A 144,179-nucleotide genomic window follows, 5' to 3' on the forward strand; every position below is an offset into this window, starting at 1 on the left:
AGGTTGCATACCATTATTTACAAACCAAAAATACTTAATATTTCAATAGCAAGAAGTATGTATGGATGCCGGCACCCACCTTTTAAGATCTTTGGGAGAGCCCTAGTTTTGGATTCCCTGAGTCTACATGAACACATTGGAGCCTTCCTGGGTGGGGTTTCAGGCTGGAGATGGGCAACAGTTTTTAAGAGGTATAGCAAAGGTATTCTTGCCTGGGAGGTAGATCAGTCACTACTTTTGTCCTGCTGTCTTCAGTTGAAGAGGTTTTTCAGGTTTTTGAAGCACTGTAAAACCCTGCAAAACATCGGTTCTTGTAGGTTATCCGGGCTGTGTTACTTCACTTCAGTGTTACTCCTCTGAAGATGCCTGCCACAGCTGCTGGCGAAACGTCAGGAAAGAAAATACCAAGACCACGGTCACACTGCCCGGATAACCTACAAGAACCGATGAACTCTGACCGTGAAAGCCTTCGACAATATCCTGCAAAACATGTTTACCGGAAATTATTGGGATGAGCATACACCATAAACAACAACACAAACACACTGCATGTTATATTTCTTATTTATCCTTCCAGCAACCTTTGGAGGAAGGTTAGGTCGAGAAATATTGATTTGTCAAAGACTACCTAGTCGGTTTCTGAATGGAAGTTTAAAGATCCATCTCCTGAGTATGAATCCAACCCCCCAGAAAGCTAGTGTGGTATAGTGGTTAGTGTAGTGTCAGATAAGAATCTGGGATACCCAGGTTTGAATCCTTACTGTGCCATGGAGGTTTGCTGGGTGATCTTAGGTGAGTCACATGCTCTCAGCCTAACCTATTTTACAATGCTGTTTTGAGGATAAAATTGGAGCGAGGAGAACAGGGAGAAAGGCAAGGTATAAATGAAATAAATAGACACTTATGTAAGTTTTACAAATTCACAGAAAACAAGAATTATATTTAATTGTTCGGAATTTGGTACTGCAAGGAAGGGAAAGAATATCACACTTTCAAGAGTATTTATAGCACCTCTCCCATCTTGTTGCATTGCCTCATGATGATAACCAATCAATTTTTTTGCCATTAGTTTACTGCCCCTCCTTCCCTCTTTATGTACAACATACTGTATGGATGATCTCACAGTGCACTGAGGAGAACAACCCTTTAATTTGCACTCATATAACTGAAGCTCAGGAAATATTCTTCACCTGATACTCTTACAACCTCTTGCCAGCTCTCACAGCAGGGTTGCCAACCTCCAGATATTAGCTGGAGATCTCCTGCTATTACAACTGATCGCCAGCCGATAGAGATCAGTTCCCCTGGAGAAAATGGCTGCTTTGGCAACTGGACTCTATGACATTGAAGTCCCTCCCCTCCCCAAACCCTGCCCTCCTCAGGCTCCACCCCAAAAACCACCTGCCAGTGGTGAAGAGTGACCTGGCAACCCTATCTCACAGTCTTATTGGTTGTAATTCCTTGCCAGCATTATTCTGGTAATCTCTAAGTGGCATTTCTTTCTAGCTCTCATAGGTCAACAGAGCCAGAAGCTTTTCTAAAAGCTTTGCATAGAACAAGTACGAGAAGAACTATGGACATAACAAGTATATAGATAAATCTCCACAAGTAAGAATTCTTTGGGAATGAGCAGAATTTAGGTCCAGTAAATGTAAAAATTAAACCAATGAATGCAATATAAATTAGAAGAAATTATGTACATCATGCATATTTGCATAGATGTTTTTAGATTAAACAGAGTAAAACAGAGAAGTCACATACTCTGATAATGAAGAAATATCAAGATATTTGTTAGTTCAGGAGATATCGCCTCCACTTGTTCTAATTTCTAGTGGTAATCATGACAGCCCTAACCTCGATGGCCCAGGCTAGCCTGATCTCATCAGATCTCAGAAGCTAAGGAGGCTCAGCCCTGGTTAGTATTTGGATGGGAGACCACCAAGGAATACCAGGGTTGCTGTGCAGGGGAAGGCACTGGCAAACCACCTCTGTTAGTCTCTTGCCATGAAAACCCCCAAAAGGGGTCTCCATAAGTCAGTTGCGACTTGACGGCACTTTACACACACAATCGTGACAGCTAGGAACAAGAAGAAAGGATTCATTGGTCATTTTAGACAACATCTAAATATACAAATAAATTGCCATCCTTTCATATTAGAAAGATCCTTGTGAAAAAAGATCCCTCTAACAGAAAATTACAAAAAACAATGACACTGGGCCAAAGATTTCAAGAAGTCAAATGACAAATTCTGTGAAACACACCACACTTAGCTGTGAAATAGGCAATGTTACTGATTGCAGTACCCCCAACACACTCATTCACACACAGAGAGGTGAATGAAAGAAGCTATGAGGAAGTATTTTTTACTAAGTTAACTGGGCTTAATCCACATTGACAGATATGGGACTGTTTGAAGTTAAATAAACTGCTGGAAAATATAGGCCAAGATATTAATCAGCCAGTGGACATAATGGCCCTGCCCAGATGTGAATGTCACTTGCTCATTTTCTCAGCATGCTTCACCAAATTGCCTTCTTGGCTTGTGTTTGTAAGGTACTGCATTTAGTGAACATACAACACACAGAAGTCTAAATACATTAGATAGAAGCTAGAGGACGCTTTTTCGAATTATAATAAGGCTGCTTGGATTGACAAAGGGCAAGCTGCCAGCTACTATTGCATTGAGTACTGAGTAACTACTGCATACAAGGATGCATCAAGGCATGCTGAGGCCCTAAGCTATATCAAGTCTCAGAGGCCCCATAGCATTACCAAAAATGGTAATTTAGCAATTCATAGGGTTTTTTTTTTAAATGGAGGTCCTAAACGGTAGCATGCTTTGCTTGTGCACCAGCTCTGATTGCATAGGAGTAGCTCACACTTCCTCCCCCCCTCCGATATCAGACTATAGTGCTTCGTGTGTATTGTGTGCACTTTTCGTCCCCTGAAATCACATAAATTCATGGTTCTTCAATGAAGAATCTAATTTGTTCCAGCAGATGGCAGCTGTTTGGCAGCAAGGCCTATGTCGATGTGCCAAGGTTTTATCTTTGGCTTGGTCCATCAGCTGGCCCTGTTTGGAGATGTCTTGTGAGAGCTGCAGCAACTGCCCTTGTCATGATAGGATCCATCAACGTAGGCAGCCATAGAGTTTTGATAGACTTATGGGAAGAGAGGAAGGAAAACAGCCCAGTTTGTTGCTCTGTTTCAAATACAGAGTGACGGACAAGAGATGCAAATACATGAGAGACAGCATTCTTCTTCTGGCTGCCAGAGTATTCCTGGCAGTGTTTGGATTCTGACAGCTGATCCAGAGTAGATCAAGCTGCTGCCGCTATCTCTAAGAGACTGATGTGCCTTGCCTAAAAAAGGAAGCCATCGCAGGGTCCTATTTGTTGCTTTGTAAAGTGTCACATGTACAATGATGGTGGTGATTAATTAATTAATTGGGATTGGTGTTTGGTGAATCTGCCATATCACTGGCAGCAGGCAAATGAAAGAGAAACTGCCTGATAACCTTCTTTCAGTTTCTGCAAAGCACATTAATGCAAAAGTCAGGAGAAAAATTCTGATCCATGGTATACTGTTCTGATGAGCATTTAATATGCAACTACCAAGCAAAGGCTCCGGAAACCATCCAGATGCTAAAAGTATATTTTCTAGATGAAGCACTTGTTCTGTGGATCTAATTAATGGATGGAAAAATCTCAAACAAGAAAGAAAGTTCACAGTGGGTAGCCGTGTTAGTCTGTTTGCAGTAGTCAAAAAGGGCAAGAGTCCAGTAGCACCTTAAAGACTAACAAAAATATTTTCTTAAAGACTAACAAAAATATTTTCTGGTAGGGTATGAGCTTTCGTGAGCCACAGCTCACTACTTCAGATACAGCTAGAATGAAGAAGTGAGCTGTGGCTCACGAAAGCTCATACCCTACCAGAAAATATTTTTGTTAGTCTTTAAGGTGCTACTGGACTCTTGCCCTTTTTGACTACTGCAAACAGACTAACACGGCTACCCACTGTGAAAAATATTTTCTGGTAGGGTATGAGCTTTCGTGAGCCACAGCTCACTTCTTCAGATACCATCTGAGAAAGAAAGTGTCACAAAACATTTATCTCAAATCCTAGTGTGATTCCCTTTGAATATTTTGCAGAAAGTCACAATATCAAGGGGTGATATTTAACAAGGATTTTAAGTAGTCAGTGTACTTGGCCTGATGTATAAATGTTCTTTTCAGGTAAATGCTTCTCATCTAACAAAAGGAGAATAGCTAAATTATGGCCATTTATGCAGGGCTGTTTCCCGTGCTCACCCCCGCTGACTGCTCCAATGCTTTGTTTTGATTATGCATGCCTTTCCCGACTGTCAGAGGTTGCCTCGCTCTCCCCGCAGGTTTCTGCGCATTTTGCCCATGTTTTCAGGATGCCAAGAATCTGGAAAACACAGGGAAAATGTGCAGAAACACACAGGGAGAGTAAGGTGACCTCTGACAATTGGGAAAGGCATGCGTAATCAAAACTAAGCACCGGAGCAGTTGGCGGGGGTGACCTGCGTAAATGGCCGTAATTATTTGGGGGAAAGTCCCATGGATTTTAGTGAAATGTGCTACTGCCAATGATGTATATCTGCTAAAATCCTACATGCACATCTCTGTGTTGGTTCAAATTTTATACATGCAATTTCATCACTTGATGACTGCAACAATGAAGACCTGCATGTGTAAATAGGCCATTGCATACATACAGTGCAATCCTAACCAGAGTTCCACCCTTGTGAGACCTTTGAAGCTGAAGTGGGAAGGGGGTAACTGTTTTTAGGTTTGCACTGGATGGTATTTTCGTATCATCTGATATAATAATTACACTTTCATATAATCTCAGATGCAGTGATTTAAATGGAGTCAGTTCATACATTCAGGTACCAAATATCAAGTGCAGAGTAATTAAGATCGGAGAAACCAAGTGATATGCATAATGCATATGTATTAGCTGTGATGTGTGTGTTAAGTACCGTCAAGTCACTTCCGACTCATGGCGACCCTATTAGCTGTGATATGTTCACATAATTCTACTGATGGTCATTTGAACAAATGTTTCAGAACTTCTCTCATCTCCTCCCTAATCCCACCATTCTTCCCCATCCATCTTTGTTGATACATAATTACAGTTACAGTCACACAATGCACTTTAGTATGGTTGGCACTGCTCATTTAAATCTATGGCATTTTCAGTGAAGTTATGGAGATGGCCTGATATTTTCTATGGACAGTGTAACTGATAGGCACTGTGGTACAAGACTGAGAGAAAATCAAGCTCCTTTAATCAGAGTTAGCATTTTCCTATGTAGTTCTGTTTGTTAAAGAGGGAGAGGTTATTAAACCCTGTTCCCCAAATTTATAGCTGCCAACATTAATCTGACCTTGACTGCTAGGAAGCTGCTGCCAAGATCTCCATTGTGGGAGGAAATTTCAGATCATATTCTTCATGGCATGATTTGGAAACCCCTCCCACGAGTGAATCATGCTGTTAATGAGTCACAGTGTAGGGGAGATTGATTTTGATTGATACTGGCATTACCTGAGGAAGACATGGATTCCAAATGTAAATTGCTAAATGCATCAGTATATGTACATGTTTTCACAAGGGACAGTGACACTGGCTTTAGCATTTCTTTTATCTGTAAAGATATGTTCACACATGAGGTTTAACTAATCCTGGTCTTTGCTTAAAATGGTCTATATTATTTAATATAAAACGAATCCCTGCCACATTCTATTGCACATTAACAAAACTCACACAGCACAAGTAGCAGGAGAGGCTCAAGGGTACTTTTTAATGTTAAATATAAAAATGGTTTAAAACCCCTTGCGGCTAAAATGAATATTTCATTTTAAAGATGTTCTCTTTGCTTTCTAATCTACATTCACAAGAGATACATTCCAGACTTTAAAAGTGTCTAAAACTCCAGCTACCTGTCCTATTTACCTGTTATTTCCTTCAAGGAGCTCAGAACGGTGTACAAAGAGGAGGCAATCTAATTTTATTCTCACAACAACCCTGTAAGGTGGTTGCTGAATAATGGAACACAATACTTGCTCTGCATGTTTTTTTGTTGCCTATGTCAAAATGGCTAGAACGTTCTGTTCCGTGCAATGGACGAAAGCAGAAGTGTGTGGAAATAAAGAACCCCAAATCTTCTAGTGTATGTAAATGTGGCTCACGAAAGCTCCTACCCTGCCAGAAAATATTTTTGCTAGACTTTAAGGTGCCACTGGACTCTCGCTCTTTTCTACCAATATATTATGTTACTACTCCAATGCTAGCCAATGCTAGCTCCTACCCTGCCAGAAAATATTTTTGCTAGTCTTTAAGGTGCCACTGGACCCTTGCCCTTTTCTACCACTGCAGACAGATTCACACGGCGACCCACTGTGGATTATTTCTAGGAAAGTAAAGGACTTTTGTTTGATTCAGAGAAAAGTCTTGGACTCCGTTCTATTGCGCGCTTGACCCGATTCTCTCGAACCACAATCCCGACCCCTTGGGCCTGGACCCAACCCGGCAAAGACGCGCCTCTCGAGAGCGGCGAAGCCTCCCGCGCGTGATTGACGCCCAGAGCCCAGGGACGAGAGCCGAAGCCCAGCGGCGACTCCTGGGCTCCCCTCCCCTCCCTTCCCGGGCCGGGCGGGGGCGTGGCCTGGCGTCGCACCCGCCCACCTCCCGCCGGCCCCGCCCCTCCGCCGGAGCCTGGGGGAGGCGGGGTTTCCCTGCTCCGCGCCCGCCGCTCTCTCTCGCGCGCCTCCGCCGCCGCCTCTCGCCCTCAGGATGGTGCCGCCGGAGGAAGAGCGCGCCGCCGCCGCCGGGGTGTACCGGGCGCCCCCGGGGCTCGTGCGGGAGGCGCACGTGCCCTCCATGGAAAAGTACAGGGAGCTCTACCGCCGCTCGGTGGAGGAGCCGCAGGGTGAGTGCCGGCCGCCAAGGCCCCGTTGGGCGGGCAAGGCAGGCAGGCAGGCAGGCAGGGCGGCGCGCTTTTGCCAGGCTCGCCTCACAGGCCCGCAGGCTGGGCTTCCTGGCTGAGGAGGAGGAGGAGGAGGAGGAGAGGGGCGCGGGGGGGGGAGGCCTCGGAGCGGAGGAGACTTGGGGCCCGCCCGGTTCCCCGTAGAACCGTCGAGTTGGAAGGGACCACCAGGGTCATCCAGTCCAACCCCCTGCACAATGCGGGGATTTCACAACTGCCTCCCCCGACTCCCTACCATCCTGCGCTTTGACTTGCCCTGTGGTTTTGCAGGGCCTCCTCCCCTGCCTTTCTGTATTCAGGCGGAATGTCAGTTCCTTCTCTAGTAGAAAAGGGCAAGAGTCCAGGAGCACCTTCAAGACTGACACAAATATTTTCTGGCAGGGTAGGAGCTGTGGCTCACGAAAGCTCACACCCTGCCAGAAAATATTGTTGTTAGCCTTTAAGGTGCTATTGGCTCCCTAAAGCTCATAGCCTGCCAGAAAATATTTGTGTTAGTCTTTAAGGTGCCACTGGACTCTTGCTCTTTTCTACTACTGCAGACAGACTAACACGGCGACCCACTGTGAAGTTCCTTCTCTGTAATCCAGAGAGTCTGAAGACAAGCTGCCGCCGCTTTGTCACCAGCACCCGCCAGCCACGCTACATTTCCTCTAGCCACACTGGGTGATCAGAGCATGGACGGTGCTTGCTTCTGTTTGTCATCCTAGAACATTGGGATAGCCCCCGTGGCATAGATATGTCTGTACTAGGGTTATTTTGCTGGGAACCCGTACAGAAGAGACAGCCTTGTCAATGCCACTTTCTGTTGCATCCTTGGTTCCAGAGTTGTGTGTGCAGAAACTTAGCAGCATGCTTGTTATAAACGTAATCCCTATAGGGTAGGTACCATTCTACCAATCTGCTGTTGACTGGCAGGTGAGGCCTGCTGAAACAAGTGATGTATCTAAATTCTAATTGAGAGCATGGCAGCCCTGCATTGCAGGAAACATCCCTGGTGCCCAGTTATGACAAGAGTTTTATTTACTTCATTTGTACTGCACCTTTCTCCCTGGTGGGGCTGTTGAAAGCAGCAGCAGTAATTTATAAATCCCTACATCTTTGCTGCTGTTCCTTCAGGCTTGTCAAGTTCAGGAGACATTGCCCTAAACTTGTGCTAAGACTTATTATGGTAATATGCAGTTATCACTTAACACAGCTTCCTTTGTATGTTTATTTGGCTATCCAAATATACATCTCTGTCTATTTTCTTCTTCTTCTTCCAGGTCTAATATGTCAGTATCTTTGCGTATGGCAGTAATTACCCTGGCAATGCTGTTGTGGTGCTGCACCAGCATGGGGGAACATTTAGAAGGCCAGTAACATAGCTTGGGTTCTTTCTTTGTTAGTCTCTTGGAGACTAGAATGGTTACTCGGGGCCAGCAAGGTTCTCTTCTACATCAACTATGAGGCAGGTAGGCCAGCAACAGTGGCTGTATCATGTAGTGCTAATTCTGGGGCTGCCAGAAAGTTACCTAAGGTCATAGTCAGCCTCTCAAATGTTGTCTAGGAGCTGGCTGCAGTTGAGTGCAAGACTATGGTAGGTAAGGTTTTGTGTCCAGAGGCAAATCCCTGGGAAAGAAGTGAGGTTGCATATTGCTATCAATGTGCATGATACTTGCATAGTTTCACTGACTCCAGTTGTAATGTTGGCAGTACTTCAGTTCTGTAGCGTCTACAATGCCTACATGTGCGCTGACACTGCAGACAGTATAAAAGTGAGATACTTTGTCACTGTAATTACTACTGGAATAAACTGCTGTTGTTTGAGAGCAGCAAGGCCAGTCTATAGGACGGCTCTGAAGCAATTTCAAGAGGGTGTGAAAATGTCTGCTCAGATTGTGTCAGCCACAAAACTTTGGGTAGGTTGGTTCTGGTAGAGACCAGTACCCTATGTCTTCTTACAGGTGAATTAAAGATGCTAGATTAAAATTTGCCTTTGAGCAATCTGTTTGGATGAGTCATTCTGGCTTTCCACTGGGGTGGAGAAGTTCTTGGTGTTTCTGTGCGATCTTGCGGGTAAAAGTTGCCAGTATGCTTTAAAGGAAAATGGCATAGCAAAAAATGGCCTTCTCTTTCTGAATGAAAAACTGCAATAATTTATCTTGTGCATTACTTGGCTATATTCAAAAGGGCATAGGTTTGGTTGTCAAGGAACCTCAAGTTTTACAGTACTCTGAAAGAGATTAAGTACTGTTGTATTGGTATAGTGAACAACAAGTGAACCAGGGGATAAATTATATAGTAAAAAATATTGTTGTAAAGGATATTGTTGGCAGTAGTTTGTATGGTTTAGGAGCATGTAATTAACTGTACCTGGAAGGCCTTGTTGGACGTGCCCTAGCTAAATGGCTGTCATAATCCTTTCTTTGACTTGTGCAAGTGCAATAGTAATGTTTTCCTTGAGGAGGTAACAGACTCAAGAGATGCCTGGTTTTTAACCAGTGTATTTGTTGCAGACAAGCATTTCCGCATGCATCTGACAGTTGCATCCCATTTGATCCCACATTAACTACATGGAGGTGCTATCAGTATGTTCATGCCTCAGGCATGCATGTATCTTCTGAGAAAAAATGGTAGATTTCGTTGTGAGATATTGCACTATTCTTCTGCTTTACGAAATGACAATGGGCCCTTTGTATTTTGCACTCTGCTACAGTAGTTGTAGTGTTTGGTTTCAGGATTCTGACTGATATGTCAATACTGCTGCTGTGTCTGTCTGTCTATCTCAATACTGCTGCTGTGTAGAGAGAGAGAGAGAGAGATTTCACAGGCTGTCACACTCAGCGTTGGGGGATGTGCTGCCAGTGACCAAGAGATGTCATAAAATTTTAGGAGTGAGTTGCTTATCTCAAGATACAATTCACAAATGTAATTGTTTCAGAAGATTTTTGCAATCGGGGTAAAGCAGAAAATGTATAATGTTGGCACGTGTTGATCTATATCTGACTTTTTGTGCAGGTGACTAGAAATGGATCATTTTTAAATGCAAGAAAGAAGCATTTATTTGTAATTTTGTAGTTTTCAAAGTGAAGTCACATATTTTAATCGGATTATGTATTCTTAAAGTAAACGTGTTTGGATTTCCATTTTAGTTTCCATTGAAAAGTATGTGATTTGCCCTCAGGTATTTAGTACATAAGAATTTATGTGCTTATTGTGTGTTAGCGATAAACTGAAGAGGTTCATAAGCATAAGTCCAATAAAATAGGTATCCTTTCATACCACATCAGTTTTGCTGTAGCTATTTGCATCCTTAATTCTCTTAGTTCATTCTTTTCCTTAAATAAGACCCTTTCAGTTTTGTCTAATTTAGATGTCTCATGCTATTAGCTATTGTCTGAAAGTTTTAATTCTTTTACAGAATTTTGGGGTGATATTGCCAAAGAATTTTACTGGAGAAGCCGGCACACTGGACCATTTCTGCAATACAACTTTGATGTCACTAAAGGAAAGATCTCCATTGAATGGATGAAAGGGGCTACAACTAACATTTGCTACAATCTGTTGGACAGGAATATCTATGAGAATAAACTTGGGGACAAAATAGCTTTTTACTGGTAATATTTTGCTTTTTATTATGCTGTCTTGTATAAACCTTATAAGTGAAAAAATTATTGTGCTGCTTTGGTTCATTTTGTGCTGACCCGGGGTATGGAGACCTGAGAGGTGAATTATAAAAAGCACTGTCTCATTAGAGCTGATTTTCAGTTGAACTTGCTTGAGAAACCCTTTGTAATTAAAGAAGGCACAGACATTTTTTTAAAGGGGAGGAATCTGCATTCAGTTGCTTCTGAGTCCTCAAATTCTGAGAGGTTCCCAGTTATACCGGTAAGTCTTTAGTGCTTCTCTTACAGTGGCCTTAATCATTGGCTTGTGTGTACTTCATAAAGTCCTTTAGAAAGCTTGCTTCAAGCAGTTGCCAGTTTTCTAAACAATAGTTGCCTCAATAGAACACAAACACTGAAGTTCACTGCAAGGGCAGGGATAACTTTCACCATAGGGCTTTTAAAAATTCTAATTCCTCTCCTCCCCACACTTCCCTACAAAGTAATGGCCATCCTGTGAAGCCTAGGGACCTGATCAGAACACAGGAAGCTTAAGGTGGCAGTCAGTGTAGGAAATATTGTCTCTAGAGCAGGTTGCTGCTGCAGAATGTGATCACCTTTTTTAGCATTCATGATGCCTCCCTTTTGCGAGAAGATCCATAATTCTTCTTATGAAGATTATTGCTCTTTCCTTTCTTGTGCCCAGAAACACTCATGTAATTTATTTCCTTTCGCTGACAGTTCTTGTTCCTTTTTCTTTGATTAGTACGTGTGTACTTTACAGAATGACTGGACAATCAGGAAATGTGGCATGCAGGTCAATGCAATGTATATTTACTAGGAAGTAAGCCCCACTAATTTTATTAGGACTTAACACTCAAGTAAAAATTCGTGCATTGCAGCTGCAGTCATATGAGAGTCTCAGATGCAGGCCTTTACCTCCTAGAAATACATAATGCTACTTTGTGTTTTACTTTTGGTTTAGTCACAGTGCTTTGATTTGTTTTTTACTGTTATTGGGATAAAAACAGGCCTCAAAAATCTGTTAAAGAAGAGGGTAGAGTGTCAGAGTTTCATTTTCTGAGCTTTTCCAATGTTGGATATTTATTTATTTAATTCATTTGTATCCCGTCTTCCTCACAAATGGGAACCCAAAACAGCTTACATTTTTCTCCTCCATTTTAACCTCACCATCCTGTGAGGTTGGTTAGGGTGAGAGTGTTTGACTGGCCCAAGGTCTCTCAGCAAGCTTCCGTGGCATGAGTGAGGATTTGAACCTGGGTCTCCCAGATATTAGTCTGACACTGTTAACCACTATATCACTCTGGTTCTCAGTGTGATTTTGCCATCCTGGTTGATGCATGGCTGTAGCTGGTTGTAGCGTAGTCTGCAGAAAGTGGCTCTGTTGAGTATCCTGCTGTCAAGGTTAATTGAGCTTTCTCTGGGCTCCTGTAGAACGTTTTGTATGATCCTGAGTTGTATCAGTTAATTATTGTAGTGGGGTTAGCTATTTTGATACGTGCATTGAAAAATTTGATGCAACTTTGCTGGTGCAGACATAATAAGCTTGTTGTCTTGAGCTGTTTACAGAAAGGTGGGACAGTTTTTTTTTTTTAACAGTAATACTGGTAATTCTATTTGTCAAGGTTGTTGCAAGTTAAAATTGAGGTGGGTGGGATATCTGCCACCATAAGCTCCTTTGAAAGATGGGCAGCGTAAAAATGAAATGCATTTCATAACCATGATGAAACAGTTAGGAAGTGGCTACACGATCGCTCACTCACTTCCCTCTTTGCTGAAATACTCATTCAAACTGCAGTGCCTTAACTGTTACTTCAGTAGCGATGTTGGTAGTCATCGTTATAACGAACAGAAGGGGGTCCTGCTGAACATGGGATCTGAAACCAGCTTCAGAGTGGTTTTAGATTCTGGTTTAAATGGGAAGCTTGCTTAGCTCTAACATTTTAATGTTTGTGGGGACAGGGTTTACAGTGCCTGGTAGATGGAATTTATATTTTATAAGAGAGGATATAAAGAGGATGTGAGGAAGGCAGTGTGCTGTTTAGCCTGTTCCTGATTGCCTTTCCCTGGTTAAGCGTTAATTCCGCACCAGTCCTGTGTATGAAGGTAGTCTAGAAAGAGGAAATACAGTTTAAAGTTAAAGGTAGTCCCCTGTGCAAGCACTGGGTTGATACTGACCAGTGGGGTGATGTCACATCAGTATGTTTACTTAGGCAAACTTTGTTTACGGGGTGGTTTGCCGTTGCCTTCCTCAGTCTTCTACACTTTACCCCCAGCAAGCGGGGTGCTCATTTTGCTGGCCTTGGAAGGATGGAAGGCTGAGTCAACCTTGAGCCGGCTACCTGAAACTGACTTCCGTGAGGATCGAACTCAGGTCATGAGCAGAGCTTTGACTGCAGAACTGAAGCATATCACTGCGCCATGGGGCTCTAAACGATGTTAGGCATATGCATCTGCGTGTTCCTTCTTTAAAATTAGGTTCAAGTAAGGACAGATTTGTTTTCTAATAGCAGTGGGCTGCTCCTCCCACCCCAGTTTTCTCCTGTATATCTCTATGGGATCAGTCCATGTTCTAGATACTGGATTAAAACTAAAATAAATATTCCAGATGCTAGCCTGATCTTATTAAACAAGTATTGATTAGTTTCTGGTTCTAAAGAACTTTCTGCTGCTAAAGAGGGACTTGTTCAAGGCAAGAGAACATACCTTGTTATGAATTAGGTTAGCAAAATACATATACAGGCTTCGGCTTTCTAATGGCAGGCTACTGCAGATGAGTTGTAGAGAGCAAGCCCCCATGACAGCGGATGGATGCATGTTTCAAATGTGAAAAATTATTTCCATAGAAATTCTGGCTTGACCAAAGAAACAGAAACTTGGAAAATGCATAGCTGCTTGCCTCTGATTTTTTTTTCCTTTAAAGAATGTTCTAAGTGCATGGTAACAAAAGAGCAGTGCTTCTGTAATATTCTGGGGGGTCCATCTATTCCAGCATCATCCTTATAACAGTGCATACTTCTGCGATGCCTAGAGGAGGGAGTGAACACACTACTCTTCTCTTGTTTGTCTTCCAAAAACTGGTATTCAAAGGTGCTTCTAATCATGGAACTTCTAATGTACCTTAAAAGCATGTAACCCAGAAGGGACCATACACTTTGGAGATATGGTGAACCCAGAAAAACATCCCTGAACTGACCGCCAATCAATTTAATTGGGTTATAGTGTTACACGAGAGTGATACACCTCTATTAAGTTTCCTTTAATCATTTTTCTCTCTGTACTAAGAGCACCAAATTTCTTAGTCTCCTAGAGAAGGTTCTTTTTAACCTTTTGGGAAAATATAGGTTCCCTTCTTGGTCTTTTAATCAGCCTAAAATGGAACGGGCAGTATTTTGACAGTGGTACTGGCTGATGGATTGCATCATAGGGTGAACAGAGCACAAAAATAATTTTCAGCTCAAGTTGACAGGAGAACAAACAAGTGTTTTAAAATGAATTTTGATGGGTCTGTTCAAGCTCTGGTCATATTTGCTTGTGATATCCTGTTTCTCCCTCTTTCCCTTGTTCTTCTCTGATCTCTCTCTGCTTTGTCATTTTGTACATTTCCTCTCTGTTACAGTGTTCTTTTTCAGTGGTCAAATGTTTGCCTACCTTTTACAACAAATTGCAGAAGCAGTTTTAGTCCTTTCATGGGATAGAATCTACAGCTAGGAGTAGTTGCTTTTCTTGTTAGATAGCAGTTAGGGAAATCAGGCTGAACCTATTTTAACTTCCAGTGGCTGTAGGGAAAAAAACTTCATTAAGCACTTCTGCTTCTGTGCAGATCATCAGACTTGAGAAAGCTTTGCCATGAAATGCCCTTTTGAATGGATGTGGTATTGTCTGCTAAACAGTCTTCTGAGTGTTAGTTTTGTATTTGTGCATTTGCCCTTGAGACTGCTGGTCTGTGCTGAGAATATCCAGTTGTTTAGTGCTCTTGGCCTCCTTTGATCAGATTGCTGAGTTTGTGCCTTGAACAGAGTTTCAGAAGAAGTGCTTGACCAAGGCAGAGGTCTCCTGTGCACAGTTATTCCAGCCTAAGCCAGCTGAAATCCGTGTGCTTAGTCTGGAGTGACATCCCAGGATTGCACTATTAGTCTGTTCAGTCGGTTTCTATCTCTGTTGTTGTCCAGTAGTTTCGTAACATGTAAGAAGCTTGACAAAAAAAGTCCTCATATTTTAGATCAATCAAGGTGCCTCTTCTCTGTCATACAAGTAAGGAGGCTTCTGAGTCCTTTTTTGATCTGGAAAGGTTTATTAAAGCCTACTATTTTGTTTTTGATGTTTCAGTGTTGCTCAGTTATTCAACATAAATGTTTTCATATGAACTTTTTCTCTCCTCTGATGTTGGTGGTTAAATCTGCTGAAGTTGTGTATGGACAAAGGTTACATGACCTGAACATTTGCTACTGTGATACATCAGTTTGTCAAAATGAGGCGCTCTTGTAGTTTGAAGGATATAAAGAGACATGTTGCTCAGTGTGCTCAGAAAGAGATGCTATTGGACTACTTTAGAACCTATGGCTGGTGTTCAGATAAAGAGAATAAATTCTTATTTTACCAAAGGGGGTATTTGATCACAACTCCGGTGTTTGTCACTTGATTAATATATTCTAGTTCGACAAAGTGACATGCAAACCGTATCACTTTTCCCGGATCCAATTTTTAAGGCTTGCTGTTTTGTTTGGCAAAAATCTGAAGATATTACATGCTCTTACAGGATTTCTTAGGACCAAAACAAAAAAATACATAAATGCATAAACAGTCTCCCAATGGCTTGTTTTAAACTGAAAAGTTGTGTTGAAGCATGCAGGGGGACCAGAAGAGCTGCAGGGGAAGAGGGGCTACTAACCTCTTGCTGTTTCCTCAAAATTTCTCTTTCCGAGATATTTTTCCACCTGCAGAAGAAAAGGTATGATATCCTTGGGTGCTTGTATGTGTGGAATTTAGAGCAGATAAATAATGGAGGGAGAATAGTTAATCCTTCTATTCTCTGTCCCTGGCTGTTCCTCTGCTTCTGATTCCTGCCTCCAATACTGCTGTTCAGTGTCCAGTCTGCCTGTTAATGATGCTGCTTCTGAGCCTGCTCCGTATACCCCTGCATTCAGAGGCAAGGCTGGTGGCTACCAGAGACATGGCTTTTTCAATGGTAGCACCTCCTCTGTAGACCACCCTTCACCTTGAGGCTCACCTGGTGCCTAGCCTACTTTTAAGTGTTAAGACAAAGCTGTTCTTTTTACCCAACCTTTTAATTAATGGGCTGATCTTCAAAAGTAATTTGAAAATGTTAAATGTTTAATGATGTAGTTGGGTTTTTAATAGTTTATTAATTGTTAATGACTTTTATGGTATGTTATGTTTTACTCTACAAGCTGCCTTAGGCAGGTTTTCTGTCAGGGCATCATAGAAACCTCCTAAATAAACATACAAAAATTACCATCATGCAGCTGTTCTTCTGAGTATTGTCTAGCTGGATCCTTGGTAATAACTGTTGCCTGTAGTTAAAGAGGCAGTTAAAGGAAGATGAAAATAATTTATTTTGCATTCATATCTTTAATATAAAGCCAGATTAGATTTTTATGAATTTCTTCCAAAATGGAGGAAGACAGGATCGTTACAACCTTCCTACTCTGGATTCCAGTCTGCATGTCAAGACTCTTTTATTTAGGAATTAGCATTAATCCCATCAGTAGATAATGGTGGAGATCTTGCATGTAGATATTTCTTTTTTGTGTGCATACTTGTTGGGAATTGGAAACGACTACTAGTGCCCTGTACGTTTCTACAAGGTGTATCTACGTAGCTTAAGCTTGCAGGTGAGGTCTTCATGTGTTATCCGTATGGTAACATGTGGAACAGCTGACTCAATCAGTGTTGATTTTGGCCCCTGACCATTGTATAAAAGCAAACTTTAAGTCTGTTTGCAGATATGTGTTAACTGTTGGCTCAGCCTGAAACTGAAAGCCTCCTTGCTGTATGGGTGCCACAAGGTTATCATTTAAGCAGTCAGGAATTCTAGCTCTGTTTGTACTACTTGCATTCATTCAGCTCTTAACCCTCTTCAGAGCATGTGGCTCCAGCTCTAACAATAACTTGAACTTTAACTGAGGTTATGTAATAGGAAGTTCCTGATTGTTTAGACTGATAGTGTTACAGACCTAAGTAAAGCAATTTGAATGGCACCCAGACCGAAGTAAAGCAATTTGAAAGGCACATACATTTCTTCAAGTATTGATTCATCTCTTACTGTCCGCTGTAGAGGATTTTATCTGTTCATATTGAGTAGCACATCAGGTAGAATATCGGGCGTGAGTGGCTTTTGACAATTCTTTTTTAATTGAGACTGATATCATGACCCATCATTAAACAACTTTGCAAATAGAGATTGACAAGTCTGGAACCCGCAAAGGCTTTCAACGGGCATCTCATGTCCCCTATCTTCAGCTTTCCCTCCTTCCTTCCCCATGGCAGCCATTCCCAGGGAAAACTGGCCATACTGCAGTGGGGACTGGCAAGGATTTGCCGGGGATACCTCACTTTCCCTTCTATCCCCTCCCAACGTTATTTCTTCTTTCTTCCTGGCAGCATCATATCGCCACCTTTCCCTGCTTCCTTCTCTCCTTCATACCCAACCACCCAACCTACCTTTTATCTGCCCCCTATCTTCAGCGATATTTATTATTTATTTAGAAGAAGAAGAGCTGGTTTTTATATGCCAACTTTCTCTACTGCTTAAGGAAGAATCAAACTGGCTTACAATCACCTTTCCTGTCCCCTCCCCACAACAGACACCCTGTGAGGTAGGTGAGGCTGAGAGAGCGTGACTAGCCCAAGGTCACCCAGCTGGCTTTGTGTGTAGGAGTGGGCAAACAAATCCAGTTCACCAGATTAGCCTCCACCGCTCATGTGGAGGGGTGGGGAATCAAACCTGGTTCTCCAGATCAGAGTCCACTGCTCCAAACCACTGTTCTTAACCACTACACCATGCTGGCTCATTTACTTCATTTATATTCTACCTTTCTCCACAGTGGTGACCCAAAGTTGCTTACATCATTTTCCTCTTGGCCCTTCTATACTCACAACCCTGTGAGGTAGGTTAAGCTGAGAGTGTGTGACTAGCCAAAAGGCGCCCAGTGAGCTTCCATAGCTGAGTGGGGATTTAAACCTGGGTCTCCCAGATCCTAGTCTGAAACGCTAACCATTCTACCATAATGCCTTTTGTGTGGTGACTGCTTTTTAATAGTAGTGAGCAGCCTGTCCTGCTGGCCCTGGCCCTGATAAGCCTTTTTTCAAAGGCCAAAACCGGCCTAGAAATTGCCGTGCCTCTTCTTCCTGCTTTTTACTGATTAAAACCAAGGCTTGAAGACTGGAAATTTTGTTGAGATTGCCTAGTTCACACAATGGTTATTGCAGAGGGCATTTGTTTCTTAAAGGTACAGGTGCTCCTTCTGTTATGTTGTGGAGTCTCCCAATGTTAAGCTTCAGAGCCCACAAGCTCAACAAGGTTAGTAACGTCTGCTTTGGCTCTTACTAAAAAACCTCTGAAACTGGTCTGGAATGGGGGAACCTATATGGGACACTGAGAGCCAGTGTGATGTAGTGGTTAAGTTGTCTGACTAGGATCTGGAAAACCCAGGTTCAAATCCCCACTCTGCCATGGAAACTTGCTGGGTGACCTCGGGCCAGTCACTCTCTCAGCCTCAACCCTGGCAAGTATTTGGATGAGAGACCTCCAAGGAATACCAGGGGCATGATGTGGAGGCAGGCAATGGCAAACCTTCTCTGAACATCTCTTGCCTAGTTGCCATAAGTTGGCTGCAACTTGACAGCACTTTACACACACATACACAACATTACTTCAGCTTCTATGTTGTTTTTCTACTTGACTCTTCAAATTTTAGTAGAGAAGGAAAGATCTCTACTAAAGATCTACTTAAGATCTCTACATCTGTGGTGTGAAGGAGAAAGTGGTGACTTGATCTGTTTCAATTCTTATCAGTCAAAAACCCAAAACTAGTTGGTGCACATTTTCTGTTGGCCAATTTTACTTCATTCTTTCCCAAGCACCTGATTTGCAAAGCAAATCATTAGCAGTGTTTTCCTTTCTTGCCACAGGGTATAACAGGGATTTAGCAAATTTTCGACTTGTTTTCATAAAAGTGCCTTGAATGGAATCGTCTGCTAAAGGACTGATATTTGTCAGTGTGCAAATGGGGCAGAAGAGGAATAACACCACTGTTTGGGGCCAGAATGGCACAATTTTGAAGTACAACTATAACTTGCAACTTTCTAATGTCCATGTCTGGCAACTACTTGCTCTAGCTTTCTTTTCCTGTTGGTAGCGCAATTAGATTTATAGTTCTTGCAAGATTTATTCCGTAAATTACGTATCATCAGCAGTGACATCTGCCAAGACAGTAATTGAGTAAGAAGCCAGACTGAATAACGTAATAAGCTCAGGAAGGTACATTGCTGAAATACTGATTCAGTTGGAGGACCAATTCAATTACTGGTATGTATTGGATGCTGGATGTTTGTGTAGAGTCTTTTATATTAAAAAGCAAAACCAAAAAACTTAAGGCCATATTGTTAATTGACCATGAAATCATTCTTCGGTGCTGTGATTGGGAAGTAATATTATGCAGGGATATGACATTTGAAGGGGAAGACTAACTTTATGGCCTTGATAAACATTTGTATACTAATGCCAACATCATATTTGTGTGGCCAGCATGTTAAGAGCTTGTAAACTCTGATGCACTTTAGACTTGCATTTGAAACCAGATTTGTGGCCAGGGCCAAATTTTTTAGCAAAAGGCTCCCATTTCCTCAGTCTATTCATTGAGTGTCCAAAGTCATTCTGAGCTGGCTTTGCTGGAAAAGGTACAGTGTAGAAATCAACTTTAAACAAGAGTCTGAAATCTATGGATGTAATTATTAAGAACATCTTAATAATTTAAATTTTTGATGAGAAGTTAACTTAGCTTTGCTTCTTTGTAATTCTGACCTCTCAGTTTTCTAGCCAGTCTACACAGAGTGTCTTGTGTAAAATCTCTTCCTTATTCATGGGAAGCTTGTTCCACATTGAAATTATTTTTCTAAAGCTGTTTGAAATGAATGGGTGAAATATCGGAGAAATTCTCAGTGAATCATCTATAAGCAGGGGTTAAAAAAACCTGATGTCTGTGTTCATGTCTATAGATAAAATAGGATTTGGGGTTTTTATTTTTTTTGCTTTCCATGACATAGTGTTAAAAAGCCAATAACATAAACATCTTGAGTAAAGATGTTTATGTTATAATGGGCTATGTGATCAGTGCTCTTTTTAGGTGTTCAGGATTTACTAAATTGTTGTAGTGTTCAGGATGTTGGATGCCTTCAGGTGGGTTTAGATAATGTTGGTTGGAGTTGACAGCAATTATCTTATTGCTTTCGAGCAGTTTCAGCAAAGACATGGTGATTTCCAAGCAGGTAGTGTAACACTAAACTGAGCAACATTAGGATTTTGCAAAGCCTGATTCTGAAAATGCCATCATGATTGGTATGCAGGCATTGCGTGTATTGCTGTGGGGTTGAGAAACCTGAGCCTTATTACAGGCAGTCCTGGAGAAGTTAAGCGTATTTCAGCAACTTATTATCATTGCTAAATCTTCATGATAAAGTTGTTGAAAAGCGGACAAAATGCAATCATTTTTCAGATTGTTGAAATGAGAAGCATACTATGCTCATTGCTTATGTTGCTAGAGTAAATAAAACCATCCCAATAGATGACTGGCTAATGAGGTGCCTGTTTCAATGTGTATCTCTTGGGGGCGGTTTTCTGCTCCTCTTTTTTCTAATGCAGATAAATTTAACTTCCAGCTACCATCTGGATATTTGTTTATGGAAGTTTCCCACTCACCAGGGAGTACTCTTTTATAGCCAGATGGAGCATATGGGACCCTGCCCAAAATTCTAAGGAATACATGAAGGGGGTATTTGGGTCATTTGATTGTTTTATGGTGCGGGGAGAGAGGTGAAAGAGAAAGATAGTCACTCTATATCATTTAGGTGGTATGTAACTTTAAAGCCTTTTTGGCCTTTTAGTTATATGAATGTCACTGAGACGCCTTATAGTAAGCCAAATATGAAAAATTAATCTTATTTATTTATTTACTGTACTTATAGTACACCTTTCTCACTGAGACTCAAAGCAGATTACACGGGGTACATTAATAATAGCCCCTATGAAGAGGCATCTAATAAGTATAGTATAGGTTGATACAGTCAATATGAGAAGACGTCTAGTGAGGATGTACTAGGACTAGGATTACCAAAATCTGAATGGGCAAAGCGTATTAGCCATGATACAGAGTGTTGATATAATGAAGAAAAGTGATATTATATCAGTAGACAACAATGAAACAACAACAGAGTAATACATGCAGAAAACTTCCTATACATCCACAGTCACTTTCACTTTATTTAGGTGTCTTCCTGAACTATTCTGTTATAGTATAGCCCTATTCCCTTTATAGAAAAGCTCTTCTGAATAATCTATTTTATATAGTTTGCAGGATAACAGGAGCATGGAGCCCTCCTGATTTCCTCAAGCAGGCCGTTCCACAAAGTAAAGCCACGGGTTATTGGTGGCTGAGTTCACCTGTGTGGAAGAGAGGTTTAATCTCTATGGCTTTCTGGGGAATCTGGTGTTCCACAGTAGTTTGGGAAAGTATCAGTGGAGAGATAGTCTGCTATGCAGATGTCCACTGCAATATGAAGCTGGTAGCCAGGAATGAAATATTTTGGTATTACCTAAGCCAAACTTTGTGCTCTATTGGCGGAATAGTAATGTCTGGGCAGAGTATATAGATGTGCTAACCCTGAATCCTACATTGATTTTATTGTCATATTTCCCTCAAGTGTCTGTCTGTCTCTCGAGACCTCTCTCAAATGCTGGATGGCTCTCTTGAGTTTTTGTTGGGGAAAATAAACTGGGAGGATTCCTGCAGTGTTCTTGAGAAATGTATTTGTTCCACATGAGTGATCAGGTTCCGTTGTGTGTTATAAAAGGTGATAGAACTGCAGATGAATGAGGGTTGGAGGGAAAAGTCCAATTTGCTTAAAAGCCTTGGGTAGGTATTTAAAGCTGTAGAATGTCACAGAGGGCCTAGAATTTACTGAAGTGCTTTTAATTAAACAAATTGTCCTGAACACTTTGTGATGAGCAAAGCCCTAATGCAAATTGGGCCTTCCTTGCTACCTTTTTACGACTGTGTCGGGGCTGCTTGAAATGTAATCATGGGGAGGCTGTAAAGTGGCTTGCCTCTTAAATGGGGAAATTCTTCACCATGCCATTGAAAAAGCCCCAGGCGAGGTTTGTGCAGTGATAGAAATCACAAAGGTAGGGCCCCCTGTATGTGGTTCTTTTCAAGTGGTTACTGTGCCTCTACTCACCTTACTCTTCCCTATGGCTTGAAAACTAATTTCTCATCTTTTCTTTGTCACTCTTTTGCTAATATATCAGAAAGCATACTTGGTGGGGGCAGGCAGAGTCCATATTCAATGGTTTTCCTCAGAGATCTTGCTTAAAATATATCTGGCCAGAGTGTACCAAGCAACAGGGTCAAGCCCCTTGTTCCAGGGTAAACATTCTGCTTGTGTATGTCTGCTGTTCTCCAGGAGTCTTGCTGTAGCCTCTCAAAGAAACTAATGCGTACTACTAGAAGATATCTGCTGAAGTGGTGGTGGGGGGACCCGTTCCAGATAATTTACTGTTCTGAGGCTGTTAGTGGGAGTGTCAGAGTTATAGCTGTGCTATAAGATGCATTGCAAGAGCCCCGTGGCGCAGAGTGGAAAGCTGCAGCGCTGCAGTCCAAGCTCTGCTCATGACCTGAGTTCGATCCCAACGGAAGTTGGTTTCAGGTCGCCGGCTCAAGGTTGACTCAGCCTTCCATCCTTCCGAGGTTGGTAAAATGAGTACACAGCTTGCTGGGGGTAAAGGGAAGATGACTGGGGAAGGCACTGTCAAACCACCCCATAAACAAAGTCTGCCTAGTAAATGTCGGGATGTGACGTCACCCCATGGGTCAGGAATGACCCAGTGCTTGCACAGGGGACCTTTACCTTTTTTTAAAAAAGATTCATTACGGTTTTACACTCAGTTACTGGTTATGCCAGTGTTGGCTGTTAAGCAACTGGGCATAGTTGTTCAAATGTGTGGTAGGCAGTTTTTTAACCCTTAACAGGGCAGCTGTGTACATATCTATACCTCTCTAAGCCTTAGAATGGTGTACCTCTGCTTAGGCTCGCACTCCTTCCGTCAGTACAGTGGCAGGTACCACCTGGACTCTGGCTTGGTTTGGGGAGAGGCAGAGAGTTTTAAATAACTTTTTTGTTGAAATCCACGAGGGAGATACTTCCCTGATATTATCGTTGAATCTCTCTGCAGATTATAATGTGGTAGAACATTACATTTTGTTGGGTGTGTGGAGACAGCCCTGGAGTGTTTTAATTTTTACCCATTTGCATGTGCATAAGAGGGTTGTACGGGGACAGCATGTTTCAGATCCCTGGAAGCTAGCCCATAACATTGCTCATCAGCCTGGTTTCTTTTTGCTTAAATGTCTGTGTAAAGATGATAGACTTTTCCAGAGCTTCAGTGTGAGGTGTCATTAGTTTGCTGACCCACAGCTCCATTTTTCATTCTGTACTCATTCAAGATCAGCAGTCTCCATTCTGGAGTAGTATGGTAACCATGATAAGGTGGATAAGGACCAATACATTATAACTGGATCCGGACAAGGTGGATGGGGGCGGGCGGAGAACACCTGGGATTTCACCTCTTGCCTTTCTTGAAGTAGTGAGTCTGTAGTCTGGGTTATCTAGTGCCTAGTTGTACTTATGGCTGCTTAGGTAGAAATATGATCAGGTGTTTCTTCCATCATATCTGTGGTATTTAGTTATTTTTCTTGGTGAGCAGTGTCTTGTCAATTGTCACATCTTTGTAACCTCAGCTGTTGGTATCTGGAATGTGCTGAGCATGGAGATGCCCTTGAAAATGCCAGACATTTCAATTAGTGCAGAATATAGCACTCTTTAAAAGGGTCAAAAGATAAGACTGTTTTAAAAACAATGTTAGCTTCCTGTTCCAATTCAAGATGTTAGTATTAACTTGCAAAGCTCTTAATAGCTTGGTTGTCACCTACCTGATTGAGCATATCTCCCCACATGAGCCTCCCAGTTCTTTAAAGTTCATTCCTACAGTCTCCTCTGTACATGGTGTGAGATGGGTTCAGGTGCTCTTGAATCATAAGGCTGTACAATTTAGAGTCAGCTATCATTTATGTGTGTCTGTTAAGTGCAGTCAAGTCGCTTCCAACTCATGGTGACCCTATGAATCAACATCCTCCAAAATGTCCTATCTTTGACAGCCTTGCTCAGGTCTTGCAAATTGAGGACTGTGGCTTCCTTTATTGAGTCAATCCATCTCTTGTACAGGTCTTCCTCTTTTCCTGCTGCCCTTAACATTTCCTAGCATCTGTCTTTTCTAGTGACTCTTGCCTTCTCATAATGTGACCAAAATACGATAGCCTCAGTTTAGTCATTTTAACTTCTAAGGTCAGTTCAGGCTTGATTTGATCTATAACCCACTGATTTGTTTTTTTTGGCAGTCCACGGTATCCGTAACACTCTCCTCCAACTCCACATTTCAAAGGAGTCTATTTTCTTCCTATCAGCTTTCTTCACTGCCCAGCTTTCACACCCATAGGGAATACGATGGCATGAATTAACTTAATCTTGGTGGCCAGTGACACATCCTTACACTTCAGAATCTTTTCTACCTCCTTCATGGCTGCCCTTCCCAGTCTCAATCTCCTTCTGATTTCTTGGCTGCACTCTCCCTTTTGGCTGATGATGGAGCCAAGGAATAGAAAGTCTTCAACAATTTCAATTTCCTCATGTCAACCTTAAAGGTGTGTAATTCTCCTGTAGTCATTACTTTTGTCTTATTGATGTTCAGCTGTAGTCCTGCTTTGGCACTTTCTCTTTTAACTTTCAGCAGTAGTCGTTTCAAGTCTTCGCTAATCCAGTTTTCCTAATTATGTTCTACATATAGATTTAAGAGATAGAGAGATAAAATACATCCTTGTCTAACACCTTTGCCAATTGGAAACCATTCTTTCTCCATATTCTGTTCTAATTGTGGCCTCTTCTCCAGAGTACAGGTTGCGCATCAAAACAATCAGATGTAGTGGCACACCTATTTCCTTTAAAACCAGCCATAGTTTTTTGTGATCTGCACAGTCAAAAGCTTTGCTGTAATCTATGAAACACAAGCTGATTTTCTTCTGAAATTCTCTCGTATGCTCCATTAACCAACATATATTTGCAATATGATCTCTAGTGCCTCTTCCTTTTCTGAATCCAGCTTGAACATCAGGCATTTCTCGTTCCATATATAGTAACAGCCTTTGCTGTGAGATTTTGAGCATCACTTTACTTGCGTGAGAAATTAACGCAATTGTCAGATAGTTGCTGCAATCTTTGACGTCTCCTTTCTTGGGAATTGGAATGTAAATGGATCGTTTCCAGTCTGTGGGCCATTGTTTTGTTTTCCATATCTGTTGGCATATTCTTGTCAAGATTTTGATGGACTCCGTTTCTGTGGCTTGGAATAGCTCTATTGATAACCCATATCATTTATAGCTTTATATATAGTTCAACCCTCCATGTATTTATGAAGATTAAAGGTAAGGGTAGTCCCCTGTGCAAGCACAGGGTCATTACTGACCCATGGGGTGCCGTCACATCATGACATTTACTAGACAAACTATGTTTACGGGGTGGTTTGCCATTGTCTTCTTCAGTCATCTGCACTTTACCCCCAGCAAGCTGAATACTCATTTTACCAACCTTGGAAGGATGAAGGCTGAGTCAATCTTGAGCCAGCTACCTGAATCTGACTTCCGTCGGGATCGAACTCAGGTCGTGAGCAGAACTTCGACTGTAGTACTGCAGCTTACCACTCTACACCGCGGGGCTCCTTCATTTATAAAGATTGGAAAACTTTATTTCATCAGGCTCTTGGTTGCTAGACTCCTGTTGACATTTCAAACTGAAGTGCTAGATTTTATCACAAAGTAGGTGTGTGTGTGGCTGCATTCAGAGGTGCTGTACAAGCCCCAGTTTCTTTGTGATATGATAGAGCAAGAAACCCTCAGCCTCATGTGCTTCCTTGGATCTTCCTCTTTCTCCCACACATTGCTCCAAGGCTTCTTAGTTTAGGAAGTCTACAAACTAGCAGCCATTTGGTGTGATATCAGTAGTTTTAACAAATTTTGATTTTGTTTGTTGCTTACAAATTGGCATTTTAAAGGATTAAAATTTGTTTTAGATAGCCAGTTTGAAAACATTTCCTAAGGGGAATAAGGGGAATAAGCCTTATCTCTCCTATGGCGTCTCACTGATTCCCCACATGGAGTCTCCATACAGTGCTGTCAGTTCTAACAAGGAACCGTTTGAACCTTTACGCTCAGTAGACCTTTAGTGGCTACGAATGATGGCTGTCACCTCTGCCCGATAGGGTCTCTAAATTGGGGACTCTATCCATCAGACCGGGGTTCTATGTTTTTCATAGTGATAGGTTCTTACTCCGCCCCGACCCATCCTTTCGACCAAAAATTGACTCTCCCTTTCATAGGGACCAGGACATAGTTCTGCCCTCCTTTTGCGTTAACCCTCAGCACCCTAAGGAAAAGGAGTGGCACACTTTAGACCTCCGGAGGGCGCTAAAGATCTGTATCAAGCTCACCGAGAGCATCAGGGCATCAGACACCCTGTTCATTAACATTTCTCCACCTAATAAAGGCAAATCTATGTCAAAGATGGCCATTAGCCGCACTATCAAAACCTGCATTTCACAGGCCTACTGTCACAGTAACCAGCCAGCACCCATAGGGATTACGGCCCATTCAGTGTGAAGCGCATCCACCTCGGCAGCCTTCTATCGCCAGGCCTCCCTAGAGGAAAATTGTAAGGCGGCAACGTGGATGTCATCTTCCACATTCGTCCGCCACTACAAGATGAACCTGTATGCCTCTGCGGATGCCGCCTTCGGTACGCGGGTTCTTCAGAATATACTGCAGGATGTTTAGTTCCCACCCGAGTTAGGGACTGCTCTTGTAGATCCTATCTTAAGATGACCTCCTTCCCCAGAGAGAGAACGAGCCTTGGCACTTACCGTGAAGGCTCCTTCTGTTCTGGGGTAAGGAGGTCATCTTTCCCACCCATTGCATTATCTCTGTCGGAAGGGCATTGCTAGAGAAGCATTTATATGGCACAAGGCACTTCCTCAGTAGCGGGGTACAAGTCCTTGATTATTGTCTTCCTCCTTCTGTCATTAACAGTTGACTTATTCAAATTTCTCCCTTGTTTGGGACTTGTTATCAGTGTTATACTGTGTTAACATTTCTCCTGGTTAGCCTTTCCTGCCCATTTTTTCATGACGTTTTTTAACAATGAGCATACAAGCTCGGAAAGCGTTAAACTGAGAAAGGAGGGGCATTTCCTCCATGGAGACAGGAAATTTCAATTAGACCTGCCTCCCAGAGCAAGAGAGGACGGAAACACCCATCTTAAGATGACCTCCTTACCCCAGAGCAGAAGGAGCCTTCACGGTAAGCGCCAAGGCTCGTTTTGTTTAAGGGGGCATCAGCCGTGTTTCACCTTCTGTGAAGGATATCATTTCAGAAACTTCCTTGTTTGTGGTGTGTGGGTTTTGGTCACTTTGTAACCCTTAGGAAAATTTTACTATCTAGATTGTAAAATCACAAGTTGGTCCTCAAGCAATTTGAATTTATAATTAATCTCTCTTTGTTTCCTTTAGGGAAGGAAATGAACCAGGGGATAACATGAAGATCACATACAATGAGTTGCTGTGTAAAGTCTGCCAGTTTGCCAATGTTCTTCAGGAGCAAGGTACAATGGGAGTCCACAAACTATCTTATTGACATGAACATCCCAGTGAGCATGATGGCCTGCTTTCCTCCTCCTAGGCTTGGAGGTGGGGTGGTGGAGGCAGGGGGATCATTCATGACCATATGCTGTGCTCCAAGGAAGCACAGTTTGGGCAGCAGAGCCCATGCCTGTCCTCCCAGCTGGGAGTCGAAGAGGGTGATGGGGCATTGTCCCTGACGTTACGCTGTGCTTCAGAAGCGATCCAAGTGCCCCTGCAGCTCTGTCTGATGCCCCTCTCCCAACTCATGAACACATGAAGCTGCCTTATATTGAATCAGACCCTTGGTCCATCCAAGTCAGTATTGTCTACTCAGACTGGCAGCGGTTCTCCAGGGTCTCAGAGGTCTTTCACATCATCTACTTGCCTAGTCCCTTTAACTGGAGATGAACATGGGACCTTCTGCATGCCAAGCAGATCCTCTGCCACTGAGCCATGGCCCCTCCCATAATTACTCAGAGTAATTGTAGATTTTTTTTCTGGCTATCAATGTCAACAGCCAAAGCTTGCGAACCCTTATTACTCAGCATCAGTATGTGCTGGATTTATGATGCTAGGTTCCCACTTTAATTGCTTCAGCTAATATGATGCTATCTGGAGAAAGCTTGGTTTTAGTAGATTTTTTTTTTTTGTGCCTTTTAAAATATGATATTCCAGCAGTATCCTGTTGAGATTTGTCCTCTACTTTCGGACATTTTAAACTCAAAAACCAGAGTCTCACCATATTGATTCCAACTTTATGACATTGCCCCTTAGCAAATATTGCAATTCTGGTCCACTTCTTAAATTTAAATATTTACATAATTTAAATATTTTATATTTAATCTTATAAGACTCTGGATTTAACAGATTTCACTGTTCTTGATTCTCACATGTTCATTAATTTATAAAATTCATATTCATATTAATTAATTAATTATATTTTTATGTTTTCTCTTCATTTGTTCCTCTAGACAGAGCCCCTCGTCCTGGATTTTTAAGAGTTTTTACATAACATGCATGCAAATCTGCTAGTGTTTAAATAGGTAGCTTGTGATTTTGATCTTGTTCCTGACACTTTGCTTTTTGGGTCTTATTCATTCTGTTAAAATGTGAGGGCTCAGAACAGCATAATGATTGATTGGTAGATGGTGTATCTCAGGCTTGTCAATTGACACCATCTCTCTTTTTTCTTCTTCCGCAGGTGTGAAGAAAGGAGACAGAGTTTCTATCTATATGCCAATGATTATTGAATTGGTGATAGCTATGCTGGCTTGTGCCAGAATTGGAGCACTTCATTCCATTGTGGTAGGAACTTTTGGTGTCAATTCTATAATGAGCTACCTATTGAAATGGACTGCAGTTGCAATATATAACTATAGAAATAAAGCTGGTTTCTTGATTTGATATGCCTGATTGGTTTGGGGGTTTTGTTTGTTGCATGAAGTCTTCCTTTTGGCTGAGCAAATGTTAGTGTAACCATTTTACTTCTCCAGAGAGAACCTCAGCATACTCTATTGGTTTTCATACTTGGTACCAGTGGGCAACCTTTCCTGTGTTGCTTTATTTGAACCTGTGTCTGGCTGACAAACAGCCCCTGAGCACTACTGAGGATTTTCAAGAGTAGTCTAGTTGTACAGCCTGGTACATAAAGAGTGCTGGCCAACCTACATGTTGCCGGAGATGATTGACAGTTATAGGCAAGCAGTAGGGTTCCCAAAACGGCTTCAGCAGATGCTGGAAGATTTGGAAATTGGTGCCTGGGGAAGGTGGAGTTTGGGGAGGATTTGATGTCATTTCTTGTTGATGCTCTAGGCTGCCTCCCTAGTTTCTGTGGTCTTTACCATAGAGACTAGGTGAAATTCCTAGAGCCATTTTTTCTCCAGTTACTCAGGAGTGGAAGATTGGGGGCTGGTAATTTCCTCCCCCACCCCCGGGGCAGGTAAATCCTAGTAATCACTCTTTCGGGGAACCTTGAACTTTGCATTGAGATATGCCTGATAAACTTCCAAGAAGCCTTAAGGTTCCCCAGAACACAGTTTGAAAACCACTAGTCAGTCCGGAATACCAGACTGAGAGTGTCCCTGTTTGCAGTTGTAATTAAAAATGGCTTCATTTCAGTGGCTGAACTGAGTGATTGTGTTGTGTTGTCAGTTTGCAGGTTTTTCATCGGAATCCCTTTGTGAGAGGATCCTTGATTCTCACTGTTCTCTTCTCATTACTGCAGGTAAAAAAGCCTTCCTCTAAATCTAGTTATCAGAATACTTCAAGCTGCAGGATTAACGGTTAATGAGGAAAAATACATTCAGGCAACTTTATTTTCTTTAGGGGAAGAGGGAGGAGGTGAGGCTGGGTAGCCTGTTTAAACCCTGCTTTTCACTCAGATTGGAAAGCAGGCTGCAGTGACCCTACATCCCTTTGCCATGTATTGGTCCATAACAATATACAATTCAGACAACGGCACCCATTGATGCAACTTGTGGAACTCTGATGGAGAAGCAAAGTTTTACTTCTGGGAAGAAGTGAATCCGCACCACTGCTAGGGAAACTATATTCTTCAGAGATCCAAGTGTTCGAGAAGAGGGAATGGATAATTAAAGGATGGCACCTTTGCCCTCATTCCAAACCTGAAGAGCTGAGTTGCACTTCTCTCCCCAGCCCTCTTGCTGACCCAGTTTCTTAAGCAGTGTAAAATATTATATTGACGCTCTTGGTAGTCATTGGTGACATTGTGTTAAAACAGCATCCTGCCCCTTTATTAATTGACTCCTGTCAGATCTTTATTACCAACATGCATTTGAAATTAATTGCTTATCAGCCTTGCTTTTAATGCTGCTTTGGGGGTGATGATGTTTGACATTCCACTTTGGCTGCCCTGCCCCCACCCCCCAAATGCAGCATTTTTATGATGTCTAGTAACTTGGCAGTTGCAACTGTACCTTTTAGTTTCCTAAGAAACTGTTTTTCTAGAGCTTACATATTAGTCCCTTGGCAGTTGCTCCATATTTTTATGTCTCAATGTTGATTGTCTTAAAGAACCGATGCATGGCAAAGGGCGGTTTGGGTCATGCATTTTTCTGGTTGCTCCCTGAAGAATATTCCAAGTATTGCTCACTGTTAACTTGAGCCCCTCCCACGGATGAGATTTCACTGTGTTCCTCAGAGGCACCTATTGATTGGTCTTTATTTAGCAGACTTTCCTTTAACTAAATTTCATTTTTTTTTTCTTTAAATCTATGGAATCCTTTCTTCTCACGACCTTCAATTTCTTGCAGGCTGTTCTGGAAAGCCAGTTTAATGATTTACTTACTGTTTTGTAGATGCCTTTTATAGAGGTGATAAGCTGATTAACCTGAAGCAGATAGCAGATGAAGCCTTACAGAAATGTAAAGACAAGTAAGTCGGTTGGAATGAAGTGATTCCTGTTGGAAGCTTTTGTTTTTGTGTGGATGTAAATGCCTGCAGTGATGATCTTTGAAATGCCATAGCTCAGGGGTGTGGATATATGGAGAAACTGGAGAAGTTCTGTTACCCTGTTCCTCTTGTGAGAGGCTCTTTCTAAAGCACCTATAAATGTTTGACTGTCTGTAGGCAGTTGTTTTCATCTGTTTATTTAGCTGCTTATAAAACAGAAGGAGGTGGTATTCTAGTACAAGATACTGTTAACTGTTAAATGGAACAGGAAACATGCCCCCCAGATCAGCAAAAACTATAGAGGTTAAATTTGACTTGGAATGGCTCAATTCAGACATCATTCCAAACTAGGAGTGCCTGGTGGCATCCCTGGGAGCTCCAAGGGCAAGGCAAGGGGTGTACGCGACATTGGGCTGTTTGCTGATATCACCTCTGAGTTTTTGCCTGGACATGATGTCAGCATGTAGACTGATGTTATTTCTGCCCCCCCCCCGTTTTTCTAGCTGAAACGAGAGGCAAGATTGAGTGGGGGGGTGTTTCCTTGGGAGATTGCCTACCCAAAGCAGGTGCTTGGCAAGCCTACCTCAAACCATGGTTAAGGAAGCTTAACTTAGTGTAATGTATGAATTTACAAACCAAGGTTTGTGATTGGCTAGCAAACCAGAATCGGAAACCATGGCAAGGAGGAGTTTGTTTTTGTGAGCCATGGTTTTAACAAAGTATGGTTTGCTGTCATGGCTTCCTTGATAAACCAAAGTTACAGCTCCCATATGGAGGCCACTGCACCTAGATATAAGGCATGTTGAACAGATGGAAAATAGGAATAGACTCATTATAAACTTCAGGACGCTTGACAGTTGGGAAGAGTGAACTCCATGAAGTAGATTGTTTAGAATCTAAACAATTAATGGGGTAAACCATGACTTTATGTGATTTTGAGATGACCTACTGATGTCTTGGATAAACTTACTGTCATACAGCTGATAAACAACGCCCAACACTTAGCTACCCAGACTTTCATTTGTTATGTTGTTTAAATGTTTTTAAGATACTTTTTTGTCCTGTAAACACTCATTTCTCCACTCTAGAGAAAGATTTCCCAATGATTTGGATAGAAGGGGAGATAGAGGCAGACCAGTGATCCATTTTGCCCAATACTTGGCAGTTTCCCCCAGCCTTATCTTCTATCCTACCCTGGTAATACTTGGAATGGAAATCATGACCTCATATATATATGCATACTTTTTGTCTTTCTACCACCAGACTATGATTTTGGAAGAGTCTGAATTCAGGCCCTTTCTTACATGCCCAGGGTAATGCTGATCGCCACTTTGGGGCCAGGAAGCAATTTTCCTCCAGGCAAGATTGGCCAGGGATCCTGGAGGGTTTTTGTTGGTATCTTCTGGGCATAGAGTAGGGGTCACTGGCGGTATGAGGGGAGGTAGTTGAGAATTTCCTGCATTGTGCAGGGGGTTGGACTTGATGACCGTGGTGGTCCCTTTCAACTGACAGAACTTAACCTGCCCTTCCTGATTTAGGATGCCTTTTCCCCCCACTTGAAAAAGCATTGGATAAAAATGGCAAGCTGCTTGTACATGTAGTCAGCTTGCGGAGGGGCTACAAGGGTAGTTCTTAAAAGACATTCCTGATGTCTTGAAATGCTGTGTCCACCTTTAGGATGGGTGTAGCAAAAACATTTTCATAAGATTTTAGGAACTTGGAAAGTGGATGTTGATCTCTGCAGGTTTTGGAGTATTCAGTCAGGTTAGGACCTCCGGTGTATGCAGCAAGACTCTGATCTCCTTGCTGCTCTGTAATTGCTCTCCTTCAATTGTGTATAGTAATACACCCTGCAGTGTCTGCTGAGTAAAGCTGGAAGAGCATTTAGCAGTTTAGTTGTGGCACCACATGTTCTTCATAGTACATTTAATCGTGGCTGCTTAATGCTGTAGTTGCTCTTACAGAGTGAAGTTTGCTTGAACCAAAATATCCTCCTCCATTCATAGTTTTTATACCTACCATTCAGGCTAATGACTTCACTTTTCCTCCCCTTGTAGGGATGCTCCTCTGCGAAGGTGCATTGTGGTCAAGCATTTAGGGAGGGAAGAGCTGTTATCAGATGGGCCCAGCAGCAAATCTCCACCTCTTAAGAGACTCTGTCAAAGTGTACAGGTGGGTGACTTTGTTTAATTTGTTCTAAAGATCTGTTTAGGATTTAAATGCACCCTGCTTCTGAGAGAGGCTGCTCACTTCTAAGTCTTCTTACTGTGGGGAATTCAGATATCATTTTAGAGAACTTGACTGTCAAGTAGCAATTTTGTGTTGCTTTGAAATGCAACTCTTTCTCAGATATCACTTGCATTGCATCGGAGATAGCTGTGTGTGATGTGATTGTGTAATTCTCTGAAGCACCTCTTGGTTAGCGCCTATAATGATTTTCTTTTCGTTCTTTCTTGCTTTCTTGCTTTCTTTCCCTCCTTACTGTGTCAAAAGAGGGCTCATATGACCCTTTAAAAAGAAAGCAAAGCAGCAAACATGAATAAAAGGCTATCTTCCTCCTTCCATCCCCTGCAATTTTCTTATATTCCAGAAACTTATTCCAAGTTTTAAAGCTTTTAAATTTACAAGATTTAAGCTTCACTTGTTTCATATCAAAACTCAGTTATTTACCAAAAACAGATGGCAAGCTAAAAGTTGGCACACTATTTATTTAAAACTTTTTTGTGCTGCCTTTCCACTCAAATAGGGTCCCCAGAGCAACACACACACACAATATTTAATTAATTCAGTAAAAACGTGTAGACATACAAGCACACAAAATTAGGGAGGAAGGCCAATAAGAGTTTACTGGGGGTACAGCAAACAAAATAAGAATATTGGTGGAAGATAATAGAGGGAGATGGACAAATCTCCGGGAGGAAGTTTCAAAGTTTCGCCACAATGGCCGAGAAGGCCCTTTCTTGGGTTGCCACCTGTCTCGCATCAGAGGCACCAAATCAGGACCTTTAAAGATTACTGGAGTAGACTGGTAGAGCGGTTAGAGTGGTTCCTCATTGGATCAGGCTTCTGTCAAGCCTGAGGTCCTCTCCAGGAACCCCCAAGACTTGTAACGTAACCAAATTTAGGTCAGTCTACTCAATAAAATACCACAGCTTTACAAGGAAAGCTGAAAAAGGTTTTATTTACAAGAAAACACAAATTAAAATACAAGTTACAGATAAAGCACACTGGCAATAAAACAAAAACAGGCTATCTAATCAGAATGGTCACTAACTGATACTTAGCAGATATTCTTACTTACAGCTCTGACTCAATCCTGGTCACAGCCTCACAGCTGGGCATAAATCTTGCATAACAAAGTTGCAGGGTAATGAAGTTCCAAGCAAATAAAGCATAGAGGTAGCAAGGCGTCAGAATAAAGAATAAAAGGAAGAAGATATAGCCACCATAGTACCTAACTGTAATTATGGATCTCTAGGCTGGGGTCAGATGATCCCTCTGGGCCAATCAGGGCCCTGGCTCGGGAGAACCCTCTAATTGGATCTAACCAGTTCTAACCAGTATTCTTCACACACCGGAGAATGTGCTCATCCCCTCTCCCAATATCTCACAGCTGCATTGTTTTACCCAATTAATCTGAAAGTAAATGTCCTTGAACAACTACCTCATTGGCCTAACAAGCAGCAGGTGCAGGCCGTTAAGTCTCTGAAAACCGACTTTGGAAAATTACTGCAGCTAACACTTAGCATCTTTAGATGGAAAACTAAACTTTGGTCAAGAAAGAAAAAGAATGAACCCTTCTGGCTTGACAGCTTCCTCGGGAGGTGGTAAGCTCTCCTTCCCTGGAGGTTTTTAAGAAGAGGTTAGATTGCCATCTGTCAGCAATGCTAATTCTGTGACCTTCGGCAGATGATGAGAGGGAGGGCATCTTGGCCATCTTCTGGTCACTAGGTGTAGGGGGGAGGTAGTTGTGAATTTCCTGCATTGTGCAGCGGGTTGGACTTGATGACCCTGGTGGTCCCTTCCAACTCTTATGATTCTATGATTCTATGGTAGGTTCATATGGGAGGTGATCCTTCAGGTATGTTGGCCCTAAGCCATGTAGGGCTTTAAAGGTCAATACCAGCACCTTGAATTGATCCCAAAAGCAAATTGCAAGCCAGTGTTGACTGGAGTGATATGGTCCCTATGACCCATTCCAGTGGACATTCTGGCTGCAGCATTATGTATCCACTGTAGCTTCCAGATAGTCTTCAAGGGCAGCCCCACATAGAGCAGATGCAGTAATCTAATCTAGAAGTTAGCAGGGCAGAAATCTAATCTAGATGTTAGCAGGGCATACAATACTGTATTGGCATGTAGTCAAGCTATGCTTATTACCAGAAAGGTACTTTTTGCATTTCTTGCTTGGAGCTTGGGAGCCGAAGGCTTATTTCATGAGAGCAGGCAGTGCTCAAGCAGACAGCAAGCCAAGCCAACTCTGGGATAACATGGAAGGGTATGGGAGTTTCTTTGCTAATCAGATGGGCTAATTTTAAAGATGAGGCTAAGGATGTGGCTGTGCTTGCAGAATGCAAACTACTTACCTGTCTGTGTATTTATTTTTCCTTCCAGGAGGTGTTTTCTCCCTATTCCAGCAAAACAGTGCTACCTCCCCCACCATTATGTTTGCACGAATCTTCTGCTATTGTTGCAGAAGTGGGGGCACTAATGAGCATAGTTCTGATAAAGTTGCTTCATAGTGGAGCTGGAAAGCCTTTAGGCGTAAATCATTCTTGGTACATTACCATTCAGGTATTCTGGGGTGCTCCCTGTTGCTTATGCCCATTCATTCTATCATTTAAATGTGTCATAACCGATTGCCTCCTACAAACAAATGAATGTATCTGTCTTCCACCCTTTCAGGTCTCAGTGCTGCTTTGTTAATACCCAGTGCTAATAGTTTTCTCCTAGCACAGCTCCAGGGGAATAATCTAGGGATGTTTGTGTTTTGGCAAGTCTCCATGAGCACGAGAGGTCTCCAGAGCAAGGTGTCTGTGTTAGATGCTGTTCTGTATGACAGTGTCACGGCTTGTGGCGTTAAGGGGTCTACACTCCTAGAATGTACCATTTACTGAGAAATGGAGTTATCTATTCAGCGAGACCTCACAGCCAGAAGTCAATGATAATTCCTACAAGGACTGTAGGCTTTCTATTGAGAAGTGCCAGAAAATTTATGAACAAGGGACTTCCTTTAAATAACATTTATTTCACATAAAATATATATGCATGTGAATACATATTCTCAAAACATGTCATAAAGTACAAACATTATGATTCTTTAACATGTTCAGTTATGTTAACATATGCAAGCAGTTTCATACAATCTTTATAAGCAATTTCTCTATGTAAGGTTTCCTAACCTTAAACCTTTAATACATTTCTCTTTATGAGATTCTAACTAGTATCTCTAGATTCATTCAGAATACTACAGTTACAGAATCTTGTAAAAACTTGATTAATTTCACAGAGAGAAGATATGGTTAAACATAATGGGAAAAAGATCTGTTATAGCAAAAAGCTTCTTTATCCAAAGTACCTGAAATATAAACTATAAGTTATAGTGAATTAAATACAACCTTATATTATTTCTAAAACCTCTCCAGCTCATATGCATAGCTGATATTTAGGATATTGCAAACCTTTTCTGTAAGGACATAGACTTTTCCCATGCTTCTATGTCTTTACCATATCTTTGATTCTCTGGTTCTTAGTTTATTTAAGAATTATAGTCCAAAGCTCATTGAGTATTTCATGCCAGTTCAGGTTCATTGAAATACTGTTCTGAAGTCTATTTATCAGAGAAAGCTGAAATTAGAGCTATTTGAGCTATAGTCAATTATTACAGCTAAGTGTAGTATCTTTACCCATTGCAGTGTGCAGAGGATAAGATACTATGATCTTTATATTTAAACCATTCTATGTTTATAGATGTCTGATCACTTTCAAGATCAGGAATGCTTCATACATGCTGATGGTATGTGTATCTCTTAACAGTCAGCAATGCAGAGCTTATATATTATTTATTATGTGCAAGCTTAAGGCTGTATTAGTGTTTATATGGAAGACTCAGCTATTCTCTAGCTTGTCAATTTCAGTGAATATGTTTCCTGAACTAAGAGTCTCCATGAATAGGCCTAATAGATTTTGTATATGTTTTATGTAAGCATTTCATATGTGCCTTAAGCTTCATTACAGAGAAAAGAGATTCTCCTTTTCCCCCAGGAACATCTCTTGCCTCTTATTCTGAGTACAGAAGCCTCCCCTATGATGTTGGGGGAGCCTCTGACTCCTTTCTTCCCTGTTTCTGGTTCTAAGAACTGTATGGACCAGTTCTGTAGTTTAGGTTTTACAACTTCCATGTTTCTCAAGAAAAGTCAGACTATTTAGATCATTCAGTGAAAACCCATCAACTCCTTACTAGAATTAATGAGATGTCAGTGTTTCCAAATAGTGTTTCAAAAGAGCCTCCATTATATGGAATAGTCTATCAGCAATCATTTCAGATATCCAGCCTTAGCAGGTCATCTTGAAATGAATCCCTCTCAAAGAGAGTCTTTCCCATTCTCACAAAGAACCTGTGAAATGGTATAGTTTCATATCACGCAAGACATGAAATAATAAAATATAATGGAAATGAGTTATGGCCAGACAGACTTGCTGCCCTCTCTGTAACTCACTTCATGTGTCTCACGCAAGAGACAAGTATAGGGAGTGAGGTCGGTCAGCGTCAGCCAACTTCCATCAACTCTCTGCTTTCCTAGTTTAACATCTTAGGAGGATGTCCAGGAGATCTAGCAGCCAGACAGCATTCAGCTGTCCTCTACCAGTCCTCCCCCCTTTTGGCCGTTTGAGGCTTCCTTATATCCTCTCAGATCAGTGGTTATCTGAGCTGAGTCAGGAATCTTCAGGCCTCTGTCATGGATCCAAATCAGGATCCATGGCAGTATCATTTTCACTCATCTATGGGGAAAATATTAAGTCACCAGGTTTACAAGTGCAAAATCCCCAGTACAAGGTTTATTGTACTGCTGCACTGTCTTATCGGACAGCGGCATAATTCCGTCCGACAGTGGCATAATTCCGTCCTTTACACTGTATCTTAGAGCAGAGACGAAAAAACCCCAAAACAGAGATGACCTTCCATTCTATGCCTGGAAAAGCACCTCAGATAAGCAAATGCCGACTTTTCAGACTTAACTATCAAGCAGGCAGCATGAAGTGCCTTTAACCTTGTAGCCGTGTAGTTATTTCAAAACAGCTATAAGTGGCATAACGTTTACCCCACATTACTGCATTAGGTCCCAAGGAATGCTTTTTATTATTTAGATCCAGAGGAAAACCATATGCTCAAGCCAATTATTGCCACGGGCTGCGACAACAGCATATTCACAACCTTGTCGCAGCCAAGTGACCCTCTTCCACAGAGTCTTCCACGCGGCCGTGTACATTAAGTGCCCACTGTGAGGAATTCTTGGGGCAAGAGTTGATCAACAGCTTTGTGTTGATTACTTTGGCCTCATTCTCACTGAACAGGTAAACCTGGACTCTGTCACGTCAGACTGCAGGTGGGGGTTTTACAAGACTGAATATTCAAAAAGCACCAGCCTTCTCCTTGACACTTCAGCTTTCGATGTAGAATCATAGAATCATAGAGTTGGAAGGGACCACCAGGGTCATCAAGTCCAACCCCCTGCACAATGCAGAAAAGTTATTTTGTACTGGAAAGTTATTTTGTAAAGAAGCAACGTGTCGTGTAAGCCCCACTTGCCCTCTGAAATGGTACAATCTATACACGAGCAGACTGTCTCAGTAAGTACTAGATTTTTGATGTTGGCCAGACTCATAAGAACATAAGAACAATGCTCGAACTAGTCCAGCTCCCCTTTTCATACAGTGGCCAACCAGTTCCTATGCAGGGCCAACAAACAGGGCCTAGAGGTCGAGGCTTTCTCTTAACTGCCTCTGAATATGGAAGGGTCTCTTTACTCACCATGACTAATAGATGGACCATTGATGGACCTATCCTCCATGAATTTGTCTAACCCCCTTTTAATTCCATCCATGCGGGTGACCATCAACTAACTTGTTGAGTAAAGGTGTATTACCTTTTGTCTGTCCATTACATTGAAGTATTTCTTTAAAAGCCTCATAGCAGTTCCCTTTGTATGTTCCACCAACAACATGGGAGTCACTTTTTCCATGGCTTCATCCCATAGTACTCCTGTAACAGTTAAAGCTCATGGCTGGTTATGCAGGTATTCCTTGTGCCATGTGATCCAACTGAAACTGGCAGTTATCAGATGGGAGCACCTGGGTGATGCCCCCCCCAACATAATGCCAAGCTTTTAAAATATTGTTTTATTTCTACCTTACACTTTTCCTGGCAAAGCCGGCCCAGAGTGGCTTCCAATAGTCATATATATAATATAACACTACATACATTTAAAACACAATTCAATCTACGATTACAAAATCCTAAATTATAAATGTTACGCTAGATTACAAATATTATGCTTCTAAATGTTACACTAGTATGTTACACTAGTATGTCCACAGGAAAACAAGTCCATGTTATTCTTGTAACATATAAAGCTTTCCACAGATGCAGTCACTTCTCTGATGCTTGCTTCCTCAGGTGAAGCGCATTTAATTTGCTGTCGGTCTCTTATTGGCTTCTTGTCCAGCAAGTCTAAAGGGGTGGGCTAAATATATTGTAGTAAATAAATCAGTTGCCTTTTAAAATTCCTGTTGGTCCCATCCCTTTTTTACTCGGCTTGCCGGGAACGAGGGCGGGCTAGAAATGCAAACAAACAAACAAACACTCTTGTTGCCCCCATTAGACATGTTTGTAGTGTGTGGGATTGAAGATGTTGGCAGTATTTTTAAGTGGCAGGTCTTGAGCCAATGTAGGCTTCTTGCAGCTTATGATACAGGAGTTTTTCTTGGGAAACAATAATTGGGCGACAGTGGTTTGTTCTTCTTTTCGGTCTCATTGGCATTACTGACTGCAATGCTTCCAGAAGCCTTTTATTTGTCAGGGTGTGGTGTGGTGAGGAGGAGCAGCTAGAAAGAATATCTCCCCCTGTTTGTGCTACTACAGAATGCTGTGGTGATGTGCAGAGGCCACCACTGAAAGCCTTGATGTTGTTTGTAGGGTGTTAAAAAGTATGCATGTTCATCCAGCAGCCTGCCCTACCCCAGAGTAAGCTTCTTCTTTTTCGTAGCGTTTGTTATGGCATTGATTTTTTTGGTTACAAAGTGCACAAATAAAGGAAGTGAGGCATGGAAATATTTGTACCCTCTTTGCTAGCAGGAGTTGGGGAGAAGCTTTCTTGACTGTCACTGCAGGATGACTGTCCAGTGGGAAACCTAGCACCGTGAAGCACAGTGGGCAGAGGTGAATAGGAGCCAGTGGAGAAGTATCCCTCCTTCCTCTAGACCAGTGGTTCCCAAACTTTTCGGGCCACTGCCCCCTTGGTTCCACAAACTCAATCCCAGCACCCCCTACCCTATCCAGCAACACAGTTGAAGGGCCCCACCTCTAGCACCCCCCTGCCGCCTTGCCTCTTAGTGCTCCCCAGGGTAATCCTACCGCCCCCCAGGGGGTGGTACTGCCCACTTTGGGAACCACTGCTCTAGACCAAGCTTCTCAAACTGTGGGTCGCGACCCCATATGGGGTTTGCATACATGAATGTGGGGGTCGTGAAAAATTTGATTTATTATCAGTAATTGTTTGATCTGTATACCTATTTTATATACCTATATAATCCAGGTTGTGTAAAAATGTCTCATGTGAAAAGGGGTCACGAGTGGAAAAAGTTTAAGAAGCCCTGCTCTAGACCACACAGCCTGCCAGTTATCATTGTCTCAATGGTTTCCGGATTCAGTCAAGATAAAGTCTGATAGCAAAGAGGGATATATATCAGAAGAGATCCTAGTGGAAGTAACCAATGGGTTTGGATTTCTGGTTTAAGGAATTAGTGAGAAGTTACATGGCAGAATGATCCACTGTGCAAAATATGCAACTAATATATGTGCCAATAAGGGCTCTTGGTTAGCATCACTACATGTGTTCCTTTCCTTAGCAGTGAAAGGTCTTGAGCCAATGTAGGCTTCTTGCAACTTATGATACAGGAGTTTTTCTTGGGAAACAATAATTGGGTGACAGTGGTTTGTTCTTCTTTTCGGTCTCATTGGCATTACTGACTGAAATGCTTCCAGAAATGCTCCCCAGTGATTATGCCTTTTCATCTTGCACAGTCATCTCCATTCAGAGACTAATCGGTTCATTAGGGAATATTCCTGTGCTCTTGCTTAATCTCCAGACTAGTGGCCCAACCAGTGCTTTCACTCATGCAGCTGGCTCTGGCTTTTGTATGCAGGAAGAAAATGCTGAAACGGGACCAGCCAAGAAGAAGAGAGAGGCATTCATTAGAGACTGCCCCTGGCTCGAACCCCGCTTTGCTGTTCCCTGGCTTCCTAGAAGACGAGCTTTTGCAACCGGATAACGCGCTCTCTGTTGGGCCCTTGTAGCAGCATAGCTCAGTCCCATGCCAGCTTAGCATAAAGTTGAGCGGGAGCCCTGTGCAACTTTTCTGCTTCTCAAATCTTACATCCTCTTTGTGGATTTTTAACAGGAAAAAAAGGCTGAGAGCTCAAAGAAAGTCCATCCCAAGGTATTTACTGTGTAGCAGAAGCTTTATCTCAACATTCCTCTCCTTTGCTTGCCCCTTTCAGCACTCCTCTCTTAACCGCGCTCGCTCTTTCACTCTCTGCACAGCGACGTGTGTGGCCTTCTAACCACATTTCCAGCAGTTGCATGCTAGTTGTAGACATCACTGTCCCAAAGGATGGAAGGGCATGGCGGGGTACATGCCACTGCCCCTGGGATTGTTGTGGAGGGACAGTGACTTTGTTTTAGTGCTAACACTTCTTTTTTAGAATACCCTGTTGTTACTTGAAAAATCTAAATCAGAATTGAAATGCAGGTGTGTATAAGGTGTGCCTGCCTATGGGGGCATTTGAATGTTAAGTGGTGATGTCTCTTAATTATAGCTGGAGCTGCTTGAAATGGGAATGCATAATGCACAGCATGCTCACGCTGAACCTCTTAGGAGTCGTGTTCTTGGAACCATTTTTCTTTCGGCCAAAACCGTTCTTGTGAGCCTGCGAACAAGACATTCTGGTGCTTCCTTCCTGGCAGTTGAACCAGCTCTGCTTCTACTGGTACCATACAAAAATGGCAGTCTTGTTGGCAACAGGGTGAAATGTGGCTCTAGGCTTATGGATTATATACTCTTTCCAGTGCTTAGCTGGCAAAGATTTAATGCAATCAAAATGATTGCCAGGGCTAAGCTTCTCTGAAGTGAAGTTAGAGTGAATCACCTTGCAACACACCATACCGACTTTTCCCATTGGTTTTTGAATACAAAGACAGCTCTGTTACGAATCTATGTTAAACCATTTGTAGATACCCCTTTTGTTCAACTGTTTTTCTGGAAGCTTAATTCTATGCCTGTTTGGAGAAAAAGAGAGTGTGATCTCTTCATAGCCCCCAAGTGTGGGTTGATGAGACTTTCTATATAATTGGGGGCTCTTTGCAAAGCAACCCAACCTATGTATGTATGCTGCCTCAGTAGGCATGCACGAGGCATCATGTCCGCATAGATATGCATGGCATGGAGATTGCTTGCAACCTTGCTAGACCACGCAAAGACCTACAGCTCCTACAAACAAGCATAGAGATCTATGAACTGGCTTCAGCCAAACCCTTGGGGCAATCTACCTTGAAATATGTGTTGTTGTTTTTTTAACTATTTAAATGCCTCTCATTTGTATCTGAGCTTATGTCCTGAAAAGTTTTGTTGGTCTTTAAGGTTTGCTGGGCTTGAATTTTGTTCTGCTACCACAGACTAACTCTGCTACCCACCTGAAACTATTTAAATGATTGTTTCCTTGGTACATTAATGCATCCAACTCTACTCCCTCCCCCCAAAAAACTCCTACCCTTGATAAATGAGAATAGGAGGAAAAGAGAAGATCTGTTAGTGGAAGAAGAGGGATAATAGTGATAAGAGTTTCAGTCACGACTATTAGTTCCCTAACCTGGACTTCAGGTCCAGGATCAACCACCAGTGTGGCCACCATGAATGCAAATTTGCCCAGCTGTATGTTGCCCTCTCAGCCCAAGGACATCTCATTGTACTTGTACCACATAGTTATCTGTGCCAGCTCAGCTGCTTCTGCATCAAGTGGGTATTGGTCTGGGTACAAATAGTGAGAGCCTGCTGTCTGCTTCCTCCCCTCCCTTGCTGAGGAACAGTCGTCCTGCTTTATGCAGCTCACTGGAAAAAGGATGTTGAAATATTGATCAAATGTCTATTTACAGACCTTTAGTATGCGTAATATAAGAGAACTGTGCTATGCGGGTTTCAAGTTTCATTATAGTTCACCCTTAGGGAGTGGGTAATAGGGGGGGCAGGGCTTTATAACCCATAGGTTTTATAGCGTAGGAAGATAGTGGCCTACCTGTATGCTTTCAGGGGGTGACTATGTAGCTTCTTTCCAAATGTTTATAGCTATTGGTAATGAAGGTTGGGCCATGAAAAGGGCGGGGGAAAGCCCACAGAAACCTGCCTGAGGATATCCTGTTCCTGGTTTGCATGAGTACCGCCACTGTTCTTGTACAAACATTCCATGTCAGCCCTTTGGCAATGATGACGTTTTAAATTTGACTTCTTGGGCTGGGACTTTCAAAGATTCCTTAAATCCAGTGAGAATTGGGAACAGGTAATTCTGCATGTCATAAAGGGAACAAAGTTCACTTTGTAATGTTAGTTTCTAGAAGTTAATGCACATCACAAATAATATAATGATAGCTTTTCCAAACTGAGAGTGAGATTATGGAGAAGTGACTGTTTTATCTTAAAATAGCAGACTTTTTGGCTGTTACTGCACTAGGTATTCCCAGCAATGTATCAAGAGTTTGGAAATGTTATAAAAAATTCTGTTCGCACTTTCAATGTATTCCCACCAATGTATTAAGAGTTTGAAACTGTTATAAAAAATACTGTCTGCACTTTGTTTGGCCCCTTTAGCTGTGAAGACATCTTCCAATCATTTTTTAGCCGTGGCATCCAAAAACCCTTTTAAAGCTATGTTTTTTATAATATTTCCAAACTCTTGATACATCGCTGGGAATACCTAGTGCGGTAACAGCCTTAGTGTGTTTGTGATTGGTTTTGCTCAGCCTCACATCCCCCCTTTTTATGACTTAATCAACATGTACAGAAATGTTAGTTATGTAGCTGTATATTGCTGCTGGGGGTTGCCTCGCTATGTGCCAGAATCCTCAGCTGTAGATTCTGACTGCATGCTCCATCTCTTGTTACTGTTTTCAGGCCATGCACACTACTGCCTCTTTCTCAGCTAGGGAAATTATTCCCCAGATAGGAAGGGGGAGATACATCAGTAGTGAATGATGGAGCCCCTGAAGAGGAGCAAGTAAAAAGCTGCAGTCTTTGCTTTATTTCCTGCTGGTATGTCTTGAGAGGTTGAGGTTTGAAGAAGGGATCACTGTGTGTCTGAAAAACATGCTGCAAACTAGTTTCAGGTGGATCAACTGGTTCTGCACTAGAGGAGCAAGGTTCAAGTTCGGTAGCACCTTAAAGACCAACACGATTTCCAAGGTATGAGCTTTCGAGAGTCAAAACTCCATCAGATACAAGGGAGTATTGGCTCTTAGAAGCTTATACCCTGAAAATCTTGTTGGTCTTTAAGATGCTGCAGGAGTTGAATCATACTCTGAACTGTCACTTCAATGTGCATCCATACTCGGTTCAGCTGAGTGGTCAGAGGGAAATACACATGGTTCATCACGTGCTGGTCAAAAACCTGGGCTTTACAACACGCTCAGCTATCATGCCTCTACAACCCTGCAACTTTGCACACTTTTATTGGGTAAGTATTTAGAGAATCTATATAATACAAACCTTCAAAGCAGCTGCATAGAGTTGCTAATTTGTTCAGGGAAGGGGCACTTAACTTGAGCTCTGCCCTCCCAGCATGGGAGAAACATGTTCTTAACCACTTACCTCACTATAGTTTTACTTGGGCATCTGCCCTGGCTCTTAGTGGAGCTTGTGCTTGGTTTTCATGCACACAGCTGGCCCTCTGTCTGCAGAACAGAACTAATGACTTCATAGGATCATAGAGCCGGAAGGGGCCATACAGGCCATCTAGCCCAACCAATGGGATGGTTTGGAGGTCAGTGTAATAAATTTAAAGCAATAGATATTTACTAAGAGCCTAAAATTTCTGAAGCACAAGAAGAAAAATAGAAACCATTTGAGGAGGAATCATTTCAAGCTAAATATGCACAGCAAGGATTAAATTAGTGTAATGGGAGACAAGGCATTCATACTTACAGCATGGCCCTGTGAAATGCATTTTATGAGGCTCTGTAATTGAGAGAATGGAAGAGAGACACTCAGAATGAATACCTTGTCTTCATCAAGACAAATCGTGTCACACTAGCGTAGCTTTGAATAATCTATAGTGAACCAGTCATAACCAGGAGTTGCTGGATTTCCATGAATGCAGAGTGAGTTTTCCATTGGCACAGTGTATAGATCAATGCATGTTGGGCACACTATTATGTGCCCTCTATGCCATGAGCATGCTGCAAAGAATTAATTGCTTGTGGATGCATCAGTGGTGTCTAACTCAAGAGCTTCTTCTTGTCCCCTTTGGATGACACCCCAATGCAGCCCTCTTTAGAAAAGGATGATCTTGTCACAACTACCCATGCTTTAGTGATGTGCAGGATAGACTACCATAATGCTTTATATGCGGAGCTGCCTTTGGAAAGTCTTCAGAATTTGTTCAGAATATGATGGCAAAGTTGTTAATTGGGAGTTGAAGGAAAGAATCATACTTCATTGATGCTCATCGTTAGTTTCCACATTGTTCCCAGGCACAAAATTATAACCTTTGAAGCCATATACAGTTTGAGAATAGGGAGTCTAAAGAACCACCTTCACATATATGAGCCTGCCCATCAATTGTGATAGCTATTGAAGGTCCTCCTTGCCCCCCCCATCTTTGAGAATTAGATGTTTTCTATGCCCCCCCATCTATGAAATTCACTTTTGAGGGATGCTGACCCCTCTTTTAGGCACCAGCTAAAGTCTTGTTTGGTGTCTGGGTTTGCCCCTCCTCCAGGAATCATTGTTTTCGTTTCACTGGTTTTTTTTGTCACTGTTAGGTTTTAATGAGTTTTTGTTGATGTTGTGTGCTGTGTGAGCAGTAATTATTGTGATGTTGTGTGATGTGTAAGCAATAATTATTGTCCCTATTGCGGCAGGAAGGCAGTATATTAAAATAAAGTTCTGATGAGACTTAAGCACCTCCCCCCCCAATTACTGGGTGAAACTAAACAGAATGTGTCTTGCTTTCTGGTCGTGTGGTGGCTGAGCAGTAAGGCAGAACTTTCCACTGTTTTTTTTCTCTTAGCTACTCACTCTGCCCTCCTGATGTCTTTAACTGAAATACATTACTTGGAAGTAAGCACAAATGTCCCTTAATTTTCAGGATTAGGAAGTTGGTGTTCATAGTGGTGAACACAGTCCACCATGAGCTTCATACAAGATATTTGTGTGTGTGTGTGCCCCTCTGGGATAGCCGGTGTTGCTGTCCTTGGGCAGCTAGGCCAGGGTTAGTGATGGCCCTGCTGGTGAAGGACCCTTTCCCTAACAATGAGTGTAGATAAATATGGCTAGCTACCATCGCCTCTTCCAGGACATCAGTGGGCTTTTGGAGAGATGTTTTGCTGCAATATTCTCTCAATGTCATGATAGATTTACATAGGGGCGGACAGCTTATTAAGTGGTTGCAGTCCTAATGGAAGCATTGCTTCACTTGCGTATTTAATACTTTTGGGTGTTGGTGTGTGAACGATAAGTGTCCAAAGCACTAATTGCATGTCTTCATGGTCTTGTGTTTGGAGATTTTGTTGTAAACTTAGGTGTTGGAGTTCTTGACATGCTTGGAAGGCGCTCTTAGGAGAGAGCTGTTATAGGGCAGTGGCTGAGAAAGTGAGCTACAAATCAGGGAGCATCAGGTTTGAATCTTAATCTCTACCATGAATTTGCTAAGTGGCCTTACACAAGCACTTGCCCTTGTACAGCAGATGGGGGCTGTGTTAAGTATAAGGGCGATAGTACTGGCCTACCTTACAGGGTTATTGCATGGATTATAACACAATCTTGTTGTGTGAGCAATGCTTTGGAACACTAGAAAGAGCTATATAAATGCTAAATGTTAGAAATGCAATTTACGACAACAATAATAGCAGTCTCACTGGTGAGTTTTTGCTCACAAAATTGCATGTTGCCAGAAACGCACGTTGAGTCTCACTTGCATCTTTCGGAAGCTTATGATTCTTCTGTACGGGCCTAGTGAATTCACAGTACATGGAAAATGAAGTGGGGTGGATTATGCTGGTTTCATTGGGAGAAGCTGAGCTGCCTTGACTTGAATTAATAGTAACACCTCAAAGGCTCTGAGGCCATTTATTAAAATTCACTGATGGTTTTGATCACTTTCTCATTATTTTTGTATATTTGAATTTCTTAAGATGCAAATAAAAATGAAATGCAAACTATTAAAAATCAAATGAAATGCAAACTATTAAAAATATTTAAAATGATACAAATAATTGGAAGTGGATATTATTGTAGTTACACATGAGTACCAGGTACAGACATATGACTTCTCTAATACTAGATTATAATATTCTCAAGAGGAGCTCATAGTGACATCCCTTTATGTTCACTAGAACCAAGAATACAGTTTTACAGCAATTGTTAAAGCATAGTGCTGTTGCTTGAAACTTTTAACTTTCACCCTCTGCCGTGGACTCATTCTTTTGACCTTGGGCAAATTTGTATCTCAGCCTCAGTTCCCCATCTGTGATACACCAGTGGTAGCATCCTGCCTCCTTGGATGGAGAGCATATGTAAGGATTTTAAGGAATTTGTTAACTTAAGTGTGTGTATAAATTATAAACAGTTGTAGTAACAGCAAAATGTATGCTTTCTCCTGAGTGAAGTTCCTTGCAAATCCGGCTCGGGCAGTAGAACATTCTAAAGTGGCTCTAGTTACATCTAGGGGGAAAAAGAACTATGTTCAAGAATAAGAATAGTTGCTTAAGGGCAACACAGCTTGGTTAGGAGATAAAAACAGTCTAGAGAAAAGCACTGTGCGCTACTATAGTGTAATGCTTTTGCAGCCAATAAAGGGGGAAGTTACTCTTAAAAATTAAAAACAGGAACTGTGAAGCAGTGCTCTGATTCTAAAGGGAAAATCAAGTCACAGATTCTGTGACTTCAGAGTACCTTCACGTGAGGTGCAAGAGTTCCACTGTGGTTCTCCTCTTCCCCCCCCCCCTCCACGTTGTCTTTGTCTAAATATCATGCCTCTTACTATGTGGTTTTCTTCAGATTCCTTGGGATTCAGAAGTCGATGTTTGGTGGCATGAGGTTATGAAAAATGCTAGCAAGGAGTGTGAGCCTGTTTGGTGTGATGCAGAAGATGAATTGTTTATTCTCTACACGTCTGGATCAACAGGGAAACCAAAGGTACATTGTGTTTTATTCGGGGTTATTACCAAAGTATGCAGGGGGAGACTTACAGACGTATTTATTGCCCTCTTCTTACCCCAAGGGGGACTCAGCATGGCTTTAACACATCACTGTCTTTATCACTGACCTGTCTGCTGTGTGTCCACTTGGATTCAGGCTCTTGCCACTGAATGGTTTTGCTGGGCGGGGAGTGGGTGGGGTGGCAGTGGAACCAGAAGCATATGCTTACAAAGACTTCACTATAATGTGATGTGTGCAGAGGGTTGCATATTTGCTGAAATACAGCCCACGGACCTGTTTTGGAATGAATACATACAGGCCTTGTTAGTAACACTGAACAATTCTTAAGCTTTTGTTGCATGCTATATAGAGAAGTCAGTTCATTGGTCTCCTGCAAAAATAATTGAAATGATATAATCAATTTAATAGGAAATTGTCACCATGAAAATGAAAGGAAATCATGTTATATGTCCTTAAAAATGCAACGCTGACATGGTGCAGCTGAGAGAGAAGTATTTAAATGTGTGACCACTGGAAAACGTCAGTGTAGTATCTTGATTTCATTTCCTGGTGCGTACATTGAGGAAGCAGCTCATGCTGTAAAACATTATTTCAGCATCCACATTGCTGCAGAGCTCCATCAGCATATACACTTAAAAGGACCTATTCATCTGTGTAGAAGGTCTATATGAGTAAAACAGGAGTTAGCCCTATGGGGAAGAACACTTGGGTAAAATTTGGGTGTGTCAAGAATGGGGATCTTTAACGATCTCTAAGAGAAACAGAATTGAAATTCTCTGTTGATCTGTTTGCTTGTGGCATTGGAATGAAAGGGCTCAGAAGCTATTGTACAGAAGACTCCAAACATATGTTGTGTGCTCTCCAATCAGTAATAGGTGTCAGCAGCGTTATGTCCTCAGTTCTCTCCTCCCTAGTTAGCATTAATGAATTGTGTTGTGTTAAGCTGTAAGCATGGATGCTGTGACTAACCATGCATTCCTGAGTTTGGGGGCTGATTCCTCTTAGGAGGCGGCGTGACCTCACTGCCAGCGTAAGTGCGTCTAATCACGGCACAAGATGCACTTACACTGGCGGCGAGGGCTTTTATATCGGCGACTGCAGCACTCCTCCGCTGGCACAGTCTCCCCGTGGCACAGACCACGGCGGAGACCTGCAGCGCCAATGTGTGGGGGTGTTCCTGGGGCGGGGGGAGGAGCCGCCGGTAGGCAGCTTCCTGTCCCCTTTCGCCCCATTACGCCTGCTCCGAGAACAGCGTTGCTGCGCTGGTCTCTATGGGGCGAAAGGCCCCGTTTAACAACAACAACAACAAAAAAAAACCCGCGAAAAGGCTTTTTATTGTTTTTCGGTGTATGGGGAATGGCTTTAGGAGGCTGCTCGCCTGCGTCTTCTCCCCGCCGTTCCCCTACACCGAATCTCAGGAATGCATGGTAAGAGTGCTGCTTGGCTTGACCTCCCAGCAAGCAGATATCTGGGGTTTCATCCGTCACCTTAACATCATGTTTAGTTACTCTAAACTAGAAGGAAAATCCTTTGTAATGTTACTGTTATTTAATAACTGTAAATATGTTACATTACCTTTGGAAATAAAGTTTGAATCCCTGTCAGAATTGTGGTAGAGTGCCCTAGCCTGGGTGGCCCAGGCTAGCCTAATCTGGTCAGATCAGAAGCTAAGCAGGGCCAGTCCTGGTTAGTACTTGGATGGGGAACCAGGGTTGCTACGCAGAGGCAGGCAATGGCAAACCACCTCTGAACGTCTCTTGCCTTTAAAACCCCTCAGGGTCACCATAAGTCAGCTGTGACTTGACAGCAGAAAAAAAGGTACCCCACCTCCCTACCTCTTCTTAGGAGACTGCAAGTAAACATGGAACAATTACAGACTGTTGTGGTGTTTCCCTGTAAAAACTGATCACCCGCTCACCTGTTGTGAGCTGTCATGTTAAAAGTAAACGTTTCCTGCTCTTGTTCTGAAGTATTATTGATATTAATATATTTGATTGGTCATTGTTGTTGTAATGGGCAAAGCAATGCTGGTCTGTGTCCTTTTGTACCAACTTTTAAAGAATATCTTGTGTTCTTTGTTTCAGGGTGTTGTACATACTGTGGGTGGATATATGATTTTCACTGCTGCTACATTTAAATACGTATTTGATCACCATCCTGAGGATATTTACTGGTGCACAGCTGACATTGGATGGATAACTGGTCATTCCTACCTCACATATGGGCCTTTGGCTAATGGGGCAACCAGTGTCATAGTAAGTTCTGTGGTGTAAGATATGGATGTATGGGAAGGTTATGTCTGGGGATACTTTCAGTACAGGAAACACGAAGATTGAATGCCTTGACATAATTTTTTTTAAAATGTCATCCCAGGTGCTGATGAGTTTAAAGAATCATAGAGTTGGAAGGGATCACCGGGATCATCTAGTCCAACCCCCTGCACAATGCAAGAAATTCACAACCACCTCTCCCCCACACCCCCAGTGACCCCTACTTCATGCCCAGTAAGAGAGGGCCACAAGAGCCAAACACTGATGCAACTCTTCCTGCCCTCCCTCTCATGATGTGCCCAAGGTCATAGAATCAGCATTGCTGACAGATGGCCATCTAGCCTCTGCTTAAAAACCTCCAAAGGAGAGCCCACCACCTCCTGAGGAAGCCTGTTCCACTAAGGAACCCCTCAAACTGTCAGTGTCTGCAAACATTGTCATCAATGACCCGAGCTCAAGAAAACAGTTTAGCAATGTGGATATCTAAAGATTAGTGTGATTGCCAAATCTTGCACAGAGATTCATGCTGTCCAGAGCAAAGGAGATGGGTTCCATGTTCTGTGATAGCCTTAAAGCTGAGTGCCGTAGCCTTTCTGTTTTTTCTTTCTGCCAATCTCCTGTTGGGTGCATTCTCCTGAGCAGAAAACCTGGGCTTGAGCTACCTCCTGAACAGATAAGCCAGTTTGAGCCACATGGTGTGAGACTGGTCGCAGATACCATTTGTGCTGATCACTATTGTTTGGGCTACAGGACTGCATTTTGCACCATGTGCTGGAAGCAGCAGCAGTGGAAAGTGGTTCTTGCTAACAGTTGTGTCTCCTGCTCAGTTTGAAGGGCTTCCCATTTACCCAGATGTTGGCCGCATGTGGAGCATCATTGACAAGTACAAGGTGACCAAGTTCTACACAGCACCCACTGCCATCCGCCTCCTTATGAAGTATGGAGATGAACCTGTTAGGAAGTAAGCATGACTTCAGGAGAGCAAGAAAGTGGATGTCTCCTGTATGAACATTTGAAGCTGCCTCGTACCAAGTCAGACCATTACCCTATCTAGCTCAGCATTGGCTTCTCTGTCTGCAGCAGCTTTCCTAGGCCATAGGATAGAAAGAGCTCTTCAGCAACACTTAACTGCCTGAGGTCCTCTAACTGGAGAATCCTTTCATGGAGGAAAGGGGTATTCATGGCTACTAGTTAAAATGAATACTGGTCATAATGCATACCTATTCTCTCCAAGATCAGAGGAGCATGCCTGTTATATTAGGTACTGTGGAACAGGCAGGATGGTGCTGCTGCAGTCGTCTTGTTTGGGGGCTTCCTAGAGGCACCTGGTTGGCCACTGTGTGAACAGACTGCTGGACTTGATAGGCCTTGGTCTGATCCAGCAGAGCTTTTCTTATGTTCTTATGCAGGGATTCAACCTGGGACCTTCTCTGTACAAAAATAGGTGCTGTGTTACAGGGGTCTTCCAACAGATAGCCCATGAGCTAGCTTCCAGAATAGCTCCTGCATCCCCTAGAAGATCCAGGAAAAGATTGCTCTAGGCTTTTCAAAAAGCTTTTTGCTTCATAAGATTTTTCTCTGTTTATCTGACAGCTTCATGTTTGTCGCTTTTCCTAGTCTATGTTCTGTTTCTATGACAGAATAAAATTTTGTTGCATGCCAAGGGAGAGGGAGGAAGTACCTCAGGATATTTGTCACTGCTCAGAAGTAGCTCTCATTAAAGAAAAGGTTGGTGACCTCTGCTCTGTCACTTAGCCACAGATTCCCCAGCATGCATTTAGAATTGGGCCAAATAAAATTTCCTCGGCCTTTACCCCCAGGAACCTATGTTTTGGGTGAATGTTTATTCTTCTCTTTTGATTTATGTAACAAACTAAAGAAAGGGGGAAAAGAATAATATTTGGCTGGAACTTAGTTTAAGCCGTACTTCTGCAGGTGCTAGAGAATGTCTGCCTGAATCTCCTCCACATAATTGTTCTTGCAGTTACTATCTCTTGGCATGCCTCTCTAAATATCCTTTTATGCACATGGAAATTTCTGGATTCCTAGAACTGATGTTCAAGTCTAATGAGTACCCCTAGAACCTTCATATGGAAGGTTTTTCTTCGTCTCTTTTTAAAGCGCACATGCTTCTTGTGGCAGGTACAGCAGGAAGTCTCTGAAGGTGTTAGGAACAGTTGGGGAACCCATTAATCCAGAAGCTTGGCTGTGGTACTACAGGGTTGTGGGAGAAGAGAGATGCCCTATAGTGGATACCTTCTGGCAGACAGAGACGGTGAGTTCTTTTGCTTGCTTGTCGATGCGAATACTGGGATCCCCCTGCTCCCTTCAAGCACTGGGTGTTGAGATTTCATCTGCACATTTGCCGTGTTGATCTGTTGCATAAGAACTGTTGCTTGGAAATGCACGGTCGCAAAACCACATCTCCCTCCTCTTTTGTCTCCACTTTTTCCAGTACGCTGCTAGTAAGGGCACTCCACCTACTTTATTATCTGCAGCTTTTCTCTTTCTTTTTCTTTCCTCTTTTTTTCTGAACCATGTCCCCCTGTATAATTACTCCTTCCACTTCATGGCCTTCATTTAGGTATATGAACCAGCATGTTGAGAACTAACCTTCTGCCCTATTCAGGCTGTAAAAACATTTACGTGGGTCCTTTCAGTCTAAAGAAATTGATGTTTTCATGACCATTTTTGGTTTCTTCCTCCAGGGTGGCCATGTGTTGACTCCTCTCCCTGCCGCTACACCAATGAAGCCGGGATCTGCTGTGAGTATGGCTCTTGCTTGTTCTTTTCTGTTTGTGCGGCAGTGCTCTTTCCTCCAATGAATTGGTGACTTTGGGATTGCTCCTGGGAAGGGGGCACAGTACTACTCTCAAGAGCATGCAGAGGAATGCAGACAGCAGCTGGGGAGGGGGGTCCATGTATAAAGTACATTCTAAGGCAAACCCAGTATGGGGTGATTGAAGCTGCCTTCTACTGAATCAGACCCTTGGTCCATCAAAGTCAGTATTGTCCACTCAGATCGGCAGCAGCTTTCCAGGGTCTCAGGCAGAGGTCTTTCACATCGCCTACTTGCCTAGTCCCTTTAACTGGAGATGCCAGGGATTGAACCTGGGACCTTCTGCATGCCAAACAGATGCTGTACCACTGAGCCACAGCCCCTCCGCTGATTGTGTATTAATAGACTTTCCCGTCCTGGAAGGCAGCTTGGATGCTGACCAGCAACATTTACTGTTATCTTAAAGTTATGTATCTTTCTGTGGTGAATTCTTTACAATGGGCATGTACAAGAAGTTCCAGAAGATCTTACTCATTTCTGGGCTAACTTCCCCTCCCAAGTCCAACTTCTGACTTCTTTTTCCGGGGTTAAGTCTGTATTTTTCCAATTCTCCAAAATTCTGCTTTGAATATTCTCTGGCAGACATTCCCTTTCTTCGGGGTGGTTCCTGCTGTGCTGGATGAAGCTGGGGAAGAGCTGGAAGGAGAAGCAGAAGGCTACCTGGTGAGAAGTTCTTATTGTTGCTAGCTGAACCCAATCAGTGTTGGAAGTGTGTTATGAGCCACAGAGTACGATTCCCATTTTGCAAGAGCCTGTTCATGCACTGTCTGTCCCAAAACACCGTTCTTGTGCTGCAATGGCTTTTATCTGCCTGATGTGGTGATCTCGCTTTGCAAGCATGACCGCAGTCCAGGACTCTCAGAGTATTGAGCTGGCCTCAGATTAGATCACAGTTTCCTTGTCAGAGGAGCAAAGATTTGCAATATTGGAGCTGTGATTGCATAAAGGGGCATGCGAGTAGTTTTCCATCAGGAGCAAAGCATTGTAGAACATGTTGGCAGAATGGACTGCGGCCCAGAGCAGAGTTATAGTGACTAAAAGGCAATGGGGGGGGGGGAGTTGTTGCTTGAACGCTGTCCAGTTTATGCGACTGGCTGCTGCAGTTCGGCTTACGAAAGTTGACACCATTCTGTCCGTGCTCTATGGATCAAGGTTGCGTTACAGGGAGCAAAGCCAAGCACATTGGGGAGTACTTGCAGGGGTATGTGTGTGAACATAGTGATGTGCTGCCTTCCAAACCCTGAGCACTGAAATGTTTGAAATGCCAGTGTGCTTGGAACTGTGCTGTGCATTGCCTGACACCATGGCAGGGGGTCACATGCTTGTTCTTCCTCCAACAAGAAGCTCAGGATTATCATGTGAAGTAGGTTAGTCTGAGAAACAGTGACTCATCCAAGCGCACTATATGGTTGAGTGCGGATTTGAACTCGTTCTTCTCATCCCAAATCTACCCCTCTGTCCACTACTACTCCATATGGCCAACAGTTAGCGTGAAGGACCAGAAGCAGATGTTGTATATAGCCATGTAGAAAAAATAGTTTGGAAGTGTCCCCAACTAGAAACATCTCTAGGTATACTCTACCTATCGTCACCTTTTAGTAAAGTCTCTTTATCCTCTCCTCTAGGTTTTTAAACAACCCTGGCCTGGAATAATGCGCACAGTGTACAAAAATCACCAGCGGTTTGAGACCACTTACTTCAAGAAGTTTCCTGGTTATTATGTGACTGGAGATGGTAAGGCTCCAACACAACATCCCGGAGCCAGGGGTATCGATGTCTTAGTGAGCTTGCTCACCCCTAACATAGAAGGGGAAACCTTAGCGGCCACAAGATGCCTTGTGCGCGCTTTCTTGCAAGCAGCTCATTCCCTTTCCAGTGCAGGCATCTTCTTGTAATGTGGATGCAAAACTACTTGTGTGTCTTGATGAGCCAATGTATTTAGCTTCTGGGAAGGCTTAAATTGGTTTTGGATGCTAGAGTGTAGCTTGAAATGTGCAATGTGAAGGGCGGGGCCTCAAGATAGACCTCTTGTTGCCTCCCCTCCCATTAGTCTTGGCCTGTTCTCTCTTGTTGCTGAGTTTGGGGAGCTGGACTTCCTTAGGAATCTTTGAGGCCCTGGCATTTCCCCTTTATTTATTTTTGCACAATACCTTTAAAAATGATAGTATTCTCTTTATTTTTTAAAAAAGTTCAGGTTTTATTAACGCTGTTTTATACTCTTGTGTGCTTGGTGCAATATGGCCAAATTCCCCTGTGCCAAAATAGCCCCTCACTCCAACCTATGTGCTTTTTTCTAGCTAGCTTCCTTGTGTGTGTGTGTAAAGTGCCATCAAGTTGCAGCTGTCGGGTTTTCAAGACGAAACTAACAAGTGGTTTTTCCATTGCCTTCCTCTGCCCAACAACCCTGGTATTCCTTGGTCATGTCCCATCCAGTTACTAACCAGGGCTGACCCAGCTTAGCTTCTGAGATCTGACAAGATCAGGCTAGCCTGGATCTATCCAGGTCAGGGCAGCTTCCTTACACTGTCCAATTTATTGCTCCTTTTTCAGGCTGCAAAAGAGATAAAGATGGTTATTACTGGATCACTGGTAGAATTGATGACATGCTGAATGTTTCAGGTAAGATCAAAGTACTCCAGTATTTGTAGAAGGTTGGAGCTACCTGGAAAACATCTTTAACTTGAAACGTGGCATAAGTTCATCCTTTGAAGCCTTTCTTGAGTATGAAATATTTCCTCCCTGAGTAGCTTTAAAAAAATCCTGCATTCAATCATTGTTGAGAAGTATATAAACTACAGCAGATGGGTAGAGAGGATTCAGGAGCGGCATCTGCCACACCAGTGGTGCTAAATGGGGGTGTGATCCAGGCAAAGCTGAGCCATTTTGAATCCTGCTGATTTTGAAGGGTTGAGAATCAGCATAGGCTTTGAGTCCAAAAAATGTTTAGGACTCTGAGAAGTAAACACTGAAGTCCCTGAAAATTACTTCAGTGCTTCTAGTCATAGGGAAGAGGTGAGAATTTGAGAGAACAGTTTCATGTTTATCCACCTTGATTAACCTGAATATCAAACAGATCTAGTTTAGAAGTACATGTTTCATTTTGTAAGGTGATTGATAAAATTCCTATAATGCGTTTTCGTTGGCTAGTGGGGAGATTGCCTTGCAGAGAGATTTTCTGCAGGATGAGCTTTGATCAGTCAGACAAATCCTAAGTTTCTGAATACTTCCTTATGCGTACAGAGATCTATGGAAGTAATATATCTATTAGAATTGCTATTCCAGTACCTAAAATAAAGGGCATTCAGCTTCATAAAATGCACTTGAGTCAGCTCCCCACCCTCCATAGTCTTATAGAACATTCTTTTGTGAAATAGTAAGCCAAGATTCAGTCAAAGGATTTCCTTTTTGTTTTTTGTTTGTAATATCTCCATGACCATTTAGGCTTGTGAGGAACATGCTGACATCAGCCAGTGTTACCATAGCTGGCAATATTACCAATATTAGCATAAACTGGGGCTCAGCTGCCCCTCCCATTGTGCATTATCTTATAACATCTATGAACCAGTGTGGGGCAATGGTTGGCTGGGTCTCAGTGGTAGAGCATGCAGAAGTTCCCAGGTTCAATCCCCAGCATCTCCAAGAAAAAGGGAGTAGACAAGGTTGACTTTGGCTAATACTCTGGCTTGGTATAAAGCACCTTGATGTACTTGTGTGTAGTGTTGGGTTATGACTGGGGAGACCTGAGTTCAAATACTCACTCGACTTTGAAGATTACAGGGTGATGTTGGACTGTCTTTCTCAGCCTATCCTATCCTATAAGGTTGCTAGGATAAAACGGAGGAGAACACTGTACGCCAGCCTGAACCCTCGGTGGAAGGATGGGAGAAAAATGTCACATAAATGATTGCAAAGGTGCCTTGTCATTCAGGCCAGCTCATTTCTTCCTCCTTGCAGGACACTTGCTGAGCACTGCAGAAGTAGAATCGGCTCTGGTAGAACACTCTGCCGTTGCAGAGGCAGCCGTGGTAAGCCATCCGCATCCAGTGAAGGGAGAGTGTCTCTACTGTTTTGTGACTCTAAAAGATGGCCACGAATTCACAAAGAAGTTGATGGAAGAACTGAAGAAGCAAGGTGAGCATGGCAGACCTCATGTTGCTTGGCTAAAGGATTGCTTTACTGAGTGAAAGGTGTATATCAGGCAGGGTGGGGAGACGTTTTATGGGTTTGAAAAGGCTTTGGGCATGGGATCACAGGTGCAGCACAGCGTACTTGATGTTTTGTTAACCTGTTCAGCAAAAGGGAATCCCTGCAATAGCTCAGATGATCATTTCCTTGGGAAGAGACCATCTTTCAGCTCTGCTGTGGTCGTTCTCAGCTCAACCCTGCCCTGTGGCAATTCACTTTCTCCCTTATCCTTGCTGACAAGGCATTTTTCAAATAAAAGGGTCATGTTGGCTCTTCCAGAAGCTAAAATTAGCTTCGCTGGCCTTGTTGCTTTCCATGTGGTATCTTCTGTGCCAGCTGGCAGCCAATCAGAATATACAAGGACAGGCTGATTGTCCCATGAATAGGGCTTGGGTTTTGCAAAGTGGGCGCGTGCCTTCCAACTCCCATTGCCGAGTTGTTGCTGGGTAGGAGGTGAAGGACAGTGGCTGGCCAGTCTCCAAGCTGGCCCTTGATATTTCAGGCATATGCCGAGCTGTGCTGTTATGACAACAGCAAAAACTAAATGAACTATCTTGTAATAAGCAGAGGAAGGCTTTCCTAGCACTTCTTTATATTAGGTGTGAGAAGTAAGAATGGACCTGTAAGCAGTAGTTACTCCCTGCCCAATTCTTGGGTTGTAGTTTGCTACAACAGCCTTTCATTGTGACCAGGATTTTGGAAGACAGAATGAAAAGGTGTAATTCTTCACTACTGCTAAAGACACTTAGCACTTGTAGGGCTCCAAAACAAGGTGCAGTATATCCATCTGCTACAGGAGCTTGTGTTTAAGGGCAGATGATTTTAAGCTTTGGGAATATGTGCATGCTGAGATCAGAAGTTTTCAAAGTATCCTAGGGGATCTTGGGCTTCCTCAGTGAGAGACTCAATGGACAAATTATTATTATTGATGGAAGAAAGTGTGCATTGGGCACAGCTAGAGTAAATGGTGTGCGCCCTAGGTCACCCTTGTAGGGAGAAGCCTAGCCAGGTCCACACGTGGAATTGGTCAGGAACCTTAGAGCTCACCCCGGATTTCTCTAGTGCACAGCAGTTCCATTAAAAGGTTGAAAAGTACCATTTAAGTCTCTTAGGAAATGAAACATTGCTAAATTCTGTGGAAAGAACCCTCATTGAGAACCAGTATGGTGTAGTGTGGTTAGACTGTCAGACTAGGATCTGGGAGACTCAGATTCAAGTCTCCACTCTGCTATGGAAACTTGCTGGGTCACCTCGGGCCAGTCACACACTCTCAGCCCTGACCCTGGCTAGTATTTGGATGGGAGACCTCCAAGGAAGCATAAAGGAAAAGCTTGTGCCATAACTTTCTAAATTTCAGTGTTGCGGATAAGTTTTTTGAAGCCTGCTTCTTGTGTGTAATAATGGGATATCCATCGCCAAAGGTTGAGTGTTCCTTTCTTCCTTTAAAAAACTAGCCCAAATTCTTCATCTTCCATTCACGTGTAATGTCCTTGGGGGAATGTGTCCAACAGAATCTTCTTGGTGGGATGTCAGTGCTTTGTGTGTCTACTGTTTGTTTCTAGCCAAGCCAGGGAGACAAGCCTTTGCCATGCTTCCTGTTCAGATGGGATTTTGAGTCCCTCAAGTTTCTTGTCCTCTGAAATGTGTTGAGCAGATTAAGCTGTTGCAGTTGTTGTAACATCACTGTCTCCTTTGCAGTTAGAGAAAAGATTGGACCTATCGCAACTCCAGATTACATTCAGCACGCTCCTGGTCTCCCTAAAACCCGTTCAGGTATGGTTTTGATTTCTCTGTTGCATGTACACAGGAAGCACAGCTCCTGTCACCAGTTCTGTTCTTTTCCTTTTAAAGTAGGTAGAGTGATCTGGCTAGTTCATAAAGTTGTCAATAAAGGAACAGTACTTCCTAGGTTACCCTAAGAGACGTGTGCAAAACCATAGCTGGGCAAATCCTCTTGCTTCTCCTTTGAGCTTTACTGAATTTATCATGCCTTAGGGTTGGTTTTGAATAGCAGGAAGGATTGCAAGCAGTCCATGAGGGAGCAGGCTAGATGCCCATATGGATTAACACGGGGGAATTTGCCTGCAGGCACTCCAGACTAGGTAGAACTTGCTTTTGGTCAATTTCTTCTTCATACAAGTGTGTGATTCCTCCTTTAGCATACATTTTAGAATTGTACCTTGAGTAGTTGATTGAAATTCCTGGAGCTGCCAGACCAGGAAGAACTGGCTAGTAATTCCAGTTTTGTTCTGAACTTTGGTTCTTCGCAAAGATCTTGTGTTTCTTTCATGTTCAGAATTATGCTGGCCAACGGCTGTAAATAAAAGTATCTATCTTCATGTTCAGAATCGCAGTGTGTGTCAGTTGTGAATTGTGCTAAAGTGCCAGTGCCCTAAAATCTTGCGTAACCAATTGCTCAAATATCAGTTCTTTTCTCATAATGAAAGTACAATTGATGCTCAGCTGCCATGTCTTTGCAGGTAAAATTATGCGGCGAGTGTTAAGGAAGATTGCCAAAAATGACCGGGAGCTGGGAGATACCTCAACAGTGGCAGATCCAGCGGTTATAAACCACCTTTTCAACAATAGATGTGAAACAATACTGTAGCAGGGCCATCCTAGAGAATACAGCAGTAGTACAGGAAACTTGATGAGAATACGAGCACCATCCAGACAATGACTGTGTATTCTTCCAGGCAGAGAAGTTGCCCTGGCTGAGCAGGATGTAAGAAGCTGTAAATGAAGACAAGAAACTGGTGCTCCAAGATCCAGTCCTCATTTTGTGTTGTAGATCTAGCTGTCTGTGCCCATGCAGAATTGTGTGCATTATGTTGTAGACCAATACTGCATATCTGAAATTCCAGCCTCATTCATATTGTACAGAACTAACATTTTAATCATCATAAACTTCTTTCATAGATTTTTTTTTAACCTGTTGCAATGGGCAGAGCTTAGGAGGCAGAAGTATTGATATGGAAGGATGACTTTGCTCCTTAGCTGTGGTTACAAGCCTTTAAAAGGCCTTGGAAGACCAACAGACTAGACAGACTTTCACGCTAAGGCAGACTTATTGGAGCAAAAATTTAGCAATCTGGCATTCACTTAAAAATTAATAGAACACTGGCTGCATGTCATAGACTGTGGGAATTTTCAGAGAATTGTCATGAAACTGTAAAATTGGAAAAATGTTAATTCTTCTTGATCTTTGTCTGGGGTTGACTGTTATTGACAGTAATCTTCCTCCCTAAAGCGAGCAGTGCTAACTAGGTATTGGAGGAGCTTGTATGTTGGTGGGTAGCTGACGTTTCTCACAACATTTGTGCTTTACCAGTGGAGGATATTACTTCAGGAGGCTATAGTCATTAAATACTGTGTTCAGTAGCTGGCTGTCCATACAGAGGATGGCTCTCAGACTTGCTGTGGTACTTGGTGCAATGCCAGGACCAGTCATATCTGGATGGTAAGAGGGTTCTTCATTTGCCTTGATAAAAGTGGGATATTGTAGCATCTAAGGAGCATTAAAGCCACATCAATTCAGCAACTTTCTTCTCCATGTAAGGCTCAACAATTACATGGGGAAAAGCATGAACTATGCCGTTTTGTGGATAATCAGTGATTCCCACAGGTGATTGACAGCTAGAAAGAACTACTACAGTTGTGAAAATTACTTCCCTTTCTTCATGTGATCATGGATGTATGTGTCCAAAAATAAGCTGCAACTGCTTGTGAGAGAAATCCCCCCCCCACACACACAGGGTATTAGACTGTGCAGGAGGTGTCCTTTCTAGTAGTCAGATGTATACAGCCACAGTCGACAACTCACTAAAGGCATCATGAAGGACAGCAAGATTTGATCCTTATCAGATGTCCCGTTCCTCATTGTGGTGGCCTAGGAAAAATGGTCAAATCAGGTATAGGCTGAGATATGATGCAGGTATGTAACCATGGGAAAACATAAAACAAGCCCTCTGGTAAGTACAATGACAAGGATAATCTCCATGTTTCAGTAACCTAATAGAAGTATGTAATTGCAACAATGGATGGCAGTGACTAGTGTGGGAATATTCTTCCTCTGTGATTTTGTATTGGAAAAGCCATGCATATAAACTTCTACCAAAAGCTAGGCGTTGAATCTGTGCCATCGGAAAATGTCTGTTTTGCCCATGTAATAGTTTGCAAATTGGAACTGTCTGAAACAATACATCCCATAAACCATGTCCTTGATTATTAATGTTGCCCTGACCTCATCTCATCTTATTTCTTACCCGCTCTTTAATATTCAAAATGCACTTGTTTGTGGTCTGCAACATCAGTGTATATTTAATCCCCATATCCTACAGCATTAAAGCTAGGCCAGTGGCTGCTGTGTGCTGTTAATAGGAAACAAGTCCTTTGCTTTTAATCTTGGTCTGATATATATTTTTGGTTGGGAGATGGCTAGAATTCTGTTTTTAATTGAAAAAAAAATCAAAGAATAAACCTATAAACCCTTGAAGTGTGTGTGTGTTTATGGGAGCCCTATCAGGTTTTTGTTCTATAAAACGAAAATCAGGTTGTTGCAAAACTTAGACCAGGATTTGCAGACTCCTTGGGTTGTGTCCTAGCTTATGCTGTTTTTGATGAATAAGTGTCAATGTAACTGGTGGGGAGTCAGGGATTTCCTGATAAGAATTTGTCCTTTCATAAGAAGCCCTTGCTTAGATTTGGGGACTGGTTGTAAGTAGTATTAGCCTGCTTCCCAGTACAAGATTATTTGGTTGAAATTTGGGCCCTAACTTCGGCATCTAGAGTATCCTTCTGACAAAGAGACTCCACTATTTCACCTGGAACAAATCTGGTTTCATCCCCAAACACCACTTCATCTTAAGGACTCCTTGGTGCAGTACACAATCTGGCTGAAGTTGCATATAGAAGTTTAAAAATCACCCAGATATGCATTCAAACAGCCCATATACTACATCAATAAAGTTGCATTGTTGCATCAAGTGTGGGCTGTTCAAAATGTGCCTTGATGGACAATTCGATGCAGTTGGTTGAAAGATGCTATATTCTATACTACCACACTGTGGGGCTGCCCTTAAAGGTAATTCAGAAACTTCATGTTCGAAAACAAGGCAGCGTGTCTGTTTGTGAGGGCTACTGTGAGCAAATTATGTCTTATTTCCAGATTCAATTCAAGGTGCTGGTTCTTACCTATTAAGTTTTAAAAACCTGGAGCCCACATACTTGAAAAGACTGCCTCTATTTGTACCTACATGCCAATTGGGCCCCCAGACCAGCTCCTGAGAACAGACACAATGGGATTTTTTTCTGCTGACTCTGGAAGAGGCTCATCAGACTGTAGGAGTCTTTGCCTATTTACCTTTAAGAGGCACTAAAGACTTCTTTTGCAGAGCTTCTGGAGGAATATGGTGCTGTCACTGAGGGTTAGTAGTTGTAGATACTATGATTTTTTTATTTAAAGTATTTAAACTTGATGGTCTAATCTGTAATTTTTAATATGTGACAATGCGCTGTGAACATACCACTGGTGAATGTGATCTGTGGGGGAAAAACTGCCTTTATTTATTCATAGGGTCGTCATGCGTCGGAAGTGACTTGACAGCACCTAACACACATAACACAATGGCAGAACTATTTAAAGTTGTGAGATCCCGTTGCCCTAGGGCAATTTATCTGCTCTATTGGGATGTGGGGGGGGGGGAAGGCTTAGGGGGCAAGTGCCATATTTCCATATGTAAGCAACTTACATATATACTACAATTAAGTATATTAGTTGTACCTGGCACTAAGATAGTGAAGTAAAAAGAAGAAGCCTGGAAATAAAGAAAAACAGTTGGTACTGAAATTTTCCAATAGGTATTGAGCCCTTTTATTAATCATGTTCATTTGAGCCACTGGTGATGTTTTTGGCAGCACCATTTTTCATTGGTCCTTAGTTAAGCAATATTTATTGCCCAAGCCTCTCCTCTCCAAAGGCATACATTTTCTATGCATGACATAGGTTTGAACTGTATTTCACTTAACCTTAAAAAATACCATTTATTTTCTGAACAGCAGCTCACTCACGCCGTACTGCAAGTTGTACAAACTCCCACAAACTTAAAAAGCAGCTTATATGACTTGACAAGCTGTTATTCCAAAGTAACCTCTAGTACAGAACAAAAATTCATGTTCCATCACTTTAAATTTTCTGGAAATTTAATATAAATAAATTGGGTTATTTTAAAAGAATACTTGATTTAACGCTTTTTAATATATATTATATAGAGAGAAATTTGAACCCGAGTACACCTCATGTCTATTTCTATAATTATTTTGAAAACAAAGTAATAAAGATATTTGTTCACTGATTATTCACTTACCAAAATAGCATATGATAAATGACATGAATTTTCATCTAATACTTTCCATGTGAATTATGACTAAGAGCCTTACAATTCTGTGCTGTTACTCCAGTCTAAGCCCACTGAAATGAATGGGCTTAGACTGAAGTAACTCTCCTTAGGATTGCACCGTTAGAGCTTCATTCAGCTATAGGCAAGTGGTTGTTCCTATTATCTGTAAGGGCTGCCTTAAAGGGTCACAAGCCTTTTAAGCCCTCTTTCTCTAAAGTGTACATTGTTTTATTACAAAATAATACCAAAATAGTAAAAGTAAAACTGCTCAGCTTTTTCATGCTGCTCACAGTGACTAAGATCCAGGTATATACTGTATCTTGAATCATCTGCAGGGGACTAAGGGAACTGACCGAAAAATGTATTTTTCCTTTCCTTTATCCCTTAGGAGCTCCTTGATCCATTGATCTTCAGCAGCATAATTTTAAATCTAACATTTGAGGGATATAAGGACTGAAATAAATCTTGCCACTGACAATGTAGCCTTGAGATCCCTGTCACTTAATAAAAAAGTATTATGTCAGACACAGAGGAAATGCATTTTTAAGTTACACTGTAATGACATACTCGTCTTCAACAGGAATATAAGAACAGGAAATATATGATATGGAGCAATCCATTTTGTCCGGGAAAATCTCCACTGCCTCCACATAGGATGTACATATAGAAAGTTAGTCATCGAGTCAAATGTACTCTTCTGCTAGCAGGCACTTGATAAAGGGGCATTTGTAGTAAAAGTTTGTGCAATCTTATTCATGTAATATCTAATCGGAACATCAGCTTGTCCATCACAGAAACATAAAAAGATTAGCGACCCATGAGGTACACCAAGTGGAAAGCCGTTATCAATGAAGGTCAACGATGTCACTGCTGTCAGACACAGAAGAAACCGTTCCTTGAAAATCAATTCCACTCCGGTATCTTTTGGCCTTAGGGTTACAACAGAGAGGAGGGCTTCTAGTGTAGGTCTAATTATTCACCATTTGGCAATCATGCCCTCAAAACAGTGAGGATACTGGTGATGAGGTTATTGCACTTTCATATCACATAGGGGGTATCTAGAACAGCTACTCCAGCTGCTACTCCACCATCTGCATGTTCTACAGCTTTTGTTCGCAAGAGATGACCAGCATGGTTGTTCATTATGAGATCCTGACCTTGCCTGCAAGGGGCGGGGGACCAGAAAGAGAACACAACAAAGCATTAAACTGAATAGCTCTACTAAAATCATGCAGTACGATGGCACTTGTTTGCTCTATATCTTCCCAGAAAGCTTCAGAAGTACAAAGTGAATGTGATGGTCAAGTGGCTGAGAGAACAAAATGAAGTCGAATTCAGATGAAGTGTCAGTGATGCTAGCTGGAAAGGCCACTGGTTTTAATGAATTCTACCGAGAGAGTGCAGCTTTTGACAAAACACTCTTAAAAGCCTGGGAGTCGTGTTGGACCAACAGGTGTCGATGACAAGTGAAAAATGCTTTCCCCCCAGCCTGATCTGGCTGTGCTGATCCATGTTTCAGTAACCTCAAGTCTAAATAACTAACATACTGTAGGTGGGGCTGCCCTATAAGACAATCTGGAAGCTGCAGCTGGTGCAAAAGGCAGCATCCCATCTATCATCAGGGGCTACTTGACAGGACCATATCCTATTCTCAGGCCTTTTCACTGGCTGCTGATTAGTTTCTAAGTAGATGCAACCAGTGTTGGTGCTCACCTTTAAAGACCTACATAACCTGACACTGACACACTTGAAAGACTGCCTCTCCCCACGTGTTCCCATGCTGCAGCTCCATTTCCCAGCAAAGTCTATCATCAGTTTCCCCCACATTCTGCTGGAGTGCAGGCTGAAGCTTTTCCAGTGGCTGTCCCATGCCTCTGGACCAGCCTTCTGGAAGAGGGCAGCGGGGCTCCAACCCTCTTGGCAAGACCACATAACTATTAAATAAAATTAAAACTCAGAGTGAAACACTAAAAATATTAACACTTGAGTTGCCCAGTAAACCTTCATCTGAAATGGCACACTGACAATATCTTAGTAAGCCCCAATTGCGCCATCTACTGTCGACAAAAAACCCATTACAGAACATAAGCTTTTTGTCCCATCCTGACCCCTCATGCCTGTACTCAGTTTCAGGTCTCACCTCCACTTAATCACAGCATCTGCTTTAGACATTGTTAAAACAGACAGCTATGGCTGGAAGCTTGGTTAATGATATGCATAGCTTAGCAAATTAACGATACCCTACCCCTAAACTGCAGGTGATCTCAAAGGCCTGACAAATGTGAAAGAAAAAACAGGAAAGAACAGATCCCTAGGGGATACCTTATACACATACTGTCGTGACATTAGTACCCAATGCTGAGCAATAACCATTTCTGTCACAATAATGTTTGTATCTAAAGCACAGTCAATTCACAGCAACAGGCTTTCAAGGCAAGTGAGAAGCAGAGGTGGCATGCCACTGCCTTCCTGAGCAGAGTCTTCCTCGGAGGTCTCCCATTCAAATATTGACCCTGCTTAGCTTCCGAGATCTGATGAGACCAGGCTATATGCTGCCTTCCCTCCCAGGCACAGTAATAGGAAATAGGTATTCTTTTACCTGCACAGAATTTCGTACTTTAGAATGCATACTGCTAATCTCTCTCACACAAATTTTAACCCAATGATCTGAGACAGATTATTAGAATTATTAAACACGAGTTTTTTTTTTAAAAAAAACACTTCATAGAGTACATGGTACAGTGTGATACTTTTCTGATGTGCAATGAAGACCCAGTGATTTGAAATATACTTACATGAGGAATGCGGCATAACAGCAACTCCTAGCTAAAATCCATTCTACAATACACAGTCCATTTACAGATTCAAGCTACTACAAACTAGTAGTATATTCCATATTCATGGAGTATGTTACAGAACTTAACCAGCATGTTTGTGGAAACCTACACACACACACACAAATTCAAAGTGAAGGCCTTGGCCCAATAAATAAAGACATTTTCTCACCGTATGTAGACACCAAAGATGCCCAATTCAGATACGCATTCTGATAGTTTCAGTGGACTGTGAGCCCGCAGTAAATAATTCAGTGCAGGAAGAGGCTTTATCTTGTCCATGAGAATGTAAGAGGTCCTCTCAGCACTGTCTTTAATCTTCTCTAGAACTTGTTTGAGCTCAGCACCATAGAGATTGTTTCCTGACAACATAACAGCAGACAGAAGTTCAAATTAAAACAAATGGTAGAAGAAGAAGAGTTGGTTTTAATATGCCGACTTTCTCTACCACATAAGGCAGAATCAAGCCAGCTTACAATCACCTTCCATTCCCCTCCCCACAACAGACACCCTGTGAGGTAGGTGAGGCTGAGAGAGTGTGACTTGCCCAAGGTCACCCAGCTGGCTTCGTGTGGAGGAGTGGGGAAACACATCCAGTTCACCAGATTAGCCTCCTTCGCTCATGTGGAGGAGTGGGGAATCAAACACAGTTCTCCAGATCAGACTCCACTGCTCCAAACCACTGCTCTTAATCACTACACCACGCTGGCGTAGATGCAGCTGTCCCTGAAGCCATCCCCAGCCACATTGTAAGTGGCCGGCAGACAACCTACCATTTTATTATGGGGAGCAGTGCCAAATCCAGAGATGCATTTCCACAGTCCAAATTTAGGAACTAGGAATATCTCACAGCAACATTAGGAACCCTTTTGTCCACATGGGGCTGGTGATGGTCTTGCTATTTAGAGGGTCACTCCCCTGACCTGGCCCTACTCTATATTTCTTTCAGAATACTATGCACATGAGTCATTAGGGCAAAGAAGGGCAAATCTTGCAGGATTTTGGAAAGGGCTTGTTGCACTACAGAAAAGACTTTTATCACAGTTAACTCTAGAGTTTACCCTATGATGGGGCACAGTCTATCAAGGTACTGTGTAAGACAGTTTGCACTTTTGGACAACACAGCACAGATGGACAATGAACGTGGAATGGGTTTCATTTGTGATATTCAATGATGTTATAATTTTTTTGTGTTCTGTCCAACTGCTTCTACAACCAAGGAGATTATTTCTGTCTATAATATGGTACTTCCATTCTTATAAAAAGAGGAATGATTAACTAGATAATCCAAAAGCACATCACATTAGGAGCTCCTATGTTCTGATTAATGATAACACCCAATTCTTCAGTAGGACCGTTGCACTCATCTTTCACAAAGAGAATCAATTACCTCCTCCCTCCCGCTGAGGTTTTAAAACAAACCGCTCTGGATCAACTATGGCCATGGCAACCATCTTATCACCTTCTTCATCCTGAAGGGAAAAATAAAAGGACTTCTAATATTTTATTCTGGTATAACTATATAACTAGTTCGTTACTGGCTTCCAAAAACACAATTCTATTGCATTATAAAGACAGTCTGCTAGACACAACAATCCAATGTTGCAATACACAGGAGATTATTTTAGGGACATAATTTACACTGTTTTCCTACTGTGCTCCATCTTTGTAAACACACAATGGCAGCAGTATACATACAAACCAGGGACAGGACAAAGCATCACTCCTTACCATTTCCAGAGAGTAGAGGCCAGTGAAGGTTGCTCTTATTCGAGCCACTGCTTCAGGCTTATCGGGCAACAGCCTTTCTAGTACTCCAGGTCGGCTCAGCTCCTGCTGCACTTTTTTTGTTCCGGCAAGCTGTGTGGCAATATCGGGGCACTTCACTGCCCTGGACCTTTCCAGCAACAACCGTGCTTCCCAGTTCTTAGGGCAAACAAAACTAATTAATCTCAAACTAGTTTCCAATGTATGAATCTATTCTTTATTTAGGAGTGTGTATTTGACAACTGCACAATGCCAGAGCAGAAATTAATAGTGACTACTCAATGCTATGTTTTTAATTACCTTTTGTGGAGCTTCCTGGTATACAAATTGCTCCAAAAGAAAGAAGAACCATCCAGAATAATCTGATAGGGGTTGTGGCTTAGTGGTAGAGCACCTGTTTATGCAGAAGGTCCCAGGTTTAATTCCTAGTACCTCCAATTAAAGGGTCTCAGGTAGGAAGTTTTTACTCTATCTAAGATGCTGGAGAGCTGCTGCCAGTCAGAAGCAGCAATATTGAGCAAGACAGACTGAATCAGTCCATTGATACAGCAGCTTTATACATTCATAATAGCATCCTTCATTGACTCAGGATGGCTGTTGATGCATTCTTTAATAAAGTGACACTGGGAAGAGGGCAGCATCTTTGTCAGAGGATGCTTCTATTTACATGGGAATTCTTAAGAGGACATTTCAGGATGTTATTCCCCTAAGATCACAGAGGGGGACCAAAACTGGTTACATGGGCTGATGGGCACCTTTTCCCATGAATTGAGATGTAGAGTAAAAATAAGTAGAAAAACACGTCACTACTGTTTAACATATGGAAGAAGGAAGCATAGCAAAAAATCTCTGAGCATTTTCCAGAGCAGAGACTGGGGAAGTGGCTGAAAAGGCTCCACTTCTGTTAATCTGTGGTAAACTACCAATAGGATGAGAGAGTCAGTTTCAAGAACAATTACAGTTAAGCTCTTGAAGTAAACCCACACCCCACTCACAACTGAAAACTTCCATTTTAGCTTCATACCACATATTTATTAATGCAATCCAAAATCCAGAATCTCAAGCAGGAGAGTTAACACTCTAAGGACATCAGGGGAAGTTCCTGCTTCTATCAACTGAAATGTTTGTGTTCCAATAAAATTAACTAGGGAAAAGAAATCTTCTCAGCATAAACAAGCATACCAATACTGAATACAGTAGAAAAGAGCAAGAGTCCAGTAGCACCTTAAAGACTAACAAAAATATTTTCTGGCAGGGTATGAGCTTTCGTGAGTCACAGCTCACTTCTTCAGATGTGGCTCACGAAAGCTCATACCCTGCCAGAAAATATTTTTGTTAGTCTTTAAGATGCTACTGGACTCTTGCTCTTTTCTACTACTGCAGACAGACTAACACGGCTACCCACTGTGAATTAAGTACTGAATACAGTATTGTTTAATTGAGTTTTCAGTGTACTAAATTTACACTGGAAACTTAACTATGATTATGACAAGTTCATATCTAGCGCAATTAAAGATTCAAAACAGTAGTACTAACCTGTTTATTATAACTCTTTGGCACATAACCTTCTCTATAGTACACCACTGCAACTTCCTCCCCATCTCTGAAATTAAAGACAATTAAAAACAAAATCAATCCCACCTTCCACTAACCTATCAGCAAGGGCCATGATATGAAAATAGCTGATCAGCCACTCCCAGCAGTCAAGGGGGTGAATCCAACTATCCTCCAAGAAGCCTTTCTCCAGCCTTCCTCCAACAGAAGACCCACTTAAGTTCGAGGAAGGCTTCTTAGACTGGAGGAAGGTTTCAGACTTCAGCCAAAAGGAAGGGTATAAATATTTCAACGAATAAACAAACTTTGCTCAGTGGAGTGGTAGGGACAGGGGGAGGATCCACCCCATTGATCCCATAGAAGTAGCCATTTTAGTATGTTAGTACAAAAATAAGCAAGAGTCCTATGGCACCTTAAAGACTAACAAAAAATTTATTCCAGCATAAGCTTCTGTGAAGTGGCCTCTATCCCATCATGGCAGCTTATGCTGGGGGGAAAATGTCGTTAGTCTTTAAGGGGCCAAAGGACTCCTGTTTCTAAGCAGTCAAGATTCCAGTGTAAACCCCACAAAGGATTAATCGCTATACATTCTACTGACATTTCTGGTTATATTTGAGAAATCCCTTGCAATGGTATTTATTTGATTTTTAGCCTGCCCTTTCCCTAAAAGGCTCAGGGTATTTTATCCTCACAACAAATGTATGAAGTAGATTAGGCTGAGAGATAGCAAATGCAAAGTAAAATAGCATACAATTGTAGGAAAGTGAATTAATATAGGGTTTCCATAATCCTATTTTGTTTATGGGTACAAGCATTAACTCCTTTATTGATGAATCTGAAAAAATCCACTTAAACTTTCACTTCCATAGACTAGAGTATAGCAGGAAACGTGGGAAGAAACGTAACAGATAGTCATTATTTATCTAACCACCAGAACACATTACATCCCTCATTAAGGGGGACCATGCGAACACCTTCAAACATCTGGCACTAAAGTTAGGTGTCAAGCTACAATCTGTGTAATTTTTGACACTAGTGGCAACACTACAAATGGCAGAACTGAACAAGTGGGAATGGTGTGCTTGCACATACTCAATGGCAGATCTGTGGGAAATACTTACATATGTAACCTTTTGTCATTATCCAAAGTTGCCTTTTCAAACACATCTTTAAATCTCCTCCGGATCACCCGTATATTCCTTTAGGAAACAAGTGACAAAGGCACTGAAATTTGCAACAAGAGATGGACACCTTCAAGTTAAGTTATATCCATCAGAGTTCAAAAATAACTTTGGGGAAGGTGTGCAGAATCAAAACAACTGGTGAAAAACAATCATTTGTACCCTAAGTGATAGTACAATTCAGGCAGAGTTAAACACTTTTAAATCCTATTAGTTTCAGTGGTAAGGGCTACTCTTAAGAGTTCTGCTACACAGAAACACACAGATCCACTTTCAGGGGACTAATTAAATTGCTTTGCCCCAAACACCACATCCTCATGTTAGACAATTACCTCTTCCACAGCTCACTTTCTACACAGCGTTGGTCAAAAATATTCCTCTGAGTTTCTTCAACCAAGAACATTACCACTGCCCTGAAACAAACACATATCACTATTTTGTGTGTGAAAAAGAACAGGAAAAAAACAGCAATGTACATAGGAAATAAAAATTAAAGGGGAAAAAACACAAAAGACAGTAAAAATCAATATTGTAGATGTCCCTTTCACAGTGACTCCTAGAATTTACATTGGACCAGTGTCTGAGATATGCCTAAGGATCTGCCATGCAGATACACATAAGAGAGTCCATTTTCTTGCAGGATCTTTCTTACCTGTCTGAACCATAGAGTTCCCAAGCTTTTGCAATGCCCATGGAAATCCCTTTGGATGGATTATTGGTCAATAGTTTTGAAGCTTCCTTGGACTTCCCCAAAACATTCAACACGTGACTATGATAGTGAAACAAATGTATGTGACACAACAATTCAGAGTACAATTAATGTACATAACAAGCCTCAGAGCTAAGCAAGGACCACTTTCTAGAATGCAAGATGTGATGGACTATTTATTATCAGGGTATGTCCACTGGGATGACATTACACTAATCCAGGGTACATAAATATTCTAAATAAACATCAATAATTTATGTACATAGTAACTACATAGAGGGGCCCAACTGCTATTTATGCATGTGTGTAGATTAATGGTATTTTGTACTCCACAGTATACTCTGGGGCACAAAATGTAACAGATAAAGTGACCCAAGAAGATTAGAGTTCTTATATTTTGGGCTAATTTTACACAGTTCTTCTACAACTGCACCAAACAAACTGGCATCAGGGACAGAATTCAGCATTCTGAGAAGTTCAGCTTTAATTTTTAAGAAGCACGAATTAGGTTGTCAAATAAGCTTGAAAATATATAGATAAAACCGCAGGAGCTAGAGAAGGGGCTGAGTAGGATTTCCTGTGGATGAAGAGAGGGGATTCAGGAGCTTCAATACACCTCACTGCCCCGGCCTGTGATAGCACAATAATATACAGCCCTGAGACATGTAAGCCATGGACAGGATCTTCTGTAGAGTAATGCACTGCTGAGGATACACAACACAGTGCAATCCTAAATTGCACCATTCTAAATCCACTGAAGTCTGAGGGGTGTAACACTGCTTAGGATTGCAACAACAGAGCCTCACAGTTTGCTAGCAACTTACCGATGAACTGCAGTGGTCCGTGATGTGAGTCCTCCAAAGCTGGCAGCAATGGTATTGATTTCTACTTGCTTTAGAGCTGGAATGCTATCTGTGCCATGATCAAACATGTAGTCAGAGCGATTGATTCCTAAAACCACTGACTGAACAAGACAGAAAGAGGTGTAGTAGCCATCTCTGCAAGACATCACAAAGCATCCTAGCAGCCCACTTATTTGCTGACTAGCATTTGCCACTGCAACGAGTTGATTCACATGTTCATAGCTTAATCCTTCTAGAAATCATAACACAATCCTTTTGCATTCAACTGAAAATTATATTGGCAATGTACCATGTCAAGTGCTAAGAAAAACATCTTATATTTTATTCAGACAGCAAAGAAATCTACTGTAGTGAAAAGCTGTTCCACACAGTTTTGAGACTGCTTCCATCACTGCACACCAAAAACCATTAAAGTTACTAGAATTAGATAAATGGAGTAACTTCTGCCTTGGTTTATGCTCTAGGTAGAAACATACCTACATCCACTAAACAATTCAGATATACACATGAATCTTACAGATCATGGAATTACAACCAGTTTTAAGGAGAATATTTAGCAACAGGAACTTTTATATGGCATACCTGAGTAACTCCTTCTTTCAAAACCTGCCTGTAGATTTTAAAAAGTTGAGCTGTAAAGTCATCCGCTTTGACAGTACTAGGAAGGACAAAAGAGGAAGATCATACATAGGATTTAATACTGCTATGGCAAAACAAGAAAGTTATCTAAAGGATCTCTTATCAAAACAACTTGACAAAAAAGAATAATATTTTTGCCAGAAGATTCAAAGCTCTGGCCTCAGAATTAATGGCAAGAAGATTTAATCTATGCTGTGACCCTGGGCATATTATGCAGGAATAGCAAGTACCAAGAAATCAAATGGACTCACTTCATATAAATGATGGGATCACAGTGCTAGGAAAAGAGAGCCTTGGATATGGTTCAGGTGCAATGGCACCCATCCCCCATCACAGCTCGCCATTATGTTCAAACCACACTCTGGTTTGCTCTGTACTCTACAAGTCAAAGTTCCAAATTCTGGGTTAGAATCTTAGTTTGTAGGGTAGAAAACAACACCGTAGTTTGTGGTTCAGGTGCAATGACAAATTATGGTGTACCATGAAAGTCCACTGGCATGAGAGGGAAAAAGAGTCCCAGAACCCCATGTTTGTCACTGTCTGAACCGTGCCTTGACCTGTAGAATTAAGTATCCTGAATGACTTTCAAAACTTCTAGGTTGCATTAAGCATTTTTAATAGCCACATGGCAGGCTGAATTTCAACTGACAAAATTTTATCTAAGGAGGTAAAGAAAGTACCTTCTGCATAGATGCAGAAGCTCTGTGAAGAAATCCTTAAAACAACATGCTATATTTGATATAGCTCTCGGAAATGCCAGAATAGAAACTTTGTTGTTTTCCAGCCCTCTATGTTCAAATAGTTAAATGCCCTTTCATGTGGTGGCAAGGATGTGAATGAATGGAAGACAATGAGAAATGTAGGGTTGAGGGTTACAACTAAAACAGTTATCAATGCAAGAAATATATCCATGATTAATGGAAAGTTTCCATTGAAGTTATTATTTAAATATGATATATTTACCTGGCAAGAGTGGACTCCAGGAATTCTGTATTTTGGCTAACTTCATTCACAAGCAGGTTAAAATCTTGCTGTACTGAATAGGCTTGCTCAAGAAGGCAGCTTGATACTACAGATGGGAGTAGTGTAAAGGGAGCATAATTCACAACCTGTTAAAGGGATAGTAATGGATGTATCAACTACTACCTCTCATTCCCCTCCACAGGGAATCTGGTTAAGACATGCAGTGCTGTTGCAAATCCTGAACCCTACACATATTTTTTCTCTGTTCCTATCCCTCCCTTTCCTTTCTCCCCCCCCCCCTTTTACTGATTATTCCTGAAACTGTTATTTAAAAGTTTAAATGAGCCATCTGGAATTGTAAAGTTCATAAGGTTTTTAAGTATAATTCATATATCATATGTTTTAAATTTTACTGTATTGTAGTTGTTAGCCATCCTGAGCTGGACTGTAGTTGGGAAAGGGTGGGATACAAATCTAGCAATAAATAAATAGAAATAAAATATCTTCACAGTGTTGTTGTTGTTGTTTAATTTGGAAAGGGAAAATACCAGCCATATAGAGCCCCAATTTGTATCAAGGCTATTATATGGGGGGGGGGAGAGAAGGGGGTCTAACCCTTTTCCCTGCATAGTGTTACTCATCAAAATCCCCTTGGGCTGCTATTATCCTAGGAAGGGGGACAATGGGTAAAAAGAGAGTATTTTGGCTGGCAACACCCCCATGTCCACCATTCCAAGCACCAAAGCCTAGACTGCTACTTCCCTTTAAAAGATGCTACAAAGATCCAGCTATGGATCTCCCAGCATGACACTTGCTGTGGTCCTCATTTTAACCACCATCATGCATATGTTCATATGTGCAGTGAATCAGCAACCATATCCTCACACATACTGCCCAGTTCACATTACCCAGCAAATGCAGAAAAGTTATCCATGTATAGTTCACAGCATCGTACAGTAGAAGTCAAACCCCCTGCTGAGTATAGAAAGGGCTGCAAAAACAACCGTTGGTCCATATTACCCAGTGAGCCATGCACATACGTCATGCTACACTAAAGGACAAAATGGGTCAGTTTTATAGCTAAAAGTGAGATACACAGCACTGCCATAACCCTGTATGGATGGCAGCATGATACTACACAGTATTATCTGGCAATCTGGGCCAAGGCAGTGTGATGTAACTAGGCTAGAAAATCCACCCTCCTTTGCCTTCTTTTTCATCCCAAGGTATATAAGGCTAGACCTGTCCAAGTATGTGCATGAAATCTAGCTTTCAGCTTACATCAGATGCATTGGGGTCATCTTTGGTCCTCATTAGAACTCCTTCAAGTAGTGCTGCATCCACTGCAATTGGGGCCACGTACTGAATGAGCTGGTCATTATGTAAAATATCTTCCCAAAGAGCAGTCATTGCAAAGGCTAAGGAAGCAGTCTCTACAAGACTGAAAACAGTGAACAAGAATCACAAAGCATGTTGACAACTGTGCTCTAGCGTGTAAAGGATTTTTTTTTTACAAAGCTTTCTTTAAATTAGACTTGGGAAATTGATTTTCAGGCAGAAAACATAACCATCAGAAACTGCATTTTCTTTTGTTGTTAACAGAACTTAACAGTCTTGACACTGGAGATACTCAAGTTATGCTGTACTGTAAATATGGCCTTTTCAACAATCCTTGCCCAGACAAAACCCCACTGTGACCTGGTGAAAAATAAACGGGATTCAAAGCAGTTCTATTTTTGAACTTAATTTGTAACTATTTATTGGATACACTTGTATCATACACTTGACACGCTGAAGCTTATAATCCTGTAAAAAAAGGTTAGGCCAAATGATACTGAATTGTCCAAATGAGCTTCCTAACTAAGGGGGTTACCGCACTTTGTATTCCCAGCGATGTATCAAGAGTTTGAAAATGTTATAAAAAACATCGCTTTAAAAGGGTTTTTGGATACCACGGCTAATAAATGGTTGGAAGACGTCTTCACAGCTAAAGGGGCCAAACAAAGTGCGAACAGTATTTTTTATAACATTTTCAAACTCTAATACATCGGTGGGAATACAAGTGCGGTAACCCCCTAAGTAAGACATCGACCTGGCTACCACACATCCAAAGCCAAAACTTCATCCGCTACATCCAACTCACAAAAGTAAAAAGTAATGCAGTAAGAGCTAGATAATACAAGTGGGCCCCCCCACAAGACTTGTGTGTGTGTGTGGGAAATCCCATCTCCCTCCCATCAAGTTTGGCATGGCTCCAGCCCCCACCACCCACCTCTAAGCCTGGCTGCAGTGGTGGCAGTGTCTGGGTGCAGCTCCAAGAGGCTCCCAGCGCCACAGCCTGGCCCAGAACATCTCCTGGCGTCCTGAAGTGGCCCCTAACAGCCACCGCCACAGAATCATGGTGAGTGGAAAGACAAAGATTTTTTTTAATTTGGGGAGATTTAAACCCCCCAATGTATTTTTTAAAAGATTTCAGATTTTTCTGCAAACCTGGGTGGAGGCCAGTAAGTGTTTACTAGGCTTACACAACAAAACAAATAATGTTTTTACCTGCTGGCAGAAGATGACAGAGGGAGACAGACAAACCTCTCTGTGATGGTAAGGGCACCTGAAGCAAGGCCTCCAAAGATGACCAGAGTGGAGGGGTAAGTTCATATGGGGGAAGGCAGTCCTTTAAGTATGCTAGCCCCAAGCCGTATAGGGCTTGAAAGGTCAACCCAGGATCTTGAATTGGGCTTGGATGCAAATTGGGGAGCCAGTGTAGGTGGAACAAGACTGGAGTGATATGGTCTCCGTGACTCACTCCAGTCAACATTCTGGGTGCAGCCTTTTGTACCAACTGTAGCTTCTGCACAGTCTTATAGGGCAGCCCCATGTAGAGTGCATTGCGGTAATCTAATCTAGATGTTACCAGGACATGCTCACATTGTGTGTTTCCGAGTTCATATGTTTTTATTGAATTTTTAATATAATTTTAAATGCTGTTTTAGTGTTCACCACCTCGGGGACCCTAGTTGGGTAGGAAGGCAGCATTAAAATATTTTAAGTAACACAAATAAGATTTTTCCCATCCAGGAAGGGTCACAGCTTGCTTGCCAGCCAGAATGGATGGACGGAAAGCACCCCTGGCCACTGCTGCCACCTGTTTATTCAACAGGAGGCCCAGGTCCAGCAGCACCCTCAAGCTATGAACCTAGTCCTTTAGGGTGAGTGCAACCCCATCCACAACAGGAGATATTCTCATTCTTAGGCCAAGCCTTCCCCCCACCCGTAGCACCTCCATTTGTATGAACAAAGCTACATTTGAATGAACAAAGCTACAAGACAAATGTCACACTGTCATCAATTTATCATGCCATTCTTTTGTGACAACTATTAGGCCATGTCTGCGTAACCTGCCTGCATCCAGCTGTTGACATTGTTAGCATGAGCTCCCAGAATGCAGTGAGATTTCTGTGTTTGTTCATATTGGACCAGTTAATATAGTCATGCTAGGTAGATAAAAATTACATTGATGCAGTATCTCAATTGATTCAGAGGAGCCTGTAAATTTCTGTGTATTTTTAAATGTAGTTCCAAGGCACATCTAGCACTTGTGTCTCTTGGGCAGAACTAATGTGCAAAGGCAATGAAGTATGACTATGTTACAATTATTCATGTGCCAACAAGCAGAATAATTAAGCCCCAAGGATGTGGTTCTTGATTTGGCATGTTGAAACAGTGATCTTGTCAAATGAGAACAGCTTGTTCAGGAAGACAGCTCACACAAAATGAAGTCCAAAAAGGCCATTTACCTATATAAACACAACTACATTCAAAACTGCATTAAACTGGGCAAGTTAAAACAACAACTGCAAAAAAGCAACAGGTATACCTATTCTATGTGACATGTATTTGCCATTTCTCCCCACACACACTCCCTGGGCAAAATAAACTAGGGAGTGGCTCTTTTTTCTAAGTATGCACAGTCTCCTGTGAAGTAAATCTGATTTCAGTGCACATCTCTGTAATACTCATAAAATCAGTACAGGCAAACAGCTAATTTTGTTTTTCTATTTTGTAAAAAACAACAACAAATGTTTCAGGCCAGTGCCAAAAAAAAGAAGCAAAGTGTGTTTGTGTGTGTGTGGGGGGGGGGGTTTGAAAGAAAAGCTTCAACAGAAGGAAGAAACGCTGAGTCATTTTTAGTCCATTCGGACACAAACTAAGTTCAGGCACCTCGTTTCCTCTTTCTGTCTTGATCCATAAGCCTGTGGTCTGTATGACCGCCCCCGGTAGCTCCCCATCAGCTGCCCAACAACAAGAACGATTAAAAAAAGAAAAGCGTGTTGACAGCTTCGTTCTCACAGCCTTTCAGGGAATCTGTGGCCCGTGATTACAGTTCAGTGTTGACCGTTCCCTCCTAGTCACCGTGGTAGAAAAGGGCAAGAGTCCAGTAGCACCTTAAAGACTAACAAAAATATTTTCTGGCAGGGTATGAGCTTACAAGCCCCAGGCCGCCCCACGGAGCTTCACTTACACCCCCCATAGGAACTCTTCCCCCCACTCTTGGTTTAGACTTTTCCTGAACGGGTATGATCCAGAAACTACAGAAATAGTAGCCATGTTTTTGAAGCAAGCTCTCATGATAAAAATCAAACAAAAAACATAATAGCTGCTATGCCGGTTACTTGTAGACACTCGCTTTCTATATATACCTTATATTCACTGTACTCCGGCATACCTCATTTTATTCATATCTATTGCTACAGATTTCGATATTGATGTTTTTCTCATTTGTCAAATTCTGGAATACCTTGTACGATTTGTTATGCCAAGAAAGGTTTCTGAAATTGAGTTGAACTTACACGCCCCCCCCCCCCCCAGCCAAACGAAGGGAGCAAAGGCTGCTCAGCTCTTGGTACTCCCCCCCCCCATAGTCATGAGAGGGGAGGACAGGGCTAAGCGGTACCAATTTCCCTCAGCATTCCTCCCAGTCTCCTTGAATCGCCAACGGCTAGTAGGACCCCTGACCCCCCCCCCCGAGCGCTACCCCCTCCCCAGCGAGTCAAATCCGCCTCCACAAACGTCGCAAGTCGACTGACACCCGACTTCTTCTTCCTCCTCCCCCCTCCCCTTCATACTTATATCCGGGTACCTGGAACCACGCTCGTCAAAGTCCCCGACCGTCAGCGCTTAACTCTCCGGGAGCCGACAAGACGCCTCCTCCTCGGATTGGCTGTGCCACCGGCCTATCAACGAGCGGGGGCGGCCTTCTCGGCTGAGTGGCAGCGGGGTTGTGGACTGCGGCAGTATGGCAGGAGGCGAGGGTGGGGGGCCCGGAACCAATGCGAGTAAAGAAGGCTCCTCGCGCTCGGTCCCCGCGTGCTCGGGGTCCGGTGCCGTATTCGGAGTAGTAGAAAAGGGCAAGAGTCCAGTAGCACCTTAAAGACTAACACAAATATTTTAGTAGTAGAAAAGGGCAAGAGTCCAGTAGCACCTTAAAGACTAACACAAATATTTAGTAGTAGAAAAGGGCAAGAGTCCAGTAGCACCTTAAACACTAACAAAAATATTTTTTGGCAGGGTAGGAGCTAGCATTGGCTAGCATTGGAGTAGTAACATAATATATTGGTAGAAAAGAGCGAGAGTCCAGTAGCACCTTAAAAACTAGCAAAAATATTTTAGTAGTAGAGAAGGGCAAGAGTCCAGTAGCACCTTAAAGACTAACACAAATATTACGCTGTGGCTCCCGAAAGCTCATAGCCTGCCAGAAAATATTTTTGTTAGTCTTTAAGGTGCTCCTGGACTCTTGCCCTTCTCTACTACTGCAGACAGACTAACACGGCGACCCACTGTGGATGATATTCGGAGTGGAAGGCGACAGCTTTTGCGACCGATCCTGGGTTTAGTGCGTCTGAGCTCAGGCGTCGCGGAGCTATTGTTTGCAAGCACCCCTCCATTGGCCGGTTCGAATTCGCTCCGCCGCCTATCGCTGCAGCGCCCTGGGAAAGGAAGGCGGGTAATTGGGGCCAAGCTCCCGACAGGAGGTGGCGGAGGTCACGACCCCGCCTCGTCACAGAAGTGCGGCGACGTCACACCGTGGGTTGTGCGGGGTCTCTGACGTCACGCATGGCTTCCTGAGCGCCCCGTGAAATCCCGGATGGGGGTGGGTCAAGGGCTGTAAGAACCGGGAGGGGCAACGCCTGCAGGTGAGGTGGGGTGGGCGTGAAGCCGCCTTCCTTTGTCGGCTGAGGTAGACCGACAAGAGCAAAAGAAGCTTCGTTCCCCATGGAGGAGCAGAGTTTCCACGTTGGGAAATTCTTGGAGATTTGGGGGTGCGTTGTGGTGGGGTTTGGAGAAGGGAGGGTCTCAGCAGGGTGTAATGCCATGGTCCACCCTCCGAAGCCGCTGTTTTCTCCAGGGGAACTGATCTCTGTAATCTGGAGATGAGTTATAATTCCAGGAAATCTCCCATCTAGAAGTAGGCAACCCAAAGGAGGCTGGCTCAAAAAGCTGCTGAAAGCCATTGCCTGATGATTGGTGGAAAGGGCTGCCATGTCGCAGCCAATTTATGGCAACCCCATAGAGTTTTAAAGGCAAGAGACAATCCGATGGTTTGCCGTTGCCTGTTTCTGTGTAGCAACCCTAGGTTTCCTTGGTGATGTCGCATGCACTAACTAACAAGGGACAACTCTACTCAGCTTCCAAGATCTACCAGATTAGGTTAGCCTGGGCCCTCCAGGTCACTGCTGCCCTATGATTAAAAGGTAAAGGGTTAGGGAACTCCCTGCCCCAGGATGTGGTGATGGCTGCCAACTTGGAATGCTTGAAGAGGGGAGTGGACAGGCTCTCGCGTTCATGGAGGAAAGGACTATTCATGGCTACTAGTCAAAATGGATACTAGTCATTATGCATACCTATTCTCTCCAGGATCAGAGGAGTGTGCTTATTATATTAGGTGCTTTTGAACACAGGCAGGATGGTGCTGCTGCAGTCGTCTTGCTTGTGGGCTTCCAAGTGGCACCTGGTTGGTCACTTTGTGAATGGACTACTGGACTTGATGGGCCTTTCTTATGTTCTTACGTTCCTGTGATGTTTGAGCTGGTCTGGGTGGTGAGAGAGGGGGCACCGGGGCAATACTGACCAATGGGGTGATGTCACATCCCAATGTTTACTAGGCAGACTTTGTTTAAGGGGGTGGTTTGCCATTGCCTTCCCTAGTTGTCTACACTTTAACCCCAGCAAGCTGGGTACTCATTTTACTGACCTCGGAAGGATGGAAGGCTAAGTCAACCTTGGCTGCCTGAAACCGACTTCCGTTGGGATCTGAACTCAGGTTGTGAGCAGAGGTTTAACTGCAGTACTGCAACTTACCACTCTGCGCCACAGGGCTCAGTGCCCAATGATTAGAAATAATCACTGAAATAATAAATAAATAAGACAAAAACAAAAATTAGACGTGTGTCTTTTTCTGTAGCTTTCTGTATCATGCCTTCCTTTTGAATTTTAAGTTACTGGTTTCTACAAGGAAATTAATCTCTGCATAGATGGTAACATCTGCAGTGTACTGCAAATTTATTTTCCCCTTCATATGAGTATATAGGTATAAAAGAATTCGTTTGTTATCGTATAGATTAGAGTTTTGTTGTTAACTGTTTGAATCTACAGAATTGTGCAGCTATGAACAAAAAATATATTTCGAACCACAGCCTCTGAAATTAGGTCTGTCCCAAGCCATCCAATAACAAGGTGAGTTTTTTTTCCTACAAAGGAGAATATAGCAGTAGATAATATTATACATTTCCCTTTTAACTTTAAGTTGGCTTATAAAGGCTTCTTGACTATATTTGTGTTTCAGGTGATATGTCCAACAAGAACTCAGCAGGCTGTGATTCAGCAAGTGAATGTGATTGTTATACTGAGTGTTGGGAAGAAAGTTGTTTCAAAGGTAAATCAGATGCTAAACCATCATAGGGCTGCTTAAACATAGCAGAGTACTTTGGCACTTCCATTTTTTTAAATTACTTTTGTTGCTTGTGTTAGAATGATGGATTCTGGAAACTTTAGAAAACATTGAACTGTATTTTGGGAAATAATTTTCTTGAGTTGATGGTTATTTTTCCTTCTTCTCCGTAGACTTGGTTGACTCTGATAATGAAAGTGATCTCTATCTCTGCTGTCATCAAAAATTTTCATGCAGTTCATTTGAAGAGAAAAGCAAATTAAATGAAATTGTACTCATCTCAGAAAACAACCAAACCAACTTAAGAAATTGTTGCAAAAGCTGCCCCCCTCTACAAGCGCAAAAATTTGAGAACACCAGAGACCTTCACGGGGAATCATCTTCAGGGTCTGTATTGCATTTCACATCTGAAGGCTATCAGACAAGTGATTATCCATCAAGAGCTTATTCATGTGATAGGTCTTGTCAAGATACCTTGCCTTTAAGTAGTGGAATCCCTCATCTGATCATTACTGAGAAATCAGTAAAACAGCCAACCTTCCATACAGTTAAGGAACTCTGTCAGAAACAGACATCAGCTGACTGTCTTGTAACTTCTAGCCATAAGGAAAGTGTGCAAGTTTCTTTTCTTTGTACAGAAACAGAAGTTTTGGAAAATACTGAAGGTAAACATTTGAAACGATTATTAGCATGTGATGAAGTAAATAAAACACCGGTCAAGGAATCAATTAAATTGTATAGGTACCATGAAAGCACTTGCGATAAAAACAAAACTTCCAGTCAACTGAGAACAGAGCCTTTAGATTACTCTTCAGAAACACTGGACAAAACTGACAGTCCACAGACACCTGAACATATCTGCTCTTGTTCCAGTTCAGCAGACCTCATTATCTCTCTGACATTGGAAGCAGTTTATCCGACTGATTCATTAGCAGGCAATATTACTACTTCAGAAGCTAAGGTGGGCACAGAAGATTCAAGAAGGTGTGCTTTAGCTTTTAATTTTAAAGGCTCTGAACAGAAAGTGTATATTTCTGTCATTCCAAACTCTGTGCATTTAAATACAGAAAGCCTAAAGCATACCATACCTTGTACAAAGCAAACAGGACTTCTGAAAATCCTAGTTGATGAAGCCAGCCAGCCTCTATCAACCCAGACAGAATCATCTGAATCCAGCAGCTCTGACTTTTACCCTGATCAAGTGCCATCTACGCTGAAACCTCAGGCCCCCAGCCAGTCCTTTTTATCTTCTAAGCATACACATGTAACTCAATATCCCTACTTCTTTATCAAATCATTTCCTCATTATAAGGTTTTATCTTCAGATAAAATTTCTGAAGTGCAGAAAAATCAACCAAAGGCCTTTAGGCCCATGAAAACTATTGTGTTCCCCAAAAACAAAGAAGTGCATAAAGACCAAAAAATTAGAAACAAGTCTTATAGTTCCTCCAAATTTCATTGGAACACAACTTGGGATGTGGAATCTATAAGCCGAAATCCTCGTAATTATAAAACAGTACAAGAACTAGAAATAAATGAACTGTATTATGTGCCCAAGACCAGTACATGTTGCTGCAGTCCATTGCTTGATCTGAGTGTTAGGCTGAACTCCGATTGGCGATATTCTGGCACTGAGAAGCCTTTAGGTATTAACAGAAAACTTCACAAAAGATCCAGAGGTGCCAAAGTAATGCCTAGATTTTCCTCCCAATACCTCCTAAATCCTATAAGTTGTTTTGAGAGGCTTCGCTGCATCTCACCAACAAGAAAGAGAAATCATTTGAAGATGAAGAATATACTGAATTATTGTTTGGGGTGCACTGGAGGACAGAATAGACATGAGAACTGCAAAGATCTCTCAAGCTCAGGGAATAGTCCTGTTCCACTTCCCCATGCAGGGTCTGTTCCAAATGAGAAGAGACATGCACCTATTCCTGGTCAGCAAAGACCAACTTGGAGTCCTGCTGCATTGTGTTCTCTTCGAAATGACAGGTGGCAGTCATCTGCTTCTCATTTGCAAACTGAAAGAGATACTTATCCTGTGGCCCTGTATTCTCTTCCAAATGAGAGAAGGTATTCACCTGCTTCTTGTTTGCAAACTGAGAAAGAGAACTGGCATCATCCTGATGGGCAGTGCAGTCCTTCTTTCTCTCCTTGTGCAAATATTGTTAATGTAGTGAAGCCACCAAAAAAAAGGAATATGTTTAACATGGAAGAAGTGGATTCTGAAGCTGCCCAGGTGGCTTGTGGAGACTTAGCCCTGAAGAAGCTTTTGGTTTGCCCATGTGGAAGTATGCCACAACATGGCTTGTTCCCTAATGGAGATATTTCTCAGTCAGTTAGTGCAAAAGCTAGAAAAAGACCTGCTATTAGCCAGAAAAAAAGCCTGACCAAATCAGATGCAGTAAACGATCCTAGAGGAACCTTTAACACCATGGAAACCTGCCGTCCTAAATGCCATCATCTACTTCCATCCCATTCTTTGCACAACATATGTAGACAAGGAATTTTAAGAAGCCAGTTTACTAAAGCACAGTCCTACTTTGAGGATGGATTTCCCATGAAGAACTTGAAAGAAGACACTGTACAGAAATTTAAAGAAGTAAAAACAGGTGAAAGAAAAAATGTCAGGATTCATGCAGGGCCAGGCACTTCCCAACACACTGGCCCATTGTCACGTTCTAATGATGGCTATAGTGTGCCAAAATATGCTGTGTATGAACCTCAATGTTGCTCATGCTGTCCGACCATTGTTAAACAACTTCATGGCACATCAAGAGAAGTACCTACCAATTTCAGCTCAAAACATAAATTGCTAGGGAATTGTCTGAACAGACAACAAGCTTTTCTGGCAGAACCTTGCAAGGGGACTAGAACTTGGTGCACATGTTCCCGAGAAATCCCTCTTTTCTGCATGGACCAAACTGATATACGTGAGAGAAATAGAACTGCTCTTCCCAAGAGAATAGATTCTGAAAATACTCAGGTTTGTACTAGTTCTTACAGTCACATTGGAATAATGTTAAGGCTGTAGTCATGCACATATTTGTTGGAGAGAGAGAGCCCAATTGATCTTACTTCTGAGCAAACATTTATTGGATTAGATTTCACATATTTCAGTATGGGAGTCATGGAGCATCCCAATTATGCACCTATCTTGCAAAGTATATGCAAAATTCAGTACATCCTTGCTACAATTATTGGTTTAGTGCACTGCCTGAACTCATTTAAATAGTGATTATTCCACAACTCTTGCCAATTTAGCAATTTTTAATTTCGAAAGACAATGTTATAACGGTTCATGTTGTTTTCCCTATGGATAACAGTGTCGCAACAGTTCCTCAAAACTTAGATCTCACTGTTGCGCTTAAATGATTTTACAGACATATCAGAAAAATCTTTCCCACATAGGCATAGTCTAGTTATAATATACAAGGAAAGCAGAAGGCTTGATCACATGTATTTTAGCAGGGAAAATAATTCTGTTGAAATATGGAACATTTTATGGAGTGTATTTTTAGGATGAAAATCTGCATAGTTTTCATAAGGCACAGGCTTGGATCCTGCTTGCAAGGTTTGTGCATGCTAGATGGCCTCTGCCATGAATCACACTTCTTGTGCTAGCACTTCTGTTTGTACAAAGCTCATTGAACACCATTAATCTTGTTCAGACAGAAACACTAGCTAAAGAGGAAGCACACTCTGCAGCAGAGGCTATCTAGTGTGCATGGAACTTGTTCATAATATCCAAGCCATGATGTCTGTACTGGATTCCTGTAATCTGGGCATGATTGAATATTCTGGGTTCTCTGACCTGTAATAACCAAAATGAACCTACCTGTACTCAGAGTCCATCCACATTTTGCAGGTGGATATGAATGTAATGGCAGACTTTGGAATTCAGTTCCATGCAGGATGGATGTTTGGCCCCATTTCTGTTGACTTTCAGAAGGAAAGTGAAGACCACAGTCTTTCAATGGGCTTTTGGTCGATCCGATTGGGTTTTTATCCTTGCTTTTACCCTACTGGCTTCTCTGAAGGATTTTATTCCCTTTATTCTCTCGTATAGTTTAGGACTCTCATTGAAAATATCAGTATGATTTATTTAAAATATATTAAATATTTTCAGTTTATTGGTTTATATATAATATCTTTATGGAGCTGTGTCCTAATATTTAATTAGACTGATTAAAGAAGAATATCAGCTGGTACATCACTTACCAGTCCAAGGACAAAAAAGATGGTCATGGAGGGAATAGTCAGTAAAGTAAATGGACTTGCCAACAGGCCACTTCAGTGGAATGGGTTCAGGCATTCATCTATCACTTTGTACTTACTTCTTAGAGTGGTGCTTTAGGAAATAGTTCTGATATGTATCTCTCTCTATCTCTTCCACCTGTGTGGCCTACTTCTCACCAAGATCATAAACCTGGTTGGAACTATAACATTTTGGACCACATATTGGGAAAATCACGTGTATTCAACTACATATAGAAAAAGAGTTCCCTGTCCATAGAAAACTATTTGTCTGTGAGAAGGGTTCTAACCTAGCCCTGTCTTTCACACACTTTCGGTTATGTAGGGAGATTTATTTTTCTTTTGTATCAAGGATCTTCCACTGGTAGACTGAGCATTTACATACGATCTACACAGTAAAGTTTACCATCTCAGTGAGAACTATAGCAAATATTTTATGAACATGTCAATAAGGGAGCTACCCAGCTTGAATAAGTAACTTTGTACAATCTGCTGACATGTATCCTATGACTCTGCTCATGGGATTTAAGTGGCCCTTCTGATGGACTTAATTGGAGCTTCCCTACCTAACCATGGAGTTCAGAACCAAGTTTAATCTTAGCCATAAAAAAAAAAAAACCAACAAAATTGGCTTTGGGCAAATCTTCACTGAAAGAGAATTCTGCACTAAAGTCTAAACAAAACAGATTGCATTTTACAACTATGTAGCATAATCATGCTGTTAAGACTTTTGGTGTTTTCTCCCTCAGCTAGCCAGTAAAGGCACAGTGAAAGAATTAAAGCACAGCAGTGTAGGTTATGCTTAGATGCGCTGAGGGCTTGGGGTCTGATTTGGTGCTGTCCTGTGCTTTGATCAGTCATGAGCAATGCAGACAGTTTTGAAATAAAGCTGTTGTCTCTGGTCATTTTGTATAGCAACAGGGCAAAAAAGAACCAAGATTTCGCTTTATTATTTGCTTGCCAGCAGACTGTGCTGTTAAAAGAAAGACTTCCACAGATTCATGTAATCATTATTATAATACATAATTTCGTGTATATATGTTTTCCATAAAATGAAATGCAACAATCACATTAAAATACATAGGCTCATGGCCTAATAATAAAATAGCAATGAAGCTGTGTTAGAGATGTAGCAGGGATTCATCAAAAAAGTAAGCTAGTTTTGGATTACTGGCTCAATTAACACATAATGTAATGAGAACAGGACTGGTTTAATCTTCAGACTTATGAACTCACCCCTTCCTCCTTACTTTGTGTGGGCTGATTAATCACTTCTGCATTTACAGCAAATCATAGTTTGTTTTTCTTCCCAGAACTACAACCAATGCTCTCCAAGCCAGGTTACCAAAAAATATCATAGTGGTTCAGATAGAACAACAAACTGTGGTTTGGCAGAGGGGAGGATGGGTGGGGGAGTGAAACACAAGTCTATGGGGTAAACAAGGCTTGTTCCCAAAATGACAAATCACAGTTGATTGTTGTGTGTGAATTGACATGCTCTTGGACATGCCACCAACAAAAGAACTTTAAACCATTTCATGTTACAGCCGAAAAAAGCAGTCAGTATCTTCCGAAAGCAGATATTTTTTCATCACTTGCTTGTTTTGTTAATTAGGATTTTCCGCAGATTCATCACAGCTGGGAAAGGCATGATAAAAGTCATCACTGCTGCCAAGACAAAGTTCAATGCAAGTACTCTACACTAAGAAGACAGTGTTAAAAAGCATGAAAATATCTGTATGTCAAAATGCCTATTTCAAAATCTCAATAAAGCAGCACAAAGGACAGTTGTTGTGGACTGTTGCCTAATAGTGACATGCACTCCTAATGAGAGAAAATGGAACATTACATGAAATGAATAAATTATTGATATTACATCAAATTATAAGTTGCTGATGCTGAACATCAAGTTTCCCTATGAACCAATGAAGAATAAATTATATTTCTGTATGCCAGAGGAATAGGGGGCTGTTACGACACCCCATCTCCAGGATCTAGAAACCAGCAACTTAAATTTCATACCCAACAAACTCATTTCCCCGCTATACTTTTATTGTTATAATTGAGGCTTTTGGGACTGCTTAGTCTTCTAGTGCCCTGACTGGGATAGCCCGGGTTAGCCTGATCTTGTCAGATCTCAGAAGCTGAGCAGAGTTGGCCTTGATTAGTACTTGGATGGGAGACCACCAAAGAATACCAGGGTCATGACGCGGAGGCAGGCAATGGCAAACCACCTCTGTTAGACTCTTGCCTTGAAAACCCCACCATGGGTCACCAAAGGTTGGCTGCGACTTGACGGTACTTTACACACACAGTCTTCTAGTCCTCAATGAGGGCAATGCCTAGACTTAGGGTGCCACCCAGCATTTACTTGGCCTAATATGAGGGGATTGTAGTCTTGAAGCCCTGACCTGGTTATCCCAGGTTAGCATTGGCAAACCACCTTTGAACATTTCTTGCCTTGAAAATTCTACATGGTTGCCATAAATTGGCTGTGACTTGACAGCAAAAAAGAAAAGGGGAAAAAAAAAACTTGAAAGGAACCACACTGTAGGTTTGATGAAAACAACTAAGATACTTGTTTATTTCAGTGGTGTGCATGTCTTGATTGTTTCTTTATTTTCCTTTTCTCCTGCTCTCTTAGTGTTAACAGTAACAAAGTTACTGGAGAGCCTAGGCTTGAGAACAATGTGTAACCTTTACAAAGCAGGTTTCTTGTTTGACTGATTCAGACTTATAACATGGAACAGAAAGCCTTTTTAATGATTTTTGGCAGGAACAGCATCCAAACCTTTATAAAACAGAGAAGACAGACTTCTCCCTTTTAAACTGTTTTTAAAGGAACAGCACCCAAACCCTACCTACGGTATCTTTTAAATACCTAAAGTCCCTTATTGACTCTTGGCCTAACCAGGAGACCACCTAACCTTTTTCCCATCAAAATCCAACAACCCTCAACACTTGTCAGTCAGATGGCAGTTAAACTGCCAAACTTCCCCCCCTCTTTTTAATATTCCAATCCATCATTTGAAAATGATTGCCTGAGGCTCCTGGAGGGTGAAACCTGAAACCATCCATCACAGAGCCTGAGGCTGCAATCCTAAAAACACTTTCCTGGGAGTAAGCCCCAGTGAATAATGGGACTTACTGCTGAGTAGGCCTGCTTAGAATTGCTCCTTATTGAGTTACGTTTCATAATGCATATTATAAACATAGTAGTCTCCATTGCATTGGATGTGAGACAGCAGACCTGCTCTTAGATTGAACTAATTTTATATCGATTCCATATTCTCACTAAATGAGCCTCTTTATCACACACTCATCAGTGGAATTTGTCAAGATAAAGCAATTTGGGCATCACCTCTCTTCCACTGGTGCCAATCTGCTCACAATCCCCAGTTCAGATTAAATATAGAACTGGGGTATGTTCACGTATGGGCTTTCAGCATCCACATGATGGCAGTGTATGAAGGCAGAATCCTTTCACCTCTTTGATGGGATCATTCTTCATTATATAGAATAAGACCTTTTCTCACAAAAGCTTCAGTTCCTGTTTGAATTTCTGAACTGTTACAATCTACTGTCCGTAGGCCCCTGTACCGTAGCCGTTCTTAGCCTAATTCTGCAAGTTGGAGATGTGTTAAAAGTTTTTATTTGTGAACGCAAGCTGAAGCGTTCACTCTGGATCATGATAACCACAGGTGCTTCCTGCTGATAGGCCTTCCGGTTCCGGTTGCAATGGAAAGACACGTATTTCTGCTACTCAGATAAGAAATTTTTTACTTCTTTCTAAACCTTATGCTTAAGAGGGTAAATAACTTTTTGAGCAAGTTTGATGGGAGAGACAGTTTTATAGACCTCTACTTTTATAGACCTCTATCATGTCTCCACTTAGCCGCCTTCTTTCTAAGCTAAACAGCCGTAAGCGTCTTAACTGCTCCCCATAGGACAGTTGCTCTAGTCCCCTAATCATTTTGGTTGCTCTTTTCTGTACCTTCTCAAGCTCTGTAATATCCTTTTTTAGGTGTGATGGTGACCAGAACTGTACACAGTATTCCAAGTGTGGTCTCACCATAGATTTGTACAAGGGCAATATGATATCAGCAGTTTTATTCTCTATTCCTTGTCTAATTATGGCATCATGGAATTTGCCTTTTTTACAGCAGCCACACACTGGGTTGACATCTTCATTGAGCTATCCACTACCACCCCAAGACCCCTTTCTTGGTCTGTCACTGCCAGCACAGATCCCATCAGTGTATATGTGAAGTTGGGATTTTTTGCCCCAATATGCATCACTTTACACTTGCTCACATTGAATCTCATTTGCCATTTTAATTCCCATTCTTCTATTTTAATCATTAGTGATACGTAATAGTGTTTCTCCAACTGGGGTCCAGGGACCTCAATCTTCAAATCCTTTGTAAGAACATGAAGTGAGTCCCTCTCAAACCTGTCCAGCTAATGTGAATGTAGAGCTCTCTCCGCTTTCTGAGAATGAGGGCAGGAATTCCGTGCTTCAGGGGAAGGGGACAGGATTGTTTTCTCTCTCTTTTGAAGGCTGAGAAATTGAAGAGTTACTGTCTCCCACAGATTTCAGATCACCTTGGCACACTAGCCCAAAAATGCACTGAGAGTAATTACCAGACTCCAATAGCTCAGTCCAAGTAATTCTAATTGACTGAGTGGTACCCAAAAGGCACATTCCTATTATACTCATAATGGCTCAATTCACTCTATTTTCTAAGGCAAAGGATTTTACCATACAGATAGATGCCACTACATCCACAGACAATAATAGCCAATTGCTACATCCACAGACAATAATAGCCAATCACAGTTTTCAGTTGAATATCAGAAGTTCAGGTTTTGTGTGCAACATCCCTTTCTATGAGCAGTTCAGGATGTTTTTTGAGGCCCCTTCACACCCCTGTACAGCTTGCTTCTAGAAATTGTTAACCCATAAGAAAGTTTATTGCTGTCTTCAGCACAAAGCCCCTTCCATTCAAGGCGTGAGACTGATTAGAGTTTGGGTCAGGGCCTTTTGAGTTGAAGCCCTATAGAATCAGCTTCTAATATCTGACCTTGTGGGCTATGTACAGATATTACAAACATTTTTCTTAAACTTTCTTTTAAAGTGTGGCTGATCTGGTTCTTACTGTATTGTTTTGAGGATAGTAGAGGACGGAGACCTCCATGGGCCATGTTTGGCTTGCCATGCACTTTGAAAGGGGAATGGCCAATGTACAGTGGGCACTAGTGAGGGAGAAGGGGAGGTCTGGGAGGAGCTGAAATTTTTAAACCAAAATGCGGGTCCCCACATTGCTATAATCTGAGAACTGCTGACATAGAAGAATGTGAAGTAATTCAGGTTGGTGATGAGTATCACAGCCGGACCAAAAAAATTGCGTTGTACTCCCAAGGCTCAAAAACAAACTTAACATTTTGAAAAACTTGGTGGTGACAGGTGAGGTCTCATATGTTAAACCTTCATATGAGTGTTTTGTTTTGGACGAATAGCCCAGACGTAGAACCATCCTTTTGTTCATATGATCATTAGTGTGATCCACCACTTTGTATTCGAACACACTTTGGAAGAGAGAACTTAACCTTCCAGCCTTCTTTCAATGGAGGTCCTGAATATTGTCTAGGTCTGGTTGTTTTCTTAGGCTGCAATCCTATGCAGCTTATTTGGGAACATGCCTCACTGAACACACTGAACCTTAGTTCTGATAGGCATAGGACTGCACTATTAGTCCCTTATTGATTGGCATTCCAGGGTAGTTACAATCAGGAGCGGACTGGGGATTGAAAACGGCCCTGGAGCAAGCCAAGCTGACTGGCTCCTTTGTGCTACAAGCCAGCACTGCAGGGGCACTCAGCTCTGTGCAGCCAACCATGGGCATCAGCTCACCCATGGCATCATCCCCAAACTGGAAGCAGCTCAGGAGGAGGAGGCTGGTGAGTGACACAAACTGCCGTGGCTGATGAGGGGTCTTGATCAAGCAGCCCCTGAGGTTTGGGGAGAGTTTTTGTACTTGTCTGCGGTGGCCACCAGTAGCCTTCTAGGGCAGGTGCTAACTGGAAAATTTCCCTGTAAGTTAAATGGCTAGTCCACCCCTGGTTACAATTAGGAAGTCTTTTCAAAAACACCTTCCGATGTTCATTGTACTGTGTGGGTTTCTCAACCTGGTGATTATAACCGTAGGCCAGAAAACATGAGGTCTGTCATGCTGATGGCTATAGTGCATTCAGCTGCTGCCACTTTAAGGGAATCCAGATGCCTGAGTCTCTGCATTCTTTCCCAGCACTGAAGTTATAATTTAGCCTTTAATAGTCTTGAGAGAGGCAGGATGAAAGGTCAAGTAGTGATAAGAAGGTGAGTGGAATCTTGGTTTATTGAGGATTGCCCACAGGCTCTGTGCTCTAAAATGGGGCTCCGTTTTAGGTTTTGTCTCTAATCAATACGCAGACAAATTACAAAGACAATCTAGATTTACTTGGGAAGATGGCCCTTGAGTAAAAGCTATTGTCTTAGTATAGCTGTGAGGCCAGCATCAGGGACAGAAGTTACAGTAGGCATTAGCTTCCCTGAAAGCAGCAAGCTCACTGTGGTGAATTGGTCTCGATAAAAAATTCAATTTGGATTCAGTGTAATGGTTTGGGGCTTAGGACTAAAAGTACAAACAAAGCATATTTGTATTTGAATCCCTGCCCCCCCCTTCCTCAGTTGTGGCCAGGAGTTGCTAACACAACTACTAGTATTTGATCTTATGACAGTTACTGTGATGGGATTGTCTCATCAGTCATAGTAATAACTGAGATTTCCTCTCTGGCTGTACTGCAATGGGAGATATGTATCAGCAGAGGAGTTGAGAACATTACCAACAAAAGTTTTCACTTGTCAGTATATGACATTAGAGTATAAAATTATGTTGAAGGGCTTGCACCTCCATAATTTAGCACAGGGGTCTGCAAACTGCGGCTCCCGAGCCGCATGCAGCTCTTTGGCCCGTTGAGTGCGGCTCTCCGAACTTGGTTCGGAGCCCCTGCTCTTGCGCCCGCTCACGCTGGCAGCCGGCTGCGGAGCCGGCACGCCTGAGAGAGCGAGAGAGCAAGCGAGCGCGAGAGAGCAGGCGAGCGGGCGCGCTGTCTCTCCCCCCCCCCCCCGCTGTGGAGAATGGCCGGGTCCCCCTTTCCCTTGCCCTCAATGGTTGGGAGGCTAAAGCCTCCCCTCTAGCCACGCGATTGCTGGGCGGGTGGCTCGGCGGTTCCTGCCCCCCCTGCCTATCAGCTTTTGGGCGGGGCGGGCTTCCTTTGGTAGGCCTGGCCTCCGGCTGAGTCCCATTGGGAGGCCACGTCTACCCACTGGCTTTCTTGGCGGTAGACCTGGACTCCGAGGAGGGGAAAACGTCCCCCTTCAGAGGCTAGGTCTACCAATTGGCTTCTATGGGCCTCCAGAGGCCAGGTCTACTGCCAAGAAAATGAATGGGTAGACCTGGCCTCCCAATGGGACTCAGCCGGAGGCCAGGTCTACCAATAGGCTTTTATGGCGGTAGACCAGGCCTCCAGACGAGGACTCCGGATGGGGAGGGGGAAATGGCAGGGACTTACAATTTAATTTTTATCAATAAATAAGATCACTATTAAGTATGATATCAAGTTTTATTCAGTGTACCTATAGTTTAATTAAGACTTAAAACTTTAATTAAAGTTTATTAAGTTAATAAACAGTGTACCTACCTATATAGTTTTAAGTTTAAGAAATTTGGCTCTCAAAAGAAATCTCAATTGTTGTACTGTTGATATTTGGCTCTTTTGACTAATGAGTTTGCCGACCCCTGATTTAGCAGTACTTACATATCCTACACAGTTAGTATTCATCTCTAGAATGCTGCCTCCATTCCAGTAATAATGAGGTGAATTCAGACAACCAATTTCTGCTCCTTGTTTGTATGTATTTGTCTGCAGGGTTGTACAGTGTTGTCACAATAAATGTATTTGAAATGTTTGTGTTTGTAATTCAAAGCAGAAGAAATTAATCAGAAATCCCCCCTATTTTTTGCTCTTTAAATATTTCGCCAACAACATTGGTGTTCAGTTCAGTAAAGTTTCAGTCACCTTTATTGGCATGATCAACATTGGCGACTTAAGCTGTTTTAGCATCATTTGTGAAAACACCCTGAAGCAGCGTTCTGGCAGTCACTCTTTTCAGCAAATATCAAACATATTTCTTGTCAAAATGACCATGGAGTTATGTGCAAAGATTTTTAGTTGATGTTATCCATTCAGCTTTTGGCTATGCTGCCTATAAATCTTGTTGATTTTGTTGGGAGAAATTTCACTTTGTATTATGTGGGCCCTAGAATGTGTCTCTGTATAAAGAAACACCCCTAATTTGTCTATATAGTCTCCATGGAAGCTGTAAATGGATTGAGAAGCTATTTATAGATCTGGCTGTATCTTCACTAAGTCAATGTGGAGACCTCTGATATGCTGCCTCCAGGAGTGAGTGGAAAGACAAAGAGATATATTTGAGTGAGTATGTAAAGATAACAAGCAGTTTGAAGAACCAGACAGCATGCCTAGCATAGCTTTTAATTCTAGATTGAAAGTCGTGTTAGTCTGTTGTAGCAAAATTAAGCAGAAGTTCAGTGGCACCATAAAGACTAACAGTTTATTCTGACTCACTAAAGCTTATTCTGGAATAACCTTCGTGTAATTTAGCATAGCTTTGTCAAGCTGATACTTGATTAACACAATGGGGAGTAATTTAGAGGGGGAATAGATGTAAAAGCTCCTTTTACAGGGTTGTGTAAAAGAAATGGAAGCACTGAAATGGTACTGATGCTTATTCTTCTTATGCCCAGAAAGCCTGACTGCATGGCTTCCTCTATATCTAATATCTAAAAAAAACCATTTAGACATTTGAATGGCTCTGTGGAGGAAGTAACAACTAAACTGGAAAATATAGGCCCTAAAGGCAATTGATGTAAGCAAAGCTGCCAAATAAATAAATAAATAGATAGATAGATAAATAGGCTGTCACATTCCTGTGAATTGCTACCACAAACAGGGAATTAATGGATTCCCCAGATCAGACATTACTTTCAACATCCAGCCATGCCCATGGGGGCTGCTGTGCATGGAGGTATTTCAAGCTTCTGAACTGGCCCTCAGATCAAACAAGCTTCACTTTAACAATACTTTCCATGAGTCACTGGGCTGTACTATAAAGGTAGCCTAGGCAATTGTCCTCTTGTGCTGCTTCTGGTATGGTTGGCTCCCTGTGCCCTGTGGAATCTATGCAGTGTCCTCAAGGTGTTCTAGAGGGCACTCAGTTCACGCAAGTAAATCTGTGTCCCATTTTACCGAGGGCAGCAAAAACAAACAAATAAACAAAAGCAGAACACACTCTGCACTGATTCTATGAACTGTTTTCAATAGCTAGAATATATAGAAGAGCATTTGGGGGGGTTAGGATTGCCAACCTCCAGGTACCAGCTGGAGATCTCCTGCGATTACATCTGATCTCCAGCTGACAGAGATCAGTTCACCTGGAGAAAATGGCTGCTTTGGCAGTTGGACTCTATGACATTGAAGTCCCCCTCTCCCCAAACCCCGCCCTCCACAGGCTTCGCCCCAAAAACCTCCCACCGGTGGCGAAGAGGGACCAGGCAACCCTAGGGTGGTTGTGTCACAATCCATGAGTGTGAGTGGATAGCCATTTGCTTTCCTTGTTCACAGCCTTGTTGCTTCTGAGCCATTCTCCCCATCCTAAGGCCCCTGTGCTTGTCAACACTTTCCAGGAATGCCTATGTGTGTGACTGAACTAGATTTCTGTGGAGCTAATAGCTTAAGGCTTTGCAACTGGAATGAAAAGGCTACCCAACAGTCACATCCAGTGCTGCAAAGAAATAGCCCTGAAAGAGGAACTTCTGTACAACGATGTCTCCAGGCTTTAAAAAATACTTCTGAGAATATCAGCTCTGTTGTGAAGATATCTATCCACTGAAATTTGACCAGATACATTTGCCTTCTTTCAAAAAGCTGCTGCAGAGTCTGTCCATGGCTAAGTTTTATTAGAATCTGTGACCCGTAAATAAAAGTACTGCCCTTATTTCGTTATTAGTCGCTAACCATGCAATAGTATACAGAGTTACGTCAGTCTAAACCCATTGATTTCAGTAAGTTTATGCTGGAGTAAATGCATAGGATTCTAAGGTGAGTCCCCTAAGCCTAGATCTTTCTGAGACTCTTGGTTTCTCTCTTGTCATCTTACTTGAGAATGTTGGTTTTAAATCTTTATAAATGGATCGTTTGAAGGATATGGGAAACTATTTATTGGTCCTCTCATTTTCTCAATATAATGTATCTAGAACTTGTTTTACAGAGGGATGTCCATTCATTTCTAAACTGACACAAAAGCAAATAAAAACCCTACTAATTTAATTCATAAGTGTAATGAAATAAATAAGTATAGCAATGAATTAACAAACATAATTTCATGTGTTCCCCGGTAGCCTAGCAGTTTGGTCTAGAGTTTAGAGGAAAAGAGAGACAATCAGGAGAGATCAGATATGAAAACGGATGTTTCCAGTCTTCCAAGTAAAACAGACTGTACAACAGAGAGAATTGTCCTAGTTGGGCTCCCCACCCCCACCCCACTAATCACATTACTGGTTCAGTGGCTTGGTGAAGGCCTTCTTATTTCCTCAAAGTTCTCTTTGTTTGTGAGATTTTTCTTCTCTTTGTGACTGAAGCAGCCTTTCAGGTTTTCTGGTGGTTTGTTGCTAATAGCTACTAGTAGTGTCAGTGTATAATTTTTTCCTCCATTCTCTTACCCTTAGTTTAAGTCTGCCTGTTACTGATCATAGCACACACACATAGATTAATAATTGTGAATATGATGAAGTGCACAAATATGACTAGTGAACTGTGTTATTGCAGTGCACGTAAGTTTATTTTATGGTCCCATCGTTGCCATTTTCTGGTCATCCTCTTCCACCCACGTAAGATTGCATAAGATTGCTTGCTTGGCATCTACTAGAGAGCCTGTTCCTTCTCAATAGCAGCTCCCACTTTAAGGAATGAGCATCCTGAGGAGGCGAGGCAGTTGCTGTCCTTGGAGGTTTTTAGGAGGTATTAAAAGGCTGCTTGATTTGATAGAGGTTTAAACCACAAGCATTTTCTGGGAGTTTGTTTCGATTATGAGTTGTAACCAACCTTGAGCCACAAAGGGAAAATCTTGATACAAGAATATACTAAAATAAAATAAATAAGTGATTGGCAAGTAGAGTAAATTTCACTAGCAGACACTAGTATAGTGTAGCTTGAATGCTCTGTTGTTTGCTGCCTTGCCTTCTTTGGGATGATCATGGAATGCCTTCTTGCTACATACCTAACTAATTAAAGAACAAAGTCTTTATGCCTGCATAGTCATTGCTTCCTTGTAAGGTACCTGTAAAGTGCAGTGGTGCCTTTCTACAGCTCTTCCAGCATAAGTGTAAGGGGGGGAAAGTGTTCAGGGAGCTGACTAGCTACGTTGGTATATCTCTAAGATGCGCCAGTGTAAGTAGGAGTTGCACTGGTGCAGCGCCCTGGTGCTGATGCACCAGTTCCACTGGCCAGCATGGAAATGGGTGGGTTGGAGGGCGTGGCAGGTGGCAGCTCCCTCCGATGCTCCAACCCAGGAACGCCCTCCCCCCAACAACAGTAGAAACTTACTCTGGCTCATAGGTGCCCATGCAAAGCGGACATCCAAATGCCCTCCACCAGTGTGGCCATGCCCATGAGGGCTGGTGGAGCAGAGGATGCCGATTAAAGCTGCACCCAATCACTTCCTTGCCAGTGGCAGCCAAGCCCTCCCAGCACCCAATCACTGCCTCCCAGCTTTAGATAAACCCCTCCAGGATGCCCCTTAACTCATAAGTAGGGCATGTGGCATGGGACTCTGTTAGGGTTGCCAACCTCCAGGTACTAGCTGGAGATCCCCTTCTATTACAACTGATCTCCAGCCGACAGAGATCAGTTCACCTGGAGAAAATGGCCGCTTTGGCCATTGTACTCTATGGCATTGAAATCCCCTCCTCAGGTTCCGCCCCAAACCCCGCCCTCCTCAGGTTCCGCCCCAAAAACCTCCCGCCAGTGGCGAAGAGGGACCGGGCAACTCTAGACTCTGTAGCTGAACTCCCTGCCATGCAGACTTTGAGCATGCAGTGTTGCACTTTGGTGGTGGGAAAAGCACAGAATGGGCGCTTAGCATTATTGGGCACTCACTGCTGATACCCAAGGGGAGCAAAGTCCACACCATGTGGCTAACATGTCTCATTGCAGAGCCCTATCAAATATGCCCTCTTTGGAGGCTTGACTCAAAGGAGCCAACACACATTCACTTTGGAATTGAAATAGGGGACTCTGGGTAAATGTGGGGGATTTGTCAGATGTTCAGCTGGACATGGGTTGACGGTAACATGAGAATTACCCTAATGCACATATGAAGAACCATCAGGTGTACAATGTACATGTACAAGCATTCAGTGTCACTTGTGAATCAACGCTATATTATTATCCTATTGGAAAGGTTCATTAATGAATCCCTCTCCCATCTCTGTTACATTCTTACAGGCCTGCAACGCACCTTGGCGAAGGTTAGATGATTTTTAAAAATGGCAGTTATGGGAAATATTTGGCACGTATATGCTACAAGAGATGAACAAGAGCAACTGTGACATTATCTTTGTTTGCTAAAAATAGTATCATGCGAAGTTTAAAGAAAAGCGCATTATGCTTGTTAACCTCTCCTGTGGCTGCTGAAGAACCTTCAAAGACAGACTTTATAGCATTAGGATGCAGCGTCCTCTTTCAAGGGCTGCCCAGCATTTGGACAATTGAAACTCAATACACTGTCAGCAACAAAAGGGGAGGAATAAATAGTTATGGTGTGGCCTTACTTTCCTAGTCCCCAGAGATTGAGATAGGAGTGTGAATTCTGTCCAAAGCACACACCACACTTGCTCTGTCAGCTAGCACAAATTAACAACATGAAAAAAACAACAACAATCCAACCACCCCAAAAAACACACACCAGTGTACTTAATTTCCCACCCCCCTGGAACAGTGCAATCATACTATTTTGAGCACAGAATAAAACTGCAGTCAATATCCTGAATTTTTATGCAGAAGGAAACTATAACAACACGGCAGATCAATAGCCAACCCCTCAAAAAGGGGTCTTGCTGGCCATCCAATAGTAAGGAAGACCTCAGCACAGGTATTTAAAGATTCTAGTATTGTGCTATTCTAGAGCTACATTAAGCATTCACTGAAATCTTTTAAAAAGGAAGGAAAAAGGCAAGACATAAGGCAAGAATAGACCAGCTCCTTTAAAAATGATGGTTAGAGACAGCTTTGGATCTGTTTGGATGATATTCTGGCCCAGCTCATTATATGAAGCATGGGGGGAGCACATTTTCCCTTCCCATCCACTTAGTATTCAGCATCCAAACATTGCTGTAGCATCCAATTTGGAGCACATAGGCTCCATATTCATTATTAAATCCTAGACTAACCATGCAGTACTAAACAGAATTACACGCTTGCAACTGCAGCCTGAATAACCCTGACTAACCTGATTTTGTCAGAGGTTAGAGCTAAGCAGGGTTAGTCATGGTTATGGAAGACCAACAAAGAAGACTATGCCATTAGCTGCGCTTAATTTTACATTAGTCCTAGGGTATGGTTTGAAGGCACCTGATAAAAGTAGAGATGTGAAAGCCTGGAAAAAAAGAATGGGGGGCATTTTCCCCCCTTTTGCCCGTTGCCTTCTTTTCAGTTTTTCCAATGCAAAAACTGGAAATTTTGAGGAGTACTGGAAAAAACAACTACGAACAATTTTATTTTCAAATGAGCAAAGTGGTCTTAAAGACATGGTGGACATGCTGTTGACATTGGGGAGGGGCTGTGGTTCAGTGGCAGAGTATCTGCTTGGCATGCAGAAAGTTCAATCCCTGGCATCTCCAGTTAAAGGGACTGGGCAAGTAGGTGATGTGAAAGACCTCTACCTGAGACCCTGGAGAGCTGCTGCTGGTCTGAGTAGACAATACTGACCTTGATGGACCCAAGGGTCTAATTCAGTATAAGGCAGCTTCATTTGTTCATTTGTTCAAGACTAGGGTTTCTAGGCAGAGGAAGGCAATGACAAAACCACCTCTGCTCATCTCTTGCCTTAAAAACCCCTTGGTCCTGGGGTTGCCATGAGTTTGTTACAGCTTTATGGCACACACTTGTTACTATATTAATTGCACTCAGTGTGGTCAAATAGGCTTAGAAGGGTGTAACTTTGATTAGAATGTCACTGTAAAGGTAGGATTTCAACCATATATATGGAACATACCAAATCATATGATACAGCAGTGTGTACATATATACTTGCTGGTTTCAGAGGCTAGGCCGCCAGCCTGGATGGTGGTCGCACCCCAACCATGCATAGAGCCTGCATACTGTCCAAACTGGCCCACTGAAACTAGAGCTTATTAATCACTTGATTATGCAACATCAAGCATTTGCATGTGTGAACGAGCCATGCCTTAGCCTCAGATCACACACCACAGAATGTTCACATTGCCTCCTCACATCACAGTGTTGCTCAGTGGTGTTAATTCACACGTTCAGCTGCTGTGATCAAATGCTGAGTGCCCAATGATGTATGTGTGAACATCAACTGGCCTTCATTGTGGGTCTCCATACTGTTCTGTAATCGTTTTTTAGTTTTTTTAACCTTTTATATTACACCTGCCTCTTTTGCAAAGTGATATAACTGGGTCCACGCAATTTTAAGTGGTGCCTACATTGATTTCCAGAGGCAGCAAGTTTGCAACCGGGCGGAAGCAACTTCATTGTAACGCTGCACTGTGTCAGCTCTTGTGGTAGACAAGCCCTTAATGTTTCACTGTAGCTAATAGGGATTTGTTCTGAAATGCGTTAAAATGTTCGTATCATCTGAGACGATGATATCATGCTTAGCAGCAGCTAAATAAAGAGAAAACAATTGTGCTATTTTTAAGGAGGAGATTTCATATCAATCCTATACCAAAGTGTCCTGGATCTTTATTTGGTCTGAAATGCAAAAGAAAAACAACAGCCACAATCTCCTGCGTGCAAAGTCTTCTTCATATAAATGCCGGCTTGAAGAGGACAATAAAAAACAAACAAACAAACCTGATTGTCTCTAGGCTTCATTTCATATGAAACACTATGGTAAAGCCAGCAGTGCTAAATCCCCTAATGCATGCATCTATTGTTTGAAGTACAGAACAACAATTGGAAAGTGTTCAGGCATGCTAAAATTAGAAAGGCAGCTGGTGCTGTCCATTTCACAGTAACTGAGAATAAAACAATGCTCGAGTATTGTCTGCATTACTGGAGGAGTGACATTGGAACCACTTCCAAAGGACCAACGGGACGGACCAATGAGTTATTTATAAATACCTCATGTCATTTTTTCCCCAAAGTAATTGCACTTCCTGTGCTTTTTGTAGCTTGTCTTTTTAATAATGCTTGGGAAAGGCCATGACCACCGTAGCAGCAGATAGAATGAAGTGGGTAAGAAAGGAAAAAAGACAAAAGGTGTTTTCATACATAAATGGCATTTTGCACTTGCTGCATGTAAATTCTGAATGGAAACCATCATAAGCTCCAATGTTCATTTAGATCAGTGGTTCCCAAAGTGGGCAGTACCACTTTGTGGCAGTACCCCCAATACCTGGGTGGTGGTGGTATTATCTAGGGGGGCACTAAGAGGCAAGGGGGCAGCAGTGGGGTGCTCAACGTGGGGCCCTTCAACTGTGTTGCTAGATAGGGTAGGGGGCACTGGGGTTGAGTTTGTGGAACCAAGGGGGTGGTGGCCCGAAAAGTTTGGGAACCCCTGATTTAGATTAAAGATGGCTCGCCTCTGCATTTTATCCTAGATTGACAACATTCACCCATGGCAGAGAGACTTAAAGCCATTTCGAGTGATACATGCAAAACTGCTCCAAATATTTAAAACGTTCCAAACAAGACCTTTGATTTTTAAACCATATTAACTGTTTGTACTCTGAAGTATTTTCCAATTAAGAGGCATGTAGCCTAGGCATGTTGATTTAAATGTAAATTCTGTTGAGTTCCATGGGACTTCGTAGGATCCGAGCCCTAAAAACAGCCTTTAAGCCTCTACCTCAACTCAGCTGACTCATCTGTGAATATTGTTAATGGAAAAAGAAAATACAGAAGAGAAATCATATGTACAATTTACCTGTGCTGGCTTTTAAAATTGTTATTATTATTATTATTATTATTATTATTAACTGATTGGCAGGTGACATTATTTAAGCTCCAAGTGTGAAAAACTCCTAACTGGTAGGCTCACTAGCTTCCCAAGATTTCCTAGAACAACCAAATCAACCTCCACAATCAACAAAGCATTGCCAGGTGGCTAAAGCCTCGGGAAATCCACCATAATTATCTTTGAATCCCGGTATTGCAGAATACTATCTAGGGTAGTGGATATTCTGTGGGAAATCCTGGATAATACCCCTGCTCAGCTATAAAACTCACTGGGTTCCCCCAATGGATCCCCACAAGATCTGTAAACAAGGACACATTTAAGTGGCAGCTTTCTGTGCTCTTAACAGAGAGTGAAAATGAATATGGAGCAAGAGTCTTAGGGATATGCATGCTATTCTGATCGTACACTATAGGTTGGATCCTATAAACTGCTCATGGAAGGTATTTGCAGACATGGATTTTTTAAAACTTTACCTTTCCCCAACAGTCCCTTGTGACCCCAAAAGCTGACGATAGAAGACAGGGAAGATTTGTTGGCAAAATGCCAAGGAGTGAAGACAAGAAGAGAGCTACATCAAAGCAAAATGAAGGCAAAGAAACAAATGGGGCAGAGGGAAAGATTACCCGATGAAGCTGCACGTAAAACACGTAAGGGCTGCTAAAATTATTAAGGAACTCATTTCCCTCTGCACCATTTGTTTCTTTGTCTTCAAAATGCCAAGGAGAACAAGAGGACTGCAGTGAGGAGGGGAAATTGATCAAATTGCTCCCACCTTTCTCTTGTGCTTCTTGCAGAAGCTACTCTGGCACAAGAGGAGTGGGGCAATTTCATGCAGTTCTCTCTCTTTACTGCAGCCTTTGGAACTCAATGGCATTATGTCCACAAAGCTCCCCTAACCCTGGCATCAATTGTTTCAGGAGTCATATAAAGCTGGTGGGGGAAGGAGAATGTGGGAAAGATCCACACCCACAGGCACTATTGTGTACGTCATTTGTAGGATCCAACCCTATGCTACACTTCTCCTTGTCAGCTGGGCAGACTAGCATGGTATAACTAATACAAATAAATTATGTAGATTGTAGGTGTCCTGCAAATTGAAGCTGCTGAGGTGTTCCCCAGTGCGTCCTATGTCACATTAAAATATTCTACTACCGAAGGTGTGGGGGAAGACTACATTGGTCCAAGCATGCAGAATTTGAGGTACATCACTCTACTATTGTTCTGTACCTAGTTTGAATCCCCTGAAGCGTCAGGTACAATTTTTCATACTAGTACTAGTAAATAAATACTTCGATAAGTAGGGTTGCCAGGTGCCTGCTGGTGGCGGGCAACCCCCCGGCAATTGCCCCTCTGCCTGCCGACCACCTGAGGGTCAGCGGGCAAATGTGCATGTACCATGGGTGGCACTTCCGGTTTAGAATCGGAAGTCCCGCCTTGCGAGGGACCTTTACCTCTTAGTTTGAGTGGTAAAGGGCCGCTTCACCACTCAAACTAAGAGGTAAAGGCACTTTGCGAGGTGGCACTTCCGGTTCTAAACTGGAAGTGCCGCGCATGCGCCGACGCATGCACGCTTAAACACAAAAGCCTCCCGCCGGAGGAAAAAAGGGACCTGGCAACCCTATCGATAAGTCACAATTAACTATGAGAGCTGGAGGTTCAGCGATCACCTCATAAATTCATGTCCCATTCAGGCCTGTAGCCTAACAGTGCTAGCCAAAGCAAAGTTACACCCTTCTAAACCCAGTGGGCTCTGATTAGGATGGCATTAATAATCCCCTGTATCTCTTTGGATACAAGTGGAATCAGCTTTGGGAGAAGGCAGCTCTATGGAGTGTATGTGTGTGCGTGTGAGTTCACAGATGGCAGGAGAAGGCATCAGGGTTCATCCTGTATGCTGTTTTCCTTAAGGCCTGAAGTTGTTCTCTCCCTGTTAAGTCATGCTGTGGTATTGCATGCATGATAATCTGCAACAACTGTATGTTTTACACTGATGACACTGGGCTGCTCTCCTGGAATCCGACACGTGCAGCTATTCAAAATAGCTCTTGAGAAAGAAAACCTTAGAATAACTGCGGTTCTTCAGAACAACCAGTAGTCCTAGCCACAAATGTCTGTAACCGAGGCCTTAATTACACTGTCCAGACAGGACTTTAAGGTGTTTAGTTGCCATCTCTTTATCAGTGAGTGAAGAGATTTAGCGGCTAACTTTCATTCTGTATCACATTCTTGCATAAAGTCAATCATGCCCTTGTCTCTACTAAACAAGATCCCAGTGATCCCTGGGGGTTGGGTAGGGAATAGCTTCAAGGGATTTTCCTTCTTTTGGTGTGTCTCTGCTGGAATTATACTCACTGTGAAGAGGGTCATTCATTAAGTAAATGTATGACCGCCGCTCTTAAAAATGTGGACCTGGAGAAGAGCCAGGGACAGCTTCTGAAATTCATCTGCTTCCTGGCAGAGACTTGAGAAAATGGTGCCTGCTTGATATAGTCCTTTAATCCCCTTTATATTCCGCTTTGTCTGAGGCTACGATCCATGAATAGTTTACCCAAGAGTAGTGCCGCTAATTTAAACTGAACTATGTTGGGCCTTGTTCCAATGTAATAAGGCCCACTTAACAAAACAAAACATTAATATTCATATGTTCAAATACTCAACTATGGATTTTTCCAGTGGTAATCCTCATGGAAGCCACCCTAGATAACTGTAGGGATGCACCTGTGGGGATCATCCTTCACAAGGCTCTGACACAAGTCTGAGTTTAATGGTTGCCTACTTTACTCTGGGGCACGGCCATAACCAGCACTTCTCACCAGCGCAGCTGCTACATTTCCAGGAGTGCCTTCAAAGAAATGAATGGAAAAATCACTCATTTCCTTATAACTGAAACATCTACAATTCTGTCAGCGTGCACAAAGATGCATGTTAATTTAGTATTATCAATGTCATAAATATACAATTTGAATAAGAGCATTTATTGTTTATTAAGAAGTTTTGCCTGCTACTCTATTATGAAGCTTTTAACTATAACAAACACCTTCCTTAAATCAATAATAACTTCCTTAAATTATTGGTTCTTGTAGGTTATCCGGGCTGTGTAACCGTGGTCTTGGTATTTTCTTTCCTGACGTTTCGCCAGCAGCTGTCGCAGGCATCTTCAGAGGAGTAACATTGAAGGACAGTTTCTCTCAGTGTCAAGTGTGTAGGAAGAATAATATATAGTCAGAAAGGGGTTTGAGCTGAATCATTGTCCTGCAAAAAGTAACAAAGGTAATGTGCTAACCATTTGTACCTTTGTTACTTTTTGCAGGACAATGATTCAGCTCAAACCCCTTTCTGACTATATATTACTCTTCCTACACACTTGACACTGAGAGACACTGTCCTTCAATGTTACTCCTCTGAAGATGCCTGCCACAGCTGCTGGCGAAACATCAGGAAAGAAAATACCAAGACCACGGTTACACAGCCCGGATAACCTACAAGAACCAATGAACTCTGACCGTGAAAGCCTTCGACAATATTTTAAATCAAAAGAGTTTCCGTCTAGACATTAGGAAGAATTTTCTAACAGAGCTGTTCCTCAGTGGAACAAGCTTCCTCGGGAGGTGGTAAGCTCTCCTTCCCTGGAGGTTTTTAAGAAGAGGTTAGATGGCCATCTGTCAGCAATGCTGATTCTGTGACCTTCGGCAGATGATGAGAGGGAGGGCATATTGGCCATCTTCTGGTCACTAGGGGTGTGGAGTGGGGAGGTAGTTGTGAATTTCCTGCATTGTGCAGGGGGTTGGACTTGATGGCCCTTGTGGTCCCTTCCAACTCTATGATTCTATGAAATCTAAATAAATACGAGTCAAATAAAGCCCTGTTCTGAATGTCAGAACTGCAAACAATTTGAAGAGAGTTTTCCTGAGCATGTGTCAAGTGTTTTTCTCTCACTACATGGTAACCATGCACATTTATATATCTGGCATTAGGAGTTGGGTTTCTAGTTTGGAGAGAATGTCTTGAAGGCAGCTAGACCTCTGACTTCTCCCATCTTAGTACATAAAGCACTAATTTAGCCGCCCACTAATCCATTGTTCCCAACCCAGTTCTGAATCCTACCACATCAAGGCCCTCAGCCGGTTAATCAAAACTCTCACCACAAGCTAGTGAGCCACCAACATAGGGCTGCCAGCTCTGCTTTGGGAAATACGTGGTGATTTTGGGATTGGAGCCTAGGGAGGGTGGGGATTGGAGAAGGGAGAGACCTTAGCAGGGTACAATTCAACTCAGTCCACCTTCCAAAGCAGCCATTTTATCCAGGGGAACTGATCTCTGTAGTCTAGAGATCAATTGCAATTACTGAGAGATCTCCAGGTCCTCACTCTCCCCTCTTCTCTAAGCCAGACAGCCTAGGCACCATAATAAATTGTGAGTTCGAAACATTTCTGAATATTAGCAACTGCCATTAATTTTTCAGTTTGAATTAGTTATGAATAGTTATAACAATATCGAAGAACAGGGTGTATTCATTCAATTCTATGTATGTTTCAGTGGAGTCATGATTTCAGTAGGACTTTAGTGAACTTGCACCCAGTACTTTTTGTTGACTGCAAAGTGTTACCTTTCTTGAGGCGGGATTCTTCTTGGCTGTACAACCTGAGAGCTACCTGTAAGTTGTTCACCTATCAAAACATGTAGTAAAAGCCCATCCAGCTCAAGTGTTTTAGGCCGTCCTTAATAAGAGTTAGGGTTACCAGCTCCGGGTTGAGAAATACCTGGAGGTTTTTGGGGTGGAGCCTGAGGAGGTTGGAATTTGAGGTGGGGAAGGGACTTCAATGCCATAGAGTCCACCTTCCAAAGCGGCCATTTTCTGCAGGTGAACTGATCACTATCGCCTGGAGATCAGATATAATAGCAGGAGATCTCCAGATACAACCTGGAAAATGGCAACCCTAATAAGAGTAGACATGATGCAGCCAAACATAAGCTCTTTCAAGTCTTGCTGATGTCATTTGAAGAGGTTTAAACACGTTCTTAATTCTTCTTTGAAACCCACTGGAGGCAAATGTGCTTTAACTGTAGCTGGGTTGTACCTAATATGTGTTGTCTTGGTAGCACCGTTTCACCAAAATGCTTTCTAAAGCTGCCCAGCTGATATGTGCACAATGTAGGGGATTATTTCACTTATATGTGAAATACAACCACCTCTTCAGTTCAAAGCAGCAGCTGCTAAGAGCTACAATGCAAACATACACGCCAGTATGGGATAACAGGGGTGGGGGGAATCCTGCATCCTGTTGAAACCTCAAGGGCAGTTTTGAAGGCAGATACCAATGCTCTTTTTTGAAATGGGTCAAAAGGACCCCCCCTGTGTTAGCACCTCCCTAAAAGGAAGTTCCATGCAATCTTTCATGGTGACAAGTGCCCCTAAGCTTTGCATTTCATCTGATCTTGCTCTCATAGCATCTTGTACTGTGTCCTATTGGTAAGATAATGAGAAGCTTTGCTAGGAATCAGAGGGAAGGAAGGTTCCATTGTAACAGGCACCAGCTATAACAGAACCGGGGTACTTCAAGCACATGGGTGGCCAAATCAGGCATCCTCTGTCTTTCTCTTTTGGTTGCTCCTATTAATTTCCTCTTGGTCCTTCTTCATCTGCTCACCCAGCTTTTGTTTCTGTTCCAGCCCTATGCCTAGAGACTGTTGCTTGGATCTCACACATTGTGTGGAAATACCTCTCCTGGTAGCCACCCCCTCTACTTCCTGAAAAGCAGAATAAGCCAGGATTGCACTGTAGATTGGCCCTCAGTTGGATCCAATGGGGCTCTTTTATTTTTTGTAAAGATCCTTTGTTCCTGCAAACCATCTGTCCTAAGTAATATAGCCAACCCAAACCATACCTCACCTATACCTGTCAGCTGTCCAGTAGTTCCAACAGGGTCTCCTTTGCATATTTATCAGCCTCCCTAGCAGCAGTGGCTTCTTCTTGGAAGACATAAGAACATAAGAAAAGCCATGCTGGATCAGACTGAGGTCCATCAAGTTCAGCAGTCTGTTCACATAGTTGCCAACCAGGTGCCTCTTGTGCCACAAACAAGACGATTGCAGCAACACTATCCTGCCTGTGTTCCACAGCACCTAATATATTCGGCATGCTCCTCTGATCATGGAGAGAATAGGTATGCATCGTGACTAGTAGCCGTTTTAGCTAGTAGCCATGAATACCTCTCTCTTCCATGAACATTTCTTGGAAACATGGGCCAATTATTATATAGCGATGTCTAATCACACTGCAATAGCAAGCTTTTTTCAACTAGGAAAACAAATTTATTCAAATAGGCTATGACTGATATAATGTAGGCAATGCACTTTGTACTTTCCATGAACACATGAAGCTGCCTTATACTGAATCAGACCCTTGATCCATCAAAATCAGTATTGTCTACTCCGACCGGCAGCGGCTCTCCAGGGTCTCAAGTAGAGGGCTTTCACATCACCTACTTGCCTAGTCCCTTTAAATGGAGATGCCAGGGATTGAACCTGGGACCTTCTGCATGCCAAGCAGATGCTCTACCACTGAGCCATAGCCCCTCCCCTTCCAAAAGTTCTATGTACATTTAAATATAATAATAATAACAATAAAGAAATATTGATGTATATATAAATATTTAACTAATATTATGATTAATATTTAATATGCAAGTTATAAGTACTCCCAAGGTATGGTTGAATACACTTGATACAGCAACCTCGCTGAAGCTAAGCAGGGCAGGGTTTGGTCAGTTCTTGGGTCAGAATCCTATGTACACTGTCTTGTTTCATGATCTCGAACAGGTGGGATATAAATTATTGTTATTATTACCAATGTGGCCTGGGGCAGGAGAACCAGTACGATGATGTGTCATCTTTGAACATATTCCTATCAGTGGCCCAATGGAAATATGCCCAAAATAGCTGCTCTGCCCATTGTCTCTATCTAATCTGTGAGTTAGCTCCTTGCTCCAGTGGCTTCTCGCAGCAGCTGATACAAATGATGTGTTGAGTATAGAACCTTTCAGCAAACAGCCCAACAGCTTGCAGTCTTTCCTCTTCCTGCTTCTAATCAGAGATTCTAATGGAGAAATATTTATCTCAAAGGGACCCTGGTAATCAGCAATAGCACTCCCCCACCCCCCTTGGGATTTCACTCAGGCCAGTATAATTTGAGAATGAATGCTTCACTCTTTAAAGCTTCACAGCCCTTTGATGAATGGCTGGGCAACCTACCTGGTAAGCCGCCTCCTTTTAAAGAAACTTCCAGTGATGTATCTGTTGGTTTATATATTATATACAGACCCCTGCTGTTATGCAGGGTTCCCAATTATCTACCAGATTATTGATCAATTTACAGGCCTGCTCAGCTTCAATAAGCATGCAGCATCTGACATCCCGAGGGAATTCCCTGGACCCAACTTCTAATGATGGTTAAGGCACTGTTTGCAAGGAGCTGGCCCTTGAATGCATATAATTTGACATGGCCAAGCTGGTAAAAAATACAGCAAAAAACCACAACACATTCTGAAAATATGTCATGTATCTGGGCTCTGAATGGCACCAGCATGACAAATCTTGGCAGTTGGTTTTTTGAGGATGCCCCAGCATTTATATGTCATATAAATATTTAGAGAAACCCTTGCCAAACCCAAGCAAGATAAATACCCAGCAAAAAACTCTGTATTAAAATTCACCCCAAGTTATATGTGCCATTTTAGCTCAAGCCTCTAGAAGGCAGAAAGGCATGTGTTGCTGTTCTTATACACTTGAATTTTACATGGATGGTTATAGGGGAAAGTGGCTATTGGTCCAGAACTTTGGATCCAGGTTGTGACTGGCAACCTCCATGCTAGATATTGATTGGCCAACTGTGTACTAAGGTACCAATTGGTGCAAACTTTGGGGGGGGGGGGTACAACCTGAAATAGGACAGTGAAATTAACCTATAGAGAAGGGGAATCTGAATACTTTTGGTGGTACAGGAAGGATGATTGATTTGACAATGTGTAATTCTTGACAGAGAGGTAGGCAAATGGTCTTTCTTGGATGGAAGATTGTATTGCCTTTATATTATTTATGTGAAGGAAGTTCCCAGTATCTGGCTATCATTTTCATCCAACCCTAGGTCATACAAGAGGGAAGGTGGCATGGCCCCATCTCACCAGATTTCAGAAGCTAAGAAGAGTCAGAACTTGGAAAGGAGACCACCAAGGAAGACTCTGCAGAGGAAGACAATGGCAAACCACCTCACTTGCCTTGAAAATTCCTTGCTGGGGTTGTCATAAATTGGCTGTGACTTGATGGCACTTTACACACACACACCCCATATATTTTGGGTGAAGTGTTAAGTTAGCTCTGCATCTACAGATGTTTGGATCAGTGTTTTCCAGGTTGTTTGTGGTTGTTCTGCTTAAATGCTCTTCTCAAAGGGTGAAAACGCATGGTCGCTTTAGCCTCCTTTATTCCCTGTTTCATCCAGGATTTAGCCAGGATCGAACTCACATTCGGCGAAAATGCATGTGTTCGATCCTGGCTGAATCCTGGCTGAAACAGGGAATAAAGGAGGCTAAAGCGACCATGCATTTTCGCCCAAAGAGGCTTTAACCACTGAACTAGTTTGACCACTGAACTGGTTTTATGGCTGAAGCAGAGTCATCTTGTTCCATACAATTGACATCACAGGTCAGAGTTTATTGGGCCTCTTTAAAGGCTGAAGTGCTTTCCTATGATTTTGGTTCTGTATAGGCCAAAGGATGCTTATGCGGATGCACGCATACTGGTACTGGGAGTTACTAGAGAAAGCAGAGAAAAATACTTGCCACTTGAATTGTCATAATGTGGTTCTGATCTCAGTTTTTGTTGGTTGCAGCAACAACCCCAAGGCAGTTCGGTGTGAAAATGCAGATGAAGGGGGCAAAGAGGTGTTTCCTTTCATTCAAGATGGAAGATGTTCCTTCCTTTTTGGTTGCATGAACAAGATTGTCCCAACAACACCATGCTAGGAAAGATCTTTTTTTCCTTTCAAATTTTTTAAAAAGCAGAAGTATGAGCAAAAAATGGGAAGCTGTTCATTATTTGTGTAGGAATGGAGGACAATGTCATGTGGAAACACTGGCCCCCCCCAAAGGTGCACAACTGGGGTTGCTGAAATGGAGAAAAATCTGCATGCAGAATCAGCACATGACATTAAACCGCTCCTGAACTCTGTGTCCCATTGCATAAACTGATTCAACAGATGCCATTTTGAGCCTGTGTGTGTGTAAAGTGCCGTCAAATCACAGCCGACTTATGGCGACCCCTTTTGGGGTTTTCATGGCAAGAGACTAACAGAGGTGGTTTGCCAGTGCCTTCCTCTGCACAGCAACCCCGGTATTCCTTGGTGGTCTCCCATCCAAATACTAACCTAGCCACAGCTAAAACAAGCAGCTTGGAAGACATCCACAATCCCTGCCATTGTCTTTCTGTATTAAGCAGTTAGCCACCATAAGGTCTTAAACTTTTGGGGGTCTATTAAAATTATTATGGATTAATTTATTTTGTGCTGTGACTAGCCTTCTTAATGGGCAAGTTAATTAGGCACTAAAATGAGCTTTTTGTTACAAAAGAAATCAGTTTTGATTCAAACAAGGAAATTCTAGAAAGTTGTTCAAAGTGAAAGGGTTAACCCTAAAGTGAGAAAGCGGTGATAAGAATCTCTTGCAGGATCTAAAAAGCTAATTAGCAGTCCCCCTGGCAGGCTGCTTTTAAAATGGGAAGGAGGGGATGTTTAACCCTTTCTGCCTCTAATGCTACAATTGCTCCTCCAAAGCTGAACTTGCTCCATGAGAGGAAAAAGACAGGTGCAGCTCTTGAAACTGCCTTTTCCTGTACTTATAGCCTCACTTGATAAAAATGTCCCTTTTTGCTCTCTTTCTCACACACTCACTCACATATACACACAAGTTTTAACAACAGCTCTGCCACTGTCATGTTTAGTTTGGCCATTAGCTACACTGAACTCATGTTCCCAGCCCTCAAAAGACACATAGGAACTCCAGGTTGGTGCTGGTCCACATCAGCATGGGTGCAAGCAATGATAGTGTCAAATCCACATGGCAGGACACATTTTTCCCCCTTTGAGGTTTCCTGTTCAACTTCCTGGCTTGGCAGTACAGCGCTTGGACAAACTGTCATCTGGAACTGCCATCCAACGAAGCAGGTGCATTCAGTACAGTCTTTGAATGGAACTTGCAGTAAACGAGGAATGAGGAATTCCTCTCAAAATACACAGGGGAAGGAGACTCTCTAATAGGTTTATTAGGAATAGCAAATAATTTTATTAGAAATCAACTTCAAATAGAAGAAGAAGAAGAGTTGGTTTTTATATGCCGACTTTCTCTACCACTTAAGGAAGAATCAACCCGGCTTATAATAACCTTCCCTTCCCCTCCCCACAACAGACACCCTGTGAGGTGAGTGGGGCTGAGAGAGCTCTAAGAGCTGTGATTAGCCCAAGGTCACCCAGCTGGCTTCATGTGTAGGAGTGGGGAAACCAACTCAGTTCACCAGATTAGCATCCACTGGTCATGTGGAGGAGTGGGGAATCAAACCGGGTTCTCCAGATCAGACTCCACCACTCCAAACCACCACTCTTAACCAAAGCACCATGCTGGCTCTGCCAGGGAGCTTCAGCCTTCTCCCACACCATTTTCCTCTATCTGAAATGGCCCCGGGAAGCCACTCGTTTCCGCACTGGGGAAACTTACCTGTACTGATGGCTACATGCAAATTGCAAACAGGGCAATTGCAGCTTCCCAGGGCTGTTTTAGGTTGGGAAGATGGCATGGGGGGAGGTTAAGCCCTCTTTCTTTGCATGGCATGGACCCAAATGGAGTTCCCAGTTCAGAACTCACAAGACATGTCTGATCAAAGTGTGCAGTTTTGGGAGGAAATGAGGGCAGTACAACATACAGTTAGGCAGTGGGCTGCATTTCCCCTGAGAATTCCAGTTCCTGGTCCCTATTTTAAACAATAAGCACAGCATTGAATGAGTCCATCTAAACGCTCTCCCCTTGAAAACTCATCAGTCTTAGTTCAAAGGATCGTTCAGAAGCATTTCTAATAGTTGTTGATTAGTTGACAATTACGAGCCAGCGTGGTGTACTGGTTAAGAGTGGTGGACTCTAATCTGGAGAACCGGGTTTGATTCCCCACTCCTCTGCATGAAGCCTGCTAGGTGACCTTGGGCCAGTCACACTTCTCTCAGAACTCTCTCAGCCCACGTGGAGACAGGCAACGGCAAACCACCTCTGAACATCTTTTGCCATGAAAACCCTATGGGTTGCCATAAGTCAGCTGTGACTTGACGGGGTTTTTCCACCACCACCAGTTGACAATAATGCTTCTTTATACGCGCATGATATATATTTGGAGGACAGAAGACATAGTTCTTTGTCGGAACTTATGTGTCATGTGCAGCCTGACTCCTAATTTTGTCAGCAATAGTACAGTATTTCCATCTTCCCTTTGAAGAGCCAAGTTGTTGAAAGCCAGACCTATTGTTTAATGGGAGCAATTTAAGCTCACAGTGGGCTGGGAGTAGATCAGCTGGGATTGAAAAATCTGGCGTATTGTTTAGTTTTTTTCCTTTCCTCTTTTTAGCCCCCCCCCCATAGTTTACACTTTTTTTCTTTGTCAAAATTTTAAGTATTTGTTATATGTGTTGTTATAAATCAAATAAACAGAAGCAGTTCTTAAAACCAAGAAAAAAATGCACTTATGTAAAAGGAGATCTGGAGCTACTTTCTTTCCTTTTTTATTCCACCCAAAGTTAGGTATCTTATAGGTTTAATTCTCTTGGTTTGAAATTAAATGGTGTTTGATCCCAAATGGGACTGAACAAACAAATCCCTCCTCATTTTGGATCTGGATTTTAGGATCACTTTGGCAAGGGACAAAAGAGTGGCATGCTCTATAGATCTTACTCAGCAATTACTCTCCTGGTAGTGAAAGTGAGACAGGCCAAAATCTGTGACCAGAAGTTTAAACAAAGGAAAGATGAGAGGAACTGACTGCTTCACTCCGTTCTTCTGGAACGGAATAGCTTGGAGTGTTCTCTGTCTTTCCGAGTTGGAGCCCCCTCTCTCTGTCTTTGTAATCGCTTGACAATACAGGAGTAAAAATAACCAGCGTGCTTTTGCAGAGAGATAAAAGTTTGCCTTTTGTGTCTCTATGGGCAGTAGGACAGCAGCACCAATAGAGCTATGTGGATATGACACATGGGAATTTCTGACATATCTCTCCCTACCCTGACCTTGACAGACACAATAAAAAGGGGCTTCACAGAACACACACACACAGTCACTCAGCCCCGTGGCCAAGGTTGGTAACAAAGAGCATGTATGTGTTGCATGTTTGTTCTGTACTATTAACCTTCTTCCCTTAGCATGGAAAAACAAAGAGAGGAACAGGAAGCATGTGGCTGGATTGCTAATTCAAGAGCGGTGGAGCAGGGGATGGTGTGTTCAAAGCAGAGACAAAAGAAAAATGCACATTTATTAAGATATGCATTGACTGAATAAAGGCACTAACAATAGATCATGTCATAGACATAGTATTTCACCATGTATGATACTAAAAATGAGTACTATTTTGTAGCTTCAGTTGTTCAGAACCACTGCAGCAGCTGCCTACGAAGTGTTTAATGATGGTATCACAAGGGTTGATGGCCTAGCTGCAATTGGGCTTCTGCCCATCACCTTTACCACTGATGTGTGTGTGTGTGTGTGTGTGTGTAAAGTGCCGTAAAGTCGCAGCCGACTCATGGCGACCCCTTTTTGGGGTTTTCATGGCAAGAGACTAACAGAGGTGGTTTGCCAGTGCCTTCCTCTGCACAGCAACCCTGGTCTTCCTTGGTGGTCTCCCATCCAAATACTAATCAGGGCTGACCCTGCTTAGCTTCTGAGATCTGACAAGATCAGGCTAGCCTGGGCCATCCAGGTCAGGCTACCACTGATGTACTAGCAAATATACAGATGTTAGCTCAATCAGAGTTAAAGCACAGTGACATCTGTGAGATGTAAACTGGCATAGGTAGTAGAGGCCGGAACATAGAGCATGATCTATGGATGGACTATCTCATCTCAGCAGCTTCCAGGGATTCTTGCAAATGATGGACTGGTAAAGGTTGATCTTGTTCTGCAATGTGCTTCTTAAGTCCTTAATCAAGAATTGCATGTTCTGGATCACCTAGCACAGACTAGTTCTTTTTGGACAGCAAAAGGCACTCTTGCATTATAACTTTCAAAAAGCATTGGTGAGCCAAAGGAATTTTAGTTCTTAAAAATATAGATAATGCAAGACTGAAGGTAGTCCACCTGTGCACAACAGGTTTAGATGAGAAAATTGCTATAATCTATATTGTGGTGGTGGAAAGTGCCGTCAAGTCACAACTGACTTGTGGCAACAATGTAGGGTTTTTCAAGGCAAGAGATGTTTGGAGGTGGCTTGCCATTGCCTGCCTCTGCGTGGGCGGAGAGAGTTCTGAGAGAATTGTGACTGGCCCAAGGTCACCAGCAGGCTTCATGTGGAGGAGTGGGGAACTGAACCCGGTCCTCCAGATTAGAGTCCGCCACCCTTAACCACTACAGCATGCTGGCTCCCACAATCTATATTATTATTATCATCAATATTGTTATTGTTTTGGAATAAAGGCATAATGAAGTGTGTAATGAACTTGTTGATGCTGCTGTTATTTATTAGGTTTGAACCATGATACAGGCTTGTATCAGGTGGCTGCCTTTGATTTAGTAGCAGAAAATAAGCAGCTGATCCACTAAAGAGAGGAATTAACTCTGGCTAGAGGAAGACAGGCTAATGTATTGTAGCCTGCAGAAACTTGTGCAACAGCCCAAATACACAATATTCAACATTAGAAGAATCTTTACATGCTTAGATGGGAGAAAGAGAATGGAGAGCCTTTTCTTGAGACCATTAAATTAATGGTATATATTGATACTGGGATTGATTCCTGGACTGACATCCTGTTTCCCTTCTTCTCAATGTTCTAGAGTGTTTCTTGACTGCTTGCTGCTGTCCAAAATTTCTCCTTCTGGTTGGCAAGATGTCTGCTCATATGATGGACATGACCGAGTATGGGGAGGCTGCTGAATACCTCCGGAAAAGTTATGAGGAGCAGATGAAATATCAGAATATCCCATTTGATGGTAAGAAAATATTTGTTGTTAACAGTACGGTTGATACCATACTTTCCACTGCCTTCCTTCACAGTTTTGTTGTCTCCAGGGAACCATAGCATTGTTTCATCTCATTTTCCTGTGGATGCCATGCATCTTCATGGGAACAATGGAGATTTCTGCCCAAGATACGTGGCGTGAATTAGTTTTAATTAAAGGAGGCCACTAGAAAGGTTGTCTAGTCCAGATCTTGAACAGGTTAATTCCTTTTACAATTGAAAGTTGCATATATGGGGAACCTGTAGCAGGTGCAGCTTTTCACATGACTCTAAATTAGGTGAAACAAACCCTTTGTTTGCTCATGTTGGTGTTTCAGTGAAATGGTAAGTGAGTGGTCCTTGTTCCCTTTCCTCCTATCTCTTGTGTATACTGTGTAGGTGGTATGGCTACTTTTGTGGGGGGTGGTTAGATGGTTCCATGAATAGACCTCTGTATAGTCTGAGACAATTATAACCACACCTAGGAAAACCTTTATTTGAGAGTAGTTTGTGGACATGCTTATAATTAGTTCCTAGGTGCCCTATCATCTTTGCAGCTATACAGAGAGACACTGATATGATTGGGATTATTATTGTAACTACACCACTTGTGGTAATGTGTAAAGTGGGGCTTCAAATAAAAAGTGGACTTCTGGAATGACTATATGAGATAGAAATGCTTGATTACTAGAAACCTATGGAGAATTTTTGTTCAGGTAGCTGTTACGTAGGCTTCTTTCACATGAAGACAAATCGGGTTTACAGCAGGATTTGGTACTAGATTCTTTACATATAACTTTCCACTGCTGCCATTATCATATTTCACAAGGGTGATTCCATTGTCCTTGCAACAGCCATACATGATCTAGGAATGATCTAGTTTGTTTCAGAATAAATACCTCAAGGTTCATGCACAAGGAATGTGGACCATAATGCTTTTGTTTCTCCTAAAATACATTTCCCACCTGACTCAGCCCTTGATGGTAAAAGTGTCATGAACAAATTCAGAAACATAAATACATGTAGATGTTCCTTGTCAAAATGTAGAAAAGCTTTTGGGCATCTCTTGAAGCAGTGCTAGAATTTATGTGCTTCTGGACTGACCAGAGGCAAACATCACTGTGTCCAGTTTGGTGATCTAGTCCTGAAATTATTCATTAACCTATTATTAATATATCTGTTAATCTATTTTTAGTTTTGGGTATTTGTTGAATGCCTGATATGGATGGCCCAGGCTAGCCTGATCTTGTCAGATCTCAGAAGCTATGCATGGTAGGTCCTGGTTGGTACTTGGATGGGAGACCACCAAGGAATACCAAGGTCATTATTAGGGTTGCCAGGTCCCTCTTGGCAACCGACGGAGGTTTTTGGGATGGATCCTGAGGAGGCTGGGTTTTGGGGAGGGGAGGGGCTTCAATGCCATAGAGTCCAATTGCCAAATCAGCCATTTTCTCCAGGTGAATGGATCTTTATTGGCTGGAGATCAGTTGTAATAGCAGGAGATCTTCAGCTAGTACCTGGAGGTTGGCAACCTTAGTCATTATGCAGAGTAAGCCAATGGCAATTCACCTCTGTTTGTCTTTTTCCTTGAAAACCCTACTGGGTTGCCATAAATTGGCTGTCACTTGATGGCACTTTACACACACATTTTGTTATGTGATGCATTCATACCCTGCTCATCTGCCAGATTAGACTCAGCTGGGGCAAACAGCAATGTGCCCAACTTGCCAGTTCTAGAAATTTCTGATTGAGTCTTGAAATAGTTACTTAATTCATTATTAATATATTTATTGATTTGTTTTTATTTAGGGGTGTTTATTTATTGATTAGAAGTATTTACATCCTGATTTTTTGCCAGATTTGCTCTCATGTACCTTTCATTCTCAATCATATGGTTCCTGGGATGATTAATAATTAAGCAGTCGAGCTATTCTCATCATGGCTGCAGCCAATTATCTCTCCTGTACTTTTCTAGATTAGTAGTCACTCTGACAATTTGTTCATGTGAAAATATACCTTGGGTAGAACTGAAATAAAATTTCACTCACAATTTTAAACAGGACTAGATTTTCAAAATCTGAATCCAAACTTTTGACATTTTAAAAACTCAGTTCTAAAATTTGGCTTTGAGTAGAAGTTTGATAAAACTAAATCCTAAATCTTCTTGGTCAATTTTAATCCCTGATAACTCAAATAAGTTATATCTTACTTTTCTAAAAAGAAGGAAAAAACCCTAAATCTAAGAGCATTTATAATTGGGCATTCAGTTGTGAATAATAATAAGAAGAATAAGGTTATAAATTCAAATCTTTGTGAGCACATTTAAATTATGAACATTTCCTAAAGCACTCCAGTCCCAACGATTTCAGTTAAAACGGGCGGAAAGTGAAAGAAAAGTCAGCATGCAGGTCCCAGCATTTACCGGTCTGATGACCAGAGAGTAAAAGGAAGAGGGGGAATAATTTTGTGTTTAACTTTGCTAGACCATATTGTTATGGACATGCGAAACTACCCAGAATGGCGCAATGAAACAAAGCAAAACAACCGCACACTTTTCCTGAGTGTTGTATTTTCTGTTTGGGAACCCTAAAGGAAAGAAGAGGATCTGGGTTCCAGATGAAAAGCTGGCCTATATTGAGGTTGAAATCAAAGAATCCTCTGGTGGCAAAGTCACCGTGGAGACCCAAGATAAAAAGGTAAGCAGTGATTTTTGAGGATGCTTATGGACTTTTAAACTATCTGCCTAACTCTTGGAGGTTAACTGATGGTTAACAAAAATGGACCCTCCATGCCCTTATTACAGCTAAAAGACTTGTATTACAGCTCTGGAGAGATAAATGCCCACCTCCTGTAAATCAATGGTTCGAGGACCTTACAACTTTATCAGTATTTTAATGCATGGCATATAGATGACAATTGCATAGGGATTTTTTTTATATATTTAGAAATCTTTTTTAGAAACGTATGTGTTCATTTGCCACCACTGTTATATTTTTATTTCAACTCCATATAAAAAAATTTAAAAGGAAAAGAAAAAAGATAAGCAATTTCCCAAATGATATACAAGCATAAAAAAGCAAGGAATCATGAAGTGTCTGTGTGTCACCATGTGGAAGAGGAAATAAGGAAGAAGTTGCTTGGATCCTAACCCTTCTGCTGTATTGCCCTGGTGGTCCATTGCAGAGCCTCTCTCCAAGAGAGGACAGTGCTGCAGAAATGGAAGATCCAAGAATAAGATCCAAGCCAGAGTATATTTAACCATGGTGTATTGTCTCAGATTTGTGCTGATAAGAACATAAGAAGAGCCCTGCTGGATCAGACCAGTGGTCCATCTAGTCCAGCATCTTGTCTCATACAGTGGCCAAACAGTTACTCTGCAGGGCCAACAACATGGCATGGATGCTGAGGCCTTTCCCAGATGTTTCTTCCTGGCTCTGGTTTCCAGAAGTTTACTGCCTCTGATTGTGTGAGGCCTTTCCCAGATGTTTCTTCCTGGCTCTAATTTCCAGACGTTTACTGCCTCTGAATGTGGAGGTTCCCTTTAGTCACCATGGCTAGTAGCCACTGATAGACCAGTCCTCCTTGAATCTAATTCCCTTTTCATGCCTGTGGTCATCAGTACATCCTACACTACTGATAGTTCTGAAGTAATCAACATTTATTAGGATCATCAGTTGATCAGTCAGCATCAGTTTAACAGCACAATTTACATACAAATATACAATTGCTATACAGAGATTAAAATGCATAACCTTATTGTGCTGTAATTAATTATACATAAAAGTTATTAAAATGTTTGGAATATCTGCTTTCTTATGGGCAAGAGATGAAGAATTAAGACCAGTTCTTATGTCAAAGGAGAAGTGTGGTTCCATGTCCTCCATGTCTCTTTGCTGTGCCGTTTCATGAATGGGAAGATTGTGCAGGGTATGTGTGTGATAGTGTTGGTTAGCTTTCTAACTGTGTGTAAATCCATCCATATAAACAGAAAGTGTGGGAGACGTGCACAGTTCCTGTTTAGCTTGCACGTCTCCCGCACTTTCTGTTTACATGGATGGATTTGCACACAGTTTCGTCCCTGCTTTTCAAGGTAATGCATACAGTTTCCCCCCAGCCCGGGTCAATTTGATCCTGGCTGAAACGGGGAATAAAGTGGGTTAAGGGACCATATGTTTTTGGCCAAGACAGCAGGGATGGAGCTAAAGAGGATCAGTCGTCACACATCTCCTGATGTGAGAATCAGCCCTCGCTCGCTCAGATAATTCTGCTCCTAAGAGTAATACTTCAAAATGTATACAGTGGTTTATCCTAAACGCAATGAATTTCTCATATATCAGTTCAACAGCAAAAACAAAAGAAATGATAAACTTAATAAGGAAAACAAGCCTGTTGTCTTAGAAAGCTATAATTTTGGCAAGAGCTATAATTTTGCCCAGGGAAACCTGCTGTGTGGGAGCCCAGTCACTGCTGCACTGTATTAGCTGCCATAGCAGCAACAAGAAAACTACGCAAGCCTGTTGCTGTAAACTCTTGCCTCACTTGCGCCAGTGCCTCGCTATGTGTCTCATCAAGACTTCTGTTTGCTTAGTTTTGTTTTTAGCCACTAGACATGTCTGCCTAATTAAACTTACACTGGTGAGGTTGTTTTCTTTTCATATGAGCAGTAACATTTGTTAAAGACAATTCCTTTTCCTTAGGCACAGATGTGTAATATGATAGTTATTCTAATTCTTGGATTTACAGGGTCAAACTAATTCCAGTTATTCTAAGTAATGAACTGTACGCTTCAGCTGTTTGCCTAAATAACCCCACACTTTCCTGATTAAAATTCTGTGGCATATTATTTTGTATAGGTTATATTTATCTGTATAAATTTGACAGCAGCAGCCGCATTAGAGCCGCAGGAGCGATTGGTGTGCAATTGCAGGAGTCACCTCAAGATGTGACTGGCTTGTCCAACCCCTAAGGCTTAGGGTTGCCAACCTCCAGGTACTAGCTGGAGATCTCCTGCTATTACAACTGATCTCCAGTCGATAAGAGATCAGTTCCCCTAGAGAAAATGACCGTGTTGGCAATTGGGCTCTATGGCATTGAAGTCCCTCCCCTCCCCAAACCCCTCCCTCCTCAGGCTGCACCCCAAAAACCTGCCACCGGTGGCGAAGAGGGACCTGGCAACCCTACTAAGGCTCTACTTTTGAAAGTCAATGGGATTTACTTCCAAGTAAACATACATAGGATTGAATTGGCAGTCAATAAAGCATTTAGATCAACAGTCTGTTTTGCCATATTTCCAGCCTAGTGTTGAAGGCCTGAAAATTAATGAAAAGTGGTTTCTGCAGAATGGGAATTACCACAATAGGAGTAACAGAATCTCAAAGATGACCTTGTTGTCTAACCGCTCATTCCTGAGTTGGAAGGCCAAAAGTCTTTAGGAGGCAGGCAAGGGCTTGTGCTGGCATCCAGGCCACGTGCGCCGGCATCCTGGCTGCTTGCGCCACCCAGAGTGGCATGGGGGACGGCGTAGGGCTTCTCACGCCGGCTTCCCTGTGCTGCCATAGCAGCGCAGCCCTGGGATACTGGTGTGGCCTCCTGCTGGCGTCCTTATGGCACACCTCCTTTGTCCCAGGTGCGCCGTTGTCCCAGGGGGGTGCTCCCGGGGCATTCTGGGGGCGGAGCCACCTTTAGGTGGCTTCCTAACCCCCCTTCAGGTCAGGAACACCCCCTTTGCCCTTACCTCCAGTTACTCCACCTTTTTAGGTGGCGTAGCCCCGTGGAACACTATGGAGCAGTTCCACAGGGCTTGCAGGTAAGAACAAGGTTTTGGCTTTGGTGTGTGTGGGGGCAAATCCTCCTTTGGTGGCAGGCGGCTGTGCTGCCTCCAGTCAACGGCTGAGCCCCCCCCCCCCTCAGAAATGGGCTGTAATAGAGTGTGAAAGGCCCAAAGTGTTGTCTATTCTAATCTTTTGCATGAAACAAAACACTCAACAATTAAGAATGCTTGACCAATGTCTACCTAACCCTTTCTTGCGAATTCAACAACATAAATTCCCAGTCATCTAAAAGTAGCATTCCATTGCTGAACTTCCTCATAATTAGGACTTTTCTTTGCTAACATTTAACATCCTGAACTTGAAACAGAGAAGGTTGAATCCAAGATCTTTCCTTCTTCCCCTTGGCTTCTGCAAACTACCATGCTGCATCTCAAATCCTGGGAGTCAACTCAGGGGGCTGCAGCTTTAGGACAGAATCCCCTTATACAAGTAGAAGTGTCTTCTACTCACTCAAGGGCTGTTATGGTTGCAGTTCAGAGCTTTTGTCCTGCCTTTAAAGAATGGTGAAATTTAATGAACAGTTATTAATCATGAAAACTAAACAATATCTCAGTCATCTACGTCTTTTTTGATACAAGGGACAAATTACAGAGAGAATGCCATCACCCTCATGTTGTGCTTGTGAGCTTCATGGGGCACTTAGGGAGATTAATCTGTCCTCCAGGTAGCCTTCTCCCAGCATTCCTCCAACTTAAGTAGAAAAAGGCTTCAGACTTGAGCCAAAAGGAAATGTGGGATATAAATATGTAAATAAATAAGACACATTTTTTTCAGTAGTGCGGCAGGATAGGGGTAGGATCCACCCCAATGCTACCTCTTAAAGTGAACTGTGAGTTCTTACAGCTGGGTAGTTCAGACTTCTAACTATTGTTATTTCTAAAGTTTAAAATTCATGTTAATATTCTAAGTTTAAACCAAGTGCATTGGGTTGGACATGGCCTGCGTGGAAAGCAGAATGTAAGATTAGGTAGAAGTTGGTCTGATGATTTAGCAGTTTTGTTTTATGCTCTGTAGTATAGCAGAGATAAAAGTAATAGCAAAGATTTGATTATGGAACTGCCTGAGATTGGCATTCATTAGTGAGAAGGGAGTGAATGTGAGATGGGATGCTCACTTTATGATCTATTTAGATATTTATACCCTGAGTTTCTCCCTAGTGGGGACCCAGAGCAGTTTAGAACATCGTCCGTCACTTCATTTTATCCTTGCAACAAAAGTCTCCTGAGAGAGAGTGACTGGCCTGAGGTCACCCAGTGAGCTTCTGTGGTAGTGTGGGCATTTGAACTTGGGGTTCCCAGATTCCAAGTGGACATGCCAACCACTACGCCACACTGACTACAGCCTTGGGGCAAGCTGAGCAGGTGGTCCCAGCAATTCAGGCATTGCTGCAGGGGCTGCTTCTTTTCACTTGGGCTGTGGCAACATGTGTCAGCCCTCCATCAGCAGTAGCCAGCATTGCCAGGGCCTGAGTCCAGGATGAACTGCTCCTGTATCACTGCCTACACTGCAGGGACCTCTTGGGTCTGCTTACTCTTAGCTAGGGCTGCCAGGTCCTCCCTGGCCACCAGAGGGGGGTGATGGGGGTAGGGTTGCCAGCTCCAGGTTGGGAATCTCCAGGAGATTTGGGGCTGGGGCCTGGGGAGGACAGGGCCCTCCATGGGGTACAATTCTGTGGAGTCCACCCTCCACAACATTCATTTTCTCTAGGGGAACTGATCTCTGTGGTCTGGAGATGAGCTGTAATCCCAGGGGATCCCCAGATCCCACCTGGAGGCTGGCATCCCTACTCTTAGCCACCAGTGGCCCTCCAGGGCAGCAGCCCACTGGGAACTTCCCCCAGTAAGTTAAAGGGTCAGGGGTGATATCTGACGTTATGGAACTAGTTTGTTCAGTGTAAGAGGTGCTGCTTCATTTCTCAGTATCATGAATGGTTTTGTTCCATCCCTGCAGACTCTTGTTATTAAGGAGGATGACGTTCAACAAATGAACCCTCCCAAATTTGACATGATTGAAGACATGGCAATGTTAACCCACCTTAATGAGGCCTCCGTGTTGCATAACCTGAGACGGCGTTATGCGAAGTGGATGATCTATGTAAGTAAGAGAATTTGACTCTGACTGAGGATACTGCATCTTGATTCAGGGACAGAAGAATGACACTGGCTGGAACAGAGCTCTCCCTGTTCATAAAAAGAAAAGGCTTGCTTCTTATTCTCTCAGACACAGTAGTAGCTCCTCTGACAGAATGATTTTTCCATTTGAGAAAGAGGGGAAAAGCAATTTTTGCCAGTTTCCCCCCTCATTTAAGTCCACCAACCCTAAGGAGTATGATTTGTGGGCAGCAAAGAAGGATGCAGTGTGTGTGTGTGTGTGGGTTGACTTCTTCGAGCATGACCCCACTCGCTCTGCATAGGATTCAAGCCATATTTCCTCAGAAATTCCTTGCCATTCCAAATAGTGGTGAACTAGCATGTCACGAAATTCCTGTCCTTTACCCTGTGCTCTATGATCTGAGAAATGTCTTCGTTTTTCTGTTTGCAAAGACGTGAGGATAGATTGGATCTTGCAAATTCACACGAGAGGGAACAGCAAGTAAATCATATGGCTAATTACCATTCAGGGTTCCCGTTTCATATTTCAGTAAGAACTGAGAGAGGGGCAAAGAGATTTCAGAACTGTTGACATGGTTAATAGCAAGCCTCAAAGCTCTTTTTTGGATTTAGTCAACATTAAATTGCCCCCAAAGCAATTTATTACAAATATTACTGGTAGCTGATATGGTGACTTCTTTATCCTTCATGAAAACCAGAGATAAGATGCTCTTGAGCAGTAATCACATGCAACTTGAAATGTGGGTCAACAGTTGCCACTTTCAATCACTACCCTTTGGCCCTGGTTAGTATTTGGATGGGAGACCACCAAGGGATACTAGGGTCGCTATACAGAGGAAGGCAGTGGCAAACCACCTCTGTTAGTCTCTTACTTTGAAAACCCTCCTGCCTGGGTTGCCGTAAATCGGCTGTGACTTAATGGTGCTTTACACACACATGAAGAGAATGTGCTACATGAGATCTTCATGATACCTGCATTGTCCCTTTCAGACAAAATGGCAACTGCATGTATTGGGAGGATCACATGTAGCACATTTTCCCCGTTTGTGTGGTAAAATGTTATAACTGAAAAGGGATGCTGAGGGGAGGGTTAGGCATGTGGAATAGCCCGCACCTGACCTGACTAAAGAGCCCCTTTGTCACCAGAGGGAGAAAAATGGTAGTCGCCTTACCATGCCTTCTCCTTCTCCTCAGACCTACTCCGGGTTGTTCTGTGTCACCATAAACCCATATAAATGGCTTCCAGTTTATACTGCTCCTGTGGTAGCTGCCTATAAGGGCAAGCGGAGGTCTGAAGTCCCGCCCCACATCTACTCCATTGCAGACAATGCCTACAATGACATGTTACGCAGTAAGTATCTCGTCCTTTCTCTTTTAAAGTTTTTATTGGAAAGGGAATTGGCTTTACACTATCCATGGGATTTAGGAAGCAATACGTACTAGAACATTTATTTTGAAGAATGCAGCTAATACCCTAAATAAATGTAAGACTTTTCTAACAGTAGCTCATTGATGTTCTGCTGTTACAAGCTTTGGATCCATACCTTCTCATAGAAAACATCTTGCTGGGGAAGTTTTTGGGGAAGAGAACAGAGTCCTTCCTCTCAGAGCAAGTGCAGGCATTGTTTTTAAAAAAGGTTTTTTCTGTTGAAGTCAGAAACTGGAGCATGTGGAATGCCACAAGGGTGAATACTAGCCAAGTGTAGCTTGCTATTTTTCTTTAATTATGGATGTTGCGACTGCAGTCTTCTGTGTTCCCACATCAGAGGTTGGACTACTGACACAACTGGGCCCCTTGTGGAATCAGTAGTTTACCCATATCAACTAGCCACGGGAACATCTGCCTCAGCAGTCTAACAAATTTAATGTTCAGAAGAAACACATAGTACAGGATGATGACTATACCACTTCAGAATGTAGGAGTGATGGTATACATGCTCTATGAATATGAAGCAACCTCTGCGCATGTGGAGTGAAATCACTAAGCTAAAACTCTTCTCTTATATTTATAGCTTTCAAATATATATGCTGTTCGCATTCAAATATCCTTTTGTCATAGTCATATGGTGATGAGCAAGATGCCCTTGTAGTGATGGGACTGTCTGTGGAAACATGGTTGTAGTTGAGGAATGTGTGCCAACCCCAACTTCTCCCATGCTTTTATTGGCATGTTATCCCATGCTCAGAGTAATGACTTGCGTCGTAACAGATGTCACTTACCTTGCAGATCGGGAGAATCAGTCCATGCTCATAACGTAAGTGAATGTGTTGAGTCTATACCATTATCTTGTACTTCATAAGTGTGAGTGAACGGCAGAGGAAAGTTTCCATCTCTCCCTGTCAGAAAAGTATAGCCGGGTTGTTTAGTCACACCACAGAATATCTCGGGCTACCGTTTTGTACTCTTCCCCTTTCAATTTGTCACATAAGATCTCCCCCATACACACCCAGGACAGACTTTCTGGCTGTTTTATATCAACCAACAGCTGCTACAACCCTCCCAGGAGTATGCTGCCAATTAATTTTGGATAGAAAATTCCTGTCGGTGTGTGGTTTCTCATACTTCCTGTCTGTACCATCTGTCTCTTTGGGCAACATGTTAAGCTGTTCCAAGGCAGAAATCTCTCATAGGAAGCCTAATTAAACAAATCCATTTCCTAAGCAGAGATCCCGAGGCACTCATGAACAAAGCTGAGTGAAGCTAGAGTCTTCACTTCCTGTGACTCATTAAGCCTGGCCCTAGCCTTCTAACCATGCATCGTATCTTGTCACATGCGTGCCAAATTCTTACTGCAGCTACTGGTTGAGAGCAAAAATCAGGTCTACCAAGTGCCTGGTGGGCTACTAAGTGGCTGTATTTCATTGGATGGGTGAATTAGAACTTGAAGAGTAAAACATGGAACTTCTGGAGAAAGCATCAAAAAGGTGGCAGTATATCATTTTGGAGAGGGCCAAGAGAAGCAGGCTGACTGATGACGGTTGACAATAGATAAAAGAAGAATAGTGAGGTTTCAGAAGGGCTGGAGATAGGGTTGCCAGGTCCCTCTTTGCCACCGGCGGGAGGTTTTTGGGGTGGAGCCTGAGGAGGGCAGGGTTTGGGGAGGGGAGGGGACTTCAATGCCATAGAGTCCAATTGCCAAAGCGGCCATTTTCTCCAGGTGAACTGATCTCTGTCGGCTGGAGATCAGTTGTAATAAAAGGAGATCCCCAGCTAGTACCTGGAGGTTGGCAACCCCAGCTGGGGATATAGTGGTGAAAGAAAGGCGAGGATATTAGATGGGCAGATCTGGAGAGGGGAGAAATGGGGAGAAATGAGAGACTGTGGGAAAAAGCAGCTGAGGCTAGCTGGTGAAGAGATGAAAGGGGCAAGACACAATGACTGGAATTGCCATGGTAAGGAGGCTATATAAAGCCTTATCTGCTGCCCGAACCCCCCTGTTGTTTGTAGCCTTGGCCATGGCCTAATTAGGTAAAGCAGGGGCTGTTAGCTTGAGATGTTTGGCTCGTGTCCTGCAGAGGCCTCACTCCCCCTGTGAGTGTGGCTCTTTGTGTGCTGGGATTACAATGGAAGAACAGCTAACTATAGGCATGAAATCAATGCCAGGCTAGTGCCAGAGGGCTTTGCAGACAGCAGGGTGATACTAGCTTGTGTGATAAGGAAGCCTAGACTCTGGAGCCATCCTGCTGGGCCTGGGCCAAAACCTCTCTATTTTGGGGCTTTCCACTTCCTTCTGTTGTATGGATGGACTAAGCTTTCTTGAGGTTTATATCTGAAAGGAAGGAAGATCTGTCTCCACTCCATTGCCTCTTAAAAAGGGGATTTAAAAAAAGCATTTTTGGCTTAACAGAAATATGATGGTGCTTTCTCTGTAGTTGTGGAGAACGGAAGGAATCCAAGTGGGAAGAGGAACCCGATTGTTCTTCAAGTGGTGTGAGGGGATGCATAGGGTGATGGTCAAGCACCTGGCATGCCCTCAAGCCCATGCCTTGCCTTTCCTGGAGGATTGCTAACCACTTAACCCTCTTAACTCTTGCCCACGGCAAACAGATCCATCAAGAAATAATTGTTCAAGCGCAGCTGCCTTTCCCCCTATTCCTAGTGAACTGCCTCCAACAGAAAGTGCAGCTTGTAAATATTCTGTGGGCAGTATGAAGTTACAGGGTGTGCAGATACACTAAGTTCAAAGTAACGCAGCCTCTCCATCACTGCTTTTCCAGAGGTCAAACGCAGTCTTTCAGCACAACTAGGCTTGCCAATTTCCAGGTACTAGCTGGAGATCTCCCACTATTACAGCTGATCTCCAGCTGATAGAGATCAGTTCACCTGGAGAAAATGGCCACTTTGGCAATTGGACTCTATGGCATTGAAATCCCTCCCCTATTTATTTCAGTCCTTATATCCCTCAAACACTAGATTTACGCTGCTCAAGATCAATGGATCAAGGAGCTTCTAAGGGATAAAGGAAAGGAAAGGAAATCCCTCCCCTCCTGAAACCCCACCCTCCTCAGGCTCTGCCCCCAAAAATCTCCAACTATTTCCCAACCCGGAGCTGGCAACCTTAAGCACAACTCATCCCTGCAAGCCAGTATGGGATAAATGTAGGCTTCAGCCTCCAGCCAACTGAGCTCAAACCAGTGTGCACATCATCTTTCGTACTTTCAGGAGCAATGTTAGGTAGGCTTCCTCCATCTCATACTGCCCTTGGTTTTTCAGGGGACTCCTCCCTAGAAGGTCTCCTACAAATGCCAGCAAACCTATCGGGAACTACCAACACTCCATCATTCAGACCTCCTGTGCAGGAGGGCTGCTGGGTTAGCATACATCCCCCCACGTTCCCCCAGTTCCATTGTATATTTCTGGGTGGTTGGGAAGTTGGCTGTCTGTGTGTCTGTGTTATCTTGGACAGTAGCCGCCTCACTTTCTTGATCTGTGTATTTTTATTACTCTAAGCGGAGAATCTGGTGCTGGTAAGACTGTAAACACCAAGCGGGTCATTCAATACTTTGCCATTGTCGCAGCCTTGGGTGACTCTCCAGGCAAGAAAGGAGTAAGGGACTCGTTTGAAAAAATCTTTTTTTTTTGCTGTTTTCGTTTTCTTTTGTTCCTGTTTTTGGTTTTGTTTTGACCTTCTTTGGTGTTTGGCAGAGTGCTTGGACGTGACTTTTTTTTTTTTTTTTTTACTTTGAAACAAGCAAGGCTTGAAACAGTTGCGCTTGGGAAAAGAGGTTTTAAAATTGGCACTGCGTTCCCTGCAGAGGCCGCATTGTGGATTTTTCCAGACTGTGTCTCTTTCCTCTGACCCCCATGCCTTTTCTTTTTAAAAGAGGGTAAAAATACCCCAAAGCCAGTTTGTAACTCTTTCTTTTAAGCCTTGCTTTTTGTGGTCTTGCCTTGTTATCCATATTGTTGCTTTTGATTCTTCTCCATCTTGTACATTTTCTTGCTCTCTTTCTTCTCCATCTGGCTATTTCTCTTCTTTTTCTTTTCTTTTTTTCCTTTTTGAAATATCTTTGCAGTTGCTTATTTTCCTTTTTGTTCTTGGTTACGCCAAAGGAAATGCACCAGCATTGTTTTCCTTCCCCGAGTTTGGATTTTAACTCTCTTGCTTCTTGAGGCTTTTCTTGATCTAATCTATTTAACATATTTTTGGTGTACTTTTTCAATTTTTAATCTTTTCTGGATTAGAACAGTTAATGCTTTTTTGGATATTCTTCCAGAAAAAAATTGGAATGTCCTCCTCTTTAGCTGGTAGTTTTCTGTGTCTCTGACTTTCTGTTTCTGGAATTGTAATTGTATTTTTCTTACCTTTCCCTAGCAATCTCCTGCCACTAAAACTGGGGTAAGTGCTGAATCGGAAGTATTGATCCAGGGTGTGTAGAATTCTGCTGTTGGGAGGAAGAAAGAGCACCATCCTCACTCCTTGTCATGTGTACAACCTTGTACTGCTCCTGCAGATCGCTGCCTCAGTAGGGTTGTCAACGTGGTGTAGTGGTTAAAAGCTGTGGTTTGGAGCGGTGGAGTCTGATCTGGAGAACCGGGTTTGATTCCCCACTCCTCCACATGAGCGAAGGAGGCTAATCTGGTGAACTGGATTTGTTTCTCCACTCCTACACACGAAGCCAGCTGGGTGACCTTGGGCAAGTTACAGCAGTGTTAGAGCTTTCTCAGCCCCACCTACCTCACAGGGTGTCTGTTGTGGGGAGGGGAAGGGAAAGTGATTGTAAGCTGGTTTGAGTCTCCCTTAAGTGGTAGAGAAAGTTGGCATATAAAATCAACTCTTCTTCTTTTTCTCCTCCTCCTCCTCCTCCTCCTCCTCCTCCTCCTCCTCCTCCTCCTCCTCCTCGTGGCACCTGGAGATCTCCTGCTATTACAATTGATCTCCAGACAACCAAGAGCAGTTATCCTGAAAAAATGGCTGCTTTGGAGGGTGGACTCAATGGTACTATACCCTGCAGAAGTCCCTCCCCTTTCCAAACCTGTTCTCTCCAGGCTCCACCCCCCAAATCTCCAGGTGGTTCCCAACCCAGAACTGGCAACCCTACTGCATCAGGCCCACCATATCATGGAGCCTAACTGCACAGTGCACTTCTCCTGGGTTGAGTCAACAGATGTGAATTGGGAGTTCTGTACTTCCCAGCTGTACATGGGCCCAAATTGGATTGGGACCATAGTGTGTGGGGACAGGGAGATTAAGCCTTTCCCTCTCATGCCGTTTTTCTAACCTGAAACTGCCCTGGGGAGCCTCTATTAGCCCCAGTGGGAACATGTGACATGTACTGATGGACCACACATTAAGTTTCCCCAATAGGACAAATAGCAGCTCCCTGAGTCCATTTCAAGTTGGAAAATGATGTGCGGGCAGGGGATAGGGTGGCAACACCCCTGGTTGTGGAAGTCTTGGAGATTTGGGGGTGAAGCCTGGGGAGGACAGGGTTTAGGCAGGGAAGGGACCTCAGCCAAGTTCAATGTCATAGAGTCTGCCATCCAAAGCAGCCATGTTCTCTGTAGTCTGGAGATCAGTTTTAATTCTGGGAGATCTTCTGGGCAGTTGGCAGCCCTAGCAGGGGAGCTTCAGTTCCCATTCTCTGTGCACCATGGCCCCGATCTGAATTGAGGAGCACTGAACTCTGAGAACTTGCCTGTTGAGCCAACCCAGGACACACCCAGGAAAGCTATCATATCATTAGGCCTGCAGTTTTCAATTTATATAATAGCACTGTTGTGAGGATGAATGAGAAATGGACGTGCAGTGCCTTAGGGATCAGTCAGGCTCTGGGTCTAAATAGTATATCTAAATAAAATAAATAGCATAAGTGTAATGCAAGGTCACTCATAGAGTGTACACCCAGGGCTCCTGTTGCCAACCATAGCAAGTGGCACCCCCAGTGCTAGTGTGGGCCTTGGCACAATCAGTAACCGGAGAGCCTTGTTTGTGGGCACGGTCTTATATCAAGGGCTTCCTTTGCATCCAAGAGAACAAGGCGCTAAGTAAGATGTTAATTATAGTCCATTTAGATTAGAAATTCAAGTATTAGTGCTGACTCAGAGTTCTTTTCATTAAAAAGAAAAAGAAGAAAAAAGAACCTGAAACATCAAAGTAGACAGTAAAGGTGGTCATGGTTTTCCTAAAGATGACTGCGCCAGTTGTGACATCTGAGCCCACTGAGGCAGCTGCACAGAAAAAGAACATTTGACTGGAAGGATATGCAAACATAGGTGGTTCCTTCAAATGAGTCATGAGGCCCCTTCATCTGTTTTCTCCCTCAAGTCACTGGTTATATTTGCAGCCATGACAGCTCAGTCTCTTTCTCCACATACTTGTGTTCAGGAAGCCAATTCCCATGGAGGAGTTATAAATGTGTGAACCAGCCCAGAGGAATCTTTAGCAAAATCATACCCAGCCTCAATGATCACTTTATTTATTTAGGTATTTCTACCCTGCTTCTCTCTCCGAAGGGGTTCCAAATTGGCTTATAATATAATTCTCCCCTCTTTCATTTTATTTTTGCAATAACGAGGGCCTTTTATGCATGGCTGTTTCTTTCGCGGTCACCCCTCCAACGACTTTGGGTCTTTGTTTTGATTATGCATGCCGTTTCCAACTGTCAGAGGTCGCCTTGCCCTACCCCTGTGTTTCCCCACATTTTACCTGTGTTTTCAGGGACCTATTTTATCTCTAATTTGAAAATGCAGGCAAAATGTGGGGAAATGCAGGGGGAGAGTGAGGCAACCTCTGACGGTTGGAAATGGCATGCAAAATCAAAACGACCCGAAGTCGTTGGAAGGGTGACCACAAGGGAAACAGCCATGCATAAAAGGCCTAGGTTAGGTTGAGACAGCACATCTGGCCCAAGGTCACCCAAATCCTAGTCTGATACCTAACCACTACACAATGTTGGCTATCATGTTCATGAACGAAAAATATTCAGATACTTGAGATATAATGGGTCATATATTTTGGTCACACAAATCAAAGGCTTCACCACTTGTTTCAGGGTTTGCTGCTATTCCTAGCAGAGCCTTTATGCACATCATATGAAACACAGTGGTCAAATTCTAGACTTTACCACATCATATTTTCAAATGCTCTATCATGTAAAGACCTTGCACATCAGTGACGTCACATGAGGTGCTGGTTCACTATATATGGGGAATTTTATTTGATGTGTAAGGGATCTCTGCAGTCTGAAGTCAAGAATTTTACCACCTCATATCTGCCATTTATTTCCAGATAATATGTAGACAGGCTCCAAATGATTGGTCAGAGGCTTGCGGGACCCTTTGTAGAAGTGAAATGGAATGATATCTTGGCAATTATTGGGCACGTTGGTTAGGGCTGAAGTGAATAATAGTTTCTTCTGCACGATATTGCTCTAATTGCTATCAGCAGCATTCAGGGTAACCACTGGGGATCTGAATGATTCTCTCATTGCATCTCCTAGGGTACTCTCGAAGATCAAATCATTGAGGCAAACCCAGCTATGGAATCCTTTGGCAATGCCAAAACTCTAAGAAATGATAACTCCTCGCGATTTGTAAGTATAGTCAAAGTTAACGTGCCAATGTATAGAATTTATACAGATAGTATGCATGGGGATTTTGTTGATGAAGGTATAGAGAACTGTGTGATATAATTGATTGATGCAAATGCAGCAAACGTATTCCTTATCTAATCAACTGATTCTTGCCTGGCGTAACTGATTATAAGAGCACCATAGTCTTAAGAAAAAATAACGGACTCTTTGGAAGGGAGCAATCCTAAGCAGGTCTAGCTGGAAGTAAGTTTTGTGTTATTCAATGGGGCTTACTCCCTGGAAAATGTCTTTAGGATTGCAGCCACAGTGTTCTCTTATGTGTAAGTTATTACTGGATTAGAACCTAAATGCACGTAGAAAGCATCCATCGGGCCAAATGGGGTGGATCATAGCTCAGTGGGGCAGCACAGCATTTGCATCAACCTCTGTAGCCAGCTTACAAAGGATATAGGGTATAGTGCCAAAAGGATCTCCCTCTGAGGCCTTGGGAGAGCCACTGCTACTTGGAACAGAATATGTTAAAGACAAGGTTAAGATACTATTGGCCTGACGCTGCATAAGGTAGCTTCATATGTTCTAAGTAACTTCAGTTAACTAAGGATTCCTTAGACAGACACGAGCATCTTTTTGTTGTTGTTGCATGCATAGAATGGAGAAGTGACATATATGCCTTGCCTTGCTCATCATGGCAATTAACACCCATATAAGAAAAAGTAAAATGTAAAGAACCGCTTGTTGCAAATGCCCTCATTAATTTGTCCAGTATATGAACTAGCTTCCTTGCTGTCACATCTTAGGGGAAATTCATCCGCATCCATTTTGGTCCTTCAGGGAAGCTGGCTTCTGCTGACATTGACATCTGTGAGTAAATGGCTCATGCCATTGTTAAATGGCATTGGAGTTTAGCTGAGTATAATAAAGTAGCCCCATAAATACAACTTGTTGTCTTTGTTTCTAGACCTGCTGGAAAAATCAAGAGTGATTTTCCAGCAGCCAGGAGAGAGAAGCTACCACATCTACTATCAAATCCTTTCTGGAAAGAAACCAGAGCTCCAAGGTAATAGGCCTTAAAATAATGTGCAGTGGAATCTGACAATCATGGGAAATTTGGCACAGAATTGCAGTACAGAAATGCCCAGCAGTCTGCAATCCTGGGTTGTTGAACAACCCCAGCTGCTGCCCAGCTCAACAGAAGCTATAGCTGCTCATGCCTTTGAAAGTCAGGTTAATCCTATGTTTGTGCCATTGGCATTAGTGCTTGATAGCAGTACATTTCTGAATGGATTCAGTTTTCTAGCTAATAGCCCAGTGGACTAATTAGGGTCTTATGAATACTCTTCAAAATGAAAGGCAATTTCTGAGTAGACCGAAAGCCCCTTTCAGTCATTGCATTTCACCACTTGTATGGGGAGAATGTGCTGTATGAGACGCTCCTCATACACGCAATCACCTCTTTGTCTGAAAGTGGCAATGTGCGTGTTTTCATAAGCTAAAAATATGCACTGTGCCCCTTTCAGACAAAATGGTGATTGCACATATTGGGAGGATCGCATGTAATGTGCACTCCACACATATGTGGTGGGACTGAACAATTTAAAAGGGCTGAAGTGTTCAAATGCTTCTGCAAGGAGTGTGTGTTAGACTCTTGCAGGTCAAGGCAACTGCTTCTTATTTATTCACCTACAAGTGAGGAATATGGGAAGAGGGGATCATCTGGAGTTTTATTTTTCTGGTTTTAAACTGGGATAATTCTAATTATGATATGTCAGCTGTCTTGAGCCAGGAGAAAATGTGATATAAATATTTTAATAAATAACTAAGTACACCCTTCCTTGGTTACATCATTTTCCTTTGGCTAAAGCTGCAAATAATATGTAAACAAGGGAATACAATAGTATTTGTATTATGCATATAGATATCTTTTAAAAGACGCAAATAAAAATGGTGTTTGGCCAACGTGGATCTCAGAATGTTCAGATGGGCATCAGAGAAGCTCCAGGGTTGTAAATGTTTGTTTACTTTATATATTTAATATACTTATTTGCTATCAGTGTGATGCAGTCCTGTCAACTTATTGTTTCCCATTTTGAACAATTTGAAGAAGAATAGGTCATCACAAAATGTACCTTTGATGTTAATGAGTCTAATGCAGCTTTGATTCATAAGTCTCAGTATTAATATGCTGGCTGGGAGACTAACAGTGCCATCCTAAGCAGAGTTACACCCTTCTAAGCCCATTGAAATGAATGGGTTTAGAAGCGTGTAACTCTGCTTGGGATTGCACTGTTACAGTGCATAGTAATCAGTGACATCCTGGCAGAGTGGGGATTTGAACCCAAGCCCTCTACATTCTGGTTCATCATCCTAACACTTCACCACATTAGAAATACAAACTAGTCTTATGAAACAATTACATCACTGTAGCTACTTGCAATTACAGCTGCTGTAATCAATTGTTAGAACTTTTGCCAGTGTTGGGTAAGATTTCTATAAATGTGAACAATCTACTGATTTCTATAAATGTGAACAATTTACTGAACAATTCACCCTAGAATTACTGGGTTAGCCTAAAGTTACAAGTTAAAAAGGAAAGCCAGCATAGTGTAGTGGTTAAGAGCAGTGGTTTGGAGTGGTGGACTCTGATCTGGAGAACCAGGTTTGATTCCCCACTCCTCCACATGAGTGGGGGAGGATAATCTGGTGAACTGGGTTTGTTTCCCCACTCCTACATATGAAGCCAGCTGGGTGACCTTGGGCTAGTCACAGCTCTCTGAGAGCTCTCTTAGCCCCACCTACCTCACAGGGTGTCTGTTGTGGGGAGGGGAAGGTGATTGTAAGCTGGTTTGATTCTTCCTTAAGTGGTAGAGAAAGTCGGCATATAAAAACCAACTCTTCTTTTTCTTCTTCTAAAACAAAAAAATGCAAACCCACAGCAGCTGTTTTACGAACAACACAATAGCTTGCATGGGGATCTCCAAATATAAATAAATGGCTGTTAAGAGAAAGTTTTTGCTGTGCTGCTAGTTTTGCCCTGACTGTTGCAATACTAGGAAGCAAACAACCCTCACTTCTGCCCTGGCTTTGGGTAAAGGAAGCCATTATGAAATAAGGATAGTAAGTTGCCACCTTCACTTCAGTATTCTTGGCTTCAAGGAATATTTGGACGATATTTGATTGGTCAATTGACCAGCATGCCAACCCTAGATGGAACTTGCTGTACAAAACTATGTGCAACCAGAACTGGATGAAACCGTTTGGCTCTGGTAACCTTCTCCGTTTACAGAAATGTATCCCCCCTCCCCCTCCCCCATTGTTTGTTCCTACAAAGCTTCCACAAATAACATTGTGTGCAGAGAAGCCCTTTATTTAAGCAGCTGCCCATTGGATCTCTCTGAAAGAGGAAGGCCGCTTTTCCCACGAATGGTCACAACTCATGTCCACTCCTTCCATGATTGGTTCTGAAGGCATTTTTCAAGCATGGAAAACAGATACTGTGAAATAGGAAATATAGGTGAACCCTTTTCCGAGTCCGACCACAGAGATGTCTCCTGTGGCATTAAAGAATCTGGGCTGTACTTGCGATTGGGTGACAAAACAGTTCCTTATTAGGTAGGTTTGGAGAGCTCTGTAGAGGAGTAATCTTATCTGGCGGTCACAAGACCCGGGCTAACCACTTCTAAATCCGTCAGCAGCCCAAGAGTATTCCTAAGATAGCTAGCGGAACAGGGCCATGGACAGTCTTCCGCACTAGGTGCTGCCGCCCCATTTCTAGGTGAGGCTTCAAAGAAATGGATGGAAAGTGACTTTCAGATAACCAGCTATGCTTGTATTTAGCAGGCAAAAGGCGTGATTTGTACACACAAGGGCCTCCTTGTGGATGACACAGTGGCTATAAACAGAGCTTAGAGTTACCAAATGCTGTAATTTCTTCTTTGCTTATTACTTTTTCATGCCAATGCAAAAAAAACCAACACCATGAAGCATAAATAGCTGGCAACATGGCCAAAGAAATAAATACTTCACCCAGTAAAAGAAAGGTGAATAAATAAATATTAAAAAGTAGAGCCCTTTTAAAACTGGTTGGTTCTGTAATCTTACTTCTGTGGAAAGAGTGAACTTAGACTGAACGTGGCATGTTCCTGTTTCCTTTCCATCAGTCTGCTAGTTCAAATTGGGTTTATTTCCCAAGGCATATCACAGAGCATAAAGTTCAGTTCCTATCGGTTCCTTTCCAGATATGCTTTTGGTGTCTTCCAACCCCTACGACTATCACTTCTGCTCACAAGGTGTAACAACTGTGGACAACCTGGATGATGGAGAAGAACTCATGTTGACAGATGTATGTATTTTATTCACTGTGAAATCAAGCCAGGCAGGCAGATCTCTTTGTGAAGCCTGGGTACAATCTAGAGTGTAAGCAGTTTTGACTGCCATTAATTTCAGCGGGAACGTTTAACCATGTGTTCTTGTAGGTTATCCGGGCTGTGTGACCGTGGTCTTGGTATTTTCTTCTTTTCTTTCCTGACGTTTCGCCAGCAGTTGTGGCAGGCATCTTCAGAGGAGTAACACTGTCCTTCAGTGTTACTCCTCTGAAAATGCCTGCCACAGCTGCTGGTGAAACGTCAGGAAAGAAAATACCAAGACCACGGTCACACAGCCCAGATAACCTACAAGAACCTATGAACTCTGACCGTGAAAGCCTTCGACAATGTTTAACCATGTGCTTTTCCATTGAAAATAATGGGTCTTAAAAGAGCTTAATTTTTACTGGGTTGTGTCCTGCATTTTGATTTGCATCTGTTTTAAGTATTCGTGCCCACCAATGTGACAAAGGCTGCTTTCACACAGTGACTATTCTCTGTATAGCTTTCATTGCCACTACCAATGCCTTCCTGCCTCTTCTTTCCCTTGGTCACCATTCCGCCTCTTGCCACTAGAGGGCGATGAGGGCTTTTAAAAAATCACAATTGACATCGCACTATAGTGTTATACTGACCTATCTTCTAGCTCCTTTGAATTTGGTTATTTACATTATTTATAGTTTGCCTTTCTCATGTAGACTGAAGGTGGATTACACAGAGTGAGTCAACATAATTGACAGGATAGGATATTCAATAAACAATATAATAGAATTAGTTTTAGAACCAATTAGAAATCTAAAAACCGAATAGAAACAAAGCATAAGTATTAACATGAAACATTAAATGATGCAAAAATTACATAGTAGTGTCAGCAAGCTAAACACTTCAGTATAGTCTTTAATAATTTATCCAAGTAACTTTGTGAATCATTTAGTATAGTGCAACCCTACTGTCTGTGTAGAAAAGCCCTCTAGAATAATTCAGTTTTGCATTCTTCGCTTTTAAAATTAAAGCTTGGATTCTCAGCATTCATTTTTTTAAAGTAAGCCTTTCGTTGTGTATATATAATGGGAAAGGCACATCTCCATGACTAAAAAGGTGCTCCAAAACAATCTGCTGCAGTTTAGGTACCAAACCAGAGCAAAACCTTCACTTGGAAGTTTGTTATTGCCCTTATAAAACCTTACAAAACCAACATTTTGTCATACCCTAGCACAGGCCTTTACAATGCAATACACAAGAATATATTGTGACATTTCCCATAACCTTCTGAGCTCCTGCCTGGGGAAATGCAAATACCTACTGTTTACAGCCCTTTCCCACAACTTTGTGGGAACATATTAGGTCCTCCCAAGCCTATCAGTAGCGGAGCGAGGATAGGAGAGTGCCTGCATCATAATGCCGGCTCTGTTCTTTCTTTCCCTGGATTCAAAAATGCATGATAGATTTGGCACCAGGTTTTCTAGCCTATTGTAAGCCCCCCAACACATTGCCCTATCCACTCCATCTGAGACTCCTTTGCATGTATGAATTGCAGGAAAAGTGAAAACCACAAACTCTGCAAGGGGGAGCAGAGATTTGAGGTGAACGGAAACAGAACAAAAACAGAGGCTGAATGTAGGAGGGGATGCTTAGAAGCTGTCAGTGGGGAAAGAAAAAAAAGGAGTAACCCACAGGTGTGCAGGGAAACCTACAGTGGTGAAGTGTGGTAAGGTATACAGAGATAAATGAAGGTTAACTTGTGTAATGCCAGTACATTTTCCTGGCAGGGCAAACAGCTGCTCTGGGGGTTGTTTGAAACCAGGAAAACTGCATGGGGGAGAGAGCTGACCCTCCCATGTCTGCTATTAGCTAGCTTTTTTGTGGGGAATTCAGTCAGGGATCACCTGTCCTGTTGTATAGTTGCACCTCCAAGGACTCAGAAGCGAGATGCAATACAGAGACATATTGTGCCCAGAGTGTCCTAGTTCTGAACTAGCAAAAGAAGACCACAGTAGATGCCAAGTTCTTTCTTTAATTTGCATTAATAATTTGAGACAGTTTTGACAAGCACTTTGTTTATACTTTTTTTTCTTTCCATAGCATGCCATGGACATTCTGGGCTTCGGCCCTGAAGAGAAATATGGCTGCTATAAAATAGTGGGAGCCATCATGCAATTTGGCAACATGAAATTCAAGCAGAAGCAACGTGAGGAACAGGCAGAGGCTGAAGGCACTGAAAGTAAGGGCCTCATCTGCATAATTGCCTGCTGCAGTCTAAACAGATACAGCATTGGTTTGCAGAACTTGCACTTTACTAGATCATCTGTTTTTAAATAATAATAATAATAATAATAATAATAATAATAATAATAATAATATAAAGTAAAGGGCTAGTAGCCAAGGATTTCTTGCAGAGCAATCCAAACCTTTCTAATTCATTGATGTGACTCTGCTTTGGATGGCATGGTAAATGACAGAAGCTTGTTTCTCCCCTCATTATCTCCTGATTTCTCATATATGATTCCATCGTAGGTGCCGATAAAGCCTCTTACCTCATGGGAATCAGCTCAGCTGACCTGATCAAAGGTCTGCTCCACCCGAGAGTAAAAGTTGGAAATGAATATGTGACCAAAGGTCAGAATGTAGAACAGGTAAGTATCTGGTGCTATTTGGCCTGACATTTCCGATCTTACTTGGAATCTATTAGCTGTGGACCCTGCAGAAACCTTATGCAACGGGATGACCTTACACAACCAACATCTGTGTCTGTATACTAAGACCTGTGGAAAATATATGGCATGATTATTTTTTGGGTTAGATCCAACCAGGTTTTCTCTTGTTCAAAAAAGGCAAGAGGAGTCCTCTTTGGCCACCAAAAAGGCTATGCCGACAGGATGAGTTGAACAAAAGCCACATGTTGAGTCTGTAGTACTATAGTGAGAAGGAGAATTGGGTGAGATTGTGCAAAAAGGCTTCTTGGATCCAACCCATTTTCTATTGTAATGTTTCTTGAGTTATGTAAAGGCTGGACTACGCTTTTCCTTACGTGTTGTACCATTATCACTCCGTTGACTCGAAAGCTTCATTTATAATACTAGTGATGCTAAACCATTCCCAGTAAGTAATTGTAAGGACTTTGCCTTTTTTTTTGCTGGAGCAAAGGCTCTTGACATGAGTCAGGCCAGGTTCTGGCCACAAGTCAAGTTCTTGGTTCTCATGCCCATGAAAGTCTGTGTACAGTTCTGCTCATCCTGTTTTCTGCAGCTGTGATAATGTTTAGTCTGTCTTCCTGGGAACCTCTTATCTCTGGGTTGCCTAGCAATGTTTACCTTTTCAGTCCGTAGTGTCTTAAGCATGTAACCTGCCTGTGTTCACCATTACTAGCCTCACCTGCCTGTAGGCAGTCAGTCCTTTAATCTGTCTTTTTGCTCCTAATAAAGTATTACTGCTTCAGAGCTACCTGCCTGGATGAGTTTGCTTATGAGATGCTAGGGACAGACGCCTGATACTGACAGTAAGGGGACTGTGTTTAAATGGTCAAATAATACTAGTGAGCCATGGAGCTCAATATTAAACATACTCACTTAGATGTAACTCAGGGCTTACTCACAAGTAAATGCACAAGATTGTAGCCTTACAGTCCCACGGTAAGCAGAATTATGTTCCTTAGTGGGTGAAAACGCATGGTCACTTTATCCTCCTTTAATCCCTGTTTCAGCCAGGATTCAGCCAGGATCAGACGCATGCGTTTCGCTTAATGTGTGTTCGATCCTGGTTAAAACAGGGATTAAAGGAGGATAAAGCGACCATGCGTTTTCACCCTATGTCTACTGAGAGCCATATGCCCATATATGTCTGTAGAGAGCCGGCGTGGCGTAGTGGCTAAGGTTTCAGACTAGGATCTGGGAAACCGGGTTCGAATCCCCACTCACATTATGGAAACTTGCCGGGTGACCTTGGGCCAGTCACACACTCTCAGCCCTGACCCTGGCTAGTATTTGGATGGGAGACCTTCAAGGAATACCAGGGCCATGACATGGTGGCAGGCAATGGCAAACCATCTCTGAACGTCTCTTGCCTTGAAAAGCCTACGGGGTCGCCATAAGTCAACTATGATTTGACAGCCCAAAAAAAAGTCTGTTGATCTCAATGGGTTTATCAGTGTATAACTCTGCTTAGAGTTCCACTATTGGTTTTGCAGAGACTATTTAGCTGCAGTATGAAAGTCACTATTGAAATAGAAATTGCCAAGCCCATGTTGATCCATATTGATTGATACAACCACCGCTTTCCCTTATCTGTGTTTAACTATGTAATGCAGGGGTCCCCAACGTGGTGCTCATGAGTGCCATGGCACCCGCCGACACCTTTTCTTGTTCCCACCAAGTGTTTTTAGGAAGTGGGAGGGGCCAGGTAGAGCTTTTGGCTAGCCAGGCTTCTGGTTGACTATTAGAGATTTGATTGGCTGTGCAGATATTTTTAAAATGTTGCTTTGGCAGCAGCTGCCACCACAGCATAAAGGTCTGCACTGTGTTACTGATGTTAAACTGTGGCAATCATTGTGTGGCTGGCTGCACCTCCTGCAGCAGCCATATTGTGGCAGCCATTTTGTGGCTGTGCCCACCAAGACGTGTCCGAATTCCAAATGTGCCCGCAGGCTCAAAAAGGTTGGGGAATCCCTGATGTAATGTCATCAGAAGAGAACAAATGTTTATTTTGACGAACTGCTGCTGTGTTTTCATTTGTAGGTGGTGTATGCAGTTGGTGCTTTGGCCAAAGCCACTTATGACCGCATGTTCAAGTGGTTAGTTTTCCGTATCAACAAAACCTTGGACACTAAACTAGCCAGGCAGTTCTTCATTGGAGTTCTGGACATTGCAGGCTTTGAGATCTTTGAGGTAGGTTTCAAAGTTGACCTCCAGAACCACCTCAGGACTTTGCACAAGGAAAAATGAGAGACCAAAGCCCTGCTAATGCAGTTTATTTTCTCCACAAACCCTATGCCACACTCTACTCAGAGCCACTCTCTCAGTCCAAAAAAGTCACTGTCACACTATGTGAGGCAAGGGTAATAAGCTACTGAATTTGTTCCAGCAGCTCACATGACCATTCTTTAATATTTTGAAATAATAATGTAATTAA

The 144,179-nt window shown here is 42.5% G+C and overlaps 3 protein-coding genes across 5 annotated transcripts in view; 2 read left to right on the forward strand and 1 right to left on the reverse strand.

The window, feature by feature from the left end:
• The first annotated feature begins 6,821 nt into the window (after positions 1–6,821).
• ACSS2 (acyl-CoA synthetase short chain family member 2) lies at positions 6,822–60,976 on the forward strand. Of its 2 annotated transcripts, XM_056844650.1 has the most exons (19): positions 6,822–6,959; positions 10,417–10,612; positions 27,528–27,619; positions 28,840–28,943; positions 29,790–29,862; positions 30,956–31,031; positions 33,107–33,221; positions 41,730–41,768; positions 48,594–48,731; positions 50,840–51,010; positions 51,853–51,986; positions 53,168–53,300; positions 53,734–53,790; positions 54,447–54,527; positions 55,490–55,598; positions 56,415–56,483; positions 57,819–57,995; positions 59,748–59,822; positions 60,530–60,976. In XM_056844650.1, exons 1-19 carry the CDS (start codon positions 6,824–6,826, stop codon positions 60,655–60,657), a joined length of 2,103 nt encoding a protein of 700 aa, XP_056700628.1. In that variant the 5' UTR covers positions 6,822–6,823; the 3' UTR covers positions 60,658–60,976. The 2 variants fall into 2 exon arrangements, with proteins under 2 accessions (XP_056700628.1, XP_056700629.1); XM_056844651.1 differs by lacking the exon at positions 41,730–41,768.
• A 4,493-nt stretch (positions 60,977–65,469) lies between these two features.
• On the reverse strand, positions 65,470–76,394 carry GSS (glutathione synthetase). Its single transcript, XM_056844340.1, has 12 exons — positions 76,239–76,394; positions 74,958–75,103; positions 73,938–74,013; positions 73,317–73,456; positions 72,436–72,552; positions 72,116–72,196; positions 71,724–71,801; positions 70,585–70,651; positions 69,013–69,207; positions 68,672–68,753; positions 67,454–67,643; positions 65,470–65,609 (listed from the first exon to the last, which is right to left on the reverse strand). Exons 1-12 carry the CDS (start codon positions 76,365–76,367, stop codon positions 65,486–65,488), a joined length of 1,425 nt encoding a protein of 474 aa, XP_056700318.1. The 5' UTR covers positions 76,368–76,394; the 3' UTR covers positions 65,470–65,485.
• A 41,179-nt stretch (positions 76,395–117,573) lies between these two features.
• The window catches only part of MYH7B (myosin heavy chain 7B), a 57,871-nt gene continuing 31,265 nt past the window's right edge, over positions 117,574–144,179 (forward strand). For both annotated transcript variants that reach the window (XM_056844984.1, XM_056844983.1), the window contains exons 1-14: positions 117,574–117,708; positions 120,309–120,412; positions 125,498–125,641; positions 126,853–127,009; positions 127,886–127,913; positions 130,610–130,706; positions 131,475–131,498; positions 134,602–134,694; positions 135,492–135,555; positions 135,653–135,751; positions 138,930–139,033; positions 141,138–141,276; positions 141,570–141,688; positions 143,786–143,935. In XM_056844984.1, coding sequence (XP_056700962.1) covers positions 117,606–117,708; positions 120,309–120,412; positions 125,498–125,641; positions 126,853–127,009; positions 127,886–127,913; positions 130,610–130,706; positions 131,475–131,498; positions 134,602–134,694; positions 135,492–135,555; positions 135,653–135,751; positions 138,930–139,033; positions 141,138–141,276; positions 141,570–141,688; positions 143,786–143,935 — 1,425 coding nt within the window. In that variant the 5' untranslated portion in view covers positions 117,574–117,605. The remainder of the gene's footprint in view (positions 117,709–120,308; positions 120,413–125,497; positions 125,642–126,852; positions 127,010–127,885; positions 127,914–130,609; positions 130,707–131,474; positions 131,499–134,601; positions 134,695–135,491; positions 135,556–135,652; positions 135,752–138,929; positions 139,034–141,137; positions 141,277–141,569; positions 141,689–143,785; positions 143,936–144,179) is intronic.

Source organism: Euleptes europaea, chromosome 2 (assembly GCF_029931775.1).
Source record: "Euleptes europaea isolate rEulEur1 chromosome 2, rEulEur1.hap1, whole genome shotgun sequence".
NCBI lineage: Eukaryota > Metazoa > Chordata > Lepidosauria > Squamata > Sphaerodactylidae > Euleptes > Euleptes europaea.

What these genes read in the sequence shown, in the direction of transcription:
- ACSS2 (XM_056844650.1), top strand. Translation starts at nt 6,824, where the DNA reads ATGGTGCCGCCGGAGGAAGAGCGCGCCGCCGCCGCCGGGGTGTACCGG. An exon ending in GGAGATGAACCTGTTAGGAA is followed by an intron (nt 51,987 to 53,167) that starts GTAAGCATGACT and finishes TTCTTGTGGCAG; the next exon opens with GTACAGCAGGAAGTCTCTGA. An exon ending in CCTTCTGGCAGACAGAGACG is followed by an intron (nt 53,301 to 53,733) that starts GTGAGTTCTTTT and finishes TTCTTCCTCCAG; the next exon opens with GGTGGCCATGTGTTGACTCC.
- GSS (XM_056844340.1), bottom strand. Translation starts at nt 76,367, where the DNA reads ATGACTGCTCTTTGGGAAGATATTTTACATAATGACCAGCTCATTCAG. An exon ending in AATGACAAAAGGTTACATAT is followed by an intron (nt 70,652 to 71,723) that starts GTAAGTATTTCC and finishes CTTTAATTTCAG; the next exon opens with AGATGGGGAGGAAGTTGCAG. An exon ending in ACCTCAGCGGGAGGGAGGAG is followed by an intron (nt 67,644 to 68,671) that starts GTAATTGATTCT and finishes TTATGTTGTCAG; the next exon opens with GAAACAATCTCTATGGTGCT.